At 39.4% G+C, this 135,182-nt stretch overlaps 1 protein-coding gene across 1 annotated transcript; it reads right to left on the bottom strand.

The window, feature by feature from the left end:
• Window positions 1–14,879: 14,879 nt before the first annotated feature.
• On the bottom strand, window positions 14,880–104,636 carry LOC118833237 (condensin complex subunit 3-like). Its single transcript, XM_036740602.1, is given in 29 exon segments — window positions 14,880–17,846; window positions 19,231–19,345; window positions 27,727–27,804; window positions 28,024–28,078; window positions 32,954–33,135; window positions 33,825–33,936; window positions 34,061–34,181; window positions 38,423–38,565; window positions 43,469–43,523; window positions 47,714–47,855; window positions 48,158–48,319; window positions 50,843–51,023; window positions 53,629–53,804; window positions 56,501–56,740; window positions 59,171–59,290; window positions 59,912–60,022; window positions 70,256–70,285; window positions 70,287–70,436; window positions 70,799–70,888; window positions 73,854–73,998; window positions 76,627–76,776; window positions 77,337–77,529; window positions 88,242–88,326; window positions 88,633–88,729; window positions 88,731–88,770; window positions 92,081–92,309; window positions 92,856–92,983; window positions 92,986–93,027; window positions 104,549–104,636. Coding segments are annotated over 29 exon segments (3,615 nt in total). The 3' UTR covers window positions 14,880–17,691.
• Between the last annotated feature and the right edge of the window lie 30,546 nt (window positions 104,637–135,182).

The following is a 135,182-nucleotide window of genomic DNA, read 5'->3' as shown; positions in this document are numbered from 1 at the left end:
GAACTGGTCCCAGGCCGTGGAAGAGCTCAAAAAGGTGTTGGAAAAGCAAGTTAGAGAAGTAGAGGAAAAATTGGGAAGAGAAATGAGAAGGATGCGAGAAAACCATGAAAAACAAGTCAATGACTTGCTAAAGGAGACCCAAAAAAATACTGAAAAATACAATGAAGAAAACAGCACCTTAAAAAACAGACCAACTCAAATGGCAAAAGAGCTCCAAAAAGTCAATGAGGAGAAGAATGCCTTGAAAGGCAGAATTAGCCAAATGGAAAAGGAGGTCCAAAAGACCACTGAAGAAAATACTACTTTAAAAATTAGATTGGAGCAAGTGGAAGCTAGTGATTTTATGAGAAATCAGGATATTATAAAACAGAACCAAAGGAATGAAAAAATGGAAGATAATGGGAAATATCTCCTTGGGAAAACCACTGACCTGGAAAATAGATCCAGGAGAGAGAATTTAAAAATTATTGGACTACCTGAAAGCCATGATCAAAAAAAGAGCCTAGATATCATCTTTCAAGAAATTATCAAGGAGAACTACCCTGATATTCTAGAGCCACAGGGCAAAATAGAAATTGAAAGAATCCATCGATCGCCTCCTCAAATAGATCCCAAAAAGAAATCTCCCAGGAATATTGTCGCCAAATTCCAGAGCTCTCAGATCAAGGAGAAAACACTGCAAGCAGCCAGAAAGAAACAATTTGAGTATTGTGGAAACCCAATCAGAATAACCCAAGATCTGGCAGCCTCTACATTAAGAGATCGAAGGGCTGGGAATACGATATTCCGGAGGTCAATGGAGCTAGGATTAAAACCTAGAATCACCTACCCAGCAAAACTGAGTGTCATGCTCCAAGGCAAAATATGGATTTTCAATAAAAGAGAGGACTTTCAAGCTTTCTCAGTGAAAAGACCAGAACTGAATAGAAAATTTGACTTTCAAACACAAGAATCAAGAGAAGCATGAAAAGGTAATCAAGAAAAAGAACAAGAAAAAGAAATTGCAAGGGACTTACTAAAGGTGAACTGTTTTGTTGACATTCCTACATGGAAAGATGATGTGTATGATTCATGAGACCTCAGTATTAGGGTAGCTGAAGGGAATATGCATACATATATGTTTATGTATATATGGGTGAATGTGTATGTATGTATATATCTATGTGTGTATGTATATATATATGTATATATATACATGTATATATATGTATATATATATACATATATATATGTGTGTGTGTATATATATATATATATAGAGAGAGAGAGAGAGAGAGAGAAAGAGAGAGAGAGAGAGAGAGGGAGCGAGCGGACACATTTAAGGGATGAGAGAGGAACATACTGAGAGAGGGAGATAAGGAGAGATAGAATGGGATGGATTATCTCCCATAAAGGTGGCAAGAAGAAGCAGTTCTGTGGGAGGAGGGGAGAGGGCGGATGAGGGGGGAATGAGTGAACATTGCTCTCATCAGATTTGGCCTAAGGAGGGAATGCCAGACATACCCAATTGGGAATCTTACCCCACAGGAAAGATTAGGGAAGAAGATAAAAAAAATGGGGGGGGGGATGATGGAGGGGAAGGCAGATGGGGGTGGAGGTAGTCAAAAACAAACACTTTCAAAAGCGGACAGGGTCACGGGAGAAAATTCAATAAAGGGGGATGGGTTGGGAAGGAGCAAAATATAGTTAGTCTTTCACAACATGAGTATTGTGGAAGGGTTATACATAATGATACACATGTGGCCTATGTTGAATTGCCTGACTTCTTAGGGAGGGTGGGTGGGAAGGGAAGAGGGGAGAGAATTTGGAACTCAAAGTTTTAAAAACAGATGTTCAAAAACAAACAAAAATGTTTTTGCATGCAACAAGAAAATAAAATACACAGGCAATGGGGCGTAAAAATTTATCTTGCCCTACAAGAAAGGAAGGGAAAAGGGGATGGGAGGGGAGTGGGGTGACAGAGGGGAGCGCTGACTGGGGAACAGGGCAACCAGAGTATACGCCATCTTGGAGTGGGGGGGAGGGTAGAAATGGGGAGAAAATTTGTAATCCACACTCTTGTGAAAATCAATGCTGAAAACTAAATATGTTAAATAAATGAATTAAAAACAAAATAAAATTAAAAAAGTTCGCCCTGACTGTTAGTTGACTTAAGTGACGTTTCAGGCCCAAAACCACACCTCTATGTAGGTGCCCGCCCCCCCCCCCCCATCTTGGGTTATTTCCCAGTGAACCCTGGGTAAAACGCCTTCGCAGTAGGTACTAAATGTGCATGTTTCTTTAAGAACTAATCACTTCCTAAACCCACCCCAAAACATCTAATTAGCATATTTGGCACATTTCACCACAAAATATCCTATATAATCTATACCTGTATACCCTGTAAGGTTGCAGGTTCCCTAAGAACTCTTGCCTGCTGAAAAACATAATACATTTTTGCCACCTTGACTTAAAGAATGCTTGAGATCATGAATTCATTCCAAATGATCCAGTCCTCTCCCGTACTCTGGTCATTGAGGGGCACCCCCTCTCCCCATTCAACTACCCTGTCTGGGAAATTGTTACAGTAATTAGGGTGGGAATTTTTTTTACCATTTTCTCTTTTAGAATGCCAATCAAGTGGCTTTAATTAAGCCTTACTAGGTGCAAAGCCACGGGTCCACACCCTTTTGCTGATTAGGTATGAACCCTTGGGGCCCTGAAAAGGGTATTTCAGCTCAGAGGTTAGCATTTTTTTTCTGGGGATCACTCATGGAAGGAGTGTTGATACTCTGGGCAGGCCGTTGTAACTGTTCCCCAGCTTTGCTAACCCAGATGTTGGTTTGTATTTGCTCTGTTTATATAACATATGTTTGTAATTTGTTTGTATTTGCTCTGAAGTTCAGGTTGTTGGCTTTTCCTCCTGAACTAAGTGAGTTATATATGTATGTTTTGTTTGGGGCCCCTCACGCACTGGAAGACTGGTGTGTGACTCTGTGTAAGCCATTGTAACTGCCCCCTCGGTTTTGCTAACCTGGACCCATTGGTTCTTCTCTGGTAACTGAACTGTGATTTGGTCTGTTTATATTTTCTCTGTTTGTAATTTGTTTATATTTGCTCTGAAGTTCACAGTGCTGGCTTTTTCTCCTGAACTAAATGAATGATATTTGTATGTTGGACTAAAGTGAGATTGTTAAGCCTTCAAAGTTAATTGCTTAGTAAAGCAGATCAAAGAACCTGTGCTAGCAGCTCTTATTGCTGGTCTTATTGGGTTTTACACCTCAACAGCTGCTGCTAGCCATATTGTTGTTACAGAACTCCAGTCCTGGGGTTCTTGTATTCCTGAATTTCATCCCAACTTCAACAGAGAGACCAGAGAACACAGAATATGAAAAGTCTGAGCCAGGAGGGGACTTAGAACATAGGACATGGAATGTCAGAGTTGTGAGGAACCAGGGATCATAGGACACAGAAAGTCAGAGCTGGGAGGGACCAGAGAACACAGAAAATGAAAAGTCAGACTCAGGAGGGGCCTTAGAACATAGGACATGAAATGTCAGGGCCAGAAGGGACACAAAAGGCACAGCAGGACAGATGCTTAGAACATGGGCTGTCAGGGTGGAAAGGCATCTCAGAACCTTCTGTGGTTCCGTGGCTGCTCCTGAGGGTCAACTGTCTCCTTGCAGTGGCAGCCCAGGCACCTGCTGAACTCGGCCACCTCAAGCCCACAACTCCATGTTTTTTTTTAATTAAATTTTATTTTACCAGAACACAAATACAAAATAAATAAAAGAAACAAAGATGTATCATAAACTTAAATATAAAGTAAGAAAGAAATAAAGCATGTTATGTGCACAGAAGAACATAGGAGAGGATTCAAAATACGTAACAATAAATTTTCATTTCCAGAAAACCTGTATGACAAATAATACACCTTGTGTTGAGGATTGTCCATCTTTTGTTTGATTCCTTGTGTTTTCTTTTGTTCTCTGCTGTGCACTTTTTAACTGTTCTTTTTCCCCTCCCCCACCCCCTGAAGGCTACAATATAATTTAGCTATTTCTTGATATACACATACAATTATACATATGTACATGCATATACAGACATATACTTTCCCAAACATAATCTACTTCTGATCTTTGTTTTTGCATATCTTTTATTTCCTGTCCTTCCTGCCTCCTCTACTTTACTTCTACCTTCTGGTTCCCTTCCTATTACTTGCCTACCCCGCTCCACCACCAACGACCCTGCCCTCTTATTATTTGCCTTCCCCCTTCCAAGGATCCCTCTGCTATCTTCCCATTCCCATTAATCTAAACACCCTTTACCTATTCCCTCATTGTCCCCTCTAAAGATCCCTCCCTTGTTCTAATCCCTCCCTTGTCCTCTCCCCCCTCACTAAACCCCTACCATTTTATGTCTTCTAAATTTAGAAGATTTTTATACTCTTCTAGATATATATGTATTGTTCTCTCTTAAACCCATTCCTGATGAAAGTAGGTTACCAGAACTACCAGCCTTCCTCCCCCATCTAAATCTTCTGTATCCTTTCTTCTTCTTGCACTGCCCTTGTATAAAATAGTGACTGTTTTTAGCTGTTTCTAAATGGTTTTAATTTTTAAATTCATATCATAGTCATATGTCATGTCATAGCTCAACAATTATTAATAAGAATGTTAGACATACATTTTACATTTTATGTTATATAAAAGGTAAGCAGTCTGTTCTTGTAAATCCCTCATAGTCAGTCTTTGGTGTGTATCTTATGTGTCTCTTAGTTCTTGTATGTCGAATCTTCTATTAAGTTGAGGATTTTTTTAACAAAGTCTTGAAAGTCTGGGGGTTTGTCAAATGTCTGTTTTTTCATTCAAGATAATACTTAAATTTGAAGGGTATGATATTTTCAGCCAGAGCCCCAAGTCTTTTGCTCTTCAATATATTGTGTTGCAAGACCTGTGGTCCTTTAATGTCTCTGCTGCCAAGTCTTGCGTAATTCTAATTGTGGCATACATCATATTTAAATTGTTTTAATCTTGATGCTTTTAACATTTTATCCTTGATCTGGGGATTTCGGAATTTGACTATGATATTCCTATGAGTTTTTCTCATGGGATCTCCTTTAAGTGGTGTTTCATGGATTTAGTATTAGTATTAAATTAGTATAAGTATTATCGGCACTAGTGTCAGTTAACTAAAGATAGCCCCAAATTATGTTGGCCACAATAGGGCTCTTTTGGACCGGTCAAAGTTACTTGATCTTAAAACTAAATTATGTTTAAGAGGCCACCAAAACATCTAGCTAGGAGAGGAATTTCTCACCTTGCGTTTGCTGAGATGGCTGAGCGAGAATAAAAGGCAGAAGCCTCTTCCCTTAAGGATCGCAAAGCTGCTTCAGTATCTCCTCCAGTACTGGTTAATTCCCTCCACCTCACTCCCCCACCTTTTCCAACAATTCTGGCCCTAGCTGTTCCTCTACTTCTTCCTCCCTATTCCTCACCTCCTTCCTGCCTCCATTCCCTTAAAGGCTCTGATTCGGGGGAGGATAAATGCACTTTGACCTTACTCCTCGTCTTTCCCTTACCTGCCCTAGTTCTCTTCCCTCTCCTGCTTCCCCGCTTCCCTGAAGGGCTCTGTTCTTGAGGCAGACAGCTACACTCTGGATGTAGGTTATGGAGTCAGAAAAATCAGGGACACCAAGGCTTAACCCAAAGACCATAGAGGTGCTCAGAGCAAAGGTTGCAGGATACATCCCAGTCAGATCTTAGATCCTTGCAAATTCCTCAAACCCCGCTTTCCTCGGAAATATATAGTCAATCCATGATGAGGCTAGAAAGCATCTAATTCCCTCTCTGTTGTTAAATTGGGAATTCAGTTTGTATTTGTCCTGTTAACTGTCAATTTGTCTGTCAGTGTGTGTGTGAGTTTGTGTGCTGTGAAATGAGTCTATTAATTCATAAAATTTGAAATACAGGCAGCCAGAGATTGCAAAGGCTACAGCCAGGAAAACAAAGACTCTTTTCCTTTTAATTTCTGATGTGGCTAACCAGGAATTACAGTGGAAATAGAGCTAAAAACATTTTTTTTTGTATTTTTAATTTACAACAGACGGTTCCACATAATTTGAGTTCCAGATTTTCTCCCCTCCCTCCCCCCTCCCTCTGCAAGATGGCATGGAATCTCATATAACTACCAAGTATAACTTCGTGTTGAATTAATTTATACACTAGTCAAGTTGTGGAGAAGAATTATGACCAATGGAATGAATCATGAGGAAGAAGAAACAGAACCAAAAAAAAAAAACCAAAAGAGAAGAGAAAAAGGCAAGCATGAAGTGTGCCTCAATCTGCATTCAAACTTCATAGTTCTTTCTCTGGATGTAGATAGCATTCTCCATCGTGAGTCCTTTGCAGTTGTCCTTGCACCTTGTGTTGATGAGAAGAGCAAAGTCTGTCAGGGTTGGTCCTTATGGAATCCATATATCTGTGGTGGTGCACAATGTTCTACTGGCTCTGCTCCGCTCACTCAGCATTATGTTGTGTAGGTTTTTCCAGGTTGTTATGAAGTCCGTATCATCCCCATTTCTTATGGCACAATAGTATTCCATTACCTTCATATACCACAGCTTGTTCAGCCATTCCCCAATTGATGGGCATCCCTTTGATTTCCAATTCTTGGCTACCACAAAAAGAGCTGCTATAAATATTTTTGTACATATGGGTCCTTTTCCCGCTTGTGTGATTTCTTTGGGATACAACCCTAGAAGTGGTATTGCTGGGCCAAAGGGTATTAACATTCCTGTGGCCCTTTGGGCACAGTTCCAAATTACTCTCCAAAATGGCTGGATCATCTCACAACTCCACCAGCAATGTAACACTGTTCCAATTTTCCCACATCCTCTCCAGCATTTATCATTTTCCTGTTTTGTTATTTTAGCCAATCTGACAGGACAGATGTGATATCTAAGAGTTGTTTTCATTTGCATTTCTCTAATCAGTAGTGATTTAGAGCATTTTTTCATATGCCTATAGATAGCTTTAATTTCTTCCTCTGAAAACTGCCTGTTCATATCCTTTGACCATCTCTCAATTGGGGAATGGCTTGTATTCCTATATATTTGGCTCAGTTCCCTGTATATTTTAGAAATGAGGCCTTTATCAGAGATACAAGTTGCAAAGATTTTCTCCCAATTTTCTGCTTCCCTCCTAATTCTTGTTGCATTGGATTTTTTTGAACAAAAACCTTTGAATTTAACATAATCAAAATTATCCATTTTGCATTTTGTAATGCTCTCTAACTCTTGTTGGGTCATGAATTCTTTTCTTTTCCATAAATCTGATAAGTAAACTATTCCTTGCTCTCCCAAATTACTTATAGTATCAGCCTTTACTCCTAAATCACGAACCCATTTTGACTTTATTTTGGTATATGGTGTAAGATATTGGTCTATGCCCAGTTTCTGCCCTGCCATTTTCCAATTTCCCCAACAGTTTTTGTGAAATAGTGAATTACTAGCCCAGAAGCTGGCCTCTTTGGGTTTATCAAAGAGGAGATTGCTATATTTGTTGACTTCTCCATCTTGTATTCCTATCCTATTCCACTGATCCACACCTCTGTTTCTTAGCCAGTACCAGGTAGTTTTGATGACTGCTGCTCTGTAGTACAGTTTAATGTCTGGTTTGGCTAGGCCACCTTCTTTAGCATTTCTTTTCATGAATACCCTAGATATTCTAGACCTCTTGTTTTTCCATATGAATTTTGTTATAATTTTGTCCAGTTCAGTAAAATAATTTTTTGGTAGTTCGATTGGTATGGCACTGAATAGATAGATTAATTTAGGTAAAATTGTCATTTTTATTATATTAGTTCAGCCTAACCATGAGCAACTGATATTTTTCCATTTATTTAGATGTGACTTTATTCGCGTGAAAAGTGTTTCATAATTATGTTCATATAGGCCCTGGGTTTGTCTTGGCAGATAGACTCCCAAAGATTTTATAGTGTCTACAGTAACTTTGAATGGAATTTCTCTTTCTATCTCTTGCTGTTGGGCTTTGTCAGTAATGTATAGGAATGCTGAGGATTTATGTGGGTTTATTTTATATCCTGCAACTTTGCTAAAGTTGTTTATTATTTCAAGTAGCTTTTTACTTGATTCTCTAGGATTCTCTAAATAAATCATCATATCATCTGCGAAAAGTGATAATTTAGTTTCTTCTTTTCCTAATCTAATTCCTTCAATTTCTTTTTCTTCTCTTATTGCTACAGCTAATGTTTCTAGTACCAAACTGAATAGTAGAGGTGATAATGGACATCCTTGTTTCACCCCTGATCTTATTGGGAATGCATCTAGCTTATCCCCATTACAAATAATGCTTGTTGGTGGTTGTAACCAGAATGGCCTTTGTTTTCTTTGAATGACTCAGCTTACCTCATTGAGCCTCTGGACACTGTGGCTTGCTCTTCCGGGGCAGGAGGCCCGGGGAGCATGCCGGGAAGCAGACAACTTCCTGTGTGATGAGTCATGGGGCTGGCTGAGGGGAGGTGTTAACCTCTACCCTAGGGGGAGGGGCCAACTCAGGAACCAATCGGCCCTGGTCATTCGGGCGGAGCTTGATGATGTCAGAGACCCTATAAGAGGGGAGAGGACAGCTTGAAGTTCTTCTTTTCCTTTTCCGGTTGGAGCCAGCGACAGTTACATCGTCAGTTACAGCGACCGTTACATCGTCAGTTACAGAGGCAGTTACGACAGTTACGTCAGTTACAGACACAGCTGAGGCAGGAGCTGCCAGTAGCAGAGCTGATCTACGGGAGGAAGCTGAACAAAGACTTCAGGCCAGTGGGTAATCTTATTACCATCGAGGGGGAAGCATGATTTTGCTTTACGCAATCATGCTTCTCTGTAGCCTCCTGGTTACTCTTGCAAGGCGTACTTATTGGGCCTGGAAGATTTTGATCAACATATCAAAATGGGGCTTCTGGTTCATGGGTTGGTTACTGTGGAGCCTAAATAAATGTTTTGATTCTTCTGCCTTCTACTTTGAGAGTTTCTTATATCCGGCGGTTCCGAACCTTTCAGACATGTTTATGATCCTCTTTGAGATTATAAACTCGGTCCTCCTGATACATTTGGCGTCACGAACAGGATCGCTAGGTATAAGATCTCTATTTAGAAGCAGAACAATTCCAGAGGAAGAGATGAATATCCCAGGATGGGAGGATCCATTTTATTCCTCCCTAGCAAAAGAATTGGCTAAAAAAGCTGGACCCTGTGAAAACTGGGAACCAAGGCTACGGAAAGGAGATCCTAGGGATTTGGAAAAGTGTTTACGAGAAGTTGGGATTCAGTCAGGGGCATCACTATCTAGGCAAAGCTGGATAGTGTTATCAGCCTACCGGCTAGTATACGAAAGATTGAGATTAAGTGAAAGACATGGGGGCACTCCTACCCCACAGGAAGAAGAGGAATCTCAGATAGCAGGAGACCAAACTGACTCAAATGAGAACTTTTCTATTAATGTGGCTAAGAGCAACAGGAGACCAAAAAAGCCCAGAGTGCATTTCAACCCAGCCCAGAAAGAGCCTGACTGCCTGCTTCGTCCTAGCCATGGTGGCAGAGGAAGTGAGTGGGGAGAGAATGAGACAATGTTAGGGGCTGAGGCACAAAACACTACTGGGGTTCAGGATGTGCCTCACACAGAGAATAGGAGATGGTTAAATGATCAGACAAGGGCTCGACCCATACAAAGGAGGAAGACAGAAACCCGAGGTGAAGATTCAGTTACAAGGGAAATTCAGGAAGATTTCTCACCGCAAGAGGTCACAGATATTTTGAGTAGATTCAGCCAAAGAATAGGAGAACCATTGATATCTTGGATGGTAAGACTCAGTGATCAAGGGGCCGGTGGAATATCAGTAGATGGGACAGACTGCATGAGATTCATAGGTATCAGCCATGATCCTCTAGTTCAACAAGCTTTTAGGGAACATCATCAGCAAGGAGATGGTGATAGCAGGACTACTCTGTTGGCATTAGTCGCTGTGGGATGCAATAAGAGATATGATACTGATTCTATGTGGCCCACTGAGCACAGACCCTGGTATTCACTTAGAGATTGTATCATGAGACTAAAGGAGGAGGTAATGAAGACTGCCATTATGACAGGAACTGCAGACAAATATTACAATGATTCAATGGAACTGCCTCATAGGAATTTAATAATTAGGACAGCTCCCCCTGCTTATAAACAACTAATTTTGAATTTATTACTTGGAGAAGTAGGGAGCCGTCTTACAACAGTGATAAATAAGATTTTACAGTTATATGACTTAGGTGACTGGGGAAGGGATAGATCTCCTCGAGAGAGAAGAGTGAATAACCAGCAAACTTGGCGCCAAAGGAGAGTAACAAGGAAAGAAATGTTTACTGCTTTATTGAGAGCAGGAGTAGGTTTTGAAATGATAGATGGAATTCCAACCAATGAATTATACAGAATGTATAGAGGACTTGATAACACGAGAAATAGGGAAATAAGAACTGCTCCTGCAAGCCTACAAGCCACTCAGACTGAAGGTGACCTTGTGTGATTAACGGATGAAAACTTGTACATCTGGGGAAAGGCTGGGAGGACAATCTTAGTCTATATCTAGGGTGGGATCCTCTTGGCTTCCTCATTATGTTCCTTTTGAAAAGAAACATTTCCCACCTGAGTTTGGCTCTGATGTTGGATCTTTGCATAACTGAAATCTCAACCAAACTTGAGATGATTTTATTTGAAGAATTATAGTCCATACTTGTCTATTCATTTTGTCCTTTGTTTTGGCTAACCTTGTTGCTAGTTTTGTTTCCTTCAGGCTTAAGCACCCTGCACTTTCCGGTGACTGCCTAAGCATGTAGCATTCTTGGAATTCCTGCCAGCTCGTTAAAGAAATGACCTCTGGAATGGGACTTTTTGGGGGCAGGGCCATCTCTACATCCAATTTCAGCATGAAGAAGCTATGGAAAATGAGACCTTCACCCCTCACCCCAAGATTTTGAGCCCCAATCGTTCAAGGGGGGGGGTGGAAATGATGATAGTGTTCTGTTTACTTATTTTGTGTTATCCTTGCTGTGTTGTTTTATTGTTATGATATTATTGATCCTATGTAATGGATACAAGGATTTAGGGGTGGACATTTGAATTATTAATAATTATTTTGGGGATGATTGATTGAAGAGATTATTTTGCTGGGATCTAGGGGTGGATCGCATTTGAATCGTTAACCAATGTTTGGGAATGTTACTGAATGATATGTTTTGCTTTATAATGAATGATATGTTTTAGTTTCCTTTGTAATTGGATCACAATGTATGTTCTAGGATACATGGCTGATTAGATTATGTATCCTATAACAAGGGGTGGAGTGTAACCAGAATGGCCTTTGTTTTCTTTGAATGACTCAGCTTACCTCATTGAGCCTCTGGACACTGTGGCTTGCTCTTCCGGGGCAGGAGGCCCGGGGAGCATGCCGGGAAGCAGACAACTTCCTGTGTGATGAGTCATGGGGCTGGCTGAGGGGAGGTGTTAACCTCTACCCTAGGGGGAGGGGCCAACTCAGGAACCAATCGGCCCTGGTCATTCGGGCGGAGCTTGATGATGTCAGAGACCCTATAAGAGGGGAGAGGACAGCTTGAAGTTCTTCTTTTCCTTTTCCGGTTGGAGCCAGCGACAGTTACATCGTCAGTTACAGCGACCGTTACATCGTCAGTTACAGAGGCAGTTACGACAGTTACGTCAGTTACAGACACAGCTGAGGCAGGAGCTGCCAGTAGCAGAGCTGATCTACGGGAGGAAGCTGAACAAAGACTTCAGGCCAGTGGGTAATCTTATTACCATCGAGGGGGAAGCATGATTTTGCTTTACGCAATCATGCTTCTCTGTAGCCTCCTGGTTACTCTTGCAAGGCGTACTTATTGGGCCTGGAAGATTTTGATCAACATATCAAAATGGGGCTTCTGGTTCATGGGTTGGTTACTGTGGAGCCTAAATAAATGTTTTGATTCTTCTGCCTTCTACTTTGAGAGTTTCTTATATCCGGCGGTTCCGAACCTTTCAGACATGTTTATGATCCTCTTTGAGATTATAAACTCGGTCCTCCTGATACAGTGGTTTTAGGTGGATGCTATTTATAATTTTGAGGAAGGTTCCATTTATTCCTATGCTTTCTAGTGTTTTTAATAGGAATGGGTGTTGTACTTTGTCAATGCCTTTTTCTGCATCTGTTGAGATGATCATATGGTTTCTGCTAGTTTTGTTGTTGATATGGTCAATTATGCTAATAGATTTCCTAATATTGAACCAGCCTTGCATTCCTGGAATAAATCCTACCTGGTCATAGTGTATTATTCTTGTGATGAGTTGCTGCAATCTTTTTGCTAATATTTTATTTAAAATTTTTGCATCAATATTCATTAGAGAAATTGGTCCATAATTTTCTTTCTCTGTTTTGACTCTACCTGGTTTGGGTATTAGTACCGTATTTGTGTCATAAAAAGAATTTGGTAGGACTCCTTCACCTATTTTCCCAAATAGTCTACAAAGTATTGGAATTAGTTGTTCTTTAAATGTTTGATAGAATTCACATGTAAAACCATCTGGCCCGGGAGATTTTTTCCTAGGGAGTTCATTGATGGCATGCTCCATTTCTTTTTCTGAGATGGGGTTATTTAGAAATTTTACTTCCTTTTTCTGTTAACCTGGGCAGTTTATGTTTTTGTAGATATTCATCCATACCTCTAAGGTTGTCAAATATATGGGCATACAATTGCGCAAAATACTTCCTAATTATTGTTTTGATTTCCTCTTCAGTAGAGGTGAATTCACCCTTTTCATTTTTGATACTGGTAATTTGATTTTATTCTTTTTTTTTAATCCAATTGACCAAAGGTTTATCAATTTTATTGGTTTTTTCATAAAACCAGCTCTTTGTTTTATTTATTAATGTAATAGTTTTCTTGGTTTCAATTTTATTAATCTCTCCTTTGATTTTCAGTGTTTCTAATTTGGTATTGGGAGTTTCCAATTTGCTCTTTTTCTAGCTTTTTCAACTGTATGCCCAGATCATTGATCTCCTTTTTCCCTATTTTATTCATGTAAGCATTTAGGGATATAAAACTTCCCCTAAGAACTGCTTTTGCTGCATCCCACAAGTTTTGGTATGTTGTTTCATTATTGTCATTCTCTTGAATGAAGTTATTAATTGTTTCTCTGATTTGTTCTTTGGCCAACTCGTTCTTTATAATTAGATTTTTTAATTTCCAATTAATTTTTAGCTTATTTTTCCACGGTTCTTTGTTACAAAGAATTCTTATTGCATCATGATCTGAAAAGTGTGCTTTGACTACTTCTGCCTTTCTGCACTGGATTGTGAGGTTTTTATGCCCTAGTACATGGTCAATTTTTGAGTATGTGCCATGTACCGCTGAGAAGAAAGTATATTCCTTTTTATCCCCATTCAGTTTTCTCCAGAGGTCTCTCATACCTGCCTTTTCTAAAATTCTGTTTACCTCCTTAACTTCTTTCTTATTTATTTTGAGGTTAGATTTGTCAAGTTCAGAAAGGGGGGACATTGAGGTCTCCCAATATTATAGTTTTGCTGTCTATTTCTTCCTGTAACTCCCTTAACCTCTCCTCTAAGAATCTGTATCCCTTACCACTTGGTGCACATATGTTAAACAATGATATTGCTTCATTGTTTATGGTGCCTTTTAGCAGGATATAATGTCCTTCCTTATCTCTTTTAATTAAATCTATCTTTACTTTTGTTTTGTCTGAGATTAGGATTGCTGTACCTGCTTTTTTTACTTTAGCTGAGACACAATATATTTTACTCCAGCCTTTTACCTTTACCCTGTGTGTATGAGCTAAAAACATCTTAACAGATTCTGGGATTAATCATTAAAGTTTGGAAACTGTTTTGTTGGAATTTTGGGAGAGAACTCCTGAGAGTGTAGATCACTCCAGTAGCTCACTCCTGCTAAAACACCTCCTCCCAATTCTGATCACTCATTCCCCACTGCCTCCGCAGAGTTAAGAGGGTGTCTCAGTGTGGGAATTTCTAATCAGCCACAAGGGTTCTTGTTAAGTTCTCATCCCCAGATCAGATTATGAGAAGAGAATGTTGGAAAATTGTATGGAAACCTTAAATCACCCTTTCCAACCTGGCCAAAGGAGGGGAGGGGCAGCAATTTGCAGACTGGCAGTACCCTGACAGTCTTGTGCCCCTGGACACTTTGTAGCCCATCCTTGTTGGCAAAGCTTGGAAATGTCACCTAGGTCCTATACATTTCTTGCCCACCCTGTCCCAGCAGCTGCAAACCACCCTAGGCTCAGTAAATTTTGCAGTTGTGGGGGAAGGGAGAGGTAGATGGATTGGGCCTGTGGCTAGCATTCCCTAAGCCCTGCCTTCAAGTAGTATCATCATTGAGAAACTAGCCTCTGCTCTGGGTAAACTCTGCACTTCTCTGTTCCAATTGCAAAAATGTATTTTATCTCTGTTTGACCCTATTTGAAGTTCTTTCCTTCTAAGATATATGATATTGTCCCTCTTTTTCTTTTACAGCAAATTTATATTATCAAGAACTTTTGTAAACAGAATGCTAAATCTATTAGGTCATAGATGGATATTGGAATATCTTTGAATTACTACGATGGGATGCAGGAATAAATAGCTTGCAATTTTGACCTATATTCCCCAAATAAAAATAACACAGAGATAACATTCTCCAAAAGGAGGAAATGATTAGACAAAGTAATAGGACAGAGATGTAAAGTGATAGATGTCTAAAAAAAAGATAGCAAATTTTGAGAAAAGCAATAGGATCAGATTGATTCTTCTAAGAATTATACACAGATACATATGATTGACTTCCAATATTTATTATATTTTGGTAAATAGATCTTACATTTGGATTTTTGCACAAAATTGTATAAGACAGTGATAAAAGTAAAATTATTTCTCCTTTATTAAGGCATCTGTCTGATAATTTTAAAAGGCAGATGAGCTCATTTTATGGTTGGACCTTCACATTTTAAAGGATTCTTATACCAGGTACAAGGTTCAGGTAAGGACAGAAACAGCAGATAATAAAATATACACTGAAATACTCCGAAGTTTCAAAAATGGAGAATCACATTTAAGAGACTGTACTAAGTTATATTAAGTAAGAATTATCTGGGAATTTCTAGATATGAAACAGAAGAAGCAGAACTGTCCTAAGAATAAGACCTTTTTGTCAAAGAAAGGACGACATCTAGGGACCAACCAGATAACGACATCAGGCATCTGGGATTCAAAAAGCGCTGCTTAAATAGACATTGGGAATAGGTAACTGGGATACAAGGAATTTAACGTTGGTTAACATTGTTGATAATGATTGCATTACTATGTATGATTCATGATTAAGTTTTCTTGGTTATCTAATGTGTAAATGTAAACATGTGACATATGAATGTCCCCTCTCAGTACCAGTCTACTGTGAACCATCTAAGTGGTTTGATCTGTACCTGACAATGTAATTGTGCAATTTTGTGAATTGTGAGAAAAACTTTATTGTATTTGTTTAAACTCAGCCCTGTGTGGCTGGGATACTGTAATAGAAATTAAGGTGGGACTTTTTGCTTTTCTTCTCTTAAGTGCCTTTAATGATTCTGGCCTGTGTTTGAATGGGGCAGATGAAGTGGGGTCTTTTTGTCTTGGTTATATCTCAGCACAGAGATAACTAGCCTGGGTGAGGTCAGAGCCCTCAGGGCTCTGAACAGGATATAATTGAGGACAGCTTGGCATTTGACTTTTGAGGGGCACACTCGTGTAAGAAGTGTTGAGACTCTGGGTAAGCTGCAACTGCCCCACCCCCAGCTTTACAACTCAGATGTTGGTTCTTCTCTGGCAACTATATGTTGTGATTTTAATCAGACAAGGTCTGTCTACTGACATTTGTAATTTGTTTGTATTTTCTCTGAAGTTCAGGGTGCTGGCTTTTAGCCCTGAACTAAGTGAATGATATTTGTGTGTTGGTTTGAAATAAGATTATTAACCCCTTAATGCTACTTTCCTTAGTAAAGCAGATCAAAAGAACCTGTGTTGGCAGCTTTCTGGGTGCGACTTGTTGGTAGATCTTACACCCCCACAGCAGCTGCTAGCAAGATTGTTACTACAGATACTGAACCATTTATTGCACTGTTTGAACTTAGCCCTGCGTGGCTGGGAAACTGAACCATTTCTATGTGCCTTTGGTCAAGGATCTATGTTGTGCTGTTTTTTTTCTCTCAATTATCAAATCATATGTGTTCTGGGAGCCCCTGTCAGGTCTAACTACTCCTATAGCTGCCAACTTGTGAATATGGACTCCTTGATCCCTCTGTCACATCTGATGATTGCCCCTGCTCCCGAGTGGACATCTGAACTCATAGGAGACCTGGCCCTCCAGTTTCAAAGGGGTCTGAAAAAGACGACGTCAGACATAGACAGCTTTACCAAGAGTCAGGACCAGACCTGCATGAACAGCTCCCTTTTCTGAGTCCTTTGCATTTCCAAGATTGGTTACCTATATCTTTGGTATCTTTAGCTTATTTTACTTAGCTGCTCTATTTTTCCCATTATGCTCCTTACCCTGACCCCCTTGCAACTTGCTCCTTCTGCTTGTTTACAATTACTTTGCAGTGACTGCCCATCTCTGGGGATGTCCAACCACAGAAAAAAAAAATAAACTTGAACCCCCCTGGGTAAGGATTTTTAGAACTTCACTCCCGAGGAAGAGAGAGGTTTTTCCATATCTTCCTTGGTCTAAAGGTGAAGCTTTCAGCTTGCCTTTGACCAAAAGGAGGAAATGATAATCATTTAAAATCAAGTTAGTAACTTCAATAAGGGTCAGAGCCTGAGGAAGAGCCTGAACTGATTTACCAGAAGAAGAGTCTGAACCTAAGCTTCTTTGTTCTCTGAGTAAACTCAGAGAATACCTCCTCCTATGTCAACAAGGCCAGATCTGGCTGACTTAAGAGCATTCTTTCCTCTGTCTATTAGCCATTAAGGATGAGACCTTTAACTCAAGAAACTATCTTGAATAATGTGACTTTTTCTTATCTTAATATATTATGGGCATATACTATGTTTTGGCATGTTAATCGTAAATTAAACACAGAGATCCTGGGTTGTAATTTAAAATTGACACTTTGTCAACTATCTTGACTTATTATATTTACAACCTACTCCATTAAGGGAAATCCTTTTCTTGTATCGTGGTTAAACATACATGGGACCACAAAACTGAATAATGCAGGCATGCTGAGTTGGGACTAAAAATGTATTTAAACCTTCTCATTCCTTTGTTCAGACAGTCAGAACTTAAGCTCTGGCTCCTTCTAGGTACAAGTAAGCTAGCTTCGCTACCTTTAAGGGAATAAACATCACGAATTTACATATCACCTAGCTTGTTTGCCTACTTTAACCAAACTTTCAGGTTGACAACTTCAATAAGGTTTAATTTTTCTCTGCTTCCCTCCCCTACCTCCTCCCCAACATGGCGTGCAATCCTATGTAGGCTCTCAGATACATTCTTATTAAATAGATTTTCACATTAGTCACATTGTACAGAAGAATTAGAACGAATGGGAGGAAACATGAGAAAGAAAAAACAAACTAAACCAAAACAAAACAGTCAACAGTCTGCTTCATTCATGAGTCTTTTGGAGTTGTTTTAGGTGTTTGATCCTCCAGTTTACTCTTGTTGAATACGTCCTGGGCCCTTCGACTGCGGAAACTCTCGAAGTATGGGTTCGGGGGAAGAGGCTGGCACAACTGCCTGATGAGCTCCGGGCTGAGCTGGGGCACTGGGCAGGAAAGAGTCAGGGGTTATGCCAGAGAAGGGGGCTCACAGGGAGATGCCACTCAAGTCCTGGTGACTCCCCCTTCAAGTCTATTCCAAACCTTCCCTTCTCTCAAGCCTCCCACACCACCCCCATAACTCCAGACTTCATAGCCGAGAACCTTTTTCCTCCTCCTCCCCAAGTTACCCTTCTCCCCTTATAAAGCCCCTGACCTCAGGCCCCAGGCTCTTCCGTCCTCCCATCTCCCATGAGGAGGTGGTCCTCCCGCTCAGTAAGACCAAGCCCTCTCCAGGGGCCCTGATCTCAGCCCCTTTTCTCTAGTCTTTTCCCCTCTCCAGTGGGGCTGCTTCCCTGGTCTCCTTTATCCCTGAAGGAGCCTCAGAAGAGCCCGCCTTGCTATGTCTCTCTTCCCCTCCCTCTGCCCAACTCCTTTAAAAAGCCAGACTCTCACTGCCCCCTTCCTCTCCTCAGCTCTTGAAATCTGGCTTCTAATTCATCATTCAACCACAGCTGCCCCCAGGAACGTCCTAACTACCAAACCAAGCAATCCTTCCCTGAGCCGCATCCCTCCTGACCTCTCTGCTGCTGAGAGCACTACTAGGCACCTTCTCCTGTCCTGCTTCTCCTTCTCAGCCTTCTCTGTTGAGTCTATGTCCAGATCATGCCCACTAACCATGGGTATCTCCAGGGCTCTGTCCTGGGCCCCCTTCTCCTTTCCTCCATACAGTCTCCTTGGGTGACCTCCTCAGCTTTCAGGAGTACAACTACCACTCTACATGGATCACTCCCAAAGCTGTGTGTCCAGCCCTTACCTCTCTCCTCAGTGCCAGCCCGAAATCTCCAACTGCACAATGGATATTTCAAACTGGATGTCCCATAGACACCTCAAACTCAGAATATCCAATGTCCAGAAATCTCTCTCTCCTCTCGTCTATACTTCCCTCTTACTGCTGAGGGCACTGCCACCTTGCTCATGGGCTCAGTGTTACCCGACTCCTCCCTCCCTCTCATCCCACATGGCCCACCAATAGCTACACCTTATACTTTCCATTTCCACCTTATCTGACATCGGACCTGCCATGGCTGCTTCTCACTTGCACTACTGCAGCGCCCTCCCAAATGGTCTCCTGCCTCGAGCCTTGCCCCACCGCCCCCCACCCTCCACGCAACTACAAAGGGATTTTTCTAAAGCCCAGCAGGGCTGACAACATCCCTCCCCTCCTTGGCCTATAGAACAAATATAAGCTTCTGTTGGCATGCAACGCCCAAGCTTCACAACTTGCCCCCAGCACACCTTTCTAGACTTGTCAGACATTGCTCTCCTTCAGTATACTCTGGTCCAATCTAATGGTAAGCCATTTGTAAAGAGGTGAGGGTACAAACTTACCTTCGAACAAAACAGGAACACGCTTTTCGGCCCGGGGCTTATCATTTGTGGAGTTCTCACTATTCAGATCCATCCCATGGTTGTCTGGATTGATCTTGGGGCCCCCCTTGGAGTCCTGTGGGGTCATTTCACAAGAATTTCAAACTAGACTCCAAAGAAGAAAGGAGACCTCTAGCACTTTCTGGCACACTGGAGGGCACCTTGGGCTGCCAGAGCTGAAAGGACCCTTTGAGATGATCCCATCCAAACCTCCCCCCACCCCACCAGACTGATGAGGGAGACTGAGGCCCAGAGTGGCCACAGGCCAGGACTAAGACTCAGGATATGTCTCCCCCTCTCTGAGGCTCAGTTTCTTAACCTGTAATATATGGATAATCCACACACTGCCTCTAGCACAAGGTTTCCGGGAGTCTCAGAAGAGAGGATGTTTACGGAGACAATTATGGCAGCAGAAGTTGCTGTTTGTGAGAAGTCTGTCTTGTGCCTGTCAGGGCCCAATGGCTCATTTTCTGGGGATGTGTGGACCTCTCCTCCATTAGGTGGCCCTGGGTGAGAGGGGAATCGTCATCTCCTCATGGACCAAGTACCCGATCACTGAGGACAATGGGGGAGGAAGAGGGAGACAGGCTCATCTCAATGTGAGTAGCTAAACCCCAGATAACATTTCTGAGGGGCAGGGAGCCCTTGGGCTTGACTGTCTGCTGACTGGAAAAAGCTGACCATCAGTACAGGGCATGGAAACTGGAGTCTGGTCCTGGCTGCCATGTGCAGTGGGAGCTGAGGCATGGCCCAGACTAAGGCAAGCCTGCAGAGCCTGTTGAATGTAGTGCCTTGTGAGGAGCCAATGGCTCCCCAGGCTGGTCCAGAATGGAGGCTTTCCCTCCTCCCTAAGCTCACCTTGGAGAGTCCTCCCAAGGCCTTCTTTCCCTGCTCCTCCTCCTGGGTCACAGAAGGTTGGGGAGGTTCAGAGTTTTAGAGCTGGAAAAGACTTTGGAGGTCATTGAGTCCATCCCCCCACCCCATTTTTCAGAGAAGCTAAGAGATCACATGGTACATAGTCCACGCTGATGGCTAAACACCAATCCAGTGTTCTCTCACTGTTTTGTCATTGGCCCCCATTGGTCTCACACATAGCCTTGGGCTGTAGCTGACCATGGTGCTGACCATGCCAACCCATCAAACAATCCAACTTTGAAGGGTGGGAGGTGTGGCTAAACAGTAGCTCACATGAAAAGGACCCGGGGCTTGTAGGGGAAAGAAGGCTCAGAGTGGGTCGGCTGAATGACACAGCACCCCAGAAAGCCAGGGAGAGAGCCAACAATGTGCCAAGAGAGGCCGGTGGGCAGGGCTTCCAAAAATAAGGAGGAGGCACTGGTGCCTCTGGCCTCTGCCCCCCTCCCAGGCTCAGGCTACACCCAGAAGCTTGACATTGATAAGCTGGACAGTCCCCAGAAAAGGGCAATCCAATGCCAAAGGACCTGGGACCAATGAGCCAGGAAGAGAGAAGACTGAGAGGCAACACAACGGGTCTGTCTCTTCATGTCCATGCAAGGTGAGCACTCAGAAGATGCCACTGAGGACAGAGTCAGGGGCATCTGGGCAGCTCCTGACACCCAGAGCTGTCCAAAAACACAATGGGTGGCTTAGCAACTAAAGGGTTTCCCTGATCCTGGGAGGTACTCAAGTAGATGACCATTTGTACCAACACTGGAAAAGGACTCAGGGTGGGCTTGGCCTAAGAGTGGCCTAAGAGCCTCCCAGCAGCCTGCCACCTTTCTATAGCTCTGAGCAGGTCACACCTCCCAGCACCTGTATGGACTTGCCAGATAAGGAGGGGGGGGCAAGGGAGCCACAGATGGGGCCTCACCTGTACACCCACTGTTACATTCAAGAATTTGTTATTCAGGACTTCCAGAAGCCAAGATGGCAGAGCAAGCAGGAAGTCGCTCTCACACGCCATTACTGACCTTGAAAAACCCATAAATTATCGCCTCAGGAAAAATCCTGGAACAGTGGATCCAATACAAAGATGGGATGAAACAGTCATTTAGCTTGGAAGGCTAGGGGGATTAACAGGAAAGGTCCCTCTTGCTGTAGCCAAAGGGGATGAGTACAGGATGGGAGGTGTCCCAGAAAGCCAGCAGGAAGCCCCACCTCAGGATGAATGGGAGATCCTGAGCCCCAGGGTGGAGGAGAAGGCAAGCGCCAACACCAGGCACACACCAGCCACCAACACCAGTTCAGCTTAGCACCAGGTAAGCTACCAGACCCCTACAGCCTCCAACTGCCAGCACCTGAGACCCCAGCACACAAAGCCAGTGACCAGCCCCCTAGTACACAGCCTGGGACAGTGCCTCCTGTGCCCCAGAAGCATAGATCAACTTTAAAAGCCAGAAAAAAGGCAAAGAACATGAGCAAAAAGCAAGAAAGAAAAAAATGACCACAGAGAAGTGCCTTGGTGACAGGGAAGATCAAAACACAAATTCAAGAGAGGACAACATGGTGAATATACCTATATCAGAAACCTCAAAGAGGAATATGAACTGATCTCAAGTCTAAAAAGTCTTCTTGGAAGAGCTCAAGAAGGATTTTAAAAGTCAAATAAGAGAGGTAGAAGAAAAATTGAATAATTCTTTTAAAAATACAATTGGCAAAATGAAAAAAGTACACTGAAGAAAACAACTCCTTAAAAAGGAGAAATGGCCAAATGGAAAGGGAGGTACAAAAGCTGACTGAAGAAAACAGTATGTTAAAAATTAGAATTGGGTAACTGGAAGCTAGTGACTCTATAATTATAGACATCATGAATCAATCAAATAAAATTAAAAGAATGAAAAAATAGAAGAAAACACAAAATATCTCGCTGGAAAAACAACTGACCTGGAAAATAGTTCCAGGAGAGACAATTAAGAATTATTGGTCTACTGGAAAGCCATGATGAAAAAAAGAACCTGGAGAGCATCTTTCAAGAAAGAAAAAGAAAAAAAAAACAATGTTATTCAATAAGGGTAAACTGTTTAGGGACCTACATGGGAAGATGATACCTATAACTCTTGAGAACTGTACCTTTATTATGATGTCTAGAAGAGAAATACATAGACAGAGGGGGTGGGTTTAAGTTGACTTTGATGTGATGATAAAAAAAAATTAAGTGATGAAAAGGGATTGTAATGGAAGAAGAGGAAAGGAGGAGGCAGGAAAGGGTAAATTACATCATATGATGAAGCACAAAGACCTATTACAGTAGAGGTAAAAAGGGAGGGTGACGAGCACTGTTTAACCTTACTCTTATTGGAATTAGCACAAGGAGGGAATAACATACTTAGATATAGAAATCTAACTTGTCCTATAGGCAGTTAGGAGGGGAAAGGAGGAAGAAAAGATAGAATAGAGGGAAGAAGTAGTAAAGGAAAAGGGAAAGAAAAGGGAGGGGGCTGATAGAGGGGGTGGCAGAAAGGGGAAAGAAAAGCATGAATGGGGGAGGGGGCAATAGGTTGGAGAAAGAAACACATAGTAATCATAACTGTGAATGTGAATGGGAGGAACTCTCCCATAAAACATAAGCAGACATCAGAGTGGATTAAAAATCATAATCTTACAATATGTTGTTTACAAGAAACACATTAGAAACAGAGTGGGATATACACAGGGTAAAGGTAAAAGGCTGGAGTAGAATATATTATGCTTCAGCTGAAGTAAAAAAAGCAGGGGTAGCATTCCTGATCTCAGACAAAGCAAAAGCAAAAACAGATCTAATTAAAAGAGATAAGGAAACAAACTACATCATACTAAAAGGCACCACAGAAAAAGAAGCAATATCATTACTGAACATATGTGCACCAAATAGTATAGCATCCTCATTCTTAGAAGAGAAGTGAAGGGAGTAATAGGAAGAAATGGACAACAAAGCCATACTAGTGGGGGACTTCAACCACCCACTTTCTTAACTAGATAAATCTAACCACAAAATTAGGAAGACAGAAGGTAAAAAGGTGAATAGAATTTAAACAAAGTTAGATATTTCCCCAACCGATAAATGGTTAAAGGATTTGAACAGGCAGTTTTATGAGGAAGAAATTAAAGATATCTACAGTAGTATGAAAAAATACTCTAAATCACTATTGATTAGAGAAATGCAAATCAAAACAACTCTTAGGAACCACATCATACCTATCAGACTGGCTAACATGACAAAACAGGAAAGTGATAAATGCTGGAAAAGATGTGAGGAAATTGGAACACCACTGCATGCCTGGTGGAGTGGTGAATTGATCCAACTATTTTGGAGAAAAATTTGGAACTATGCCCAAAGGGCTATAAAAGTGTGCATGCCCTTTGAACAAGCCACTTCTAGGTTTGCATCCCAAAAAGATCACACAAGTGGGAAAGGGACCCACACGTACAAGAATATTTCTAGCAGCTTTTATGTGGTGGCCAAGAATTGGAAATTGAGGGGATGCCCATCAGCTGGGGAATGGCTGAACAAGTTGTGGTATATGAATGTAATGGAATACTGTCGTGCTATAAGAAATGATGAGCAGGAAGCCTTCAGAAAAACCTAGAAAGACTTATATGAACTGATGCTGGGTGAGGGGATCACAACTAGGAGAATATTGTACACAGTTACAGATGCATTGTGTGAAGACTGATTTTGATAGACTTAGCTCTCTCAGCAATGCAAGGATCTAAGACGACCCCAAAAGACTCACAATGGAAAATGCTATCCACATCCAGAGAAAAAACTTTGGAATCTGAATGAGGATGGAAGCATACTATTTGCTCTCTTTTTTTTTCTTTCCCGTAGTTCATTCCATTGGTTATAATTCTTCTTTACAACATGACTAATGTGAAAATATGTTTAATATGAATGTATATGTAGAGCCTATATCAGATTGCATGCTGTCTTGGGGAAGGGGGAGGAGAGAGGGAGAAAACGTAAAACTCAAAAGCTTATGCAACTGAATCTTGTAAACTAAAATAGCTAGACAGACAGACAGATAGATAGATATTAATTTAGATATGGTAGACCTATGGAGAAAATTGAATGGGGATAGAAAGCAATATGCCATTTTCTCAGCAGCACAGGAAACCAAACAAAAATTGACCATGTACTATAACATGGAAACCTCACAAGCCAATGCAGAAAGGGAGAAATATTAAATGCATCCTTTTCAGTTCATGGTGCAATTAAAATTACATGTAATAAAGGGCCGTGGAAAGTCAGACTAAAAAGTAAGCGGAAACTAAATAATCTAATCTTAAAGAATGAGTGGGTTAAATAACAAATCATAGATACAATCAATAACTTCATCCAAGAGAAGGGCAATAATGAGACAACATGCCAAAACTAATGGGATGCAGATCAATGAATTGGGCATACAACTAAAAAAGCTAGGAAAAAAAACTAAAAATCACCAATTCAATACCAAATTAGAAATACTGAAAACCAAAGGAGAGATTAATAAAATTGAAATCGAGAAAACTATTGAACTAATAAATGAAACCAAGAACTGGTTTTATGAAAATCCAATAAAATTGATAAACATCTGGTTAATTTGATTAAAAAAAAAGAAAGAAGAAAACCAAATTACCAGGATCAAAAACGAAAAGGGTAAATTCACTACCAACAAAGAGGAAATTAAAACAATAATTAGGAACTATTTTGCCAATAGATTTGACAATCTTAGTGAAATGGATGAATATTCAGAAAAATATACATTGCCCAGATTAACAGAAGAGGCAGTAAAATACTTCAAGACCTCCATCTCAGAAAAAAGAAATTGAATAAGCCCTCAATGAACGCCCTAGACAAAAATTTGCAGGGCCAGATAAATTTAAAAGTGAATTCTATCAAACATTTAAAGAACAATTCATTCCAATACTGTATTGACTACTTGGGAAAACAGGGAAAGAAGGATTCCTACCAAATTATTTTTATGACACAAATATGGTATTGATAACTAAACCGGGATGAGACAAAACAGAGAAAGAAAATTATAGACCAATTTCCCCAATGATTATAGAAGCCAAAATTTTAAATAAAATATTACCAAAAAGATTGTAGCAACTTATCAGGAGAATAATACACTATGACCAGGTAGGATTTATACCAGGAATGCAGGGTGGTTCAGTATTAGGAAAACTATCAGTATAATTGATGCTATCAACAATAAAACTAAGAGAAACCATATGATTATCTCAATAGATGTAGAAAACGCTTTTGACAAAATACAACACCCATTCTTATTAAAAAACACTAGAGACCATAAGAATAAATGGAGCCTTCCTTAAAACGATAAGTAGCATCTACCTAAAACCATCAGCAAGTATTATATGTAATGGGGATAAGCTAGAAGCATTTCCAACAGGACAAGGGGTGAAACACGGATGTCCATTATCACCACTATTATTCAACATAGTACTAGAAACTTTAGCTTTAGCAATAAGAGAAGAAAAAGAAACTGAAGGAATTAGAATAGGCAAAGAAGAAACCAAGCGATCCCTCTTTGCAGATGATATGATGATATACTTAGACAATCCTAGAGAATCAAGTAAAAAACTACTTGAAATATAAAAGAGGCAAGAAAAAGCTCTTACAATGGAGGAGAAGAGGGGGGAGGTGAGAGAGAATGAGTGAACCTTACTCTCATCGGATTTCACTTAAGGAGGGAATAACATACACACTCAAATGGGCGTGGAAATCTACCTTACCCTACAGGAAAGTAGGGCGGAAGGGGATACGAGAGGTTGGCATGATAGAAAGGAGGACAAATGGGAGGAGGGGGTAATGAGAAGCAAACACTTTTGAGGAGGGACAGGGTCAAAGGAGAAAACAGAGTAAATGGGAGTGGGATAGGATGGAGGGAAATATAGTTAGCCTTTCACAACATGACTGTTACGGAAGTGTTTTGCATGACTACACATGCATAACCTATTTCAAATTGCTTGCTTTCTCAATGAGGGTGGGTGGGGAGGGAGGAAGGGTGGGAATGGGGAACTCAAGTTTTAAAAACGAATGTTAAAAATTGTTTTTACATGCAACTGGGAAATAAGATATACAGGCAATGGTATATCGAAACCTATTTTGCCTTACCCGAAAATAGAAGGGAAGGGGATAAGGGTAAGGGGCAGATTGGGAAAAACTGTAATCAGAACGCATGCCATCTTGGGGTGGGGGGAGGGGAGAGATGGGGAGAAAATTTGGAACTCTAAGTCTTGTGGAAGTGAATGTTGAAAACTAAAAATAAATTGATTAATTAACAGAAAGATGAAGAATAAACTATTTGAAATAATCAACAACTTTAGCAAAGTTTCAGGTTATAAAATAAACCCACATAAATCATCAGTATATCTATATAATACTAACAAAGCCCAACAGCAAGAGATACAAAGAGAAATGCCATTTAAAGTTACTGTAGACACCATAAAATATTGGGGAGTCTCCTGCTGAGTCAAACCCAGGGCCTATATGAACATAATTACAAAACACTTTTCACATTAATAAAGTCAGAGCTAAATAAGTAGAGAAACATCAGTTTCTCGTGGGTAGGCTGAGACAATATAATGAAAATGACTATACTACCTAAATCAATTTACTTATTCAGTACCATACAATCAAACTACCAATAAAATTATTTTATAGAGCTAGAAAAAATAAAAATATTCATCTGGAAGAACAAAAGATCCAGAATCTCAAGCCAATTAATGAAACGAAATGCAAGGGAAGATGACCTAGCCATACCAGATCTTTAAGAGTATTATAAAGCAGCAATCATCAAGATTACTTGGTACTGGCTAAGAAATAGAGGGGTAGATCAGTGGGATAGTTTAGGTACACAAGGCACAGAAGTCAATGATTATAGTAATCTACTGTTTGATAAACCCAATGACTCCAGATTCTGGGACAAGAACTCACTATTGGACAACAACTGCTGGGAAAACTAGAAAATAGTATGGCAGAAATTGGGCATAGACCAACATCTTATACCATACACCAAAATAAAGTCAAAATGGGTACATGATTTAGATGTAGAAGCTGGTATTATAAGTGAATTAGGAGAGCAAGGAATAGTTTACCTGTCAGATCTATGGAGAAAGGAGGATTTATGACCAAACAAGAGATAGAGAACGTTATGAAATCCTATCCACATCCAGAGAAAGAAACTGGGAGTCTGAATGCAGAGGGAAGTAAACTATTTGCTCAACTTTTTTGTTGTTTTGTTTTGTTTCTTCTTTCTCATAGCTTCTCCCATTGGTTCTATTTCATTATAATACGACTAATGTGAAAACAGGTTCAATATGAATGCCTATGTAGAGCCTATATCCAATTACATGCCATCTTGGGGTGGGGGGAGGGGAGAGATGTGGACAATACATGGAATTCAAAATCTTATGGAATTGAATGTTCAAAACTAAAAATAAATAAACTAATTTGTAAACAAACACACACACACACACACACACACACACACACACACACACTAATTTATTACTGACCCCGACAGCAGCTGCAACATCCTTGGCCTTCTCCTGCTCCTCTGTCAGCTCCTTCTGCTCCTGGTCCTGACAATCCTCCTGTGGCCGATACTGCACACGTGAGCCGTGGAAACCACCCCCCCACAAGGCACTGCCCTCCACCTCCTGCCCCATTCCCAGAAAAAGCCCGAGAAACCAGGGGCAGCAGCCTCAGAATGGGACATGGGGAGAAGGGGCATGGCTGCAGCCACAACCAAGGTGGTGTCAGTGCACAGATGAGGAGACCAAGGCCCAGCCCAGGTTCCCTCAGTGCCTCACCTTCCTCCTCTTCTCCTGTGGTTCACTCAGTAATCTCTCCTTCTCTTGCCGCACCCTGAAAACCAAGAGCCCAAGCTCGTCAGTCACCAGCAGGAAGGGGGTCCAGAGGGCTGATCCTGACCTGAAGCCCACCCCACAGCACCACCTGCCACTATCCCCAGGGCTCAACACATCACTCTCTACCTGCTGTTGGAAATAGGACTCAGGATTTTAAAGAAGAGAAACAGCATCAGGAAGGAAGCCAGTAGAACATAAGCTCCCAGATGGCAAGGCCTGGTTTATTCCTGTCTCTGCACCCTAGTACCAACCCACAAACACCAAAGACAACAAAGAAGGTTAGTGGGGAAAAAAAAAACTGTGGGGACGGAGTGAAAGGAGTACACGGTTCAGCTACCACCCTGGGGGCAGCGGAGGTGGTGCAGCTACAGAACTATAGCTGCAGTTGCTTCTGGCCCCAGGCCCATCTGATGGGAGGAATTAAGTGGCGGACCCAAGCAGGAGTGCAGAGCCTGCTCAGATCGAAGTCACAGTCCCAGCTGGCATTTCTTGGGGGAGGAGGAGTGATGGTGTGCCACAGCTTGCTGTGTAGAAAAACTTCTGAAAACAACAGCACAGCCCCTCAAGCTTGGGACAAAGTACTCTCTACTCTACAAGCAGTCATACCCTGATGAAAAATTCAAGGATCAAGTAGCTGGCTGGGAATAAGGCCAGACAGCGAAAACGGACTCAGATCCAGACTCAGACTTTGGAATCTTTCTTTGGAGACAAAAAAAACCAAAACATACAGCCAGAAGAAGTCAACAAAGTCAAAGAGCCTACATCAAAAGCCTCCAAGAAAAACATGAACTGGTCTCAGGCTGTGGAAGAGCTCAAAAAGGATTTGGAAAAGCAAGTTAGAGAAGTAGGGGAAAAACTGGGAACAGAAATGAGAGTGATGCAGGAAAACCATGAAAAACAAGCCAATATCTTGTTGAGGAAACCCCAAAAAATCCTGAAGAAAATAACACCTTAAAAAATAGACTAATTCAAATGGCAAAAGAGCTCCAAAAACCCAATGAGGAGAAGAATGCCTTGAAAGGCAGAATTAGCCAAATGGAAAAGAAGGTCCAAAAGACCACTAAAGAAAATACCACCTTAAAAATGAGATTGGAGCAAGTGGAAGCTAGTGACTTTATGAGAAATCAAGATATTATAAAACAAAACCAAAGGAATGAAAAAATAGAAGGCAATGTGAAATATCTCATTGGAAAAAACACTGACCTGGAAAACAGATCCAGGAGAGATAATTTAAAAATTATTGGACTACCTGAAAGCCATGATCAAAAAAGGAGCCTAGACATCATCTTTCAAAAACTTATCAAGAAGAACTGCTCTGATATTCCAGAGCCAGAGGGTAAAATAGAAATTGAAAGAATCCACCGACTGCCTCCTCAAAAAGATCCCAAAAAGAAAACTCCTAGGAACATTGTTGCCAAATTCTAGTGCTCCCAGATCATGGGGAAAATACTGTGAGCAGCCAGAAAGAAACAATTTGAGTATTGTGGAAACACAATCAGCATAACACAAGATCTAGAAGCTTCTACATTAAAGGATTGAAGGGCCTGGAATATGATATTCTGCAGGTCAAGGGAGTTAGGATTAAAACCAAGAATAACCTACCAGCAATACTGAGTATCATGCTCCAAGGCAAAATATGGACTTTCAATAAAATAGAGGACTTTCAAGCTTTCTCAGTGAAAAGACCAGAGCTGAATAGAAAATTTGACTTTCAAACAGAAGAATCAAGAGAAGCACTAAAAGGTAAAAAAGAAAGAGAAATCATAAGGGCCTTAGTAACATTGAGCTATTTTGTTTACATTCCTACATGTAAAGATGATGCGTGTAATTCATGAGACCTCAGTATTAGGGTAGGTGAAGGGAGTATACATATACATATATAGAGAGAGAGACAGAGGGTACAGGGTGAGTTGAATATGATGCAGTGATATCTAAAAAAAAATCAAATTAAGGGATGAGAGAGGAATATATTGAGAGAGGGAGAAAGGGAGAGATAGAATGGGGTAAATTATCTCACATTATTATCTCACATAAAAGTTGGAAGAGAAGAGGGGACAGGTGAGGGGGAATGAGGGAATCTTGCTCTCATCAGATTTGACCTGAAGAGGGAATAACATACACACTCAACTGGGTTTCTTACCCCACAGGAAAGAAGGAAGGAAGAGATAAAAAGGGGGGATGATAGAAGGGAGGGCAGATAGGGGGAGGAGGTAATCAAAGGAAACACTTTTGAAAAGGGACAGGGTCAAGGGAGAAAATTGAACAAAGGGGGATAGGATAGGAAGGAACAAAATATACTTAGTATTTCACAACATGAGTATTGTGGAAGGGTTTTACATAATGATACACATGTGGCCTATATTGAATTGCTTGCCTTTGGAGGGAGGGCGAGTGGGGAGATAATTTGGAACTCAAAGTTTTAAAAATAGATGTTCAAAAAAAAGGTTTGCATGCAACTAGGAAATAAGATGTACAGGCAATGGGGCATAGAAATCTATCTTGCTCTACAAGAAAGGGAGAAGGGGACGGGCAGGAGTGGGGTGACAGAAAGGAGGGCTGACTGGGGAATGAGGCAATCAGAATACATGCCATCTTGGAGTGGGTGGGAAGGTAGAAATGGGGAGAACATTTGTAATTCAAACTCTTGTGAAAATCAGTGCTGAAAACTAAAAATATTAAATAAAAATTTAAAAAAATCCAAAAAAATTAAAAAACAGTTGAAAGTCAAAAAAAATAATAATAATCCTACAGAGGGAAAAAATGGACCTGGAATAGAATGGAGGACTTTCAAATGTTCTTGATGAAAAGCCCAGAGCTGAGTACCAACTTTGAAGTGCAAACACAGGAGTCGAGAGAAACCTAGAAAGGCAAGAAAACAAGGGGTTATTGACTGACGTGTGTGACAGGCCTGGAGATGCCTCTGCCACCTGGGTACAGTCAGACCCACTTGTTGAAGAGATGGCACAAAATTGAAGCAATTCTCTCTTAAATAAGCTAGTAACTCGGGGAAAAGTGCAAAGTGGAAAAGACCGGAATTTTCCTACAGAAGTTTTGCTGTAAAAGGAACCTGAGAGTCCACACTTGATCTCCTCTCCAAGTGGAGAGATGCCAGCTAAAAATACAAAGTGATCTGTAAAGCCTCATGGAGGACCAGGGTGGAAGGTTAATTAGGAGCAGGGTTTCCTCAGAAAGCAGCAGGAAAATAAGCTAATACTGGATGTGGCTGGAGACCCCAAGTAAGCGGATCATCCTGAAAGCAACTAAGGCTGGAATTAGGACATCAAACAGATGGAAAAATGAAAAAGATTTACCTATTTCTCTAGCGACTTTTTTTAAGTCTTTAACTTCTTGGGCCTCTACCTGAGGAGACAAGAGGGCTCTCAGCCACAATGAGGCCACAGCTACAAGGGGAGAGGTTGGAGCCACACTGACGTGGTGGGAGCATCTACCAAAGAGAGAACAAGCTGACTGGGGAAGGGCTGATCCAATTGTGATCTATGAGTGTAACAGAATATGATCATGCAGCAGGAAATGACCAATGAGACATTCAGGAAGACATGGGAGGGCTCCTATGGCTTGGTACCGAGAGAAAGAGAGCCAGGAGAAGATGGGGCACGAATGAGAAAGTGGTGTCAGCTGGAAAGCATAAGGAAAGGACAATGGACTGAACCTCCTCACTGATGATCCTTCTTATTCCCAGGACTCACCCTTCGGTGCAGGGAGGTGGAGGGCACGATGCTGCCCACGTGGGGTTGGTGCAGTTTACCTTTCCTTCACACAAGGAAGAATGCAATGGGTGGAGGAAGGGGAGCATGTGTGTCAGACATTAATAAAACTTACTTTTAAAATACATAAATAAAAATAAACACTTCCTTCGGCTTCAATCCTTCTGCCAACAATTACTACCCGTGTTATAAGCAAGTCTTTTAACTCCTCCAAGCCTGTTTCCTTATCTGCAAGGTGGGGATAATACCTGCAAACATACACTCTCAAAATTGTTGCGAGACCTTAAAAAAGTGAAGGAGATGGGCCCAGCTGCCTACACTGGAAAACAAAGTAGATGAAGAATCCATGCTGCCCCGATGATCCCATACAGGTGGATAGTCACCCCAGTGGGTACATACACAAATCAAGGAAAAAAGCCTTGACTTTGCATCTGCTCTGTACTGAGTGCAAGGGATCAAGGCGCTTCCTGCAGTTCTAAGAACTAAGGAGAGAGTTCTAAGAACTACGGAGAGATGGCCTGTCAGGGGAAGATGACGAGCTGGGCCCAGAATGGTGAAGGAAGAATGAAGCAGAACAGGGTCTGTCTGGGGCATCGTGCAGATCTTCTATGACCCCAACTGCTCCCTGAGCTGAAAATCCATCGTCTCCATGGTCCCGCTCTGCCAGCAAAGTACGACCTCAGGGTCCCCCAAAGCGGTGGGCAACTACGGAACAGGGCCCAGCATGACACCACGAGCCTCATGACAGAGCCCAATTATCACCCCCACTTTTCAGGAAAAGAAACCGAGTCTTGGAGGAGGGAAGAGATGGGCTCCAGGCCATACTGAGAGTAAATGATGGAGCCAAGGCACAGGCCTAGAACTCACTGCAGTTCACAACATCCCTGACGCATCCCTGCCCAGGCAGAGTTTGGCAAAGCCCCTGGGGGTCTGCTGGGATCTCATCCACACTCAGCCTCTCTCAGTGATATACACACCCAGTCCCTTTCACACACGTTCACAATCTCATGGCCCGCCTCTCTCTCTCACACACACACTCGGTTTCTCTTACACACATACTCACAATCTCACACTCACAGCCCCTCTCTCTTACACACACACACACACACACACACACACACCCATAGGCAGGGAAGGCAGGCCCTCACCACTTGCCCTGCCGTCTCTCCTGCTCCCCCTCAAGGGCTGGCTGCTGCTCCTGCTGCTCTCCGGTCCCTTGGGCCTCGGCCCCCTTCTGCAGAAGCTCCTCTTCCTTCTCCTCCTTCTTTTCTTCTTCTTCTTCCTTCTCTTCCTTTTGTACCTGCTCCTGGTTCCTTCCCTCTCTCTCCTCCTGGAGGTAGGACAGAGAGGGCACCCAGTCAGGCAGGCCAGGGAGGGGGGCACAGGCCAGGCTGGGGGTGAAGTGGGCAGAACAGAGCCAACGCCGGCCCTTCCAGCTCTAAGTCAGTGACGGTACATGAGCCTTCCTCATGAAATCCAAATTTCCAAACTGTACCATGTCACAGTGTGGAATGAATATTCCGGGTAAAGAACAATTGGGCTTGGCCCCCAGACAGGAACAGGCCAGTGGGGGAGCACTCATCCCAGACAGAAGTTACCTCTTCCTGCTGCCCATGGGGGAAGGGCGGAGAGCTGCCAGGAGTCTTTCTCTCTCAATACCTTCCCCTATCACCCCGTGCCAAGGAAGAATAATGGTGACAACCACATTTCTATGGTGCTTGGCTTGGGTCACCTCAGCGGCTCCTTACCAACAATTCTGGGACCCAAGTGCAATTTTACAGAAGAGGAAACAGAGACAGGCAGCTATTAAGTGACTAGCCCCGGGTTGCACAGGCACTAAGTGTTGAGATGGATCTGAAGTTGGGTCCTCCAGACCTGAGGCCCAGCACAAGGGGCCTGTCTTAGCTCTTATCCTGTGGGGACTGAGGATGGACAGCTCTGCTCCTGCCTTCCTGGGCCTCCATCCCCTCCCCCAGCCTGGGGCTTCCTGGAATGTCCCAGCCCAAGACCCAGGGCCACCTTGACCTCCGGCTCCTCCTCCAGCTGAGCCTGCTGCTGCTGCTTCTCCACCTTCAGCTGTTCCACTCCCTCACAGGCCTGCAGAACCTTTTCAAGATGCTCTTCCTGCTCCCTGGGGGACAAGGAGGAATGGACAGGACACCTCCTGGGCTTGGAGAACCCCCTCCATCCACCCTCAGTCCCCCCTCCACAGGGCCGAGGAGTGGGAGGGGCCAGGCCAGGGGGCAGACACTCACATCTTCACCTCCTTGGGTGTCAGCACTTGTCCTCCTCCTGGTCCTCCTCCACCTTCTGCTTTCTCAGCAGAGGCGCCGCCACCACCGCCTCCTCCTCCTCCTTCAGGTGCTGCTCTTTCTCCTGAGGAGGGAAGGGCCGCCCAGCTGAGAGGGAGCAAGGGACAGGCAGGCACCAGCAGAGGCCTGGGTCCCCCAGCCTCCCTTCCTCCCTCCCACTTTCCATAGGAGGCCCACCTTCCCCCCACCCCAACTGCCTGGAGCCCAAGGGGGGCTGTGTCCCAGGCAGGACTTGAACCTGGGTGTGAGGCCAGCCTTCTCTCCACGTGCTGTAACAAATGTTATTGACATGAACGGGGCCAAAGGAAGAGGGGGTCACTGCCCATGGCCGGTGCTGCAGGCACAGTGGGCGCCCTACCTCTTGTCAGCGTGGCCTCCCAGGACTGGCACGGCCACTAAGTAACTGGCCAGGGGGGCTTGGACCCCTGCTCCCCCTCTCTGAGATCCAAGACCCGTCATTTGTAAAATGGGCTCATTGTCTTTCACCTACATCCCTCCCACGGTGGTTGTACAGAAGCCATCCTGGAACGCTCAGAGTCCAGGCTTGGGGTCTGCCTCCGCTTCTCTTGATAGACATGGTGGTGATGTCCCCAGGTGACATCAGGGCACAATCCAGAGGGGGAAGGGGCTTAGCCAGGAACACAAGTGCAGGAAGCAGCAAGCCAGTGTTCAGACCCCTGAAAAGCTATGGGCAGTCTTGTCTGGTGGTGTAGCCAAATGGTCAGTCACAGGGACCCGAGAATAACTGAGCCCGCCAGCCTGAAGGGGAGGCAGCCCTGCAACTTAGCTGTGCTCTGCTCGGCCTTAGGGAGCAAGACCAGAAGGGGTGGAAATTAGGAGGAGGCCAACAGGAGCACGAAATGGAGCTTTCTGATTTAACTCAATGCACATTTACTTGGGGTCTACTGTGGGTGAGCATCATGCCAACAATCAGAGCCACCCTCACTTTTACAAATAGTTAAAGCTATTAAAAACTGTAACAAACTATCTTGTGAAGTAGTGAGCTCCCCATGCTCTGAGGTGTTCCAGTAAAGGCTAGACAGACAACCACCTGTCAGGATGCTACAGAGGGAATGCCTCCCTCTGACAGAACATAGAGCTGGCACTCCTTCCAGCTCTCAGGAGTCTCTTGTAGTCTGCTCACTCCAGAGACACCAGCAAGGGATTGCTCCCCCCACAGTGGCAGGAGAACCCAAGGTTTTTCCACAAGAACATCACTGCCAAGTCCCCAAGTGCCCCAGAGTTCTAAGAATGGGGCAAGGAAAGAGCCTACAAGGGGGTGGCTGTTGCTGCCAGGGGGCATTTCCTCCCCATTTCTCCAGTGAGATAGCCCCCTAGACAAGTGACGTGACGTGCCCAGGGAGCTCGGCTCCTATCCCCCTTCTTTCCCTCCCAGTGGGCAGGAAAGGGTGCTGGAGGTCACTTACAGACCAGAGCACAGGCCAGGAGAGGGGTAAACACCTCTCCTGAGAGCATATCACTCTGGAAGAACTGAAAACTTACAGGTGCCTAGAAGGGTCTCTGAAAACAGCTGCACAAAACCCCTGAAGCCCAGGACAGGACACCCTCCACCCTGGAAGCACAGGTCTACTTTGAGTTAAAGTCAAGTAATAGGCTGAGAAAGAGTAAACAACAGAAAAAACTCAGACTATAGAAACTTACTTTGGTGACAAAGAATATCGAAACACACATTCAGAAGAAGGCAACAAAGTCAAAGTTCCTACATCCGAAGCCTCCAAGAAAAAGAAAAATTATTCTCAGGCCATGGAAGAGCTCAAAAAGGAGTTTGAAAATCAAATTAGAGAAGTGGAAGAAAAACTGGGAAGAAAAAGGAGTGATGCAAGAAAATCACGAAAAAAGTCAACAGCTTGCTAAAGGAGACACAAAAAAATTACTGAAGAAGATAATACCTCAAAAAACAAACTAGGCCAAATGGACAATGAGGCACAAAAATTAACTGAAGAAAAAAATACAGTCCTTAAAAAGTAGAACTGGACACACTGAAAGGAGGTATAAAAGCTCACTGAAGAAAATAGTTCCTCAAAAATTAGAATGATCAAATGAAAGCTAATGACTTTATGAGAAATCAAGAAACAATAAAACAAAGCCAGAAGAATGAAAAAAAGAATACAATATGAAATATATCATTGGAAAAACAAATGACCTGGAACATAGATCCAGGAGAGATAATCTAAAAATTAATGGACCGCCTGAAAGCCATGATCCAAAAATAAGCCTAGACATCATCTTTCAAGAAATTATCAAGGAAAACTGCCCTGATATTCTAGAACCAGAGAATAAAACAGAAACTGAAAGAATCTACAGATCGCCTCCTGAAAGAGATCCCAAAATGAAAACTCCAAGGAATATGGTAGCCAAATTCCAGAGTTCCCAGGTCAAGGAGAAAATATTGCAGGCATCCAGAAAGAAAGAATTCAAATTTTAAATTCAAATTCAAAGATTTAGCACCTTGTACATTAAAGGATCAGAGGGCTTGGAATACGATATTCTGCCGTTACAAACAAGAATCACCTATCAGGCAAAACTGAGTGTAATCTTCAGGGGGCAAAACAGACATTCAATGAGATAGAGGACTTTCAAGCATTTTTTTAATGAAAAAGCCAGAGCTGAAGAGAAAATTTGTCTTTCAAAGGGTCTAGAGAAGCATAAAAAGGTAAACAGGAAAGGAAAATGGTAAAGGAGTTAATAAGGTGAAACTGTTTACATTCCTACATGGGGAGATATTTGTAACTCATAAGACCTTTCTCATTATTAGGGTAGTTATAAGGCGTTTATATAGACAGAGAGTAGAGATGTGAGGGATATGAAGGGATGATGTCTAAAAAACTAAAATTACGGTGTAAAAGAGGAATATACTGGGAGAAAGAAAGGGAGAGGTTGAATGGGGTAAATTATCTCACATACAAGAGGCAAACAAAAGCTTTTATAGGGGAGGGGAAGGGGGGGCTGTGAGGGGGTGCGAATGAACTTTACTCTCATCAAAATTTGCTCAAAAAGGAAATAACATACACATTCAATTGGGTATAGAAATGTATCTTATCCTGCAGGAAAGTAGGAAGGGAAGGGGATGGGGGGGATGATAGAAGGGAGGGCATATTGAGGGAGGGGGTAGTCAGAAGCAAAACACTTTTAAAGAGGGACAGGGTGAAAGGAGAGAGAATACAATAAACGTGGGGGATGGGGGGAGGGAAATACAATTAGCAATAGTAACTGTGAAAAAAAAAATGAAGCAAGTTTTTCTGATAAAGACTTCATTTCTCAAACATACAGAGAACTGAGTCCAATTTATGAAAATAAGAGCCATTCTCCAACAGATAAGGGGTCAAAAGATATGATCAGTTTTCAGATGAAATAATGGAAGCTATCTATAGCCATATGAAAAAACACTCCAGCCCACTAATGATTGGAGAAATGCAAATCAAACTGGGCCCTTGGGGAAGAGGTCATTCATTCCTTCTTTAGTTCATTCATTCATTCCTTCCACTGGACTGACACGCACTGACCATGACCTCAACCTCGACACTGCCGAGGGATGGGGTGACTCTCTTTCTGGGGACTCCAGCATCAGCAGCTTCAGCTCCCCCCCTTCCCCTCCCCACCCTCAGCTTCTGGCCTGTAAAACGGGTGCAGCCACACTGGGGGAGGGGCTGGGCCAGGATTCTCCACTCGAGATCAACAAGAAGACTCCTTTGACAGGCTGGGAAACTGAAGGTGCAAGGGCCTGCCTCAGTTTCCCGGCTCCTCTCGGGCGTAGTGAAGCAGTGAGGAGGCTGCGCAGGCAGAAGATGAAGAGGAGGGGGAGGTGTCTGGGGGGGGGGATGGGACAAGACGGGGCCCAAGAGGATGGGCCCGCTTACCCCGCTCCACCTGTCTGTTCTCTGGCTCCCCTCACCAACCGCCGCGCCCCGCCCCGATCCCCCCCCCCCTCACCTGCTGCCTCTGAAGAAGCCTCCCCAACCTGCCTCTCCTCCGCCCACTCTCTCGCCCGCTGCCTCTGGAGAGGCCGCCCCCACCCGCCGCTCCTCTGGCCCCCCTCATCAGCTGCTCCTCTGGGTCTACCTCACTCGCCGCTCTTCCGGGCCGCCCCACCCCCGTTGCTCCTCCACCCCTGCTCTCCAGCCGCTCCTCCGCCCCCCACCTGCTGCCTCTGGAGAAGCCGCCCCCCACCCCCCCACACACACACCCGCCGCTCCTCCGGCGCCCCCCCCCACACACACCCGCCGCTCCTCCGGCGCACCCCCCCCACACACCCGCCGCTCTTCCGCCCCACACCCCCACCCCCACCTGCTGCCTCTGGAGAAGCCACCAAGAGAGGACCAGTTGCGTGGACGCTCCAGCTGCTGGGGGTGGGGGGTGGGGAACCAAAGGCGTGACCGATCATCTGGGACGCAGCCGCGTGCCCCGCCCCATCTCCAGCTGCCGAGCGCCTATTGGCCAGCCCACCACCAGGGCTGTCAGTCAACGCTCACTGGAGGAGCGACGGCAACTCCTCCCTGGATTCTATCTCAGGTGCCATTCTCTTGGTTCCGACCTCCAGTTTCCCCAGCCTACTGGTCACTGCCATCAAGATGCTCCCTATACCTCTCCTCCTGTCACCCCAGCCTACAGGCTAGCCCTCGATCCCTCCCACATCCTTTCTGTGTATAAGATCCCTCTCAGTGTCCATAGCGGTGCAGGGATTCAATCCGGCCCACTTGCATTAGCATTAGGAGTGTTCACATTCCTTAAGGGTCTGGCCAATATGGCGGACTTTTAATAGACCTTGTTTTTCTTTAGCTTAAAGTAGGCTTGAGTCGGTTTCATTGGGGCAGGACCTGTGTGTCCCTATTTTGGGGTCCCAGCACCCCTAAACATCAACAATGGCATCACCTCCCTGATGGCATGGTCCTCTTCAAAAAAAAAAAAAAAGACAACATTTTGCAGGACGCTGGTCTTCACCTAGTTTCAGCCAAACTGTTTTTCAGTTTTCCCAGCAAGTTTTGTCAAATAGTGAGTTGTCTATCAAAGTTAGTCATCACAGAATCAATGTTGTGTTGTGTACAATGTTCTCCTGGTTCTGCTTCAGTCACTGACCATTATATCATGGAGGTTTTTCTAGGTTGTTATGCAGTTTGTGTCTTCCCCATTTCTTATAACACAATAGTATTCCTTTACCTTCATATACCACAACTTGTTCAGCCATTCCCCAGTTGATGGGCATCCCCTTGATTTCCAATTCTTTGCTACCACAAAAAGAGCTGCTATATATGTTTTTGTCCATACGGGTCCCTTTCCCACTTGTGCAATCTTTGGGATACAGCCCTAGAAGTGGTATTGCTGGGTCAAAGGGTATGCACATTTTATAGCCCTTTGGGCATTGCTCCAAATTGCTCTCCAGAATGGGTGGATCAGTTCACAATTCCAACAACAATGTAACCATGTTCCAATTTCCCCACATCCTCTCCAGCATTTATCATTTTCCTGTTTTGTCATTTTAGCCAATCTGACAGGAGAGATATGGTACCTAAGAGTTGTTTTGATTTGCAATTCTCTGATCAATAGTGATTTAGAGCATTTTTTCACATGCCTATAGATATCTTTAATTTCTTCCTCTGAAAACTGCCTGTTCATATCCTTTAACCATTTCTCAATTGAGGAATGCCTTTTATTCCTATACATTTGGCTCAGTTCCCTGTATATTTTAGAGATGAGGCCTTTATCAGAGACCCTAGTTGTAAAGATTTTCTCTCAATTTTCTGCTTCCCTCCTATTCGTTGTTGCATTGGCTTTGTTTATATAAAATTTTTCAATTTAACATAATCAAAGTTATCCATTTTGCATTTTGTAATGCTCTCTGTCTCTTGTTGGGTCATGAATTATTTTCTTTTCCATAAATCTGACAGGTAAACTATACCTTGCTCTCCCAAATTGCTTATAGTATCAGCCCTTATTCCTAAATCATGAACCCATTTTGACTTTATTTTGGTATACTGTATAAGATATGGGTCTATGCCCAGTTTCTGCCCCACCATTTTCCAATTTTCCCAGCAGTTTTTGTGAAATAGTGAATTCTTAGCCCAGAAGCTGAATTCTTTGGGTTTATCAAAGAGTAGATTGCAATAGTTGTTAGCTACTGTGTCTTGTGTACCTAACCTATTCCACTGATCCACCACTCTGTTTCTTAGCCAGTACCAAGTAGTTTTGATGACTGCTGCTTTATAGTACAGTTTAATATCTGCTATGGCTAGGCCACCTTCCGTAGCATATCTTTTCATTAATTCCCTATATATTCTGGTATATTGGTAGTTTGATTGGTTTGGCACTGAATAAGTAAATTAATTTAGGTAAAATTGTCATTTTTATTATATTAGTAGGCCTATCCATGAGCAACTGATGTTTTTCCATTTATTTAGATCTGACTTTATTTGTGTGAAAAGTGTTTCATAATTAAGCTATTTATAGGCCAAAGACCCATGTTGCACCGCAACTACTCAGTGCTGATGGAACCATATTGATCAGTGATAGGGACATGATCCTGGAAAGATGGGCTATATGCTTCCATAGCATTCTCTACAGAATATTACCAACTAATACTGAAGCCACTGTCCATATACCTCAGGTTAAAGTCCATCCCTCTCTAGCCAAATTTCCAACTGAAGAATAAGTTTTTAATGCCATTAATCTTTTGTGGTGGTAAAGCAACTGGTGCTGATTCTTTTTTTGAAAAATTTTAATTAATTTTTTTTTTAGTTTTCAACATTCACTTTTATAAGATTTTGAGTTCCATTTTTTTCTCCCTTCCTCCCTTCACCTTCCCCAAGATGGCATCCAATTTGATATAGGCTACACATGTATAATCATGACAGGGGTATTGGAGGATGGATTCTTATTTAAGTTGGAATAGATGATTTATGAGGTTTCTTTCAACACTGAGATTTTGTAATTCTGCAAAATTCTATGGAGGGAAGGAACAACACTTATTGAGGAGAGGTTTTGCCTACATTAAGAGGAAACAGGCAAAAGAAAATGGGGAACTGAATTCAAAATTTGTCTTTTTTATTCAGGGAAGCCAGAACTTTTTAGAGAAAAGAGCAATGATCTTAGAGTCAGGAGATCTATGTTTGGGTCTCAGCTCTACTAATCACTAACCCTTTAACCATGGGAGAAGGATTAAACTGCTCTGGTCCTCATTTTTCCCATCTGTGAATTGGGGGAAAGGGGGAAGGGATAATACCAGCAATACCTACATCCCAGAGTTATTACCAGGGGCATGTTTTGTAAACTATGAAGTCCTAAAGTAATAGAAGGGGTGTGTGTGTGTGTGTGTGTGTGTGTGTGTGTGTGTGAAAAAGTTGTCGTCTAAAAGTCACTCAGAAGAAACACTTATGACTATTACCTCATTATGATGAATTTGCAGCCAAATTAAAGAAAGTATTGTAATTATTGATAATGCATTTTCTCAAATTCAAGTCGAAGCCTTGAGGCTTTAAACTTTGTCAGTTGCCATTTAACAAAGCTGCATGATGTACAGGTATGTGAACAAAGGAACATTCCTGCTGTTCCTTGGCAAATTGATAGTCATTTCCATGGAACCTTGAATGATCAGTGAAACACGGCCATCAGAAGGTAATATTTCTTTTTCTTTAAGTAAAGAGTGATGCCTTGTGTTACAGTGTAGGGTATTTATATGCCACTGGCGAGGATAAGAACCTTTAGGTGGCCAGGCACAAATCTTGCAAAGCTGCCCAAACTCCTTGGAGTTGAGTGCCTTGGGCAGAATACCAGTTCCCTCAACCGATCAGCCCAGTAGGGCATATCTCTTATTAGGACCAACATCATCACAACTTCCATTGGGGACATATAGTGAGATGCTAAGGCCATTACAGAGGGGAGGGTGAATCCGCTGTCAGCCCCCTTTATGATTTCTGTGGACTTTTGTTTGCTCCTGGGGTGACTTGAAATCTTCCCCATCTATGTTCACTAATGAATTTTACAGCTGATTGCACTTTAACACCTGCCTTATTATTTTTTTTTTGTCAGCTGGCCACAAAAGTTGAATAAAGTAGTTACAAATGGGAGGGGGAAAGAAATTGATTGCTTTCAGCTCATTACAGAGATCACTTACATTGTAGAGACATTCCCAGCTCATGGTGTCTTTTTCATATCTTCTCTTTCTCTCCTACACTCTCCCTTCTTTTTTCTTTTTGTGAGAGTGAACAAAGGAATTCTAAAAACTTAGCTTGAAATCACTCAACAACTAGAGATGATTACCTCTAGTATGGCAACAATTGATCAAGAAAGTGAAACATTACATTTCCTGTTTTCTGGAAATCCCGTACTTAATTCTCTATGATTTAATTTAATAACAAATCTTTGTCTTGAGTAATACCCTTTCCCTTTCCTGTTGTTTCTTATATTTTCTGACTATGAGGCTAAAAGTTGAAAGTAATAAATTACAGTCAATTTTCTAAGTATTTTAAAGTAGGATTATCACATATAACCATTTCTTATTTCATTATTCCTTCATATTAAAACAAAATTTGGTAGATTCTTTACCATATTTAAGTTAAGGAGAATCCTATAGGAAATTCATTTTTAAGGTTATTGAAAATGATTAAGTTCAAAATAAATCACATTCATACCCAATAAAAGGCAACACCATAGGTTGTAATACGAAGCAATAAAGACTGTCAAAGTCCTGGTAGCATCCAAAAAAATATCAAAGGGAAAAAAAATCTGAGTCTCATGCTTGCCCTGATCAGTATTCTCTTTCAAAAACAAACTAGGTTACAGAATGGTTTTAAATTATCTGAATTTTCAACTGGTTTCTTGTTTTTATTTGTAAGTGTAGGCTTCCTTTTCCTGTTTCTTTATCAATATAACTTAGTCTCATTATAGTGTAGGAAACTGAACTGCCTTGGAGGCAAGTCAATTTCCCTAATAAGATATTTAAAGAATAACACATTTCATAAATGCTTCCTATTGTCAGACTATCTTACACCATCAAAAATATGAGAAAATGCAGCAATCTTGTTAATTATGAAGAATACATTTGCAGTTGTTGAAACAAAATCCTTTTACATCTCCTGGGAAAATAACTCTGGAAGAAATGGCAACAAATTGCAACTAGAGAATAAATTCCCCATTTTCTGTGTGACTCTTTCAGAATAACAATGTGTATCCCGTGATTGCTACCTTGCTTCACACATAAATGCCACTTGAACAATGGCCCAAGCATTGAGTAGTGCTTTCCTAAGATTTTTTTCTGTGAGAAAAACAAAGTCAAAATGTATTGGGCTCTGTGGATGTTATCTTTCATGAGGTCTAGGTCAAGATTTGCCAACAACCAACCCAGTCATATAGGATAACCTTGATAAATTATAGAGAATTTCCATTGTCTCAATCACTACAAGCAAATGACAGAGAAACAACAAGAGTAACAAAATTTTCTATTTGTCCTTTAGGTTATTATCTTTCTGTTAAGTGATTTTTTGGCTACATTAATTACAACTCTTTAAATGGAGGGTGCTAATACTACCACTCTATTCTCTTCTCATCGGACCAGTATGGAATAATGTATTTACTTATGGGTAGGACATTTTAGAAAGGATCTGGAGGCCTGCAGAGGAGGGCAATCAGGATACTGAAGTTACTCAGAACCATCATATGACAGCCAGATGAAGAAACAGAAAGAGCTCAGCAAGGAGAAAAGAGGAATTTAGGGGGAGGGGCAGGTTTTGAAGGGATATCATGGGGAAGAAAGATGTTCTGTTTAGTTTCCGAAGTCAGAACTATGAACAAATGTGTGTGAGAAAACCACCTCCATCTTCATGGAATTATGCTGAATTGTAATGGGATGATTCTGGACAGCAGCAGATGTGCAGACACCTAACGCTGGAGATCTTCAGAAAGAGGTTGGGTGATTGCTTGTCAGGGATGTTGGAGAAACATTCCTACTCAGATATATGCCAGACTACATGGCATATGAGGCATTTTTTAAAAAATGAGAGTGAGTTGAAAATCTTATTTTGTTTTATTTTGGTTACAGCCATAGTTTCAGGCAAAATCATCACAGGTGCCCTGGACAATTAGACGTCTCAGGAAGTTCCTTTCCAAATATAAAACAAAAAACATCAGTTCATTTTGAATTTTTAAAGGTGAAGAATAAATTGGTTCTTTGATTTCCTAAATCATTTGATTAAATTTTCTTCACCAAAATTGTGACTTTTACATATTTTTTAAAATGTTCTTCTAAGATGAGATCATGAACGTGACTCATTTTTATGTAAACACCATTCAAGGAAAAATCAAATATTTTATTTTTATTTGTAGTTTTCAGTTAATAAATTTTACTTTTATTTTTTGACTTTTAAAATATCAGAATGATTTCCCAATATACCCCTATTTACCATGGAAGCTTCTCTTACATCAAGAATAAAATTAACAAAACCCAACTGACAAAATGACTATGTTTTGCAGTTTATTTGTGTCCATGATTCCATTCTTTTTATGGATTTATATTTTGGAGATGTCTAAATGTGTAAGTGAAGTGAAGCTTTGAGGCAATTTTCCAGATAATTCAGGGCAACCCTCCTATCATTCATATATTCATTGGTCCTTTTTATTATCCATACCACACTCAAACCACGATGGCCACCAAGCTTCCAATTCTTCCCCTCATACATTGAATGTATTCTTAGTCCTTCTCTTTCTCCCATTTACTTCTATTAACTTTTCCAAGACTAGTAAAATCATTTTAACCTTAAGCTGGTTCTCACTTCATTGTCCTTCCCTCAGTATGCCAAAGGAAAGATTTGCCTGCCAACACTTTTAACACCAGCAATAAGAATAAGTCCCCCAAACTACCTAAATAGGCCCAGAATTAGTCTCAGCATTCTGATGTCTTCTGTTCACAGATCTTGAAGTAGCTGTGACTTTTCTCCATGCTTTAAGATAAATCAAGAATAGTTTATTAACAGTAAACCATGCCTTACTAGTACTGTGTACCACTGAGACCCTAAATTTCATGCTCAATATGATGTCTCTCCCTCCTGCTAAACTGGGCTTTCTCACTTTGGGCATGTCCTTTGCTTTCCAGACTCTTGTTTTTTGCTCATACTGTTCCCTATGCATGGAGTATCCTTCCTCCCCTATTAAATTCCTAGCAATTTCTATAAAACAAAACTCAAATGAGGCCTCCTCCATAAAGCCTTCCTGGATCTCTTTGTCCCAGTAACAAGCCCCTCCTGCTCAGATCTCACATAGCATATTACTTGGCACCTTAAGGATGCACTCAATAATATCTGTATTATAGCTATATTTACATCTTATCCCCAGCCCCCAAATTTTATGTAGCAAGATCCTGTCCTCCATAAACTTTTCATTTCTGCAGGCACCTGGCACAGTGCCCTCTCACAGAAAGAACAATGTCTGAGGAAGAGAGAAGGAATGAAGGACTAGGTACCCTAAAGTACAAGGGCCCTCACAAATCTCAAGATTTTGTTAATGTTAGTAGAAAATAATTAGACATCTAGCAGAAGATGATATACCTAAACAGTCAATGAGCATGGATCAGTAAGGATCAGAAGGAACAAGACAGGTACTCAGAATTCTCCCTGGCAGTGAGGTACATGCAAATCCCTCTCCTTGTGAAAAGTGGAGTTTTTATAAAATTTTCAGTTCCAAATACTCTCCCTTTCTCCGGTCCGTCTGCCACACATTGTGGAGGCAAGCAATATGATACCACAGAAATCACAGTGAAAAATGTCAGTAGTATTTAAGCTGCCACTATGTGAAAACAGCTGAGTAGGCCTAAGTATCATGATAAGAGGTACTTCCAGGTTGGGGCAATTGTCATGGGCTACCTAAACATATCATTGCTTCAAAAAAATTAAATTCTGAATTCACAATTCTTTAAAAGCGCCTGAGATTCTTATGGCACAAGCTCACCAGCATGTAAGGAGCCAGATTATGCACGAGGGAAAGAAAATTATTTTGATACAATAAAGCAAAACCTTACTTCATGGCCACCTACAAATTAGAGTTGTTTTTAAAATCAAAATCGAGAATTCTGCTTGCTGACAAATCTCAAAAATTAAATAAAGTGCTGAAACATCCACGAACTTTTTGGCAATGTATAATTTTTCACTCATTTCTGATAAGGAGGAAAAGCATAACGTGAATGGTATTTTTACTCATATGACTTTAGGACTAAGAAAAACTGATATTGACTATGGGACTGAGGGGAAAAAATGGAGTTTTCTCAGAGATGTTTTATAATTCTTATTCCTAAATAGAAATGAAATGTTTTGCAACATTTTAAAATAAATAGTAAATTAAATGATATTATATTTGTTATATATAGTCTGTAACTGAAAACGGTTAATGTTTTATTTCAAAATACACAGTGAGAATAACCAATCTGTACAGTAGCTTTACTTTTGGTTATAAAAGGAAATATTTCTTTATTCAAATTCTTCTGAAGTACTTACTTTACTTGGCCTTAGTATTAGTATCATCTTTGTTAAACTAGAAATGACATACAAAATATAATTTATACTGAGAAGTTATCAAATTCTGAGTACTGGGGTTTTTGTATTCCCATGATTTAAGAATTCTAGACCCTGTCTGGTGCATCTAAAAATTGATGGAGTATTCACTAACATATAAAAATACACCCTTCAGTATAACAGCAAATCATCCTAAATGTTGTTCAACAATATCTCATACAAAATCAACTAATATTTCTTAAGTGTCCACTATGGGCCACATACCATGCTAAACCCTATAGAATACAACAAAAAAATGAACCATTCTCTACCCTCAAGGAACTTACATTCAATTGTGGGAGCCACGCGTGCATAAAATTATGTGAAAATGAATATAATGTAACTTTTGGGGGAAGAAGGGGAAGGCAATAATATCTGGAGGGAGAGAAGGGAAAAGACAGGAAAAGGGCATGTACAGAAGGTGACACTTGAAGAATGGAAGTAACTAGGGATCCAGAGAGGGAGAGATGAGGAAGAAGCACGTTCTAGGCATCGGGGGTAGCCAGGGAAACAGCATGGAGATGGAAAGCTAGCAAGAAGTGAAGTTAGGCTAGGTGGGGAACCTGCGGCCTCAAGGCCACATGTGACCCTCTAGGTCTTGAAGGGCGGCCCTTTTACTGAATCCACTGGCATTTATTTACTTTATATTTATTCTGTTATCAGTCAACAAGTATTTATTAAGCACATGCTGTGTGCTATGTGCTATGCTGAGCCCTGAGAATGTAAAGAAAGACAAAACATAGATAGTCCCTGTCCTCAAGGAGCTCAGTCTAACAGGGGAAAGGATGCAGGCCAGGGTGCACAATCCAGATAGATATAACCTGAGGCAAGTCATTACTCACCTTCTCTGGGTCTTAGTTCCTTCTTTTATAAAATGAGGCAGTTGGACTAGCTCATCTACAAGTTCTTCTCAGTTCTATGATTCTGACATTCTTAAAGACACTTTACTTACATGAGCTGATTAGAAAAATATTCCATTTACTTCCTAAGCAAAACCATATTTTAGAGGACAGAAATTCCTCTATTTTTTTTTTTATTTCATTATCACCTTCCTCATTCTGATTAGTGGCCATGGTAGCACTATCAGTGTCCTGTGCTCTTGGGAACTGGTCACCATGTTCATTACTTCCTTTGCTCAACTGTATCTTAATTTTCTCTAAGGCTCTCAAACATGTCCTATCTTTTACTTCCTGTAATTCAGAAGATTATCATTAATACAACTTAACTGAAATTTTTTAATCTTCCTCCAAAAAATAACATTGGATTGATATCAAATTATGTGATCATATTCCCAAATGATATTAAATTTAACCAAATGCCTTAGCAGAGAAATAATTGTTTCTCAAAAGAAAAATCTAATTCTATAGTACTCAGTTAAGAATTCTATTGGTTAAAAGGGAGCAACACATATAAATTCCTTAAGATAAACATTTTATTTTCCACATGTATGTTTACATTGCTACAACAAGGGACATTTAATTTACTTACACACCTCAAGAATCTCATCCAATAACATAATAAGTTCTTTTGCAGAACTGTCACTGAGTTCTAAAGAATTCAAGGCTTTTACATAAATGCAAATTTCTGGTGCACATGGACTTATTAAGATTTCATTGCAAATTTTTATGGATAAATTATCATGTACTGTTGAAACCTAGAAAAGCAAAAGAAAAGTATATGTGAAAATCAGATGCATCTATGATTGACTTGACTGAGAAGCTCTCCCAAGGTCTAATTCAAATCTTTAATTGCCTGCTGAATATTTACTTGTTTGTTCTGCTATTACTCTAAACCAGGGCTGTCCAACATTAGGTTATCTTCAGGCTGCATTAAAAGAAAATAATTATTCAAGGGCTGCACCCAGAATACAAAATACAGTACACTAATAGAAAGTGGGGGAACGCACATCATCAATGCGACAGGCGAAGGCACGAAGCGCAAAAGCAAAAACAAAACAACAAAGCAACAACACAACAGTAAAAAGGTAGGTGCACACTGACTAGTCTGCATCATACAGATGGAACGCATCCCACAGAATGATTGAAAATTCCAAGGGATATGTTCCGTCCATAATACTGCTGAAAAACACCAAAGAAAATTAACATCAATGAGATTATTTATTAGTGATGGAATTAAAAAATCTAATATGCATTCCAGGCAAATTATTATTTTATTTTTTTGCTCGTGAAAATTAAAACTCACAGGCAGGCTGCATGCGGCCCGCGGGCTGTATTTTGGACAGCCCTGCTCTAAAGTCAACATATCCTGATTTACCATGTCAACAGCCATCTTGTTCTACCAACCACAAACTGGAAACTTTTGAGTCATTTTTCATACTTCTCTGCTTCCCTGACCCCTTGTATACAGCTAGTGACCAAGTCTTTCTTTATGATACCTTTATCCATTCTTTCATTGGTTATTTCTGTTTACATTATCTAGTTCAGATTCTCATATCTCTTCTGGATTCTTCTAATGCCCTCCTAATTCCAATTTATTTTACACTGTGTAGGAAGATTAATTTCCCTCAAATATTTTTTTTTACCATCACACTCTCCTCATCAACTTTTTTTCTGCTCACAAGATCAAGTCCAAATTCCTTGAGTAGGCGTTTCAATACTGTCTACAATCTATCCCACTTAATTTTCCAATATCTCACACTACTCCCCCCAATTAATTGCAAGGGTTTCAAAAAAAAACTTGCACATTCTTGCCTCTATTCCTTTGCATATTTCCTTTTAGAACATCATTCTTCTTCTGTCCATTTATCTGAGGAATAACCATCCTTCAAATATCAAACTGAGTACTATGCCTTCCTCCCAAAAATTTGCATTACCCATCTCAGTTGCAATGATCTCTCTCTCACTGCCTGAATTCCCACAGGACTTAACAGCATCACTTGTGTCTCACAAATCCTATACTACACCTTTTATAGCAGTTTCAGGTATAGATGTCATAAGCTACATTAATATAGGCACAATATCCAAAACAAGACAAGTGACAAGCTACTACTCTGCATGAGTCACACCTGGAAGAATGGACTCTGTTTTGGCCATTCCATTCTAGGAAGAGCAGGGAAGGTGGGCCCAGAGGAGGGCAACCAGGATGATGAAGGAATCAGAAAGCATCCCATAAAAGGATGAGTTTTACAACTAGGGATGTTTAGGTAGCCAAAGAGAAAATGTAGGGAGGACTTGACTGCTACTTTCAGTTATCTGAAAAGCTGTTCTATGGAAGAGGGGGATACTTGTTTTGCTTGGTCTTAGGACTGAACTAGGAGCAATAAGTGGAATTTGAAGGGAGGCAGATTTCAGTTCAATTTAATGAAAAATTCCTAACAACTACAGCTATCTAAGACTGAACTAACTCCTTTAGGAAGTAGAACTTCCATTTGTAAAGGGGCATGGTAAAGGTTTTATAGAGTGACCTTTCAGGTCTTTTCAATTCTGAGCATCGATCATTATTATCTCCTCATAAATTTGGTACCCAATGACAACTGGCACAATGCCTTACACAAAGCAGGCACTCAATAGATGTTTGATTACTTAACTGAGCTGTGTGAATTCTTTATTTCACCTTAACCACTTGACATTTCCCATCTGAATTTCTATGTATCATGGTAACTATAAAAGTATCTAACAGATTTTGTCCAACTTTGGAACCCTTAAGCTGAATTTACAAATCAGTGTGGCAGAGTGAAAAGATCATTGGACTTAAAATCAGAATCTTGGCTCTGTGACCTTGGGGAAAAGTCATTTTACCACTAGATGCCTCAGGTTTCTCATCTATAAAGTGGCTAAAAAAATTGTCTTACTCATAGGGTTGCTGTGCAGGTGCTCAGTAATGTCACCTCTAATCCTCAAACAGAACAGCCATCAGCAAGAGTCTTCAAAGGGCCTATATTTTGTGATGCTAGTTCTATGTTCCTGAAGGGCAAGATCTGTGACCTTCTTTACTTATCCCCTCAAAGGACTCAATGTAACAAACCAAAGTGACTGCTAGCAAACATCTGAACGTAATTTCTTCAGGGAGTTCACATGGAGCCAGAGGCAAACTCGATTCCTGCAGACCTTTTTCAATTCTGTGTCTTGACCATAAGGGCCGAGCCTCTGAAGTGCATCATAGCCGGAACAGGTATGCCTTGATTAGTGTACCAACCTTCTCCCTCTAATATATTTACCTGGTAGTCCTGGGAATTTCTGGCTTGAGGGTTCAATCCACTTGGTCTTGTCAAGTCTACAAGTAGTTCAGCTACATTAGCAATATCTATTTCAGCTAAAGAAGAAGATGCAGGCGCATTAAGTAGCATTTTCAGAGTTGGGAAAAAAGTGTCTTCAAAGCACTCCTGATTAGTCTTGTTATAAAAAGTTAAGAGGCATTATTAAAATATTATGAAATTCAAGTTTTTTAATAACAGAAGAAAACCAAATGAAATAAACAAATATTACCTATAAAGTTCACTCAAGTAATGTATAGATTAGTCTGACATTATCTAAACATCTTGGGTAGGGTCATTTTATCTGAGCCCACCACCCCTCAATAAAAATGAACAGCTTAGTTGAAATTGGTAGGGTGTTATGGGCCACACAAAATGGAGCAGTGCAGGACAATGAGGAGAACAAAGCTTGGAACCTTTAGTTGGATCTCAGCTCTATAATTTACTGCCTGACCAACTTCAGGTAAGCTCTAAACCTCTCTGAGACTATTTTCTCATCTTTACAGTGAATATTTTGGATTAATCTCCAATGTCATTTTTTTCTTTTTTAGAAATTTATTTAGTATTTTATTTTCCCCAGTTACATATAAAAACACTTTTTAACATTCATTTTTAAAACTTTGAGTTCCAAATTTTCTCCCTTCCTCCCTCCCCATGCCCCTCACCGAGAAGGCAAACAATTCGATATAGTTATACATGCATAGTTATACCAAACAGTTCCATAATAGTCATATTGTGAAAGAAACATAAAAAAACTCAAGAAAAATAAAGTAAAAAAAAAGTATGCTTCAATCTGCATTCAGACACCATCCATTCTTTCTTTTGGGGTAGATAGCATTTTTCATCATAAGCCCTTCAGAGTTGTCTTGGATTGTTGTATTGCTGAGAATAGCTGAGTCATTCACAGCTGATAACCTACAATATTGCTGTTACTTTATACACAGTCCATTTCACTTTGCATCAACTCATGTAAGTCTTTCCAGGTTTCTTTGAGAGCATCCTGCTCTTCATTTCCTACAGTACAACAGTATCTGAAAGTAATTTCTTTCTTTTTCTTTTTATTAATTACAATGTCATTTTTCAAATCCAAATCTTATTACTCATAAATGTTATATAAGTGTGGTCTGAATTTAACTATCTTCAATGAAGGGAGAAAAATTAAATGAGCAATTGTTCCCAAATATTTCCAAAAATTTTTTTTTCTAACAGACTAGTAAAAGGAATTAAAAAAAAGGAAAAACAGTTATGATCATCTTTGTCATTAATGTAGATGGCAACTACTTATACAAAATAACAGTCACTGAAATATTTTTTGAATTCCTTTTCTCATAAACATGGTTTTTGTGGTGTGTTTTTTTGACCAGGTCTCCCTCTCCTAGACAAGCAGGAACTGCAGAAGGTGCTAATGGATCCACTGCTAATTACCCTAGGAGTTTCTGACCTAATCCATTTCCAAACTAGACCAATTTGCCCCTCTTTAGGAATAATACCACTTAACTCCTAAGTGGTTGTCAGAGCAAAACATGGTCATATATGTAAATTGCTCTGCCAATTTTAAAATTCTATATATATATTAACTATTATTATTTAAATAATGAATCTAATGATTTTGGTATATAGAGAGGAGGTGTTTTGTTTTTAAAAGAGCCTATAAGTCACCTTTTTGCTCTGCCAAAATAAGTGCTTATTAATAATCAACAAACAAATAAGCAAAATGGGGCAGCTAGGTGGCGCAGTGAGTAGAGCACTGGCCCTGGAGCCAGGACAACCTGAGTTCCAATCCGGCCTCAGACACTTGATACATGTACTAGCTGTGTGACCTTGGGCAAGTCGCTTAACCCCAATTGCCCTGCCTTACCCGCCACCCTCCAAAAAACAATAAGCAAAATGGGATCTTATATTTTCTACTTCCTTCAGGAGACTGAGCTGGCAAAGATGTCCTCTAGTGCTGTAAATAGCTTGGGAAAGCCTCCTTGGTCCCTGCTAACTCTCATCGAGAATACCCTTAATTCATGTACAGATGATTCAAACATTTTGATTGATGTTCTCCCTGAATTTTCCCCCCATATCTTTGCTACCATCCCCTCTTTCAGACACTTTTCAACCTGATCCTTTGATGCCCTCAAAATTGTTGCTCCAACAAAGATGTCTTCTCCTTGGTCTAATCTAGCTACTTTTCCCATCTTTGTTCTCTTTAATGCCATATCTACCTCCCTTATAAAAACACCTTTGACCATGATGTTGGGGTTCAAGTGAGCTGGTTCCATGATGGAGAATATGATTTGATATAATACTTTTTATAAATATTTTCCTTTTTTCTAGTGTGTTTTCTACCTTCCATCTTTTTTGTCCTTAAATGCCTTGGGATAACTTTGTTTGACTAGTCTCACCAAGCTTTCTTTACATGGGTTTTAGCAAAATGTTAAACAGGAAAAATTAATATCTAGGAAAAAATTCAAATTCTTATTGAGTTATTTTAAGAGTTCTGACTTAAAATTTCTAACTTATTTCATTTAGTGATAATTTTTATTGGGAGCATATATTTAATTTTATAAGGGAAATGAGGACTTATTTCACAGAAATTGACTAAAACAGCCTCTGCTGAAATATGCTTATTCTATAAAGTTAGTAATAATTAAGTGCTTGTAGTATCCTCTTACTTTTCCCTCATCTTGCTCACAATTCAAATGATGAATTAAATCACTTTTAAATTACATTTTAATATATTCATTTGATTCAAATACCCATTTGCATAAGCAAATATAGGGAAGAACACCTCTAGACAATGTCGCAGTGGAACATCCTCTTCAGTCACAGGATTGTATCACAACAAGACAAGAGGGGAAAGAAGCCTGCTACTAACTAATCCTCCAGAGAACATCGGTTTGGAGAGTCTTGCAGCAGCAGCTGTGTGGAGCTCAGAAATCTGAAACAAATTTGGATAATGACAGAAAGGATATTTTTGAAATTATTTCTTGCTTCTAAAATAGACAAGGAGTCATCTCTGACCTTGTTACTATCTAAAGATAATGCTCAATATCTACCTACCTATGCAGTTCTTTAAAAGAACATGCTATGGGAAATGAAGTGTAAGAAAGGGCAAAAATGCTAAATTTTACTCATTTCATAATTTAACCTTGGATCAGCTGTTTATAAACTGGGAGTTCCAGAGTCAGAGTTTACAAAGTGTTTTCTTCATACCACTACTATGAAGAACATCAGTATTCCTATTTTTAAAATGAAGAAATTGTTTCCAAACTTTGCAATAGCTTTTTGGCAGCTCAAAGAGGTCAAAGTCATTTGGAAAATGAATTCATACATTACTATCTATCCAAACTATACTGACAAAGACATTATAGGTGTATAAATTATGAAAAATTGTGGAATGACTATCTATCTATCTATCTATCTATCTATCTATCTATCTATCTATCTATCCCCTATAGCCACAGCCACATTAGAATACTACTAAATTCTAGATCCTAGATTCTTTTGAATTGAAACTGATGTCAGAAGCCACCTAGTAGAGCTCAAACCATTTTTAGTATAGGAAGTCTTTGGTGCTTTAGTCTTTAGATTTCGTACATCTCTGCACTCTAACTTGTGCACTAAAGAGTTTTTCTTTTCAATATCATGAAGCTGCTTTTTCACTGGAGAAGCTGGGTTTTTTTTAGTCTTAGCATAGAAGACATAAAACCACTAAACTAGCGGGCCTTCTAGCAAGGTTTGACAGACAAGGGGTCTAGGCAGCATGTCGTTTTAGGGCAGAGAGTGCTGGATTTGGATAAAGAGGACGGTGGTTATTGATTATGCTACCTACTATGTGACTTTGGGCAACTTCTTTGGGGCTTCCTTTCTTCATCTATAAAACAAAGGGGTTGGACTAGGTGACTTGTGTTACCTTCAACCTCTAAATCTGTGATCCTATTGAGTGACTCTTCACCTTGTCTTAACAGTCCTCCTTGTCAACCAACCAAATCAAAGAGCATTTAATAAGTGTTCACCACATGCCAGGCACTGTGCTACATGATTCAAAGAAAAAAAGTAAAACAGTCTCTACCTCAAAAATCTAACATTCTTGAGAGAGACATGGACTTACAGAAGAATAGCATAACATATACGAGATAAATACAAGTTAGTTTAAGGAAAAGGTTAGAAGTACAGGGGATTAGGAAAGGCTTCATGTAGAGGGTGGGGCTTGAGGTATAAGTCTTTTTTGAGGGGGGAAGGCAGGGAAATTGGGATAAGTGACTTGCCCAAGGTCACACAGCTAATAAGCGTGTCAAGTGTCTGAGGCTGGATTTGAATTCAGGTCCTCCTGACTCCAGGGCTGGTGCTCTACTCACTGTGCCACCTAGCTGCCCAAGGTACAAGTCTTTAAAGATGAGGTGAAGGAAAGAGCTAGAGGAAATGAATGATGGTCAAGTTCAGTCACTGCATTTTGCAGAATGAGGTCAATGATGTGTCCTGAGTCTCGGCTGGTCAGTGTCAGAGGTGACACTTGAATCCAGGCCTTTCTACTACACCATGTTGTTTTCTTATAATATCCTTTGGGCAAGATCAAACAGTCTTCACCAATCAGTTCTACAGCCTTTATTGCTTCCCTGAAAAGAGGGTTGGAAAATGTAGCTAAAGTTGACTGAGGCTCTAGCCTACCTGGACTTCACCAGGGCTATGCTGAGTACTCAGGAAGACTGTGTAAGTGACAAGGGTCCCTACCCTCAAAGAGTTTGCAGTAGAAAGTATTCAAAAGCCATTTTTCCTCCTTAGTTCCAAATAATTTAATTTCTTCAGTCTATAGTGTTCACTGTTATATTAGCTATGGAAATTATTTTGTGTTTATTCTATACATATTTACTCTCTATATACCTATGTTCCTGTTATTTTTGCCCAGTCAATAAACTCCTCGAGGGTAGGAACTGTTTCATTTTTATTTTTAATTCCCCAGTATCTAATACAATATCTTGCATATAGGAGGTTTTAAATAAATGCTTGCTAAATTAATGAATGACCATACAATATAATCCTTTGGAAGAGATACTACCAAATCAATCTGAATTTTGTTGAGATTCCTCTTGGAAGAAAAGAAGAACAAAATGTTTCACCTTCTGTACTTACTAGTTTGAAGTCATTAATCTGAATAAACCATTCAATCAATAAGTACTTCTTAAGTGCTTGCAATGTTTTCAACTCTTTACTAGGTTTGAGGGAGATCTAAGACCATCTGACATAACTGCTGTCCTTCAAAAGCTTATAATTCTTCTGGGGGAGATGAGACCAATGCACACATGCCCAAAACAATTTATGAACAATGAGGTGATCAGAAATGTTTCCAAAGTAATTTAAATACCTAAGACTATGGAAGAAAGACGGGCTGTGTCCCCAAAGTGTCAGGTTACATTAATGAAAAGCAAGAGAAAGTGAAATAAAGAAATCCTTTGGTATCATTCATTCCTCTGAAAATAAGAGCATAAAAATATTAAGGGGAAATATCAATATTTGGTTTAAAAGACACTGTACAATGCAGGAAATATACATGATACTCAGAGTCCATGTATAAATGTAAAAAAATAACAATACTTTCTAAGGAGGTTTCATAACAGGCTGACAATTGTTCCTCACCTCACTGTCTAAAAAACCAGCCAGAAGCTTCAGGATGTTCTTAGGGGAGGCAGTCTCTTCTTCCACAGCTTTTATTTTTAGCTCATGGTCAGAATCACTACCTTCAGTTGTCTTTGCTTCTCCACTCTCAAGGTCCTTGACTTTTTTGGATTGAAATGGCTCAGTCCCAAACAACAAGAGCTGGTCAAAAACTGCCTTGAGAGCACTTATTTTTATTGTGACATCATCCATTTTCAAAACCTAAGTCGAAGCAAAGGAAGAAGAATGTACTTCTGTCAAACAACTCTGATGATATTTTAATTTGCACTTCAACAGAAGAAGTCTATTGGGGTATCTCAAAATAGAGAATGGATGTACCCTGAAAATTCAATTCAAACAAATACTGACTAAGCAATTGTGGCATACAATATACCAGGTGATGAGATTTTTTTAAACCACATCTGCAGTTTCATCCATATAGGGAACTCAAGGTGAGGAGAAACCTGGCAGGAGGGTTGGCCAGGTTAGGGCTAGTAGTAATGGAACACACAAGCATACAAGTAATTATGATACAACAGAGGGTGCAATTGGGGCAAAGGCAAGATGAAAATAATGCGTTCTAGGAAAACTTGAGGAGAGGGAGATAACTAGAGGGAAAGGAGGCACAGAGAAAGGAGGAGAATTAGGGAAGTCTTCACAGAGCAGGTGGCATCCAAGAGGCTTTGAAGAAACAGAAGGCTTTGACAAGTAGAGATAAGCAGACATTCCAGGAAAAGGAAATGGACTGTACTAAAGAATGGAATTAATAAATAGGAGAACATCATCAGGGAATAACTACAACTTCAGTTTGGCTGGACTATAGAGTATCTAAAAGCAATGAATATAAAATCAAGCTGAAAAGTGTAAGGTGGAACCAAATTATAGAAAGTCTTAAAAATGCCAAGCTAAGGAGTTTGCATTAAATAATATGTACTGAAAGTTTCTAAGTAGGGAATTAATATGGTCAGCCCTGAGCATTAAAGTTAATCATAAAAGAACTGTGGCAGTTATGTAAAGGATGGATTGAAGAGAAGAGAGATTGTAGTTGGGAAACTATAACAGTGAAAAATTGATGATTATATGATCCAGGGTACAAACAGCTGGAGCAGAGAAATAAGAGGCAAAAGTTATTTTGGAGGTAGAATCAACAATACCTGGCAAATGACTCGGTAGGGTACTGAGGGATGAGGAAAAATGAAACCTCATGATATCATGAATCAGAGCATTAGATGATCAACAGGATAGCAATATGATTGATATATTTCAAGAAGATAGAAGAGAGGTAAATTACGGGAAAAGAAGCCCAATTCCCTTTTTAACATGCTGAGTTTGAAGAGTTGGTAGGACAGAGAGGCAGAGATACCCAATAATCAGGACAGAATCAGAGAAGAAAGGGACTTCTCAGCTACTATTTACGAGTACCTCACCATAATATTCTCTATGACATCCTGAACGAGTGGTTACCCAGCTTGCAAAACGCAAGTGAAGGAAGCCTTCTATCTCTTAAGGCAGTCCATTCAACTTCTTCATATTTATAATTACTGGGAAATTTTCATTACAACAAATCTAAATCAGTCTCTATATCTTCTACTCACTACTTGAGGGCTTGGCCCTCTGAAGCCAAGAAGAAAAAGTATAGTCCTTCTTCTATATGACACTCCTCCAAATATTTAAAGATGGCAAATGTTCCACGTCCACCTATGTCTCCTCTTCCAGGACAAACATTTGAAATTTCTTCTGGTGCTCTCTGTAATTGTTTGAGAAGAAAAAAGAGGTAAGTCTGTCATGTACTGAAAGCAAAAGATCAGAGGACAACAGCCAAGTAAAATACTGCTACCCAGAGAATATAAATAGATTTAGAGAAGCAGGACGTAAGTGCGTTGGGTAGAACCTCTGTGGAAGATTTATGGATTATGAAGTCAAGAAATGCACAAGATGAGAAACGTCAGGAATACCCATATCAATGACATCACAGATCCAATGGATTATTGAAGTACTATAGATGACTATCTATAAGGAACACAAGAATTATTAGCAGAAAAATTAAAGCTACCTGTTAAGAGCTACTGACAATAAAATCTAAAAAAAGCCTTCATAAAATGACCCAAAAACAAAATAGGACACCATAGCTCACTTTACATGCATCTGATTTGTGTAGATCTTTAAGAACATACTTCCTGTGTAACTTTCTGAAGGCAAGAATTGTAAAAGATGAACCATATCCTAGTGCATATAATTGTGATAATGTATCTAGCTCTAAATTCCAAAAACAGTGCAACTTCAATAACTGGACTTCTTTAATTCCCCTCATTCCTACTTGGCCAGCAACTGTTCTAGATAATGGAAATAGCATCAAAGTGAAACAATAATCATCTGACAAAAGTGGATATAGATTTGTGAAATCAATTCTGGTTACCACAATCTGAGAAAGACAGTGGGTTTGGTTTTAAAACCTAAAGAAAGCACAGATTTCCTCATTCTAATGAAAGCCTGAAACTATTGGGGGGGCGGGGTTGGGGGCACGTGGGGAAGGCAAGAGCTTCACATGAACAGAAACCAAACTAAAGAATATCTACTTAGTATGATTATGATAGATACACATTTGCATCCCAAAAGAGCATGAATGAAATCCTGTCAAAAATTAAAATTTACCTGCAATAACAGTGCAAAATGTTCACTGGCGAAATCTTGGTTCTGCAGACCACAACAACCTAAGCATAAAACAGCCATATTTCTCACTTCAGGATAAATACTTGTTATTCCAGGAAGAATCTAAAACAAAGCATTAGAAACTAAAACAACTGAGATGAATATAATGAAACTTCAGCATATAATAATCACTTGAAAACATGCATAAGATTATAATTCAATATAAATTCATTAACACATTCAAACAATAATCAAACTGACCTAATTTGGCTCCTTTATAAAATATTTTCCATTAGGCACTATTACACTGAGCAGTCTATAGGCTTCACCAGATTGCCAAAAGGGTCCACAATACAAGAACGGTTAAGACCCCTGTTTTATAGATGCGATCATTTCATAAATAGGTAACAAACCCCCTTTGAATGGGACTTAAGATTAAACCAATTAATATACTCTAATCTGTGATAAAGTTCTTTTGCACTGTCATCCCTGATCTGTTTTAACATCTTCAGCTCTTACTATGCAAGACTAAATATATTTCACATTCATTTCTAACTTAAAAGACATTCCCCTCCCCCAAATCACTGGTTTTCATAGCTAACATTTTGCAAAGGACACATTTTACAAACATAAAAATATTAACATCTCCCATACTTGTCAATACTAAATAATATACTGCTTGAAAAGGGGTGAAGAGGAAGGGAGAACACTAAAATAAAGCTTTAGGAGCCACTGCTGACTTACCAAAGAGTCAATAATAACATTCATGGTTGCACTTATGCCTGTGGAACTAGAGATCTGTTTCAGAAGTTCATAGAATAAAATTAGACATTTCTGTAATGTTTCAGGATCATTCTGAAATCAAAGAAAATAAAAATATTCAGAATAAGTGGGAGGGAATGTTTCATCATGTATACAAGGTTATAAAGCTCTAGCCATAGAGCTCAAACTGAAGTACTAAATTCTATGCTAATAAGCAATGAATTTCCAATGCACATTTTCAAAATGGCAACTACACTTTTGAAACTGAAAAACTCTAGATTTCAAAATCTATTTTTGCCCTACTAATAATCAATTTTCTAATATATTTTAAAAGTAGTTGAAAGAATTTTAATCTATCTCTCCACAGCCCTGGATTGAATGTAATATTTATTGTATTATGATCTGAAAAGGATCCATTTAATATTTCTGCTTTTATGTACTTGGTTGTGAGATTTTTATGCCCAAATACATGGTCAATTTTTGTGTAAGTGCCATGTACCAGTATAAAAAAGGTTCATTTCTTTCTATTCCCATTCAATTTTCTCCAGAGGTCTATCATATCTAACTTTTCTAAAATGCTATTCGACTCCTTAACTTCTTTCTTGTTTATTTTTTGGTTAAATTTACCTAGTGCTAAGAGCAAAAAATTGAGGTCCCCCACTAGTATAGTTTTACTGTCAATTTCCTTCTGTAACTCAATCAACTTCCAGTTCAAAAATTTAGATGTTATACTATTTGGGTGCATATATTTTTAGTACTGTTATTGCTTCATTGTCTATGGTATCTTTTAATGAGATATAGTTTCCTTCCTTATCTCTTTTAATTACCTCTATTTTTGCTTTTGCTTTGTCTTAGATCATGATTGCTACAAGCATAAGAGATTCTGCTCCAGCCCCTTACCTTTACTCTGTGTATATCTTTGTGCTTCAGATGTGTTTCTTGTAAACAGCATATTGTAGGATTCTAGTTTTTGATCCACTATGCTATCCACTTCCATTTTATGGGTAAGCACATCCCACTCACATTTATAGTTACAATAACTAATTGTTATCCTATTTTCCCTTGTTTTTCCTTCCTCTTTCCCTCCTTTTATCTTGTCCCTCCTCCCAAGTGTTATTTTTTCTAACAACCACCTCCTCCAATTTGTGCTCTCTTCTATCAGCCCCCACCCCACCCCCCCAACCCACACACTTCTTATTTCCCTACTGGAAGAGAGATTTCTGTATCCAACTGAGTGTTTATGTTACTCCCTCTTTGAGCTAATTGTGATGAGATAAGGTTCAAGCTATTTGAAAAAAAATTGCTGGGGAAATTAGAAAAGAGCATAGCAGAAACTAGGTATAGACCAGTATCTCACACCATATATCTGCACCCACATTCCACTCCTACCTCTGTGCACCAGACCTTTCCTGTAGACTTTCTACATTATCTTGAGCTGGAAATTGTTTCTCTTTGTTCTTTTGTGGGTTCTGCTACCCCAAAACTAATTTTGAGTCACTATTGTATTGTTTTTAGAGGAGTTTGGTAGATAACTCAGGAAAGTCTCTGCCTTTTCTCCACCATCTTGGCTCTGTACCCCCGGGGGTGGAGGTTGGGCGGGGATGGGGGCAGGGGATGTAACATTTGAATCTCACTCATATCCAAATTTATTTAAAGAGGGAAAACATATATAGACACTAAATTGGTAATAGAAATGTATCTTACTCAAGGAATTAGGAGGGGAAGGGGGTAAAAGAAAGGTAGGATATTAAAAGATAAACGGCAGCAGTTAAAAGCAAAAGAGACTTTAGAGGAGGAACAGGATAAAAAAAGAAAGAGAATAAAAATAAGAAAACAGTGGAGGTAAATGCACAGTTAGTGATCATAACTGAACGTGAACAGGATAAATTTACCCATAAAATAGAAGTGGATAGTAGAATGGATTAGAAACCAGAATCCAACAATATGCTGTCTACAAGAAACACACTTGAAATAGAGAGACATAAGCAGAGATAAAATAGGATTCTAGAGCAGAATCTATTATACTTCAGCTAAAGTTAAAAAAAGGCAGGGGTAGCAATCATGATCTCTGACAAAACAAAAGCAAAATTAGATCTAGTTAAAAGGAATAAAGCAGGGAAACTACGTCTTGCAAAAATGAACCATAGAAAAAGGAAATAATATCAATACTAAATATATATGCACCAAATAGTATAACATTAAAGTTCCCAAAAGAAAAGTTAAATGAATTACAGGAAGAAATAGAGAATCAAACTATACTAGTGGGGAAGCTCAACCTTCTCTATTAGACCTAGATAAAATAAATAAGAAAGAAGTCAAGGAGATGAATATAATTTTAGAAAAGTTAGATATGATAGACTTCTGCAGAAAACTGAATAGGAATACAAAGGAGTTTCTCAGCTGTACATGGTCCCTTCACAAAAACTAACCATATAGCAGGGCATAAAAACCTTACAACTATATGCAGAAAAGCAAAAATGTTAAATGCACACCTTTCAAACCAAAATGCAATAAAAATTACATTTAATAAAGGGCCACAGAAGTGTAGATTAAAAGTTAATTGGAAACTAAACAATCTAATCATAAAGAATGATTGGGTCAAAGAGCAAGCAATCAATAATTTAATTAACTGAGAATGACAACAATGAGACAACATTCCGAAAATTTGTGAGATACAGCCAAAACAGTACTTGGTACTGCATACTACAGTACTTAGTGCATACATCAGTAAAATAGAGAAAGAGAAGATCAATAAATTAATTGGGTATACAACTAAAAAATATAATAAGAACAAATTAAAAACCCACAATTAAACACCAAAATAGAAATCCTGAAAATCAAATGATTAATAAAATTCAAAATGAAAAAAAAAAACTCACTGAACTAATAAATAAACCTAAGAGATAATATATGGAAAAAACAATAAAGCATAAACCATTTGTTAATTTGATTAAAAAAAAAAGAAAACCAAATTACTAGTATCAAAAATGAAAATTATTGGATTTCCATTATTGGATTTGTGGCCATACGGCCTATGCCCATCTCCCTTTCAATTGGACAGGGGTGTGCTATGTGGGGTTGGTTAGACCAAAATTTTTCTTTTTAGCAGGACAAGAAGGGAACAAATTGGGAATATGGCTATATGACGATCTAATGCCCCAAAGTGAGAGGTTCAAGTGGGGGATAGATACTTTCCTAACAGTCACCAGGGATGCCAATGGGTGGGGAGATGGGTGGCCCCCACAAAGAATTGTTCAAAATCTGTGGTAGAGATTATCACCAACCAGACAGCCAAGGCATTGGACCTACTGGCTGATCAGGCCACCCAAACCAGAGAGGCTGTACTGCAACATAGATTGGTTCTTGATTATTTGCTAGCAGAAGAGGGAGGTGTTTGTGGGAAACTCAGCCTCTCTAGTTATTGCATAAAAATAGATGATAATCGACGGGCTTTAAAAGAAATTACTAATAGTATCAGGAAACTAGCACATGTCCCAGTTCAGACATGGACCAGTCCATTCGATCCTTCTTGGTTTGATTGGTTCAAGGGTTCCTAGTGGAAACAAATTATTGGAGTCTTCCTGCTAGCATTATGTGGCCTATTCTTGTTACCTCTATGTATACCCTGTATTATACAATTGGTTACCAAAACTGCCATTCAGGGTATGGGGGTGGTATATTTTAATGAAGGAGGGAGGGTAAAAATGTTGATTGTAAAAACAGATGATGGGAAAGATGATGAAGAATGTGAATTAATGTTAAAACAAATTGAGAATAGGAGTGAATAAGAAGTGTGGGAGCAAAAATCCGAAAAGGGGGGGGAAGAAGTTTTATGAGATAATATTATTGAATCATTATCCCATAGACTAAGGCTGGGATATAAAGTTATATTGTATCTTTGTGGGATAGGGTCCTTAGATGTTTTAAAGTGATAAAAGAGCAATTAGGTATTGATACAAATAGTGTAATTAATCCCTGGAACTAAATCAGAGACATTTTCAGTTTAGGGAAAGGAATTTCAAAGTAAGTCTCTTTAGGAGAGAAGTTGTAGAATAGTTATGTATTGATGGAAAAAGTTAAATGTAGATTTGAATTCATTCCATCATCTAAAACATAAGGAGAAAAATTATATGGTTCAATTCTTTCAGATCAGGTATAATTAGAGAAGAATAGAGAAATAGAGGAGAAACTGATGCAAATGTGTTAGAGGAGTAACTTATGATCTTAATGGGAAGATTTTATGAAAAAAGGGAGGAAATGCATGCAAGCTATTTAGAGCTAGCTTTAAGGATGTTCCTGAAGCAATGTGACTTTATAGTCACTGATCATTGGAACTTGCCTTTAATGGGACTGTTAACTGAATGTTTTTCTGAGTCTAACTCCAGGTGTGAGTATCAAGGAAGGCTGACCCAAGATGGCAGCAGCCCTGTGGGAGGGCAGGCATGAGTCGCAGGTATGATTTCTTGGCAAAGTTGAGGGGGCAACTGTTCAGCATGCGCTGAGGTGGGACCGTCTTGACCTGATGCCTCAACTGAAACCTGGCAGACTAGGCCTGGCTCAATGCAGCTTGCAGTTTGACACAGCCTCTGCCTGGAGTTGACAGGAAGCTGGGGAAAATATGGTCCCCTTACTCTAAGTCCCTACTCTCTTGGTGGCAAGTTTCTATAATCAGAAGGTTTTGTGAATCTATTAAAATAATTGATTATGGAACATCTTAGATTACTCTAGGACTGGGACTAGTGTTAAGTTAGGTTTTTTTTTCTTGGAAATGGTATGGAGACAATTAGGTCAAGGGCTTGTGAGAATATTTTGTTATTTGGTTAATATCATGCTTGTCTAAAGCTTTGTTACAATTAGTAATGTTAAAAGAAGAATGGCTTGTGGTTTATTTCATACATGCCATCAAAGAAACATGGCATGACTAAAAGTTTTATATCTGTACTGTGTTAAGAATTGGTTATCTAATGTATTTAGGTAGGTGCTGGAGTCTGCTGTTAATTCCTTAGTGAAATATTATCCTCCTGGTGAGGAAATGTTAATGTAAAGTATGTTAAGTAAAGTATGTAGGGAGTTAATGTAAAGTATGAGGAACTGGGTTCTGATGTAAAATTTCTTAAACATGGCAATTGGCCAAAGTTCCAATTTTGAATTTGTAAAAATGATCAGGGTATAAGGATTAGAAAATTGTGCCAAGGTAACTTTTGTAGGAGAATGGAAAGAAAGCTGGTTGCTACAAGAAGGCAAGAAGAAGATGCTGGAGATGGCTGGAACAAATACCAAGGACCAGAAGACTTCACTGATGTTCCCTGCCAGACAGCTTATGGGAAGAGACTTTTGAATCTTAAAGGGACAATTGCATTATCGTTTTCTTTTGGGTCTCTGTATCTGTATTTACAAAGGGGACTGCCCCCTTTGATTTTTCAATGCGTCGATCAATCCTTCCCATATTTAAGGGGGTGATGATTAAGGAGAAAAATTCAGATGAGAAAGAGAGTAAGGGAATATTAAAAACATGGAAACAAAAATTTGAATAAAAGAAGAGGGGGAAATTGTAAGAAATGGGAGGAGGAGTTTTGTTTCCACAGAACTAAGGTGTGCTTCCCTGCCCTCCCCCACCCCAGCTTTAGCAGAGACGAGGCCTCAAGGTCGGTCAGGTGAGAGGTCAGAGGCTTGTATGCATGTGCATGCTTTTTGAGAAGGCAGTCTAGGGAATTAGAGAGGCCAAACCCACTTGAACCTGTTCAAGCTTATCTAGGGTCTGGTCTTGGTCAAGAATCCAGGCCTACTGATTTGCATCATTTGCATATGTTAAAGAGGGAAAGTAGGGGAAGTAAAAGAATATAGTTTAATCCTAAACTAGGACAAGGAAAATCTAGTTAACTTCACTTTTGCTTCTGTATCCTTATTATCCTATTTATATAAACTGTATAACCTAGGAAAACTATGTAAAAAATAAAGATTGTAAACTAACCATGACTCTAGCAGGAGTGGAGGGAATGGTTACCCCTGCTCCTGCAGCTGTATCAGTGTGTGAGTGTTCCTGCGAGCACTACACCCGCTCTCCCGGGGAGCGTAATAAAATGCCTTCCTCTGCCCCCCAAAAAAAAAAAAATGAAAATGGTGAATGCCCCCCAATGAAGATGAAATTAAAGCAATTATTAGGAGTTATTTTGATCAATCACATATCAGTAAAAAAGACAATCTACGTGAAATGAGTGAAAATTTACAAAAATATAAACGTTCCAGATTAACACAAAACAGATACTTAAATAACCTTATCTTAGAAAAAGAAAAAATCCCTAGGACCAAATGGATTTGCAAGTGAATTTTACCAAACATTTAAGCAATGATTAATCCCAGTACTATATAAACTATTTGAAAAAAACAAGTAAAGGAGTTCTATCAAATTCCTTTTACGACACAAATATGATACCTAAACCAAGGAAAGCAAAAACAGAGGAAGAAAACTGTAGACCAATTTCTTTATTGAATATCAATGCAAAAATTTTAAATAAAACACTAGCAAGGAGATTGTAGCAATACATCACAAAGATCATACATTATGAATAGATGGGACTTATAACAGGAATGCAGGACTGGTTCAATATTAGGAAAACTATCAGTATAAATGACTATTAATGACAACAAAAATCACATTTATATCAATAGATGCATAAAAGTCCTCTAACAAAATACAACTCCCAATCCTATTAAAAACACTAGAAAGCATAGGAATCAGTGGAGCCTTTCCTACAATGAAAAATAATATCAATCTAAAACAAAAAGCAAGCATTATCTGTAATGGGGATAAGCTTGAAACATTCCCAGTAAGATCCGGGGTGAAGCAATGATGGCCATTATCACCACTATTATCCGATATTATGCTAGAAATGCTAGCTATAGCAATAAGACAAGAAAAAGAAATTGAAGGAATAAAAATAGCCAATGGGGAAACAAAACTATCACTCTTTGCAGGTGATATAATGGTATACTTGGAGAATCTTAGAGAATCTGCAAAAAACCCCAGCTGAAACAATTAGCAACTTCAGCAAAGCTTCAGGATATAAAATAGACCAACATAAATCATTAGCATTTCAATATGCTACCAAGAAAATCCAGCAGGAAAAAAAGAAACAAATTCCATTTAAAATAACAACAGAAAATATAAAATACTTGGGAGTCTATCTGCCAAGACAAACCCAGAGACTATATTTACACAATTACAAAATACTTTTCCACAAATAAAGACAGATCTAAACCACTGGAGAAATATTAATTGATCATGGGGAGGCAGTGCCAACATAATAAAAATGACAATTCTACCTAAGTTAACTTACTCATTCAGTGCCATATCAAACTACCAAAGAATTATTTTATAGAGCTAAAAAAATAGTAATAAAATTCATCTGGAAGAAAAAAAATCAAGAATATCAAGAGAATCGATGAAAAAAATCATGAAGGAAGACAGTCCAGCAGTTCCAGATTTCAAACTATATTACAAAGCAGTAATCATCAAAACAATCTGGTACTGCCTAAGAAATAGAGTTGTGGATCAGTGGAATAGAGGAGGTACATAATACATAGTAGTAAATGACTACAGTAATTTAGTACTTGATAAACCTAAAGATGGGGGAAGAGCTCAGTATCTGACAAAAAATTGCCAGGAAAAACAAGAAAGCTGTTAGGCAGAAACTAGGCACAGATCAATATCTCATACTGTAAACCAAGATAGCATCAAAATGGATAAATGATTTATACATGAAAGATGATATAAGTAAATTAGAAAAGCATGGAAAAACATACCAGTTAGATTTACAGATAAAAGAAAAGCTTATGACCAAACAAGAGACAGAGAGAATTATGGAAAGTAAAATAGATAATTTTGATTATATTAAATTAAAGGGGTTTCCACAAACAAAACTAATACAACAAAATTAGAAGGAAAACAAGAAACTGGGGAAAATGTTTACAGTAAGTTTCTCTGACAAAGGCCTCATTTTCATTTCTTAAATATTAAGGAGCTCAGTCAAATTTATAGAGTCATTTCCCAGCTGATAAATGATTAAAGGATCTGAACATGAAGTTGTCAGAAAAAAATCAAAGCTATCAATAGTCACATGACAAAATGTTCTAAATCACTACAAATTAGGAAATGCAAATTAAAATAACCCTGGGATACCATCTCACACCCATCAGATTGGCTAACATGACAGAAAAGGAAAATTACAAATGCGAGAAGAGATGTAGAAAAATTAGGACACTAAAGTACTGTTGGTAAGATCTGTGAATTAGTCCACTCATTCCAGAGAATAATGTGTAACTATACCCAAATGGCTATAAAATTGTGCATACCCTTTGACCTATCAATACCACTACTGGGTCTGTATCCCAAAAAGATCATAGAAAAGGGAAAAGAACCTATTTATACAAAGATATTTATAACAATTCTTCTTATGGTGGCAAAGAATTGGAAATCAAGAAAGTGTCCATCAATTAGGAAATGGCCAGACAAGTTGTGATATATGATTGAGATAGAATACTACTATGCTATAAAGACAAGCAGGATGGTTTCAGAAAAACCTGGGAAGACATACGAAGTGATACAAAGTGAAGTGAACAGTAATGGCAATATTTTAAGGATGATCTATTGTGAAAGACTTAGCTACTGTGATCAAGACAATGTTCCAAAGGATCCATGGTGAAAAATGCTATCCACCTCCAAAGAGAGAATTAAAGGAACTCGGACTATAGATTGAAGCACACTTTTTAAAATTCCTTCATTTTATTGTTTTATTTTGTGCTTTTTTGCAACATGGCTAATGTGGACATATGTTTTATGTTATTTCACATACTTTACATACTTCAATATTGAATTGCGTGCCTTCTCAAGGAAGGGGGAGGGATAGCAGAGAGGAAGAGAATTTGGAACTCAAATTTTTTTAAACGATTGTTAACATTTTTAAATGTAATTGGGAAACACTTAAAATAAATAAAAATTAAATAAAAATAAAAGTAGTTGAACCCCAAAATCAAAGCTGAAATTAGAAAAAATAATTGCCCCTCTTTTAATATGATAAATAAGTGGAGTATGCACTGAATAGCTAAAGCACTTCATAAACAAACAAAAAACCCCAAAAGATACTTAGAGCACTGTCATCCTATGAACACCATTTATATTGAATTGGCAAAATTGACATAAACTGTCATGAATATGACTGTCATAGCTAAACTACAGTTAAACAGAAAAGGAGATTCTGCTCGTGAGAGGGCAGATGCCAGTTTTTTCCCAATTATAACCGGCACTTGATGGCATTTTAAAATTACACCCTTGTCAGCAAGAACTCGGAAAATCATGTTTTAAGTGTGTCATACACCAACATCTTGAGACTTTTTGAATCTGAAGAAAATTGAGATCAATGAAATTCTATGAAAATCAAATTCCAGACCATTCATTAAATGATGAAGCACTCATTTAAAATTTAATCTTAAAACAAACATCATTTAAACAATTCAAGGATAGTAACTTCGTCTAGAATTTACAAAAATATTCTTAAGCATTTCCAAGTGTTTGGTACAATAACAGACTTTCAAAACAATGGTACTAAGATACTAAGAGATCGTGGGGCACCTCTGGAATCAGAGAGAATAAATTTTATTAATTAGTTTTTAGTGTTAAATGGCATGAAGAAACCAGTATAGAATCTTCTGTAAAGTCCTTTGTTCAAAGATGCTTAACACTTTCAGAAGGCAAGAAGAAAGATCCTTTAAGAAATTGCTTTTAAAAATATTAACAGACAGCTAAAATTGTTAAAGGATAACCTAGCTATTTTATGTAAGATTACTTTTGCACTAAAGCCAAGCTGATGTGAAGAATTCATTAGCTAGAGGGAATGATATTAGAAGCTTCACTGCCATGATGATGTACACCTGAGCTGGAAACGAATGACCAGATCTTTTTTGCAAAGGGAGGAGGGGGCAGGAAATTAGAGTGCCGCCCCCCCCAATCAGGGCGTCCACTCTATTATGGAAAAAAGGGAAGATGTTAATGTGAAGGCAAAGGAAGTACAAAGACTGCAGGTCATTATGATTAGCAGGATACATAAATGCATAACATACTAGCTAATGAGGATAAGCAGCTGAATAAAGGCTTCCCAATTCTGGACCAGGGAAGCAAGCCAGAATGGCAGGTCTTATGGTCAAGCCACAGTGCTGCTAAAACCAAAGCACAATCTGCAAGGTTTCTGGCTTTGATAAAGGAAAATGAAGGTTTAGTCCGGTGATTAACAGTAGCTGAAGTTTAATATGAGAAATACTTCCAATCTGTACATTTTCCGTGTGAACCTCCTTGATCTCAAGGATGTTCTGTTTCTTTTATTGGGTCCATTTTGGTATCTTCCAGTTCTTTTATTTTCTCTTTGAACAGGGAGGCATGATTAAAATCCTGGAGAGTAATGCATTCCTCCAAAGCTTCCTTGGCTTCAGTAAGCATTACTTTTACTCCAGGCAGCTAAATAAAGATTTGAAAAAATAACTTTATTAAATTTGTTATTAAAACTTGTAGTAAAGTGACATTTGTAGGCTTAACATATCAAACAATTCAATGACAAAAATCTAGAACAATGACATCAAGCAGAAAGACATCAATTTTAGGAAAAAAATGTATGGATCCATTTTTAAAGACACAATTTGACCAAGATTTTGATGCTCTTATAGTTATTTAATCAATAAATGTGAATTTTTAAAGTATGCTATAATTTTCTCGATCTTCCCTCGAGGCACAGTTCTCTGACCATGGTTAGAACAAAAGTCAAAAGTTAAAGCACACACTAGCCGTGACCATTTATTATATTCAGTTAGGAAGGGACTTACTCTGAGTTCTTTTTTTCTTGCTTCAGCAGAATCTTCAGTAGCATCAGCAGTGACTATGGGCTCCCAGATCTCTGAAATAATTTCTGCAACCTGATAAGAACAAAGAAATTGTGGTGGTTATTTTCTCCCAAGTATCTCCTATTTTCTCCAAATTTTCTATTGTTTTCCCCAATATTCTCTCCTTGAGTCTCTTCCCTCCTCCCTCTCCCTTGATGTTGTCACTGACTCTCAATAGCTTCAATGATCACCTCTATGCAAATTAGTTCAAAATTTATAATACTACTCCCGACTTTTCTCCAGAGCTCTAGCCCTGAACTTTGAACTACCTACTGAGTATCACACTTGGAGGTATCATGAGCGCCTACAAGTCAGTACTGTATATTCAAAACGTATCCCTCCCCTTGATTTATTTTTGTTGATGGTACCACCATTCTCCAAGTCACCTGGGCTAGTAAGCCGAGAGTCGTTTTTGATTCTTCCCCATTCTGTATATCCACTTACTAGTCAAGTTCTACTGACTGTACAGTAGCAGTGAATCTCCCATCTATTCCTTCCTTTCCGCTTCTATCACAAACAGGCTAGTTTAGTCCATACTCTATTTCATCTAGATTGTTGTATTATATTCAAACTAGCCTTCCAGGTTCTCATCTAAATCCCCCTTTAGAACATCCTACATGTTGCCAGAGTAGTTTCCCTAAAACATTACTGCGTCCATATTACTTCCCTACATTAAAAAAAAATAATTACTATTTAGGAAACACTCATCATTGCTAAGCCTTCTATTCACTAGATCCTCCTTGCCTAAAAAAAGTACAAACTCCTGCCTGACATCCAGAACTTTCCACCAGCTCGATCCAACTTCCCTTTACCACTTTACCTCAGACTACTTGCTTTGCCTGGGCTATGTTCCAGGTAAACTCTACTACTCACTTTGCCCCATTTTTACCCTGCTCGCTCCTGCTTCCAGGCCTTTGTCATGCTTTCTCTAATGCCTATAGTGGCTATGGAAAGAAGCTTAAAGACACAAGGGAAAAGAGAAGGTATTTGTTAAAATTCAAAACATGAGAAAACAGTATTACCCTGTTATATTTTACAAAATAATCTGAACATTTTTCAGAAAGTAAGAAAAGTCTTTAGAACTGAGAAAGCATATTTGTTTTCATATTGTGAAGAAAAATCAAAGAGATTATTTTCTACGTGAAAATATTTTCTATTATTCTCTATAATGCTTCATTATTAATTCTAAATACGTTTTCATGAAGCAAAAACAATGTAGTTGGATTTAGAGCTATCATCTTATGAAAGGTCATTTGGAAAGAATTGTTGAAAATGCTCAAATCTGTTTAATAAAAATTAATGAGGCCATGCTTATTAAACTAAAAGATAAAATTCAAAATGTAAAAATCTATGCAATCCTGTCTCTTGCTAAGACTTCAGGATGCCAAGGAAGATTGTCCTGTAGTAAATGGTATGCACAGTATTATAATTCATTTCCAATTTCAGTGGGCTTAATTCTTAGTAGCTGGTTTTTTAGAGATAACACACATTATATATACCTTTCAAATAAAAATTTTCTATAATTCGTGTAAAGGAGAGAGGGAGAGAAATGTTTGCTTCCCAAGTAACAATACTATGAAGTGATTTGAGAGTTCTTTGGGGACACTAAAATTTTTTTAAATTATTTTTAAAATGGATATTTGAAGCATCCATATACCTGTTTTTAAATGGACGGCTTATTGGTATATTTGGATTTCTTTCATCTGAGATAGCAAGATTTTACCTACTTGGTTATAGCACTTCTAACACCTTCAGGATGATTTTTCCCACCAGAGATCCTAGGTTTGAATCCCTGTTCTACCATTTATTACCAGTTTATCTAATGGGATAGGACCAGGTAACCTAAGTCTATGATACACTGATACATGCAATTTCTTTCTGCTTAAGTCCCCCACCTGATGAAAGCATTCTCTCCATCCTCAAATTTCTTATGGTGCTTTGCCTAAACCTCACTTTTACTTTTATCAAAGTATCACTTGTGACATCTTCTCACTTTGGATTGTATTTATTTTTGCTGTCCTAGTGCCTATCGCATTACAATGTATACACAAGTTGCTTAAAAAAGATTTGTTTCATTCAAGAATAGAAACTTACTGCACAAAAAAGTCCTACCCAGACTCCACAGAAAAATAATAAAAACATCTGAAATAAACATTGCTATTGAAAACTATACTAAATATTTTTAGATCACTGGCCTAGGGGGAGAAAAATAGAGAAAAAGTTAATCTAATAGAATGTCTCAATATATATATATACACATATATATGAAGCAAGAGATGTACATGATAAACAGGAAATAATAAAAGAGGCAAGGTGTTGGAATTAAGAGGGGCTGGGGAAGGCTTCCTGTAGAAAGTGGGATTTTAGTCGGGACTTAAAGGAAGCCAGAGAGGTCAGTAGCTGAAGCAGAGAAGAGAGAGCATGGGGGATAGCCAGAGAAATTGCCAGTAGCTAAAAAAAGAAACAGCCAAGCAACCTCACCTTGAAGAGCCCATAGATCAGAGAGACCACTTGCCACTTGCTACCAAAACTGCACCAATTCAAAATGTTTTGAGATATAGACTAAAAGTGATTGTGGAGCTGGGACTTCACTAGGAACTACGGAGCAATACCAAAAAAAAAAAAAAAAAAAAAAAGAAATTAAGATAGGCACTGTCATCAAGATACTCACAATCTGGCACCTAGGTGGCGCAGTGAGTAGAGCACCAGCCTTGGAGTCAGGAGGACCTGAGTTCAAATCCAGCCTCAGACACTTGACACACTCATTAGCTGTGTGACCTTGGGCAAGTCACTTAACCCCAATTGTCCTGCCTTCTCCCCTCTTCTACCCTCTGAGGTGGTTTCGTTTGTATTTTGTTTACAGAGTCCGGTTGTTTCTTAGAAAAGCCTTTGTCAAAGCAAACTAATTAAAATAAAGTTAATTCATTAAGAAAACAGGAAAATATATTTCCCTTTTGGAGAGGGAATCAAAACAAATATGAATGATATATATTTAGACTTCCCTTCTTCCCTCTTCATTGGTATCCAAAGACTTGATAATTAGAATCAACTGTTGACCTATAAACTCTTTTGTCATCTAATTTTCTATAAAGGCAAAATCTCCTCTTTTTTCTTCTGTAACAACTGGAACGTTCTGAGTATGACTAAATCAAAAAGAATCAAATAAAAGCAGAATATCTTTTAAAATACATCAATAGACAGTATGTTTTTAAATCACTAATAAGTCATGAAAAAGGCCAGCCTCCTTTTAAAATTTAGTATTAGAGAACTTATAGAGATAAGTTTATACTGAAGCCATTTATTGGAAAAAAACTATCATCATGAGCTTTTACAAAATAATAAATAATTCAGGAATGTATAAAATTAATTTGAAATTCAGTTTTCACTTTTATAATGGGGAAACATCAGCACAAAATACATTCTGGTGACATGGATAGAATGTTGGACCTGTAGTCAGGACAACCTGAGTTTAAATCTCACTTCAGATACTTACCAGTTGGGTGACCTTGATCAAGTCACTTAACCTCCCTCAGCCTCAGTTTCCTCATTTGACAAATGAGGGTAACAGCACCTACTTCATAGGGTTGTTGTGAAAATCAAATGAGATTACACTGAGAAGTGCTTGCAAAACCTTAAAGCACAGTATAAATGCTAGGTATTATCATCATCAACATCATTATCACAAAATCTCTCTATGACTTCATCAGTGGTCTCATTTTTTCAGGTAACCAATTTGAAATAACTAAATTATCTTCAATTCATTCACTCCTTTGTCCCCTACATTCCACTACTTGTCAAGCCCCATCAATTCTTCCTTCATAAAATCTCTTACTTCCAGCTGCTTCTTTCCATTCCCTCTGCCACCACTGTCATCCAAGCCCTTATTCCTGAGCTGAATTCTTGCTATCGCCTACCTGGGCCCCCTGCTTCCAACCTTTTCAGCCCATTCTGTACACATCCAGGCACACATCTATTTTCGTAATGCAACACCAGCTTTACTCAAGCCAAATCAGGACATGTTTATTAAGCCCCTGCTACACGTGTGGCACTACAGGAGGGACTAAAGTTTTTTTTTAAAAAACCCCAAAATCAAGAGTTACCATCAGCTGGGGAGATAAAACATACATGTAATTTGGAAATGTAAGGAACATGAATATAATTTCTTAAAGGAGTACTAGTGAGAGTTAAGGACTTGCTGATACCCCAACTGTTTATTTTTGGAGATGAAAGAAATCAGTGGCTTTAAAATTAATTTTTGAAACTTGGCAAGCACTATTGAATAAGTTAATAGAAACTTAAATTTACAAGCTGTCAATTAGTAATTAGTTGGGAGCCAGACTTTCCAACCAATTACTGTTTTCCTAAGACAACCTACTTCAAATACCATCTACTATATACATGTACATGAGAAATTGTTACAACACTACTAATCATTGCCTATTTCTGGAGGCTTTTTCAGGTGACACTGTTCCCATCAAGAAATATTTCTATGGAGTGGTAAAGGTCATTCCTCCCCTTAGAGAGACACTTACAACTTCACACCACCTGACCCCTCTAAAGTTCAAGATGAAGAGAAGAAAATAGATGATTCATAAATGTGGCCTGATGGTGCTACAGTTTTTTGACATACTAAGAAAATGTGCATCTACTTTCATTAAAGAACAGAACAAAGTCAACATGGTTTTGTTGAATGTGGCATCAAGGCCCAAAATTACATGAACATATTGATTGACAGACATGGTAAAATTCAGTGACAATTAAATCAATCATTTTCAATCATCTTTTAAGACCCCTAGGATCTTGGAATGTCTTTAAAAAGGGATTCTCTAATTCAATAAACTTTCCTTTTCATAATTCTGTCATTCCAGTAAAAATAAATATTTCCCACAAGGGACACAGGATGGCATAAATGGAAGGAGCAAGACACTCAGGAGTTACAAAACCTGGGTTTGGGCCCAGTGCGCATATTTATTATTAGCTGTATGACCTTAAGCAATTCATTTAGCCTCTCTGAATCTCAGTTTACACATCTGTCAAATGAATAGAACAATCCTGCCCAACTCACAAGGTCGTGGAGAATACTAAATGAAGCTAAGTACGTAAAGTGCTTTATAACCACAAAGCATTAAATCAACTGTATCATCATAATTACCCATTTACAACATTTGCAAGTGTGCTTGATGCTTATGATGTAACTTGACTCAATTGCAGTAAGGCAAGGCTGGAGGTGCAGCAGACACAGAATCATAGCCACCGAGGCCATCTAGTCTAACTGAGGGTGCTGAACCCAGAACCAGTAAGCCCCATGTTTAAAAACTGTCTCCTGTACTGCCACTGGTGTGATAATGGATGGGCAAAGCCACCTTCTTGAGCCTCAGCTTCCTCAGCACTAACATGGAGATGATGATAATACTGGCAGTGTACCAGGGCTGATTCCAAAGAAGACACTAGTACTTTTCCCACCTTGACATTTTATGTAAACCTCAGTCATTTTCATTTTAAAGTTTGCGGAAGGTTTTATTCATATCAGTTACTAGACTGGGGCATTCTTTACTCCAAGTACAGAACTCCATCACTGCATCCCCGAGCAGCCACGACGCTTTCTCACTACAAGTTTCTCCAGATATAAATGCTCAAATACAATATATCTCCAGTAGTGTTACTATGAATATTCTCCTCTTTCTTCGAAGCCTACCAGTGACTAAGAGCTTTAATTTTATTCCTAGAATCAATATTTTGATGATAAAAGAAAGAAGAAAGGAACTTTTTACCTCAGCAGATATTCTGCATAGATGAGAGTTTCTGGCAAAATCTGCTCTAAGAAAGCTTCCCCTTCATCTCCTTTAGACTTCAGATATTCACAAAGAACTGTCCAGTACAAAGCAATTTCAGGGGTTAGTGTTTCCACAGGGATCAATTTCCTTGTTTAAAAAAAGGCCATTAATTTATCATTGAAAAGTAAAAACCTAACAAAGTACATTCTCTAAACAGGAAGTAACAAAATTTTAAGGCTGCTATAATTTTTTTAGCTAAAGTTCATTTTATTTAGCCTCTCCCATCTCCGCCCCTAAAGAAAGCAAAATGATCAACATGGTACCGGAACAAGCTGTTGGCTAGTATAAAACCAAAGTAACAAAAAAGAAAGTGAATGGATTATGACACACATCTAACAGAAGTTTTAAGTAGGAAAGAACAAGGAAGATAAAAAGGGTAGCCACACAACCACAGAGAGACAGAGACAAAGCAAGCCCAGAAGTGTCACACTCATCTCAAAAACAGATGGAAAATAAAACTAAATGTAGTAATCTGCCTATCATGGACATGTAGCCACATCAGAAACTGAGCCCTCCCCCCATGTGTGTCTATCAAGGAAAGCTGTATCTAATTCATTGCATCTTTCCCTATCTACAAGCTTACAACTCCTACCCTGAGGGGGAAGGAAGGAAAGAGAGAGAATAAAAAAGAATGATACTCTATTTACCTGCCATCACTGTTTTTATAGACTTCCATCAGTTCACTAAGAGGAATTGTGGCAAACAAGGCCTTCAAGATTGAGTCTGCCACTTCAGGGCAGTTTTCTATATCCAGTCCATGAAGAACTTGTAAGATATCTCCTTCATTAAAATGTAACCAAGCCTGCAGAAGTTTCTTCTGCATAACTTCTTTCACAGCCTCTGTTTATGTAAACATTTAAAAATACCATATAAGTAATCTCTACCTGGCTTTTACTGCCTATATTTTCAATAAAGGTTAGTTTAGTTAATTCATTATCCTCAAAATCATAGACAAGACCTCAAAGACTACCTAGAATGACCCCCTCATTTTGCAAATGAGGTAAATGGGGTCCAGAAGTAAAGTAACTTGCCCAAGAATTGGAAATTGAGGGGATGCTCATCAATTAGGGAATCACTCAAGTTGTGGTATATGAATGTAATGGCATAATATTGCTCCATAAGAAATGATGAACAGGCAGATTTCAAAAAAACCTGGAAAGATTTACATGAACTGATGCGGAGTGAAATGAGCAGAACCAGGAGAACATGGTACACAGTAACAGCAACAATGTGCAGTGACCAACTTTGCGAGCAATGGAATGATTTAAGACAATTCCAAAAGACTCATGATGGAAAATGCTATCAGAGAAAGAAATGTGGAGTTTAACTGCAGATCGAAACGTGCTCTTTTTTCTTTTTTTTTCTTTCTCATGGTTTTATTCTGATTCTCCTTTCATAACATGACTAATGTGAAGATATTTTTAATATGATTGTACACGTATAGTTTATATCAGATTGCATGCTGTCTTAGGGAGTGGGAAGGGGAAAAATTTGGAAAACAAAATCTTATGAAAGTGTTGTACCAGAAGCGAGCGAGACACACAACAGAGTATAAGTTTTAAGTGGAGAATTTATTAGCCGGCGGCCATCGGGGTACGGCACCACAAATCAATGGTAAATGTGTTGGGGTGATGGCTTGGCTTATATAGGATATGGGGGTACAGAGTGGGGGAAGAAACAGGAACAAAGGTCCTGGCTGATCAAAAGATTCAGTCAGGTTATCATACTAGTGGGATAATCTCATTTACATTCCTTGGTGGAGTCACGGAGCCCCAGGGTTATCTGCTAGACAGGGTCTGCCAGGTTATTCTTCAGTGGGATGGTCCTATCTATAGAGATTCCTTGGTGGAGTCATGGAGTCCCAGGTGGTTTGCTAAATGCCAAAGATATCTGAGTCCATTCTTTCTGGGGGTGCTTGTCAGTAGCTAAGGGTTTCTCAGGGGTTCCGAATTTTCCTTGTATTACAAAAGTAAATGTTGAAAACTAAAACTAAATATTTTTTTTAAAAAAGAAACAAACAGAAAGTAAAGTGACTTGCCCAAGATCACAGAATTAAATGTTAGACCTGGAAAATAAGTATCCTGATATTTCTAATAAAAGTGAGTAGAGATCAAGAAAGTAAATCAACAAAAAAGACAACCAAAAAGGGGGCGGAGCCAAGATGGCGGCTGGAAAGCAGGGACCAGCCTGAGCTCCCTGCCGAGCCCCTCCAAAAACCTATAAAAAATGGCTCTGAACCAATTCTAGAACGGCAGAACCCACAGAACAGCAAAGGGAAGCAGGGCTCCAGCCCAGGACAGCCTGGATGGTCTCTGGATGAGGTCTATCCCGCACGGAGCTGGGAGCTGGGAACGGAGTGGAGCAGGGCCCAGCCTGAGCGACTTGGACCATCCAGACCAGAAGCCGGGCGGAGGGGGCCCTAGAGCCCTGATTCAGTGAGCTGCGGCAGTTATGAGACTTCTCAACCCACAAACACCAAAGACTGCTGAGAAGGTTAGTGGGAAAAGCTGCGGGAGTGGAAGGAGTTCGCGGTTCGGCTTCCAGCCCCGGGGGCAGCGGAGGTGGGGCAGCTACGGCTGCTGCTGCTTCCGGCTCCAGGCCCACCTGGTGGGAGGAATTAAGTGGCGGATCAGAGCAGGGGTGCACAGCCTGCCGAAGATCTGAGCCCAGTTCGGGTTGGGGGTCCTTGGGGAAGGAGCAGTGCTGGTGCGGCAGAGCTGGCACCTCCCCCCCAAACGTGGAACATAGAACTCTGTAGTCTACAAGCAGTCATACCCCACAGAAATGAGTTTTTCAGTCAATTTAGTTGGCTGGGTTTATGGCCAGGCAGCGAAAACGCACCGAGATTCAGTCTCAGACTCTGCATTCTTTCTTTGCTGACAAAGAAGACCAAAACATACAGACAGAAGAAATTAATAAAGTCAAAGAGCCTACAACAGAAACCTCCAAGAAAAACATGAACTGGTCCCAGGCCATGGAAGAGCTCAAAAAGGAGTTGGAAAAGCAAGTTAGAGAAGTAGAGGAAAAATTGGGAAGAGAAATGAGAAGGATGTGAGAAAACCATGAAAAACAAGTCAATGACTTGCTAAAGGAGACCCAAAAAAATACTGAAAAATACACTGAAGAAAACAACACCTTAAAAAAACAGATTAACTCAAATGGCAAAAGAGCTCCAAAAAGCCAATGAGGAGAAGAATGCCTTGAAAGGCAGAATTAGCCAAATGGAAAAGGAGGTCCAAAAGACCACTGAAGAAAATACTACTTTAAAAATTAGATTGGAGCAAGTGGAAGCTAGTGACTTTATGAGAAACCAGGATATTATAAAACAGAACCAAAGGAATGAAAAAATGGAAGACAATGTGAAATATCTCCTTGGTAAAACCACTGACCTGGAAAATAGATCCAGGAGAGATAATTTAAAAATAATTGGACTACCTGAAAGCCATGATCAAAAAAAGAGCCTAGATATCATCTTTCAAGAAATTATGAAGGAGAACTGCCCTGATATTCTAGAGCCACGGGGCAAAATAGAGATTGAAAGAATCCATCGATCGCCTCCTCAAATAGATCCAAAAAAGAAATCTCCTAGGAATATTGTCGCCAAATTCCAGAGCTCCCAGATCAAGGAGAAAATACTGCAAGCAGCCAGAAAGAAACAATTTGAGTATTGTGGAAACCCAATCAGAATAACCCAAGATCTGGCAGCTTCTACATTAAGAGATCGAAGGGCTTGGAATGCGATATTCTGGAGGTCAATGGACCTAGGATTAAAACCTCGAATCACCTACCCAGCAAAACTGAGTATCATGCTCCAAGGCAAAATATGGAATTTCAATAAAATAGAGGACTTTCAAGCTTTCTCAGTGAAAAGACCAGAACTGAATAGAAAATTTGACTTTCAAACATAAGAATCAAGAGAAGCATGAAAAGGTAATCAAGAAACAGAAATTGCAAGGGACTTACTAAAGTTGAACTGTTTTGTTTACATTCCTACATGGAAAGAGGACATGGATGATTCATGAGACCTCAGTATTAGGGTAGCTGAAGGGAATATGCATATATATATATATATATATATATATATATATATATATATATATATATGTTTATGTATATATATATATATGTTTATGTGTATATATATATATAAGTGAATGTGTATGTATGTATATATCTATGTGTATATATATGTGTGACACAGGGTGAGTTGAAGATGAAGGGAAGATATCTAAAAGAAATAAAATGAAATTAAGGGATGAGAGAGCATCATACTGAGAGAGGGAGATAAGGAGAGATAGAATGGGGTGGATTATCTCACATACAGGTGGCAAGAGGAAGCAGTTCTGTGGGAGGAGGGGAGAGGGCAGGTGAGGGGGGAATGAGTGAACCTTGCGCTCATCAGATTTGGCCTGAGGAGGGAATACCATACATACTCAGTTGTGTATCTTACCCCACAGGAAAGAAGAGGGAGGAAGAAAAAAAAATAAAAAGGGGGGGATGATGGAGGGGAGGGCAGATGGGGGTGAAGGTGATCAAAAACAAACACTTTGGAAAGGGGACAGGGTCAAGGGAGAAAATTCAATAAAGGGGGATGGGTTGGGAAGGAGCAAAATGTAGTTAGTCTTTCACAACATGAGTATTATGGAAGGGTTATACATAATGATACACATGTGGCCTAGGTTGAATTGCTCGACTTCTTAGGGAGGGCGGGTGGGAAGGGAAGAGGGGAGAGAATTTGGAACTCAAAGTTTTAAAATCAGATGTTCAAAAACAAACAAAAAAAAGTTTTTGCATGCAATTAAAAAATAAGATACACAGGCAATGGGGCGTAGAAATTTATCTTGCCCTACAAGAAAGGAAGGGAAAAGGAGATGAGAGGGGAGGGGGGTGATAGAGGGGAGGGCTGACTGGGGAACAGTGCAACCAGAATATATGCCATCTTGGAGTGGGGGGGAGGGTAGAAATGGGGAGAAAATTTGTAATTCAAACTATTGTGAAAATCAATGCTGAAAACTAAATATGTCAAATAAATAAATTTTAAAAAAAAGACAACCAAAAAGCATCTAAAAAGGTGACATATACAGTACTCAGCATTCCCCAAGATTTTATTTTTGAATCATTTTTATATACTCTAATCCTTAGCAATTTTATTTACTCCCAAGGGCTCACTCTTCATTTCTACATTAATGACCCCTAATTCAATATTCATTGCCCTGATCACTTTCATGAACTCTAAACTTATATTTCCAATTGTTTGTTGAGTACTTGTACCTCAATGCCATGTTAAATGTTAAACCTTGGTGGCTAGTGCTCTTTCTCTCCATTTATATCTACTCATCTCCATATGTTATCACCCCCAACCCAAACTGAAACACAAGATTGTTGAGGATAGAAATTATTTTACTTTTGTCTTTGTATCCCCGGTCTCTGGCACACAATAGATGTTCAATAAATGTTTGTTGAACTGAATCCTAACAATGACCCTGTAAGGCAGGCAGAAATAAATTTTGTGTTCATTTAACAGATGAAGAAATTGAGGCTCAAGGAGCACGTGATTTGCCCAGTGTCACAAAAATAAGCTAGCTCAAACCTAGCTCTTTTAACTAAATCTACTGCTCTCTTTTTAAAATTAAACTTTATTTTTATCATGATCTTATCATCAAAACATTAGGAAAACTATTAAAATAAAAACATAATTTTTTACAATTCTATCAATAGAAGCCAAAAAAGGTTTTGACAAAATATAATGCTTATTTATGTTTTTTTTAAAAAAAACAATACTAGAAAGCAAGTTATAAAACAATTTTTTTCTTAAAGAGTAGCTATCAAAAACCAACAGCTAGAATTTTTTTGTAAAGGAGAAAAACTAGAGACCATTCAGAAAAGATCAAGGGTAAAGCAAGATGACCTTTGTTACAACTATTACTTTATGTAGTTCTAGAAATGCTAGGTACAGCAATGATAAGAAAAATAAATTGAGGAACAAGCATAAGCAAAGAGATAAGAAAAGCATCACTATTTGCATATGATATGATTTAGACTTAGAGAACTCTGGTGATTCTACAAAAAACATCAATTTAAACTAACTTCAGTGAAGTAACAGAATATAAAATAATCCTGATTAGCATTTCCATATACCGCTAAGAAAACCCAGCAGGAAATAAAAGGATGGCCTTCCAAGCAATTACATACCTACTCAAAGTCTTATTCGGATATTCAGGGCACTGAATAAATTGTTGAATTGTATTGATGAAAAACTCTCAAAAGTTAAAAGCAGCAACAGGGTAACTGCTATTTTGGATTTAGTTCTGAAACAGGGGAGATGACTGGCAAAGTATAATAGATGTAATAGGACCACTAAGTAAAAATGATTATTGCTGTTCAGTCATGTCCAAGTCTTTGTGACCCCATTTGGGGTTTTCTTGGCAAACATACTGGAGTGGTTTGCCATTTTCTTCTCCATGTCAGTTTACTGATGAGGAAATTGAGGCCAACAGGGCTAAATGACTTTCTGAGGGTCATCCAGCTAGTAAGTGTCTGAGGCCACATTTGAATTCAGGTCTTCCTGATTCCAGACCTGGTGCGCTATCCACTAAGCCACCTAGATATCTTTAATAGCTAAGAAAGAAAAATGTTTAGAAAACATACTTTTAAAAATTCAGAGGGAGATAATACGTATAAATGACTTTCAAGTATCTTGGTCATGAAAAAGAGGAAAGGTAATAGATTAATCCTGCTTTTGGCAGGAAAGAATAGACCTAAGTATGTTTATAGGCTGGAGGGAGAAACCAGCATAAAGGGAGATTATGTAAATTTATTTTATTTAGTACAGCTTTATTGATATTTTGTTTTTACATCATCTAGATTTTCCCTTGTATCCTTCCCCCTTCTCCTCTCAAAGAGCGATCCCTTCTAACAATTTTTTTTCATTTTAAAAGAGAAAAAAGAACTTTTTTTTTTTAGCAAATTGCTCTTTGGAGTCATGATTTTCTTTCTAATTTTACGTTCATTTTCTACTGCTCTGTCATTACTGTTCTATTTACATGGTTGTACTCACTGTTTATATTGTTTTCCTGGCTCTGTTTGCTTCATTTTGCAGTAGAGTTCATGTAGGTCTTTCTGTTTTCTACATTCATCATAATTGTCATTTCTTACAGCACATTAATATTCCAAAATATTCCCCCACTACATTTTGTTTAGTCATTCCTTCATCAAGACATTTGCTTCCAGATATTTGCTACCAAAAATGCAGCTATAATATTTATTTGTCAATAACCTCTTTAGGGTAGATGACTAGCAGTGAAATCTTTTGGTCAAATGGTGTAGATATTTTAGCCACTTTTATTTTCATAATTCCAAGTTGCTTTCCAGAACAGTTATGCTGATTCATACATCCCTCAACAATGTGTTTGTAGCTTCTTAATTTATCCATTTCAAAATTCAAGAAGGTTATTTCCTCAAAGCCCAACTTCTTTATTAATTTAAGGATTAATTGATAAGTTAAATTTTTAAAAAAGGTAAAAATCTGCATGGCCACTGACCAGATTAGGAAATCCCTATATGTCTAAAGGGGAGGACACACTGCTGTGGAAAACAAAAACTGCTGATATGAACCTATTTTAATAACAGGAAATATATTATCATTTAATATGTCTTTTAGCCTTTAACATATTTTGCTCCATCTTTAAAACACTTTAAAACTGAAAAGAAAATAAATTACTTCTCCTTTTCCTTTTGCTCCTTGAATTTCCCTAAAGGTTTCTGATAAAACAAAGTCAAGTAAAAATATAGTATTCTCCTGAGCCCACATAAGAGAAAAATTTGAATTGCCTTGAGAAACAAAGGACTAGGTTTCCATGCCGGAAATACAGTAAAGAAGAATATAAATTTAAATTTTACCCTTGATTTTTGCAACTTTTAAGAAGACTAAGAAAATGAATTCAAATAACGTATAAGAAGCCAAACTATTCATTAAGAAACATATTTATAAAATGAATTAACAGGAAAATGTTAATGTTCTTCAATATACTGCTCTGATTTTCAAGTTATCCTATTTGTATTTGAACCACTTGAGATCTGGTTTCCACATCTGAAAAAGATAAGTAATTTGAAATAGAAATTGGATCATAGAGGTATGCAAAAATAAGGAATGCAACCTTCAGGGAAACAGCTTCCTTCCTGTTTTTGGTATATTCAGTAAGACTGGGGAAAATTTTTCATTAGAGGAACTAAAAAGCTCAGTGAAATGAACATAGGAGAAATCAAGGATGGGGGCTGGGCGGAAGAATGAAGAAAACTTCGTAAGGGTATAAATGTATAATACAAATTGATATTGTAATAAAAACAGGTTATCCTTCACAAATGAAGAAAATATAATACTGTAAAACTCTACCTATGCCTTGTATTCTGAATTTTTTTTTCCCAGGAAAACAGCAAGTCATTATTAAACTATCCCCCTTGCAACCCTCAGCACACAGTTTGTAAGAAATCTGGTTGTTAAAAGAAATATGAAAAAAAGATTTTAATATTATCATAATAGTGTGTTTTTTCCATCAAGCGTAGAACCACCACACTCACACATCACAGTCCCAAATATGTTCATAGGAGAGGCAGAAACGGCATTTAAAGAGAACAAAAACAGGAAAAACAGCCAAAGTAGACCAAGTATATAATGAAATTAGTGCTGGAAGCAACATAACTGTGAAAGCATTGAGGAACAAAGTATTTAAAAGTGAGGAGATGTAGAAAGTTTTTTTTATTTTAAATAAATATTAACTTTAATATATTAAAGTCAACAGGTAATCATTAATAACAAAAGAAAATCAACTGATGGAATATAAATAACTACTGACCTATGTACCTACTCTCCAAAGTATACAAAATCTATATGATACACACACACACACACACACACACACACACACACACACACACATATATATATATATATATGTATAGGGCATTCTTGATGACTGTACTAGCAGAGAACAAACAAGGTCTCAAGAGCAATATTACAAAATAGACATCTTTACTGTTTCAAAACTAAATGAAAGATATAGAAAACATGAGAACCTATTGTATTCACTGTTTCTTGATTTTGAAAGATGGTGATTGGAGAGAGCCAAAAGTCACCTACAGGCTATTTTATAAGGTGTCTCCCACTCATATATCAAAATCATTTAAGACTTTGGAAGATATAACAACAAAAATAGCTCTATTCAAGGAATCTTTAATCATAAATAAGAGAGACTTAAAACAGCCTTGCCAAAGGTATTTATCACTATGATGGAGGCAATCCAGTGGAGAATCCTGTGGATGGTGAAGTCCTCCAGATGCTGCTTTTGTATAGTGTGCTAATTGCTCTAAGCCACAAAATGCTGTAGTCTCCTGTTAGAGATCTATAATCATTCAAAGTAGTTGCCTTGCATATCCACAAAGGAAAGATCAAGTAGATGAAGAATTCTTACTGGCCAGAACACAACAAACATTTAGATTAACATCCCATGGAGACTTGTCAATAGTATGCTGATGGGGTGCTTGTGCTTGGACCCTAATTCCAACATCACATTTCTCCTTAGCCTCTGCTTGAGTGCCTGTGCCTGGACCCCAGTTCTAAAACAACATCTCTCCCTAGCTTCAAAGCATTGGCCCTAGCAGTTTCTCTCTTGTTCAAGGGTAGCATTGTTGGGATTTGGGTGGGGGTGGGACGCCGCTTAGGGCTGGGTGGAGGGTGGGGCAGGGACTACAGCTTTCCGGGTATAACGCTTTTCCGGGTATATCGCTGGGCGGTGCCGGCTTAGGATGAAGCCCGTCCATATAAGGCAATGTTATAGCTCTCGCCACTGGATTGGCTGCAATAGGTTATATAATGTACGGGGATAGGGGAAGAGAGCAGAGTCGAGTCGAGCAGTCGCCGTGGAAGATGTACCAATAAAGACCGTGAGCGAGATCCTCTGGCGTTCTGTCTGGTGAATTCCGGTCTGGGTGGAGGCCAGGCCGGCCGGTGACGACCGAAGGCTCGGTGTAGGAGCAGAAGAGGTCCCCCGGGGAGGACTGCCCGCGACCCCCGGCCCAGGAAGAGGCCTAGGGGGAACGCGGCATAGCATGCCTTAGCCAAACACTTATCTCTCCTCCTGATACTGTGGCCAGCTGAACCTATAGCATTTATTAGTTTGGAATCTTTGTGTATTGCTAATTGGCTGTGCACTGGGACATAACAATATTTACTACGTACTGACCTTCCTGATATGTATCCTAGACATAGTCAAATGTATACTACGTTATATTCATCTTGTCTAACAAGACATTTGATGGAGGCCACCTGGATATTGCCAGGCAGCCGTGACCAATGGATGACTTAGTGATGTTTCACAGTCAAAACCACATCCCCAGGTAGCCCCCCTGCCTTGGGCTATTTCCCAGTGAACTCTGGGTAAGATATCTGTGCAGCAGATACAAAAAGTACATGTTCCTTTAAGAACTGACCATCCCTTAACCACTCCCTAATCCCTTCCTGAAACACCTAATTGACAGATGTCACACCCAAATCTGGTGCTTAAATGTTCCCCGTAGCCATGTAAGGTTGCAGGTTCCTTAAGAACTCTTGCCCTCTATAAAGCTTAATAAATCTTTGCCAAATTGACTTGAAGAATGTTTGAGATTGTGAAATCATTCCAGACTGCCCCGACCCTCTCCAGTATTTGGGTCTTTGAGCGGCATTCCCACTCAATGACCTCATCTGGGAACTCCAGTCTTGGGGTTCCTGGACCTGAGGTCTCTCAACCCTCAACATGTTTATCTGAGACAGACAGTATAGAGTGATGAGTTGGGCAAAGGATCAAACAGGAGAAGAAGGATAAACTAGGTTTCTTTCAGGAAACTGCAAAGCTCTTCTACCCACTCCAAGCTGCCATGAAAACAAAGGCTCCAACTTTCAATACTTACATTCTAAAAAGACTGATAATTGGCAGGGAGATATAGCATACAGTTGTCTCCAGAGAACTAAAAATAAGTCTCATACAGAGGGCAATGGAGACTCTCATGGTGGATTTGTGTAGGCCACAACATCTAATCAAAGGAGAACTTGAAAGAACAAGACTTATACTTCATCAAGGAAATGTAAAAGAAGATGGGCTCTTCATATGTTGGAGGTGAGAGGTAACAAGTGGAGATAACCAGGGCATTCCACTGGTACCCTCACAATGACAGGAGAAATCAAGGAAGTCATCCAGAATGTTGGGTAGACCGCTTTACTTAATTTTTGTGAGAAAAGGGACAAGAATTGCACAGGATGGACAGGTATAGATGCATTCCATTAAATCACAGGCGTATTTTAGTTCCCACTTCATGGATTTATTATGAGGTAAATAAAAGATAATATAAAACACATTTTGAAATTTAAAACAATACATAACTATCAATTATTAGTATATGCAAAGCAATACACTAGATGCTAAGGGAGATGTTAAGATCGACAAAACATGACCCTGACCCTCAAGGTAGGCTAATCCTAAAATACTATCAACTCTTCTAAACTCATATACATTGCTTACCTGATCTGTCATTAAGTCCTTGTTGAAGAAGCATTACTCTCTGAGCTATAGACAAAGCTCTCATAGGAACCTTTTCAGCTAAAACCTTAAAAAATAATTGACAGATAAGAGTTAAGTTCCATTAACCTGGAAATATGAAAAAACCCTTTATTTTTGCTTTACATAAACATGGATTTTACACAACTCCTTTGTCCCAAAAGAAAAAATAAGCACACCTCTATAAACTGTTTCTTACCAATTTAAAATGACAAAATAATAGATTTCCATGAAACTTAATTCCTTCAGTGAGCAACATTATATTACTACATAGTTTTTCAAATTAAATTTCCACTTTAAAGCAAGACTCATATTTTTAAAGTATCAAAGTATAAGATATTTAAATCTCACGTACCTCATATGCCAACTTCCTGACAGCCTCTTTCACATGTCTGGTACTCCCAACAATTTTTGACAAAGTCTTTGCTGATGGAGCAAAACGAGATAACACTCACTTCTGAATTGGGATCATTTTCAAGTACTATACTATATGCTTTAAAATAAAAAGCAAAAGAGAGATGCAAATCAAAACAACTCTGAGGTACCACATCACACCTATCACATTGGCTAACATGACAAAACAGGAAAATGATAAATATTGGAGAAGATGTGGGAAAGTTGGAACACTAATTCATCGCTGTTGGAGCTGTGAGCTGATTCAACCATTCTGGAGAGCAATTTGGAACTATGCCCAAAGGGCTACAAAAATGTGCATACCCAGCAATACCACTTCTAGGGCTGTATCCCAAAGAGATCATAAAAGTGGGAAAAGGATCCACATATACAAAAATATTTATAGCAGCTTTTTTTGTGGTGGCCAAGAACTGGAAATCGAGGGGGTGCCCATCAATAGGGGAATGGCTGAACAAGCTGTGGTATATAAATGTAATGGAATACTATTGTGCTAAAAGAAATGATGAGTAGGCAAACTTGAGGAAAATCTGGAAAGACTTATATGAAGTGATGCTGAGTGAAGTGAGCAGAACAAGGAGAACGTTGTACACAGCAACAGTCACAGTGTTTGAGCACTGATTTTGATAGACTTAGCCCTTCTCAGCAATTTAAGGATCTAAAACTTCCAAAGGACTCATGATGGAAAATGCCATCCACATCCAGAGAAAGAACTATGGAGTCAGAATGCAGAATGAAGCAGGCTCTTTTCTCTTTTGTTTAGGTTTTCTTTTTCATGGTTTCTCCCATTCGTTATAATTCTTCTGTGCAACATAACTAAAGTGAAAATGTGTTAATAGGAATGTATGTGTAGAGCCCATATGGGATTGCATGTTGTCTTGGGGAGAGAAGGGGGGAGGGAGGAGAAAATTTAAAACTTGTGGAAATGAATGTTGAAAGCTGAAGATAGATTAAATATCGAAAATAAAATAAAAAGCAAAAGAAAAATTTTAGCTTCTTTAAGGTTTTTCGTCGTTTGAATTACTAGAGCCATCACTTTATCCATTCATATGAAAGCAATGTAAAAAAGTAACAAAATCACAAGCAAATATTACAAAAATACTTTAGAATCGTGCACAAAGAAGATAGTTTCAATCAGGAAAGTATATTTGTACAACTGATGACCATCAAGGATTACCAGATAGTAAAGTAAGTGCACCTGTAGACATTCTTTTGAGCCTCGTAGTGATGATCCTAATCCTATGGAGGAGGAGGAACAATGGACTTGGAGGAAGTCCTGAATTTGAATCCAGCTTTACCACTTACAATTGTGTTACCTTAAGTCACTTCTCTTAACTGAACCTGTTTTCTCATCTGTAAATCAGAATAATCATATTTGCATTAGCTCTTTCAGTGATATCACAGGCCTGGCTCAAGTATCAAGTGAGATAATGTTATAAACTACAAAGAACTTTTTATCGGCGATTATTATTTATTACAAGGGACAGGCAATAAAACTGTTCCTTAATGTATTCAATGCATAATTAATGGAAATTATGTCTAGAAATATTAATTGAACATTACTGAAAAGGTAATTTCAGACCTGTATACACTTTCAGTATGTCAATAAATCTTTATATTAAGCACATACTATGTACCAGACAGTGATGGGGATAAAAAAGGGGAAAACCCCATCAAGGTGTTCATATTATAATGGGGGAGATAACATGCAAATGACTGTACATATAAGCTATATACATTGTAAATGGAAGGTCATCTCAGAGGGAAGGCACTAGGAGCAAGGGGCCAGAAAAGGCTTCCTGAAGAAGGTGAGATAACTAGGATGACAACAGTGGAAATGGGTATGTTGAAAAAAATTTGCTTAAATTTATTGCTTAAACATAAGAGACAAACTAGATACCTACATGAAACACTGCCATGTCCAATAAATTTTAAACATTCAATTTCAACTTCTATATACAATTAGAGGCCCACACACATATCTTATAGGCACTCATTGAGTCTGCTACATCATAATAATTGAAATAGCTATAAATCAGTTCAAATTACAGTTAAATTTTTTTAAAGGAATGAAGACTAAAATTCTTTGTAACAAGACACTCTGGAAGGGGGAATGGGGGTGTGTGAGAAACTTGCTCACTGTACAAAGAACATCACTCACTGATGAAGTTGGGAAAGCTTTAATACGAGCTTGCAAGTCGAGTGTCCTATGAACAGACACATTGTATAAACGCAAGAACCAGCCCTACATACGTATTCCTGACCCCAAAGTCTCTCCTGTTTCCCCATTTGCTGGGTACTGCAGAGTGCACAACCTCCCAGTATGCCTACTACACATTGCCCCTTGATATGTTCCCCCTCCCACCACATGTATCACATGACCATTAAAATGAGCCTTTACTCCTCCCAGAGGAGGATAAGTTAATATTCATGAGCTTCCTGTGCAGGAGTACTCCAAGGAAGACTTAACCTTTACTACTTAACTAACTTCTAGCACCCAAACAGGATAAAACCAGTTGTACACTGTTTTACCCAGTTCTTCTGCTGACTGTTACTCCAAATTTATGGAGACAAAACTCCTCCATTATATCTTTCAGTTTTACAGCTTGTTCCTTGTCCCGTTCCAATAACTTTGCTGACGTAACTTTTTGTGGAAACACAACTCTGCGTGCTGTTTCTTGCAGAAGGGAAGAGACTAAGCGATGTAAAAACAAAAGACATCAATAAAAATGTTTTTAAGAAAGAGTAAAGACTACAAAAATATTTAATAAATAAAACTTAGAGGCATCATAAGTCAAACAATGAAATGTGAGATGTCCCAATTACGGCTTAAGTTATTTTCTCAACGAACAGGTTTACTAAATCAACATAAAGGACTGAGGTTAAAAATTTGTCACAGTTAAGACTATAGAAAAGGTTATTATAGGTGCAAGGTCATCTAGAGTTGCAAAGGTCATTGAGTCTAGACCAATGCTCATTGTGTAGACAAGGAAATTGAGGCCCAGGTAGGTTAACTGACTTGACAAAGGCTATATAGACAGTAAATGGCATAGTTAGGATTCAAACTCAGGTCCTTGAACTCCAAACGGTTAAAAAGAAATTATACTAAGGATGCTAGAAGCCTTATGGCTTGGATTTTGAACAAATCCAAGTACATTAACAATCCATTTTAAAGGTTTTTATTTTTTTAAACATTTGTCTGTTCTAAAGAGTTCTCAAAAATGTCTCTTGACATTGCTACCTGGGAAACAAACACTTATTCCTACATTTCAAATAGTTTACATATAACAGAATAAATCGTGGTTTGAAAGGCTTCTGTAACAGCAATTAATTTTAAAAATGCAATTATTGGTAAGTAGTAAGTTGGAAACAAATCATGACATTGCACATACCATTAACTACAGGACAACCATCATCTTTGGGATCCTGAAATCTAGCAAGAGCCAGAACTGGCTGAATTCTCACATTGGGAAATTTATCTTTCTCTCTAGTAAGCATGGCTTCACTAATTTTATCAAACAAATCATCATCAATCTGGGCATTTTCCGGCATACTTCCCAAAAGTTTATTTATAAGATGGCACACTCTAAACCTAACTGCTTCGCTATTTCCTTCATGAGACTAAAACAAAAACAAATCAAAAATTAATCATAGGATACATTATAGAAATGACATTTAATTCAGTTTTTCTCCACAATATGTACACTAATTCATTCAAATTTAAGAAGTTTACATTTCTTAAGTTTCTGAAAATGTGTAGGACACTATATTGTAAAATATAAAAGCTATACCTATCTCATCTACGTGCCCTAATATACACTTTAAACCTTGTCCAAAAAAAAAAACTAGTCTTAAGAACTGATTCTTCAACGTGCCTTTCCTTGAAAAATTCAACAATATTAACATTAAACTATAACATTAGTTTTCTCATTAAAAATATACTGTAGGAGAACTTAAGAAATTTATATCTTAAATGGTCATTTTATTAATATTCTGCATAGATAATGTTAAGTTTTGGGAAACTAATTTAATATTCTTCTAAATGTTTACATATATTTTCTAAATGTTTCATTTTCTAAATAGTACATGTCTAAAGGCCTTCTTAATTCAGCAAATTTCCTCAATAAATACATTCCTAAGACATCTTAATAATGAATCATATAATGCCTCCAGGAGAAAAGTAAACAATTAATTTAAAAGGGAACTTTCTTCATCTTCTTCATCATCTTCTTTCTCTGATTGGTGAAATGAAGTAACAAACTCAGCAGCAAAATCTATTACTTGCTCCGCAGCTCATAGATTATCATAGCATATTTAAGGTAGTGAACGAATTCTTTTTTAAAATTTTTTTTTGTTTTCTACCTGAAAGACAAAATAAATCCCTCTTAAACATATTTATAAATCTGCTTATTCTCAGAATTGCCTTAAGGCCATAACAAATATTAAATCACTATTCAGACAAATTAAAATCTTTGTTTTTTTCCTAAATGAAACATTGGCAATCATCAATCGACATCTTACTCCAAGGGAATAACCTTCCATCAGTATATCACTAAGAACTCAGATTTTTATAGGGCTCTAAGGTTTACAAAGCTCTTTTCATAAATTATTCTGTATTCATCCTAAAGACAACCCAATAAGGTTGCCTATGTACACCTGCATAAGTGGCAAAATGAAAAAAATTAAACCCAGATTTCACAATCAAAATCTCAAGAGTTGGCAGGGACCTAAACATCCATCTATTCCAGCCCACAAAATTTCAACATTTATATTCTTATCATACAAGATACTGAATACAAACCCTCCAGTGGACAGCAAGTCCACTCCAAGAAACTCCAATGTATCAAAAAATATGGGCAACTGGATTTTCACTGTATATGTATACTGTGGTGCTTAATCAATGATTACTGATTGACTGATTATGATTCCTCTAAATATGTTTGAATCTGTCCAGAGAATACTGTAGTTTTGGTGAAAAGTACCCTACAGAAAAACTATACTCTTTTATGAGGAACACAAACACAATACTATCTGCTCTTGTTGGCTATGCCACCATAAAAACTCATTTTTGATATGCCACTTGCCATGCATATTCATTTATCCACATGAGGCAGTATAGTACAATAGAAAGAATATTAGTCTTGGTGCAAGAAGATAAGTGTTTGGGTCCCAGCCATACTACTTATGGTGTTGGCAAAGTCACAATCTCTCTATCACACTGTCTCCTCATCTGTAAAAATGGGATATATCAGACTAAGTCCACCTCACTGAATTGTGAGGAAAGCATTTGGTAAAACACTTTGTATACAATGTCTTGACCTGAAATGACATAAATTGGAAACTCTTCTTCTTTTTACTTATTTATTTATTTAATATATTTAGTTTTCAGCATTGATTTTCACAAGAGTTTGAATTACAAATTTTCTCCCCATTTATACTCTCCCCACCACTCTAAGATGGCATATATTCTGGGTGCCCTTTTCCCCAGTCAGCCCTCCCTTCTGTCACCCCACTCCCCTCCAATCCCCTTTTCCCTTCCTTTCTTGTAGGGCGAGATAAATTTCTACACCCCATTGCCTGTGTATCTTATTTTCTAGTTGCATGCAGAAACTTTTTTTTTGTTTTTGAACATCTGTTTTTAAAACTTTGAGTTCCAAATTCTCTCCCCTCTTCCCTTCCCACCCACCCTCCCTAAGAAGTCAAGCAATTCAACATAGGCCACGTGTATCATTATGTATAACACTTCCACAATATTCGTGTTGTGAAAGACTAACTATATGTTGCTCCTTCCCAACCCATCCCCTTTATTGAATTTTCTCCCTTGACACTGTCCCCTTTCGAAAGTGTTTGTTTTGGATTACCTCCACCCCCATCTGTCCTCCCCTGCATCATCCCCCCTTTTTTTATCTTCTTCCATCTTCTTTCGTGTGGGGTAAGATTTAAATATCTTCCCTTCATCTTCAACTCACCCTGTGTGTCCTCTCTCTCTCTCTCTCTCTCTCTCTCTCTCTCTCTCTCTCTCTCTCTCTCTCTTTCTCTCTGTATATACATATATATATATATATATATATATATATATATATATATATATATATGTGTGTCTACACACACACACACACACACACACACACACACACACACATACATACATACAGACATACTATAGGGAGTTAGTGCCGACCCCAGGGCTGCTTGGACCCTAGCGCTTGGCCTGTTTCCTGGGTAAAACCAGACAGGCTTAGTAGGAGTTGGAACGGTAGGCGCCCAGAGGAAAGACTTCCATCCCTAGCAGCCCCCCTTAACAGCCCTCCTGCTCTGATAGCCATCCTTTCATGCAGGCAGGGTCCATCCACCAAGGACTCACAAGCCCAGTAGGAGGAACCCAGCTGGCCACTACCGAATGCTCTTGAACCAGTGCCTAACACAAACATGCTTTAATTAATGGGAACTTCTTGGATACTTTACAAGGGCATCCTGCCCCGTGCCTCACATAGCTCATACAGTCTGATACCAGTTTGTATCCTGCCCAAGCTTTCCCATGCCTCTTTAGATACTGTAGAACAGCACACCCCTCCTGTTCCCAGCCTTCCCTGTCACTGTAGAATAGCACTCCCCTCCTGTTCCCATACTCCTATGGAAACCACCTTACCACAGCCCTAGTTTTCCGGTATGCTTGCAGGCAACATAGTTTACAATAATCCAGATTCTTCCCACCAGATATCGATCTTCCCATGTTCTCATGCCCTTACCCCTTGAACACCTGCTTCTGCTTATGTAGTGCAAAACCCCATAAAACTGGATAATGGCTTCCAATAAATTGGAGTTATAACCATCTTTGCTCCTGCCTCATCATTGCGTACTGAGATAGGGCAACTTGCTGGACAAGACCCTAGCAAGCAACATACACATTCGTATCTATATCTATATCTATATCTATATCTATATCTATATCTATATATATACACACACACATAAACATATATATATGTGCATATTCCCTTCAGCTACCCTAATACTGAGGTCTCATGAATCATACACATCATCTTTCCATGTAGGAACGTAAACAAAACAGTTCAACTTTAGTAAGTCCCTTGCAATTTCTTTTTCTTGTTCTTTTTCTTGATTACCTTTTCATGCTTCTCTTGATTCTGGTGTTTGAAAGTCAAATTTTCTATTCAGCTCTGGTCTTTTCACTGACAAACCTTGAAAGTCGTCTCTTTTATTGAAAATCCATATTTTGTCTTGGAGCATGATACTCAGTTTTGCTGGGTAGGTGATTCTTGGTTTTAATCCTAGCTCCATTGACCTCCGGAATATCGTATTCCAAGCCCTTCAATCTCTTAATGTAGAAGCTGCTAGATCTTGGTTTATTCTGATTGTGCTTCCACAATACTCAAATTGTTTCTTTCTGGCTGATTGCAGTATTTTCTCCTTGATCTGGGAGCTTTGGAATTTGGCGACAATATTCCTAGGAGATTTCTTTTTGGGATCTTTTTGAGGAGGCGATCGATGGATTCTTTCAATTTCTATTTTGTCCTGTGGCAGTTCTCCTTGATAATTTCTTGAAAGAACATATCTAGGCTCTTTTTTGATGGCTTTCAGGTAGTCCAATAATTTTAAAATTATCTCTCCTGGATCTGTTTTCTAGGTCAGTGGTTTTTCCAATGTCTTCCATTTTTTCATTCCTTTGGTTCTGTTTGATAATATCTTGATTTCTCATCAAGTCACTAGCTTCCACTTGCTCCAATCTCATTTTTAAGGTAGTATTTTCCTCAGTGGTCTTTTGGACCTCCTTTTCCATTTGGCTAATTCTGCCTTTCAAGGCATTCTTCTTCTCATTAGCTTTTTGGAGCTCTTTTACCATTTGAGTTAGTCTATTTTTTAAGGTGTTTTCTTCAGTATATTTTTCAGTATTTTTTGGGTCTCCTTTAGCAATTCATTGACTTGTTTTTCATGGTTTTCTCGCATCCTTCCCATTTCTCTTCCCAATTTTTCCTCTACTTCTCTAACTTGCTTCTCCAAATCCTTTTTGAGCTCTTCCATGGCCTGGGACCAGTTCATGTTTTTCTTCGAGGCTTTTGTTGTAGGCTCTTTGACTTTGTTGACTTCTTTACGCTGTATGTTTTGGTCTTCTTTGTCACCAAAGAAAGAATCCGTCTGAGACTGAATCTGGGTACGTTTTCACTGCCTGGCCATATTCCCAGCCAACTAACTTGACCCTTGAGTTTTTCAGTGGAGTATGATTGCTGGTGGAGTTAAGAGAACTATGTTCCATGCTTGAGGGGATGCGCCAGCTCTGCCACACCAGCACTCCTCCTTCCCCAAGAACCCCCAACTCGGACTGGACTTAGATCTTCAGCAGGCTCTTCACTCTTGCTCTGATCTGCCACTTAATTCCTTCCACCAGGTGGGCCTGGGGCCAGAAGCAACTGAAGCTGTACTTCTGTAGCTGCCCCACCTCTGCTGCCCCCGGGGTGGTAGCCCAACCCCAAACTCCTTCCACTCCCCCAGCTTTTCCCACTAACCGTCTCTGTTGTCTTTGGTGTTTGTGAGTTGAGAAGTCTGGTAAATGCTGCAGCTCACTGATTCAGGGCGCTAGGGCACGCTCCACCTGGCTCCTGGTCTGGTTGGTCCGCACCGCTCACAATGGGCTCTGCTCCACTCCACTCTGCTCCCAGCTCCATGCAGGATAGACCTCACCCAGAGGCCATCCAGGCTGTCCTGGGCTGAAGCCCTGCTTCCCTCTGCTGTGTTGTGGGTTCTGCAGTTCTAGAATTGGTTCAGACCCATTTTTTATAGGTTTTTGGAAGGACTCGGTGGGGAGCTCACGCTAGTCCCTGCTTTCCAGCCGCCATCTTGGCTCCGCTCCTCGGCACCTCTTCTTCAACTTAATAATGCTACTGCCTTGGAGAGTGGGGTGGATACCGACTGAGCAAAGGGACTTGCAGAGGGTCACAAAAGCTGTATGTCTAAGAGGTCAGACTTAAACTCAAGTCTTGATAACACTCCAGAGGCTCTCCATCACACTATAGAATAGTTAAATACCAGTTACTATCATCATGCAAACCTTTTCAATTAAGATCATCTTCCATTACAATATTAATTATTGGATTATCATCCTTCCCTGGCCTTCCCACATCCCGCCATAACATCACCATAAACATATGACCCTGGGCCAGAGAAGGAACAACAAAGGAGCACAGATTTAGATCCGGAAGAGACCTCAGACATAGATTTAGATCTGCAAGAGAGCTTAGACATCCAAACCCCTTGATTTTAACAGTTCTGTCTGCCAGCCTCATGAAGCATCAGTTTCTTCTCAGTGAAATGAGCTCTTATTAGTACGTCCATATTTCTTTGTTGAAATGCCCAAAGTAAAGATTAAAAGAAAACGCACAAACAACTTTTAGGCAATGTAATATACTACAATATACTAGACTGAGAATCAAAGGAGCTGGGTTTTAGTCTCAGCCCTGAGACCCTGAGTAAGCCACTGCAGGTTTTAGATCTATATTCCTCATTACACTGAGGACCTGAGGCAAATCTTTTATACCTAAATTTTGTTTTTAATATCTTCAACTTGTGAAATTAAAGTCCATTATGCATAGCAAGTGGCATATCAAAAATAAGGTTTTCTGACAGCATAGCCAATGAGAGCAGATTGTGTTGTCTTTCTGTTCCTCATAAAAGAGTACAGTTTTTCTGTCGGGTACTTTTCACCAAAAGCATAGTATCCCCTGAAACTCCTAATGAATAATGTATAATCAACAAAAAATACTTTTGCTTAAATATAGACAGTCCTCAAGGGCCAATTTTATTCATTTTTTAGACTTTGTCTTTCTAGTTGAAATCAACTCAGAGCCTCTAAAGTAAAAAAATAAGAAAATAAAAATAACAACAGAAATATGTGAAAGAGAAATCTTGTACGAATCAATGAAAACACTAAAGGAAAAGAGGTAGAAAGCTATTGTGACAGGGAAAATTCATTCTAGGCAAGGTCTTGGAGTTCACAAAAAAGCACTCTTCTTCCTCTAGCAGGGTCATTTGTCTTAAAAGAATATGAGTTGCAGTTACTTTTAATATTCCATAACATTCTACAGTTGTTTGCTTTTTTAAGTAGTATCCTACAGTCTTGGTCCCAGGGCTGTCTTAGCCACTGCACTAAGTGGCTTCAGTCTTCAGCCCCTAGGTGTCAAGGGGAAAGAAGGAATCTGCACCAATCTGGATCCCAGACACCCAGATCCCAAACACACATTTCCCGGCCAATCTTCTTCACAGAGATTTCCCAGCATCTAGAACAAAATGGGCCTCAATCTTTGACCCAGGGCATTTGTAGAATCATGAATGTACCTGTCAACCTCCCAGTCACCAGGGACAGCCTTGGCCTCAGTCTTTCCTCCGTGTCCTTCCCCAGAGTCTGGCACTAGCCCTGGGCCTGGACTTAGAGAGAAGGCACAGACAAATCTCATCCCCTGCTTCCCTCAATGGTCCCCTTCCCAATCACTTGTATTCTGCCTGAGTTCATTCCTCAAGTCAGTCTACTCTTGCCCCCAAATCCCCCCCACCCCCAGCCAGGGATTCTGAACGCCAAGTGACCAATACACAAACCCTGTTCCTCTTTTTCAACTGCTCACTCGTTCCCATTCTCCCAAACCCACTGCCCCAACGTCCCACCCCAGGTGTGCCCACCCCCTCACCTACCTCAAACCCCTGGAGAATCAGTTTAACTGTACACTCCATTCCCTTGACCTGTCGACAATCATGATTTGCAAAACACCAACCTTAGCTCCCAACATCTGCTTCCTTTGCAAAAAAACTCAAAGAATCATGTTGACTCAGTCTACTGAAACTTTTTCATCTCTTCCCAAGCCTCCCACAGCATCATCATTGTTGTTCAGTTATTTCAGTCACGCCTGTCTCTTCGTGGCAAATATTCCAGAGTAGTTTGCCATTTCCTTCTCCAGCTCATTTTACAGATGAGGAACTGAGGCAAACAAGGTTAAGTGCTTTGCTCAGGGTCACACAGCTAGTAAGTGTCTGAGGCTGGATTTGACCTCACAAAGAGGAGTCTTCCTGACTCGCCCATGGCACCAATCACCTACAATCTACCTACAACCCCACCTTAGGACCTCCCTTCATAAAATAACTCCCCCATTATCTCCTCCTTCACCCTTATCTTAAATGAAGAGGTGACCTTTCTCTTTGCCAAGGTATACCCTTCTACAAGCACTGTTGATCCCATCCCCTCACATCTTCTCCAGAAGATTTCCCCTACTAACAAGCCTTCTCTTTTTCTAATCCTCCATCTTTCCCTGTCTCCTGGGACTACTTTAATATGACTCCTCATCCTTAGAAACAACAACAAACAGCTCACTTGAGCCTACACTCCTGGATAGCTATCATCCTATAGCTCTCTTCCTCCTTTTTAGCTAAGCTCCTTGAGAGAGCTATCCACATTAGGATCTCTCCTCATTCTCTTCTAAACCCTCTGTATCTGGCCTCTTAACTGATCATTCAAATGAAATGGCAACAAAATCAACAACGATCTCTTAATTTGCCACACCAAATGGCCTTTTCCTCAATGCCTGTCCTTTCTGACCTCTCTGCAACCACTGACATTGGTGATCACTCTCTCCTCCTAGATAGTCTCTCCCTCTGGATTCTCATGACAATGGTCTCATCTGGTTCTTCTCCCACCTGACTACTGTTACTCACCTTCCTTTGCTGGATCTTTATCCAAATCATGCCCATTAACCATGGGAGTCCCTCAAGTTTCTAACCTGGGCCCTTTCCTCTTTTCACTCTGCACTATCTTCATTGGTGACCTCATTAGTTTCCATGGGTTCAACTCTCATCTCTATGACATCATTTATTTATTCCTCCATCCATATACCCAGTCATAAGCTCACTCCTCAATTCCAGTCCCTTTCCACTAATTGTTTTCTGGACAACCTGAATTAGATATCCCACAGACATCTCAAACTCAACATGTCCAGAATTCATTATTTTACCCGTCACTCCTCCAAAAAACCCTTCCCTCTACCCAGCTTCCCTATTACTACCCAAAGTGCCAAGCCCCTTCTAGTCACTCAGGCTCACAAGCCTCAGTGTCACTCTACTCCTCACTCTCATACCACATATCCAATCTGTTGTCAAATCCTGCTGTTTCTACCTTCCCAACATCTCTCCTGTGGAAGAAGAGGAAACGTCCTCTTCTCTTCATGCAAACAGCCAGCACCTTGGTCCAGACCCTCATTCTCTCTCACCTAGACTATTTTAACAGCTTTCTAACTGGTCTGTCTCCCTGACTCAAGTCTCCCCCCACTCCAATTCACCATCCACTCAGCTGCTAAAATGATTTAGCCCATGTCATTCTCCTACTCAATAGACTTTAGCAACCCCCTATTACCTCCAGAATGCAATGTAACATCCTCTTTTTGGCATCTACACCTCTTCCCACCCTGGTTCCTTCCTACCCTTTTAGTATTCTTACAATTTACTCCCCTCCAAGTACTTTTGCTTCCAGCTACACTTTCCCCCACACAGAACAGTCCATCTCCTGACCTTGAGCATTTGCACCGACTGTCCTCTGTGCCTCAAATGCTCTCCCCTCTCACTTCTGCCTCCTGGCTTACTTCAAGTCTTACTGAAGACCCCCCTTCTAAAAGAAGCCTGTCCTGCTCCTTCTCCAAGTCAGAGCTTTCCATCCAAGATTAGCCCCAACTGATCCTGTCTTTATCTTGCTATGCTTCCCACACTAGACTGTGAGTTCTTTGACAGCAGGGTTGTTTTTGCCTTTCTTTGAATCACCAGGGCTTAGCATAGTACCTGGTACTTACTAGGTGCTTTTTGATTGATTTAAGTGAATAAATCAATAATATCTGTCTTATGTCATTTTCTTTAAATATCAGAGTATAATATCAATTAAGTTGGGATTTGTTTTTACTGTTTTAGAATGATAAAATAAGTGTCTTTGATTGAGCCTTACTAGGTGCAAAGCCCTAGGCCCAAACCCCTATCTACTAGGTGCTAACCCTATGTGGGCCTGAAGCCTTCAGGGTCCTAAGGGGAGTTGCTAAGACCAGAGCCAATAGTAGGAGCCTGAGTTCTGGTTGCTCAGAGGACATTTGATGACGGCTAAAGACTGGATAAAATGAGAGAACAGAGCTATTTGCCAGGGGCTCTGAACCACAGGAGGAGTGGCACGTGACTCTGGGTCAGCCGTTGTTATGAGCTCTCGGCTCCTGAACTCAGATGTTGGTTTCTTGGTAACTATGACTTGTATTTGGTCTGTTTATAATGTGTGTTTGTAATTGGTTTGTATTTGCTCTGACATTCAGGGTGCTGGCTTTTTCCCCTGAACTAAGTAAACCATATTTGTATGTTCGTTTGAAATAAGATTGTTAACCCCTTACGTTGCTTTCCTTAGTAAAGCAGATCAACAGAACCTATGCTGGCAGCATTCTTAATGTTGGTCTTGTGTTGGTCTTTCACCCCCACTGCACCTGCTAGCCCAATTTTTGAAACACAGAGTGAGGTTGAATCAAAAAACAAATAATGCTGTGAAACAGAAAAATAAGATTTGAACAAGAGTCCTAATTGGTAGTAATTACAATGAAGAAGAACTTCAAGTATAGTAAATGTGATTAAAATTTGAAAACCTGGGAAAAGACTTGATTTAACTGAGACTCTGCAATTCATCCAGAAGGCTGGAGAAAGCTGCAGAGGGTTTCTATTATGCTTTAAATCCCACATCCCAGCTGAAGATTCCTAGAACAGGAGGACCCAGGTGTGAATCCTAATTTTACTACCTCTGTAAGCCTTGCCCAAATCAACTCATTTCAGCAAACATGAGAGTTTACTATTGATGTGGGAATTTGTTTTGCATACATAGTTATTACAGGGGTTTTTTGTTTTTGTTTTTTTTTTCAATCAGAGGAAGAAGGGAGAAAGTGAATTTTTGTTAACTGAAAAAAGGAAATTACAGAAGGCAAAACCACTCCCCACTCTGAAGTTTACATTCTAATAGAGGAAATAACATATAAAGAAATAGGTACATACAGGAAAAGTAGAAAATAATTTTAGAAGGGAAGATTGGGGAAGGAGACCAGGACAGGATTCCTCAGAATACGGCATCTGAATTGTCTGGAAGGAAGCCAGGGTTTCTAAGAGACCAGAGTTGAAGAGGGAGAGCATTCCAGGCCCAGGGAGCAGCCTGTGCCAATGCCCAGAGTCAGAAGAAAGAATGAAATGCTTGAGGAACGTCAAGTAGGCCGGAGAAGCAGGATGTCACAGTCCTGCGAGGGGAGTAAAGTATAAGACAACAAACGTATGAGGGGGCCAGGTTGTAAAGGGCTTTAAATGTCCAAAGGTCATGGGCTGCCAGGTGATTCGGTAGATAAGAATGCTGGGCCTGGAGTCAGGAAGATCACAGTTCAAATTTGGCCTTCAATACTGAGCTAAATGACCCTGAGCAAGTCACTTCACCTCCCTTTGAAACCTCCTGTTTCCTTGATTGCAAAATTGGGATGATAACAGCACTGACCTCCCAGGCTTGTTGTGAGGACAAAATGAGATCACTTAGCATAATGCATGTTTCACAGCAGGCATTATATAAATGCGAGCTATTTTCATATTAGTACTATTATATTAGTATTTTTATATTATTATATTAGTATCATTTTTTGTTTAAAAAAAAAAGACTTTCCTTTTGATCCTGGAAGTAATCTGTGCCAGACGACACTAAGCTAAGCATTCTGCAGAAATTATCTCAAATGATCCTCACAACAACCCTGGGAGATAAGTGATACTCCTAAAATGAGACCCAGGTTACAGATGAGGAAACTGAGGCAAACAAGAGGTCACACAACCAGTAAGGAACAGACTGGATTTGAACTCAGGTCTTCACCAACAGTTACCCCAACAATATTAATTAATGGCTAACATGTACACATTACTCTAAGGTTTTCAAAGCACTATGTGTGGATACATATACACATACACATACATATATGCATATACATTACACACACACACACATACACTATACATACACACATGTTAATATATACATACATATATACATACATATTACATGTATATACACACATATACATACACAGACATGTATACACATTACACATACATACACATGCCTACATATATACATATACATTACACATATACACATACATGCATATACAGGCACATACGTATATACACATTGCACATATGTACGTAGACACATATGTACATACACACATACATACACGTATATACATACACATCACACATATGTAGATACACATAGACATACACACCTGCATACACATGCATGTATGCATACACATCAAACATATATGCATACACGTACATATATACATGCACATACACACATATACACATTATACATATATACATACGCATGCATATATACACACATATACATACACATCCATATATTTGTACACATTACACATATATACATACACCTACACATACACACACACAGCCCTTACATATACACCCTCTCATTACACACACGTGCTTACACACCCACCCACGCATTACAGGTACATCCTTACATACTCAGTCCTTACAAACCCACATCCTTTACACCCACCTCAGACACACACACTCCTTCCACAATACATCCTTTACACACACACACACACACTCCTTACAGAAACATGCCCGTCCTCTCTCCATTAGACCTCGCCCTGCCCAGGAGGGGTCACAGAAAGGGCAGGGACCAGTGCTCTCTCCCTCGGCCCTAGCGCCCGATAAAGCTCAGGGTGGGATTTGAACCCAGGCCTGCAGACTGTCAGGCCGGCGCTCTCCCGCCCCCTCTCCGCGCTCACCGTGCTGTAGGTTCGGCAGAGTTCTGGTGCGGCTGCTGGGCCGCTGAAAGGCCTCTTTGATCCGCAGTAACTTCTTCTCCGCCTCCATGCCGGCAGTCCTCCAACCCCCGTCACGGCTCAGGCCGGTCTTCGCACCCCGTCAGGATAAGAAGGCCCAGGCCCCTCCCTGCGGTCCAAGAGCTTCCCGACGCGGCTCCCGCCTCTCCCAAAGCTCTCAGTTTAAGTTCTTCCCTCACTCGGACAAACTCTCGCGAGAAGGGTTCGGGCCGCGAGAGTAGGTGCCTAAGCAAACCACGGAGCATGCCCAGATGCCTTCGCCCATGCTCAGTCATCCCTCTGCCCCTAGGGTTTCCAAGGGAACCAACCGAGACCGCTTCTAGCAGAGTGAGCCAGAGGTGAAGGGAGGAAGCGGGCGTCCCTACGACCCCGCAGGCCACTTTTTAGAGCGAAAACTCCAGCACCCCCCCACCCATCCCGGGTAACGGAGAGTAGTAGTGATGGGTCCGGAGAGGCAGGTGGCTCGCAGAGGCCTGCTCCTTCCGCGGGGGCCTGCTCCCTCCGCGGGGGCCTGCTCCTACTGTAGGCCCTGAGGCTCCCGAAAGGCATTTAATTTTGGCAGGTTGGCGTTTTCCACTCCTGTTTGAATCTGGACCATCCGCACAGGAGTCAGAGGGGGCCTGGCATCTAGTAAGCGCCCAATAAATGCTTGCTAATTAACTGACCAGAAACAGATTGTGGGCTAAAGCTTCCTATCACACCCTTACCTGTGGGTGCCTTGACCAAAGGGGATATAAATTTTACTTTAACCTCTGAAGCCTTTTTTTTAACCCCAAATCACCCAGGCCCTCATAGATTGGCCAACAGTAGGTCCCAGGCCCAGCCCGACTTGGTCATTGTTTGGTCCTTGATTGCTTCAGAATGAATGTAAATAGCTGTTGTTTTTGTTTTGGCCAGAGACCCTGAGGGTCTTCCCTTCTGAGTGGAATGCTGAAATAGTGAAGCACCCCTGTCCTCAGCATGGGAAAAGACCTTGCTTCTCCTACCATCCAACCCCCACCCCCACCCTGCCTTTATTTTTAGAAACTGCTCTGCTGAGAAAGTAGAGATAAGAAGTTACATCAGTAGCCAGACACCTGCAAGGTCCTGTTTTATTTAACTACTACTCCCTTCTTGCTGAATACTAGCCCTTGGTCTCAAGCCTGTTTCTTTTTGTTCTTTGTTCTCTGTTGCTGGGAAAAGATTCCACATTTAGAATGTGAGCTCCAAATCCAGTCAATGGGAAAAAGAGCCAATGGGGGTGGCGGAACGCTGCATTAGGGTCTATGTATCTTGCTTTGAGCTGTAGGCGACACACACACACACACATGCTGGCATCATCTTGGGCCATGCTGGGGTGTGTCCTTTCTCACGAGAAAGCAATAAATTCCTTTTTGCCTTTTCTAAGAATGGCCTCTGTCTATTTTTAATGTGAGTAGTTGTCTCTGACCCACACAGTTTTGGTGCATTAGCCGGGAAGCCTCTTTTTTTGGGGGGGGTGGGGTGGTCTTTGCATACAAAATCCCAGGACAGGCACCCACTGGTGATTGCCTGTGGCTCAGGGCTTTGGTTTGTGAAAACCTCTCCTGATTAGGTAAGGACCCCAAGAGAGACTATCTTGGGAGAGAAAAATGAAACTGGAACAGAGCTCCTGATAGTGTGAATGAAGTCCACCCAGAGGAACCGCCAAATCTATCTGGTCACTTAAGTCATTAACATGATCCCAGGTAAGCGAGATCCATAGGTCCTTTAGAGGACAAGACCGGTGACCAATTCCTGGGTGACTTGGGATTGGGATAAGATCAGTGAGCTTTTCTTTTTTTAAAAAAGGAAAATCAATAACTCTGTGAACCTCAGCCCAGGTTGGGGTAAGATCAGTGAGCTTTTAGAAAGCAAAAATTCGTGAGCCTCAGCCTGCTCCCCTTGGCAAGATCGGTGAGCCCCCACTTTTAGAAAAGGGGGAGGCGAGAACTTGCGAGCCAGGGGGGAACAACTCAGTCTAAGATGGGTGGGGCAAGATCAGTGAGCTTTCCTTTTTTAAGAAAGGGAGAGCAAGAACTCGTGAGCTTCAGACTGATGGGTGGTGATAACCCACTAGGGGGTAGATTAGCTATTTGGTAGTTACCAAAGTAGAAAGGGAAAGACAAGAAAAAAGAAAAATGCCGGCGATGTCTAATTTGTGCAGTAGATTTCTAAGAATCCTCTATGAGCTCTGTGTCATTTTCTGTCTGTATCTGTTCTGTGTCCCCATGTGGAGCGAGTGTGTAATCTGACACCCTGTAAGGTCCACTATCTCTGTCTTTCTCTCCCTGACTCCAATCTCTTCAGAGGAGCGGGTGGGTGGGAGAGAGGAGAGAGAAAATCATTTTATTGTTTATATTATATGATGGAAAAAGGCAAATTGAAGGGAGAAATAAGGTATGTTCCTCCCCACAGTATGAGACTCAGTGTCACATGGGACTGGCCAGAATGTGTGCAGGCAGTGGCAGCTAGTGTCATTCTGGTAGAAGAAAGTAGGAAGTGGAGGAAGAAGCTAAAGATAGAAAAGCCTGCCAGTAAGTGTCTATACTTAGGGTAAGACAGCCCATTCTTTTATAAATTATTATTAAGATTATTTTTAATGATCTAGAAATGTATTTGATGTCATTGAAATTTATTATTTTTATTACAGTTAAAAGCAGTGTGGCTGTTTTGTTGATTATTGTTTTAATGCTAAAACCAAAAATGCTTAACTGATTACTGTATGTGGAAAGAAGGGGATTGTGTAAAGCCTTATCGAGTTGGTTCTGCCCATTCAGAACAGTCTTCATGTATGCATGGGAGTCATCAGACAAAGGACACCAGTATTAACCCCTTCCTGGGGTCCATGTTAATTCTCCTTATTTTGTAAAATTGCCAAGGCCCCGGGAAACTGCATGGGCAAGCTCATCAGCCCCACAAAAGAACTTCTTTGATTTATGTAGGTCTTAAACAATTAACTTAGCTTGCTGAGAAGTCGCAAGTTTATGTACAGTAGATAGAAAGGATTCTAACAATTGGTTTTTACACCAGGACAAGTTTAAATTTCAGAAGGGAAGGATGTTTAATGGAATCTCTTATATATGTGAGTCCTAGTAAATCTTTATTGCTTATTGCAACTCCATGAAAGTAAAAATAACTGTATCTGGCTCTAAGCCGTGACTACTGAGACTTGCTGTTTAAGGTAAAAGGCACTTGGGACCATAAGTAATTGGTTTTGAGTTTGAATTTGGGTATAGTTATCTGCATTAAATCAGTATCTGAGAGAAATGCCACAAGATAAGCTACTCAGAGGGAACATGATCCTGTACTATTAACAGGCAGAGGTTTGCATTTGGAAAAAGAGCTGAGGGGACAATCTTAGCCCCAATCTACGATGGGATCCTCCTGGCTCAGTTTCCCCATTGTGTTCCTTTGGGAAGGAATGTTTCCCACCTGACTATTCCTGAGTCTGGCTATGAGGAGAAACAGATACTGCATGATTGGTGACTTTATCTGAATTTAAACAAAGCTAAGGATATTTTATCCTGTCATATTTGGTATGTCACATGTCCTTGCTCTTTTTCCTTCTATAGTAAGTTTCTATGATCAAAGCAAGTAGTCAGTATAAGAGGTGAGCTCTTTTGTGTTATCTTACTGGGAAATCTAGTAACATTTTTATCTAGAACTAGAACGTGTGCAGAAATTTATGCAAACTAGTTAAGACTCACCTTAATGTATTGCCTTTGTTTAAAATGATTCTATGAGATATTTAGGGATTCTGTGATAAGTAGGAATTTAATTTCTTGATAATACTCTGGAATTTGTGTTACTTAAGCACTTTTGCACCAACTTAGTAAGGTCTTATGAACAAGGGTGGAAATGCATGGGAGCTAGTTAGGGCTCTCTTTGGAGATGTGAGCAATGTGAGACTACAGTCATATCTTAAACTGATTATTGGAATTTTCTATTCAAAGACCTAATGGGACTGATAACTGGTAAGTCTCTAATCTCTTAGTGGCAAATTTCTATAATTGGAAGGTTTTGTAAGTACAGTAACACATTTACTCAAATAATTGGTTATGTAATGTTTTAAGTTACTATAGGACTGGGACTAGTGTTCCTGTGTGTCTTTCTGTATGAGTTAGGGTCCTTTAATTCTTGGTAATGGTATGGATATAATTAGTTCAAGGCCTTGTGAGAATGTTATTTTCTTATTTAATTAATATCATGCTTGTCTAAAGTTTTGTTACAATTAATAATGCTAAAAAGAAGAATGGCTTGTGATTTATTTTGTAAATGCCATCAAAAGAAACATGGCATGACTAAAAGTTTAAGATTGTATATGTAGTGTGTTTAAAATTGGTTATTTAACATATTTATATATGTATTGGAGTCTGTTATTAATTCCTTAAGAGTAATCTCATTCTCCTGGTGAGGATATTAATAACGGATTAATGTAAAGTGTAAGACACTGGGTTCTGACGTGAATTTCTTAAATATGACAATTGGCCAAGGTTCCAATTTTGAGTTTGTAAAAACAATCAGGGTTATAAGGATTAGAAATGGTAGTTTAAAATTGTGCTAAGGTCAGTTTTGTAGGGGAATGGACAGAAGGCTGGTTCCTACAAGAAGACAAGAAGAAGATGTCGAGATGCTGTGCTGGAGATGGCTGGAACAAACACCAGGGACCAGAGGACTTCATTGACAATGTTCCCTGCCAGACAGCTGGATAGGAAAAGACTTTTTGAATCTTAAATTGACAATTGCATTATTGTTTTCTTTTGGGTCTCTATATGAGTATTTATAAAGGGGCCTGCCCCTTTGATTTGTCGATGTGTCAATTGATCCTTCCCATATTTACTTAAGGAGGTGATAGTTAAGGGGAAGAATTCAGATGTATCAATAATGGTGAGGAATCTTCAGAAGGTTGAAGAGAAGAGAAGGGATTGAGTGGAATGCTGAAATAGTGAAGCCCCCTCAGTATGGTATTGAATAGAATGCTGAAATAGTGAAGCCCCTCCTCAGCATGGGAAAAGACCTTGTCTCTCCTACCATCCACCCCCCCCTCCCCGCACTCCTCCTATACTTTTAGAAACTGCTCTGCTGAGAAAGTAGAGATAAGAAATTACATCAGTAGATAGACACCTGCAAGGCCCTGTTTTATCTAACGACCATTCCCTTTTCGCTGAATACTACTAGCCCTTGGTCTCATGCCTGCCTTTTTGTTTTTTTTTTTTCTGTTGCTGGGGAGAGAATTCCGAGTTTAGAATGTGAGCTCCCAATCCAGTCAATGGGAAGAGGGAACAGTGGGGAGGGTGGGGGAACTCTGCTTTAGGGTCTATATAAGTTGCTTTGAGGTGTATCCCATGTACACACACACACATACACACACACACACACACACACACTGGCATTATCTTGGGCCACACTGGGGTGTTTCCTTTCTCGTGAGAAAGTAATAAACTCCTTTTTGCCTTTTCTCAAGAACGGTCCCTGTATATTTTTAATGTGAGTAGTAGTCTCAGACCCACACATCAGGATTTTTTAACTGAAGTTGTTTGATTCCAGAGTTGTGATTTTTCCCTTATGCTATGGTTGATTGCTTTCAAGGTTTTTTGTTTTTAACGTAGTTCTTAATGTCTGAGGGGCTCTTATGTTTTACTTTCCAATTTAATTTTTAAAAGCTATCTTATTTTTATTACTGCTTTTTGTTTTTATAGTATTCATTTCTGAATATATATGTATATAAACTTAGTCTTCCCAGTTAAAAAAGGGGGGGGGAAGTAGTTCAACAGAACGCTAACCATCATATGACTGTGGCTGAAAACATATTTAATAGCTTATCTCCATAATACTCTACTTTTGTGATGAAGGAAGAGAGGTGCATTTTTTTCCATTTTTGGGAGGGGTCCAAAGTTGGTCATTATAGTTATGCAGAATTAATTTTTAAAAAATCTGTTTATTTTCCTGTAGTACAGTGTGTAACACCAATGGACCTCCCACCTCTGTGAAGGGGTGGCTTGGGGATCCTGATGTTTCTTCATTCAGGTCATGCTTGATCTTTGTATTTTTACTACATTCTCTTTTAATTTTTGTGTGTGTAGTTCTTTCCTTTTACACTGTCTTTTTATTTGTTTTTAAACTTTTTTTTTAAACATAGACAAGTACTGTATTTTGTCAAAAGCATTTCCTACATATATTGAATGGTTTTGTGATTTTTATTTTTGTTACAATTTCTTATGGTGTCTGTAACTTTCCTAATATTCAACCACTCTTGAATTCCTCATAATAAAGCTAAACCTCATAATGATTGATACCTTTTTGAACATATTGCTGTAATCTCTTTGTTAATTGATTTAAAGTTTTTTTCATTATGGCATAGTGGATAGAGATCCATTCTCATAGCTGGAAAGATCTGGGTTCAAGTGTTGACACCTCTTGGCTGTAGTGATCCCAGGCAAGTCACTTGAATTCTCAGTGCCCCAGGTAATTCTCCAAGACTGAGCTTCTGAGAAGATACTATTCCATGTTGGTAGAGGGAGTTCCTTACCAGGAATTCTTTGCCCTGCTAGCTCTGCCCTATACTTATGAAATGACAAATCTAGTCACAACAGCAAAAACAAAACATCATATTCATTACTGGTGTGTTTATATGTGTAAGTGTACGCATGCATATGTGCGTGCATGCATGCGTGCATGTGTGTGCGTGTGCGTGTGCGTGTGCGTGTGCGTGTGTGTGTGTGTGTGTGTGTGTGTGTTTTAAATCTCCCTGGTTTAGGCAGCAAAACAAACAATATCAAGATATGCTAGGTTCTTTAAATGTTGGATATCACTCACTTTATAACTCATCTGACCTCAAGGCTTTTTCCTTTGGAAGTTCACTTATGGCTTGCTCTATTTCTCTTCTGTGACCTGATTGTTAGGATGCTGTTTTGCTTATATCTTGGTAAATACTCTTTTAAATTTTACATTTTGTAAGCATATAATTAGTCATAGTTTAAAATAACTATATTTCTATTAACATTCTTTGTGATTTCTACCTTTTCATTCTTATTTTAGCAATTTGATTTTCTCTTAAAAATCATTCATCAGATTGTCTATTGGTCTTTAAAGAAAAAACTAGCTCTTAACTTTATTATTTCAATTTTGTTTTTTAATTTTATGACTGGGTTTTACGATTTCTATTTTTGATTTGAGAGGTGATTTTGATTACATGCACAAGTCATTGATTGTTTCTTTTTTGATAAAGATTTTTAGATACATAGATTGCCTGTTTTAGTAGGATTACTTTAACTCATCCTAGAAATTGTGTTATGTTGTCTTTTTCCTTTAATTTTATTGTTTCTATCACTTGTTCTTTGACCTACTTATTTAAGATAAAATAATATCATTTCCACTTAAATCTGAATTTTGTATTCATTTTCCTCTTAAGTTTTTTATTGTGTTGTTTATTAAAAGTGTGTTTAAACATTTTTACCTTTTTCTTTTGAGTTCTGAATGGCTTAACATATTGTTAGTTTTTGAAAATGTGCCCTGAAATGCTGAATGTTACAGATATTTCTTAAGATTCTTATTAATGAACTGATAAAATTTCTTATCTAAATTTTCTAATATTGTATTTATAGATGTCCTTAACTTTTTCCTCTTCATTTTTTCTGTTAGATTTTTCTGTCTTAAAACATCACAGTGAAGTCTTCAATATTTTATTACTTAGCTCTTTTTGTAATTTTGAAATTTTCCTTTAAGTATTTAGAAGCTATGATTTTTTTGCAGCACATATTCACTATTAATATCATATATTCTCTATAGTGCCTTTTTAAAGCATAATGTACTTTTAAGAATTAGTTTTTATTGATATCTTCCATTTTTACATCATTATAATTTTCCCCAGTACTCTCTCCTTTATCCCTCTCAGAGCTATCTCATGTAACAAACAGTATTTTTTAAAGCCAAAAAGAAAAAGGAAAGGGGGAAAAATTGGCATTGTTGTAGTTATTAGATTATCTTCTTGGTTCTCCTTACTTCATTCCGTATCAGGTCATGTAGCTCTTTCTATGCTTTTCTCTGTATTCATTACATACATCATTTCTTAGAGCACAGCAATGTTTCATTTTATTCACATGGTGCAATTTTTTGGGGGGGAGCAGCTAGGTGGTGCAGTGTATAGAGCACTAGACCTGGCGGCAAGAAGACTCATCTTCCTGAGTTCAAATGTGGCCTCAAACGCTGGCTGTTTGACCCTGGGTAAGTCACTTAACCTTGTTTGCCTTAGTTTCCTTGTACATGAAGTGACGTGGAGGAGCAAATGGCAACCTCTCCAGTATGTTTGCTACAACAACCCCAAATGGAGTCACAAAGAGTTGGACATGACTGAAACTACTGAGCAACAACAATTACGACTTGTTTAGCTCTTCCTCAGTCGATAGACATCTGCTTTGTTTTCTAAATTTTTGCTAACACAAAAAGTGCTGCTATAAATATTTTGGTGTTTATGAAAACTTTCTTCTTATTGATCATTTCTTTGAGGTCTAAGCCCAGTAATGGAATCTCTGGGTCTATGGGTATAAATATTTTAATTACTTTATTTGCATAATTTCACATTTCTTTGCAAAGTGGTTGTACCATTTTCCAGCTCCACCAACATTTTATTTGTGTTCCCATCGTTCCAAACCCCTTCAACCTTGGCTGTTGCCATTTTTTGTCACCTTTGCCAATTTTCAGGATTTGAGATGAAACCTCAGGGTTCTTTTGATTTTCATTTCTCTTAATATTAATAATTTGGTGCATTATTTCATGTGTTTGTGAATAATTTGGTTTTTTGAGAACTGTTTGTTCATGTCCTTTAAAATTTTTAAGTTCTTTATTTCCTTAAGCAGCACTTTGTGATTGAATCTGTATATGTCTTTTACATACTTGGTAGATCAATCCCCATTTATTCTTTGCATTTTGTAGTTAATTAGAATGGAATTTCCCTCACTGTTGCTTCTTGGGTTTTATTATTATTATGTAGAAAGGCTCTTGATTTTCAATGGTTTATTTTGTAGCCTACAACTTTACTGAACCTGTTAATTGACTCAATATCTTTGATAATTCCCTAGGATTTTCCAAATGTACCAACATGCCATCAAACAACGGAGATAGTTTTATTGCTTCTTTAGCTACTTTTATTTTTATTCCTTTAATTTCTTTCTTTTGTCTTATTGCTGTTGCTACTATTTCTAAAACTATATCAAATAATAGTGGGGAGAGAGGACTTCCTCACTTCACTCCTATTGTAATCATTGTGAAAGGTTCTAGATCCCCATGGCAAAAGATGCTCGCTTTTGGTTTTAGTAGATATTTTTTATGATCGTTAAAAAGGTCTCTCTATGCCTATACTTCATAGGGTTTTTAGCATAAATGAATGCTCTAATTTGTCAAAGGCTTTTTTATTTCTATTGAGATAAACATGTGGTTTTGAGTTTTTACATAATGTACTTTCCCTACTTGTCTCTTAAAATATTTCTGTTTTTACTGTTGTCTTTTCCTTTAACCTTTATGGGCCCCAATTCTCTCATGTTTAAAATGAGGAGTTTGGACTTGATGGTTTCTGAGATCCCTTCCTCTGCTAGATCTATGATCCTATGATATAGATTGCTTTTCTTTCTTCATTGTATTCTGGTGAGTTATAATAAGTCTTATTCCAACCCCAAATTTTAATTTTGTGAAATTTTTATTTAAAAAACCCTCACATTTTCATTGACACCTTTTTAAGACATTACCATCATTTTCCTGTCCTTTCCCCTTTCTTTCTGAGAGAGCCATTTCATATAATAATATTTTTTAAAGATTAAATAAAGAAAAAAGTTTTAAAAATCAATGTAACTGATCAATACATGGAAAAAGTTTGGAAATATATGCAGTATACCATATATATGGACCTCCCACCTTTGCAAAGGGGTGGTGGGCAAGGAGTATATGGGCATGTGTCTTATATCTTTTCTTTCCAGCCATGCTAGTTCTTTGTGATTTTACAAATTCACTTTTGATTATCTTGTGGTTATTTCCATTTACTTTGTTGTAGTCATTGTAGATTGTTTTCATGGCACTATTTACTTCATTCCGTGTCTATGCTGCTCTGAATTCATCATATTCATCATTTGCCATTTCTTACAATGCAGTAATATTCCATTACATGAATGTACTGAAATTTGTTTCTCCATTCCCCAGATGATGGACATCTACTTTGCTCCTAATCTTTGCTGTTACAAAGAGTGCTGCTATAAATACTTTGATGTATGTGGGGCTTTCTCCTTATCTGTGACCTCCTTGGGATATAAATCTAGTAGCAGAATCTGTGGGTTGGAGGTTATGACATTTTAGTCACTTTATTTGTGCAGTTCCAAGTTGTCAGTTTCCAGTCTTTGTGGTGTGGGAAGGTGTGTTGGCAACCAAAAATGGGCTCCTTAGCACTTAGTCAACAAGTGCCCTTGACTAGTTTGGCTTTTTCCCCTGAACTGAATACTGTTTGTATGTTGGACTGGAGTAAGCTTGTCGGCCCCTTCACCTTGCTTAAGCTGATGGAAAGAACCTGTGCTTTCCCGGTCAACCCCTTCACCTTGCTTAAGCTGATGGAAAGAACCTGTGCTTTCCTGGTCAATCCCTTCACCTTGCTTAAGCAGATTGAAAGAACCTGTGGTTTCCCCGGCGTACCTTACACCCCCGCAGAAGCTGGATGGTTAAAAGCAGCTCCCGTTGGAGCCAGAGGCTGCTATAGCTATAGCCACAGCCACAGCCACAGCCACAGCCACAGCCACAGCCACAGCCACAGCCACAGCCACAGCCACAGCCACAGCTGAAGCAGGAGCTGCCAGTGGCAGAGCTGACCTATGGGAGGAAGCTGAACAAAGACTTCAGGCCAGTGGGTAATCTTTTTACCATAGAGGGGGAAGCATGATTTTGCTTTACGCAATCATGCTTCTCTGTAGCCTCCTGGTTACTCTTTCAAGGCGTACTTATTGGGCCTGGAAGCTTTTGATCAATATATCAAAATGGGGTTGCTGGTTCATGGGTTGGTTACTGTGGAGCCTAAATATATGTTTTGATTCTTCTGCCTTCTACTTTGAGAGTTTCTCATATCCGGCGGTTCCAAACCTTTCAGACATGTTTATGATCCTCTTTGAGATTATAAACTCTGCCCTCCTAATACAGAAGGGGATGCCCTTTGCATTCTGCCTCATCTCCAGCCTCTTGCTGGAAGAAGAGAAAAACACCATTCCATTTCAGCACGAGATTCTTCCCTTCCAAGGAAGAATAGAAAGGCTATCACATCTAGTCTCTAGCCTGTTTTCTTGCATGTACATGTACTTGCATGCTCCATGTACTTCCTCCCTCCCTTGAATTGCCTAAGGCCTTCAGAGGACTCCACCCAGAGGCCTGATCCCTATGGACTGTGGAAATCTTTCTAAACTCTTAATGTTTTACACACTCCCCTTTGGTCATACTTTCCCCATCCCTATGACTAGTAACTTGGGTGGTCATCTTTCAAATTCTATTCCCTGTCTTCTACTATCAATCCTTGATTTCCATTCCCCTGAACTCAAGCTACTCACCTCTTTCCTTATACTCTCTGCAATGCCTGCTCCATAGGCAACAGACTTAATTTCCTCTTTGATCTTTTCCTTTCCCACCTCCATCTTCTGGCTCTCACTGAACCTGGCTTTCTTGCCATAAGCTCTCTTGCAGCCCATTCCAGCACTGGCTGCACTTTCCCTCATCCTACCAACTCATTGGTGTGGAGACAGAAGAGTTGGAATACTCCTTGCTCTTTCTTCTACTACCACCACCACTTAGCAACCTCTCCTCCTTTGAGGTTCCCTCAGTCTATACCACCCAATCAAAATTCTGCTAGCTAGAACACTAGAACACTTCCTTTCCTTCCTCAGTGATGTCAGGTGCCTGGCTTAAAATCTTTCTCTTCTTCCCTACTCCTATTTATGCTACCTATACTTAAATATTCATACTCTCTGAAAACACTTTAATCTCATCTTTCCTCAAGTTACTTAATCCTCTGCCTTACACATACACAGACACACACACATACACACACAGACACACAGACACACACACACACACCATGGTTCTCTTTTGATCATGTCATCATCACCCACAAATGTTCACTTCCATGTTTATGAACTCTGAAATTCTTTATCTGATCACAGTCTATTTTTATTCCACCTCTCTGCCTTGAAACCCCAAATCCTGTTCTTTGTCTATGGACTTCCAATCCCTTGACACCCCAAGTTCACCCCCAGGCCATCAACCCTGCTCTAGCTGTTCCTTTACCTGTCTTGATTTCTTGATGAACCAATTCAGCTTTATTTCCACTGGCCTCTGTCATTAGTCTCTCTTATTTACCTTCAGTCTCTCCCTGTCTGCTGGTTGCTTCCTTATTATCTGCATGTCTTTCCTGTCCTCAAAAAACTTTCACTTGATCTATCCATCCATCCCTCCTATCATTTTGTATCTTTCCTTCCTTTTCTGGACAATGTTTACCACATTTAAATACCAGACGTTTTTTTAAACTATCCTGGATGGAAATCTTTTTACAATGTGCTACTAGAATGTGAACTTTTCTTGATGAATCAGTTATCACAATGAATCATCTGTTGTTTTGGTCTGCTGTATTACAGTGATGGCCTCAGGAACACATTAAAGTGTAAAGGACTCTTTGCCTCTAAGATAAATTACCTCTGTCTACTGAACTTTGTCTGCTTTTAGTAATTTTTCCTGTCTGATCCCTTGCTCTTAGTTTTTACATTTTAATACCAATAGCGTGCCCAGTGCAAATTCTAATACTATTTCTTACATAAAAGAATAGGTTGCCAGTGATAGTTCTTAGAAGTGAACTGCTATGGACATTGATTTAAGTTAATATTGATTTAAATCACTAGTTAGAATTGTAATGAACAAACTGTGCTGGAGAAATGGGATGTGGAACACCTTATATATTGCCAGATATCCTCACTGTCTTCCTTTACTTAAATGTTTCTAACAACAACAAAAACTAGCATTTATATAGCCCCTACTATGTGCTAGGCACTGCTAAAGGCATTACGAATATTACTTCATTCGGTCTTTACAAAAATCATGTGAGGTAGGTTATATTATTATCTTCATTTTGTAGTTGTGGAAACTGAGGCAGAGAGAAGTTAAGTGACTTGCCCAGGGTGACATTGCTAGTAGGTGTCTGAGGCCAAATTTGAACTCCAGTCTTCCTTTTTTTTTCTTCCTGGAGTGGGGGTAGGCAGGGCAATTGGCATTAAGTGACTTGCCCAAGGTTGCACAGCCAGTAAGTGTGTCAAGTGTCTCAGGCAGGATTTAAATTAAGGTCCTCCTGACTCCAGGGCCAGTGCTCTACTCACTGGGCCACCTACCTGCACCAAACTCAAGTCTTCCTGAGTCCAGGTCCAGCACTCTATCCACTGTGTCACCTAGTTGCCTGTTTTACTTTGTTACAAGTATAATACATGGTACAAGGGGTTGCCACCCACATTGTTGTGCCTCTTACCTCTTGTCCCCAGGAATGTGGACACCTACTTGCTCTTTGGGCTATCTTGCTTCGGCTTGCTCTCATTTGACTCTGGGTTCCCAGAGAAGAGAGTCACCATGTGATTACACTGAAACTGTCAGAGTCCTAGGAGTAATCCTACTCTCCACTTCAGCTTTTGAGTCCACACCAATGTGCTTCCATTTTACAAATTAGGAACTCACTGTGACACTGACAGATCATAAATATAACCATTTACTTAATGATAATGCCATCATTAGGTACTCATAAAAGCAAGTGCATTCATAATAAAATACATCACAATGTATACAAAAACCTGGCTCACACTTTCCCACTATTGTACATTGGGCAGAACGGCCACACACAAGAAGAAAGTGGGGAAACACATGAAATAGGAAAAACTCATGTGCTTAGTGTCACTCACAACTTTGGACTCTAGGCTGCACACCTGAAGCAGCTTCTCTACCAACTACTTGTCTCCTGTTCCTCACCACTCTTTAACTGAGCCAATCCTCTTCTCTTGTAGAACCCACGGAGCACTTACAAGGGCTATTCCAATTATAGTCAGTCTAACAGGATGTCGTGAAAGTGTTACCACTTAATTTAAATAATTCCCTCATGTCAGAACTGCAAAGCTGCCAGGCTGTGTGCTACTGAATAGCCCTGCCAGCCATGCAGTTACCGGGATGTTGTGCTCAATCAAATTGAGGGTAGCAGAGATAATTTAAGAATAGCTCATCTTGACCCTGGCCAAGGCAGACCAGCCTAGCCACCTCTTTACGGAATTCTACATCCAGTTAAATTCCTGTGTCTATTCCTATCTATAAGAAAGCAACCGCATAATTTTTCTTTCCCATTTCTGCTTTTCCTTCCCAAACCAAAAGAGGGCAGCAAAGGGCAGTAGGTATTTCTTTCAGGTTTGCTCACTTTTAAACTCTAGGGGCTGCTGAAAAAACATAGGTGGAACTTGCAGCTCTTGTCCAAAGAGGTTGAACCTTTCTCCAGACACTTAGGAATCACTAAACTGAAGCTGCTGCTGCTACTTCACAAACAGGTTCAGTAAACCTGCTTTTGACCTTTTGTTGTTTCTTCAATCTTTTCTTACTAGGTTCTTCAGTCTTCAGTGTCAGTGTCCTGTCTTATGCCTTTCAGTGGCTTAAGGCAGAATCTCCTGGCACTCAGTGATTAACAAACTATCCCGGACAAACCAGACCGGGAGCCAGGCAGAACAGGCCCAAGCACCCTGAATCAGTGAGCTGTGGCAGTTACCAGACTTGTCCACCCACAAAAACCAAAGACAACAGAGAAGGTTAGTGGGAAAAGCTGTGGGGACAGAGTGAAAGGAGTTTGCGGTTTGGCCATGGCCTCACGGCAGCAGGGGTGGTGCAGTTATGGAAGTACAGCTGCAGTTGCTTCTGGCCCCAGGCCCACCTGGTGGGAGGAATTATGTGGCAGATCAGAGCAGGAGTGCAGAGCCTGCTTAAGATCTCAGTCAGGTCCAGGTTTGTGGTTTTTGGGGGAGGAGGAGTGCTGGTGTGACAGAGCTGGCTGTATAGAAATAGCTCTGAAAACAACGGTGCATCCCCTCAAGCTTGGAATAAAGTACTCTCTACTCTACAAGCAGTCGTACCCCAACAAAAAACTCAAGGGTCAACTAAGTTGGCTGGGAACATGGCCAGGCAGTGAAAAAGCTCTCAGATTCAGACTCAGACTTTGGAATCTTTCTTTGGTGACAAAGAAGACCAAAACATACAGACAGAAGAAGTCAACAAACTTAAAGAACCTACATCAAAAGCCTCCAAGAAAAACATGAACTGGTCTCAGGCCATGGAAGAGCTCAAAAAGGATTTGGAAAAGCAATTTAGAGAAGTAGAGGAAAAATTGGGAAGAGAAATGAGAAGGATGAGAGGAAACCATGAAAAACAAGTCAATGACTTGCTAAAGGAGACCCAAAAAAATACTGAAAAATATACTGAAGAAAACAACACCTTAAAAAATAGATTAACTCAAGTGGCAAAAGAACTACAAAAAGCCAATGAGGAGAAGAATGCCTTGAAAGGCAGAATTAACCAAAAGGAAAAGGAGGTCCAAAAGACCACTGAAGTAAATACTAGCTTAAAAATTAGGTTGCAGCAAGTGGAAGCTAGTGACTTTATGAGAAATCAAGATATTATAAAACAGAACCAAAGGAATGAAAAAGTGGAAGACAATGTGAAATATCTCATTGGAAAAACCACTGACCTGGAAAATAGATCCAGGAGGGATAATTTAAAAATTATTGGACTACCTGAAAGCCATGATCAAAAAAAGAACCTAGATATCATCTTTCAAGAAATTATCAAGGAGAACTGCCCTGATATTCTAGAGCCACAGGGTAAAATAGAAATTGAAAGAATCCACTGATCGCCTCCTCAAAAAGATCCCAAAATGAAAACTCCTAGGAATATTGTTGCCAAATTCCAGAGCTCCCAGGTAAAGGAGAAAATACTTCAAGCAGCCAGAAAGAAACAATTTGAGTATTGTGGAAACACAATCAGAACAACTCAAGCTCTAGCAGCTTCTACATTAATGGACTGAAGGACTTGGAATATGATATTCTGGAGGTCAATGGAGCTAGGATTAAAACCAAGAATCACCTACCCAACAAAACTGAGTATCATGCTCCAAGGCAAAATATGGATTTTCAATAAAATAGAGGACTTTCAAGCTTTCTCAGTGAAAAGACCAGAGCTTAAACTTTCAAACACAAGAATCAAGAGAAGCATGGAAAGGTAAACAAGAACGAGAAATCACAAGGGACTTACTAACGTTGAACTGTTTTGTTTACATTCCTACATGGAAAGATGATGTGTATGATGCATGAGACCTCAGTATTAGAGTAGCTGAACGGAATACACACACACACACACACACACACACACACACACACACACACGAACACACATATATATGTATACGTACGTATATGTGTGTGTATGTGTGTATATACATATACATATATATATATGTATTTGTATATATATAGAGAGAGGGCACAGGGTGAGTTCAATATGAAGGGATGATATCTAAAAAAATAAAATCAAATTAATGGATGAGAGAGGAATATATTGAGAGAGGGAGAAAGGGAGAGATAGAATGGGATAAATTATGTCACATAAAAGTGGCAAGAGAAAGCAGTTCTGTAGGAAGAGAAGAGAAGGCAGGTGAGGGGGAATGAGTGAATCTTGCTCTCATCGCATTTGACCTGAGGAGGGAATACCATACACACTTAATTGGGTATGTTACCCCACAGGAAAGAAGGAGTAAGAAGATAAAAAAGGGGGCACAATAGAAGGGAGGGCAGGTAGGTGTAGGAGGTAATCAAAACAAACACTTTCAAAAAGGGACAGGGTCAAGGGAGAAAACTGAATAAAGGGGGATAGGTTAGGAAGGAGCAAAATATAGTTAGTCTTTCACAACATGGGTATTGTGGAAGGGTTTTATATAATGATATGCATGTGGCCTATGTTGAATTGCTTGCCTTTTTAGGGAGGGTGGGTGGGGAGGGAAGAGGGGTGAGAATTTGGAACTCAAAGTTTTAAAAAGAGATGTTTAAAAACAAAAACCAATTTTTGCATGCAGGAAATAAGATACACAGGCAATGGGGCATAGAAATTTATCTTGCCCTACAAGAAAATAAGGGACAAGGGGATGGAGGGGAGTGGGGTGACAGAAGGGAGGGCTGAATGGGGAACGGGGCAACCCGAATATATGCCCTCTTGGAGTGGGCGGGAGGGTACAAATGGGGAGAAAATTTGTAATTCAAACTCTTGTGAAAATCAATGCTAAAAACTAAATATATTTAATAAATTAAATAAATAAATTTTAAAAAAATTAAAAGATACACTATTATTTATTTAACCAAAACAGTCATGTATAGTGAATCTTTTTTCACAGAACACACATATAACAAAATTGATACATCTTTAACGTTATTGAAAACAATTTTATTAAATATGAAATGCTTTTAAAATTAAAATATTGATTAACAAATTCAACTAATACTTTTCACTTTCCTTTTTTCTTTTTTTTATTTCTTTTTTTTATTTTTAGTTTAGAACACTCAGTTCCACAAGTTTTTGAGTTTCAAATTTTCTCCCCTTTCCTCTCCTCCCCCCTCCTCCCCAAGTAAGCATGTGTGTGGGATGATGACCACCAGAATCGAAAGTTCAGCGTCTAAGTCTGAGATCAGAAAAAGTTTTTATTTTTTCTCATGAGAAAAGGTACAGCCCTCATCCCTCAAGCAGCTTCAGCCAGGGAGTGCTCCGACTGGCTGCAAGTAACAAAGTTTTGCAGCCCTAACCATGTCCCTTTATTCTTACCCATTTCTCCGTTGGCCAGGTACTTGGGGCACACAATCTAAGTGCTGCAGCTAATACCCAATAGAAGCAAACATACCCATCTTTGAAAGCTAGGTTCTTACATGTACCAGGAAGCAGGAGCCAGGAGGAACAGCCTATGCTGACATGGCCTGAGGAAACTGAACTGTTGGCCATTTCTCACACATGTAGTCTGATATAGATTCTATATAATACCTTCGCATTAAACTTATTTACACAGTAGTCAAGGTTTAAAGAAGAAATATGACTAATGGAATGGATCATAAGAAAGAAGAAATGAAATCAAAAAATAAGGAAAAAAGAGAACAAATAGAAAACACTTTTGAAAAGGGACAGGGGCAAGGGAGAAAACTGAATAAAGGGGGACAGGATAGGATGGAAGGAAATATAGTTAGTCTTTCACAACATAACTGTTATGGAAATGTTTTGCATAATGATACATGTGTGGCCTGTGTTGAACTGCTTGCCTTCTTAGGGAGGGTGGGAGGGGAGGGAATAGGGGAGAGAATTAGGAACTCAAAGTTTTAAAAACAGATGCTCAAAAAAAAGTTATTTTGCATGCAACTGGGAAATAAGATATACAGGCAATGGGGCATAAAAATCTATCTTGCCTGACAAGAAAGTAAGGGGAAAGGGTATGGGGGGGAGTGGGGTGACAGAAGGGAGGGCTGACTGGGGAACTGGGCAATCACAATACATGCCATCTTGGAGTGGGGCAGAGGGTAGAAATGGGGAGAAAATTTGTAACTAAAAATCTTGTGGAAACCATGCTGAAAACTAAAAAATATTAAATAATAAGAAAGATAGTTCTGAAAGTGTTGGTCTGTGAGTTGAAGCCTATTCTCACTGTGTAACGACTGTTACCAATTTGATTTATGCTTAATTAGAACAAGAGAATGTTTTCATCCCCTACCACATTTTCTCTCGATTCACAAATGTAAGAGGACATCACTTATGACAGAAAACTGAAATGCCCACAGTGATAGTAACATCTTTGGAAACATTTATGACAGAAAAAAGGAACATGTTTCACTTTAGGGAAAAGATCTGGCCTATAATGCAAGTTGTAGTATTCTCGAGGAATTAGCATCTGTATTGTATCTAACTGTGACCAAGTACAAGTATGGAGGGTGTAAATATTTTGTTCCTTAACTGGACTCATTTGAAAACTTGGAAATCATTTCATGCTGGAATCAGGTACCAATATCAGAAGTGAAGGAAAATTAAAGTAGCAGCAATAGCAGTCCCATTAGCTGGTAGCTCTTTTTTTTCATTTTTGAACAGGAGTGTGGTATATTTTAGTGTCCAAGTGTCATTCGGAGAAATACCAGCATTTATGGAAACATTGTCCCACATGCCCCCAGACATTAGAAAGCAAATGAGAAATGAAATTGTACCAAGTACAAACCATGGCCCAACTTGAATCTAGTTTACAATATTGTACAAAATGCTGAACACACCCCAAGAGGCACATGCTTCTTATATAAGGGGTTTCCAGAGCATTTCATTTTAATAAATTAAAGGGCTGAAGTTGTTGCTTTGGCCATTAGTAGTTTGCTACTGACCAAGAACAACAACAACATTGTCATGAACTTAAAAACAAGTGGCACCCAGTTGAACTGGGAAGTTGAGTAGAAAATTGTGATTTCATTCTAGGTAAAAGCAGTGTTGGAATAGAGAAAAAAAAAGTACAACAAAGAGGGAAAAGGGAGAGAGGGAGTAAAATTTCAACTTCTTCAGGCAATATCAAAATGAGCATTTATTTAATTTCCAATTTGAGATCTTGAACAATCATTAATCAGTCTATACATAGTCATAGACATATGCACATATATATCTGTCATTAGTTTTATAGAGATATCGATAATCTTTTAGCACTGATCATAAACCAGCACTAAGCATTTTATTATTAATAAATTCAGCTAGGTGTTTCCTAGTATGCTTTATGGCTTGAGAATATATGTCATGAACATGATAAGCTTTAACTCTAAGTATATTTCACCCTGTATTTAATTTATAATCAATGAGAGATAGGTTATATGCAAACAAATAGTTCTTCAAGGCATAGCTGATGTCTCATACCAACTTTCTATTTCTTCAGAGCCTATCACAGAAGGTAGCTGGTAGATAGATTTCAGGCCTTGGATCCAGGAAGTTGTTGTTTAGTCACTTTCAGTCATATTCAAACCTTTGTGACCTCATTTTGGATTTTCTTGACAGTGATACTGGAGTGGTTTGCTATTTCCTTCTCCAGTTCGTGTTACAGATGAGGAAACTGAGGCCAACAGGATTAAATAACTTGCCCAGGGTCACATAGCTGGTAAACATCCGAGATGAGGTATGAACTCATGAAGAGGGGTTTTCCTGACTCTAAGCCTGACACTCTATCCACTGAGCCACCTAGCTGCTCCTGGATCCGAAAAGCCTTCAGTTCAAATCCTTCAACAGAAGTTTGTTAGCTGACCCTGAGTAAGTTATTTAACCTCTCAGCTTTAGTTTCCTCATCTACAATGGGGATAATCATAGCCCTTTGTATGGTTGTGGAGAGGGTCAAACAAGGTAATATTTGGAAAGCACCTAGGGTAGCTGAGTGGCATAGTGAATAAATGGCTGGACTCAAGACAGGAAAACCTTAGTTCCAATCTGGCCTCAGATACTCATTAGCTCTGCAACTCTGGGTGAGTCCCCCTGTCTGCCTCAGTTTCTTCATCTCTAAAACAAAGATAATAATAAACACCTACCTCCTAGGGTTGTTGTGAGGGTCAAATGAGATAATATTTGTAAGCACTTTGCAAACTTTAAAATGCTTTCTATCTCTTTGTGGCCCTTTTGGGATTTTCTTGGCAAAGATACTGGAGTGGTTTGCCATTTCCTTCTCCAGCTCAATTTACAGATGAAGAAATTGAGGCAAACAAGGTTAAATGACTTGGCCAGGTCACACAACTAGTAAATGTCTGAGGCTAGATTTGAATTCAGGAAGATGAATCTTTCTGACTCCAGGCACACACTGTCACCTAACTGTAGATACATAAATAGATAGATAGATGATAGATGCATGTCTAAGTATATATGTACATATATAGGTATTGTGTATACACAGATACATCTAGATCGATAGACAGATAGAGAGAGAGAGAGAGAGAGAGAGAGAGAGAGAGAGAGAGAGAGATACACACACATACTATCACAATGCCTCTAAGTAGGACGTAGTCATTGCCCATTAGAATGCAGAAGAGAGGTTGAACTGAAGCAGGTATACATGGTTCTATCTCTACTGTCTACATCACAATTTTGAGAGAATTGAACAATTAAATTCTCAAGCAGTCTTAGTCAAGGTACCTACAAATTAGAGGGGGAAGCACACATGGTCTCACTTCTGACAACAGAAAAAGATAATAAAGATGACATCAATAACTGCCAACCTGTATTCCTACTTTCCTGTCTCTACGTAATATTTATGAGAATCATCTACTCATGATGTAAGGACATCCTTTAAGAAAATATAAGACAGGAACAGTCAGACTTTTTTGCTGCTGGCACATCTTTGCAGGTATGTATTTCACTGGAAGTTGTGGGGGATGCAAGGTCTTGCTGTGGTTATTGTTTGTTGACTATAACAAAGCATTTTGTCTCAACAGGGAAAAATGTTACTTTAAACCTCTTCTTCAACCAAGTGTCTCTCATGGACAAGTGAAGATTAAACAGATGCAATGAGAGAGAACTTTATTTTGCCATCTTCTGATTATTAATATAAAGTGAGGTCTAACCTCCATCCCTATTTTGCAGATGTGCGACACAATTAATGTGGATTTTTTATATTCAAGCAAGTACAGTTGATGTGATGGTTAATCTGGCTGAAATTAGTTTATTTTCTTTTTAAATTTATTGTTATTATTACTTGGTGATAAGGGATGGTTTACTGGGTAGGAGAGAGAGACTGACACAAAACACAAAGATAATAAGTATTAAAATGTTTAAAAAATGAAATGATGTACAAAACAGGGAAATATTTACTTGCCAAAAGTATTACAACTCTCATTGTATAGTATAGAATTCAAATGGAAAAGGGATTCCCTAGACATGGCATGGTCCTTCAGAAGTGATTAATTGTGGGTGACATTGAACTAATTGCATCAAGCTGCAAATTCATAACCTCTCAAACAACATTCATAACTAGTTGAAAGAGTTGTGTCTGATAATCCACATAGGAAATATCAAATACATGACAAATGCACATCGTCCAGACTATGATATGTAGTTGAATGCACAGCCCATCAGTATGCATATCTTGGACTGACTGAAGAGGGAAAATTGAATAGGAGGAAGAAACTGCATCAGAATCTGAGAACTATAGTTTCAACAATCTCAAACTTTACCCTCACAAAACAATAAAATAAAATAAAATGTACAAAAAACAGTAACAACTACAGTGGGCAATGACTGATTTGATAGATTTACCCCCTTCTCAGCAATGCAAGGACCTAAAACAATTCCAAAAAACTCATGATGGAAAATGCCATCCACATCCAGAGAAAGAACTATGGAGTCTGAATGCAGAGAGAAGCAGACTATTTTCTTATTGTTTTGTTTTGTTTTTCTTTCTCATGGTTCCTCCCATTTGTTCTAATTCTTCTATACATCATGACTAATATGAAAATATGTTTAATAGGAATGTATATGTAAAGCCTTTATCAACTTGCATGCCGTTTTGGGGAGGGGAAGGGGGGAGAAGGAGAAAATTTAAAACTTATGAAAGTGAATGTTGAAAATTAAAAATTAATTTATTAAAAATATAGAAATACAATTATATCTTAAAATACACACACACACAAATACATATACACACACACTACCATTTTTCCTATAAAGCTTTATACTTGGTAGAAGGGAAATATCACAATTCCTAAATATTTAAAATTGAAGATCAATCCAAAGAGTGATAAAGAGATAAATGATTAGTATTACAACAAATGCATACAAGAAGAAGCATAAAAATATAACCATAGACATTAACATCAACAAGGAGACAGTTAAGTATTAGCAGCACAGGGTAACAGATCAACAGCTTGTATGTTACACTAGTATCCACCTAATATTTAAAACCTGGAAGGAAGACTCCTAATACGATGAGTAGATTCCCTGTAGAAGATTTTTGGAAGGACATAGACAGAGTCCCATAGGTTGACAAAATATAAATTGAGAGTTTCCATATAAATGAGAGGATAGATTCAGTGAAATATCAAAGTATTAGATTGACTTTGACCCTACCCATGACTTACGCTATGTCTTTAATATATGGTGAGTGAGAGAAACGAGTATTAGTAACCAACGATTTGGGGATATCTAGAATTCTACCCTTTTTCTAAAGTCCTGAGTTTTAAAAAGTTCAGGCTCTTGAAGGACATTGCTGATAATAAGATTGGACTTTCTTCTTCAGACTCCACCCAAGTGTTCTGTTCAGGCTTAGGTGGGGCATGCATTCTTTAAATAGATTGCCCAAGGCTGAGGGTGCTCTGGGTATAGAGATAAGTCTCTTGGTCCAAGGATGTCATGATGTCACTCTCAGTCCTTCAGTGAACACCTTCTCATCCAAGGGTATATAAACCGTGAGTCCATTGCCGGGCTTGTCTTTGATCTAAGAGACCATTCTTTTATTAAAAAAATTATTAAATTACCCAGAAACTGTGTCTCTTGAGCCTTTTTAATTGTTACATGGGCTTACTGGGAAGAGCATAATAACACTGCTTGAATAGGCTCTTTCTCTCCTCTCACACTTCCATCCCCCTAAGGCAGACCCTTATCACCTCATGCCTAGACTACTCTTGCTGGTTGATTTCCTTCCTCAAGTCTCTCCCCACTACAATCCATCCTCCATACAACTGACAAATTAATATTCCTAAACCACAAGTCTGACCATGTCACTTCCCTCTTCGATAAACTTCAATGGTACCCTATCATCTCTGGAATTGGGAAGAATCATCTGCTTGAGTTCAAATCTGGCTTCAGACACTTACTGGTTGTGTGACACTTGGCAAGTCACTTAACCTTGTTTGCCTCAGTTTCTTTATCTGTAAAATGAGCTGAAGAAGGAAAGGGCAAACCACTCCAGTATATTTGCCAAGACAACCCCAAAATGGGGTCACAAAGAGTTGACACAACTGAAAAAACAACTGCACAATAAATTTTACTCTAGTAATACTTCATGCTTGGGAGTAAGGGAATAATGTAAACCCTGGACAACCAAAATTGAAAGTAACCTAAAAAGCAATTAAGAGATGAGTGCTGAGTATTACAGCAAATTGAATGAAAGAAGAAGCATAAAAATATCATCAAAGGTATCTATTATAACACAAAAGTGAACAAGGACTTTGAAGACACAAATTCCATTAGTAATTGTCTATGTGTCCATGAACAAGTCACTTTAACTTACTGGGCCTCAATTTCCTCATTTATAAACTGGGAAGAGGGTCATATTAAGATAGACCTTATGATCCCTTGAAGATTGAAAATTCATGAGTCTGACTCATGCTGGAACATAATACTGAACAATGATAGAATTGTAAAGGATCATCTCAACTTCTCAGGAGTAATGCATAAAAATGGATAAAAATAATTGTGAAACAAAATTCCTGCTGGAGACCATACAAAGGTTGCTTTTCATGCAGAAGAAACCCAGTTCCTTGTTTACCCTCCATATGCTACCAGGATATGACCCCTTTTGGTGCCTTGAACTTGGCATTGACATGATAATTGATATTCTCATGCTGGGCTATATCTTGGTACATGTGGGACAGCCATCTCTCCCATGTCCAGGAGAAGAAATGAATGAAAAAAATGAATAAATGAATGTCATATATGTTTTTACTAAAAATTACTTCTCATGATCCAAGGTGGAGAACCAATATAGAGTTTTTCACTCTAAACATGTATGGGGAAGGAATCAACCATTCCACCAATAAATCAACATGCATTCACTAAGTGTCTATGTGTCAGGTATAGTGCTAGGTACAAGCAATACAAAGGCAAAACTACTTCTGGTTATCTTCTTTTGCATACTAGCTAACATTCATTAAATGCTTACTATGTGCCAGTCATGGGGCTAAGTTCTGAGGATATAAGAAAACCATAAGATAGTCTCTGCCCTCAAGGAGTTTACAATCTAAAGGAGCTTACAGTTAGTAGGTATGTGAATGATTGGTAACTCTGATTTTCCTTACCCAGTAAAGGGCACTGCACTTTCTAAAGCATATATAAGGATGAAATATGAAAGGCAGAATTTCATAGGTGATAGGGTCAAGAAGACCTGGCTATGTGTTATAACTTTTATTTGCTATGTGATCATGGTTAATTCACTTAACCTTTCAGTGCCCTTTACCAACTCTCTAAAAGTATTAAAAAAAAGTTTTTGGCCAGCAATGGTAGAGGGAGTTTCCATACTGGAATTTCCCAACATACTTGAAATCACAGGTCTGGTCTTGGCCAATGAGATACCGTTATCCTGTGATGGGATAGGTGAGAATACAGTGGTAATAATTTTCCCTTCGGGCAGCTATACTGTTTTGCATACCAGATGAGATGAATACATTTCTTTTCCCTTTTCAGAAAATGCACAGAGAAGGGTTACCAGATTTAACATTGAAAGGGACTTTGGAGATCATCCAATCTGGAAATCTCATTTTATTGAAACTGAGGCCAGAAAGGCAAAGTACTTGCCAGTGGTCAAAAAGCAAGTTAATGGCAGAGACTGGGATTCTCTTGAGTCTACACTGAAAGCTCACTGTTTTCTGTCCTGATTGGTGAAGACACTTCCTATAAGAGGAGCCACTTTCTCAATACATTTAGATACAATTATATACAACTATCCTCAAAAGACTCATGAAAATAAACCTCCTTCCCTTCATTACAAAGGCAGAGGATAATGAGTTTAGAATATTACATACACTCAGACTCAGTCAACAGGTTGGTTGGTTTTACTGAGCTGATTTTTTTCCTTTAAAAATATACTCGTTAAAAATTAAAAATAAAATTAAAAAATACTTGTTTCAGTAGATTGATTCAATAGATGAGGGATATATTTGGAAATAAATATGATGCAAAAACAAAGGGCATTAACTTTTTTTAATAGCAAAGGATGAGAATTTAATTTGCAAGTTCTCTTTGGAGAGAATAATGTGCCTATTATAGAGGTTAAAGAAGGCATCAAATTGAAAAATAACATCAATTTCCTTTATTAGTTTTAAGAAAGATATCAACAATAATACCCACCATTTAAATAGTATTATACATAATCACATTTGAACCTCACAAAAACCCCAAGAAGAAAGTGCTGCAAATAGCATTATCCCCACTTTACAGATGGGGAGACTGAAGCTCAGTGGGGGTTTAAGTGACTTGCCCTGGGTCTTATAGTCTTTGAGATGGCATCTCAAACCCATGTATTTCTTGACTCCCAAATCCAATACTCTGTTCAGCACAGCCTTCTGCCTATCAAAACTATATTACTTTGATACCATTGAACCTGACCTCTGTGGCAGCAAGCAGGTGAGAGGGGATAAGAATTGAAATCTGCCCTCTTTCCATTCACCTGCAGCCCCAAAGTCAGGGTCAGTGAGAAACAGAACAGTACTATAGCACCGAGGGGCAGCACTCAACCTGGGGCATCTCCTGTCCTCAGTTTCCTCATTTGAAAAAAAGATGGGGTTGATGGTAATTTCATAGTAATGAATGAATAAATTAATGAATGAAAGCAGGAATAACAAATAATTTATTAAGTGTTTGCTATGTGCTAGTCCCTGCTCTAAACCCTGGGAATACAAATACCAAAAAGTAAAGCACTCTTTGCCTTCAGGGAACTTCCATCCTAATAGAAGACAAAACCTAAAGGTGTGAGTGGTGTCCAATAAGGGCATTCTGCTGCCTCCTTAGAGATTTTTTTTCTCTTTTTTTAATATATTTAGTTTTCAGCATTTATTTTCACAAGAGTTTGAATTACAAATTTTCTCCCCATTTCTACCCTCCCCCCCACTCCAAGATGGCATATATTCTGGTTGCAGTGTTCCCCAGTCAGCCCTCCCTTTTGTCACCCCACTCCCCTCCCATCCCCAATTCCCTTCCTTTCTTGTAGGGCAAGATAAATTGCTACGCCCCATTGCCTGTGTATCTTATTTTCTAGTTGCGTGCAAAAACAATTTTTTTTGTTGTTTTTGAACACATGTTTTTAAAACTTTGAGTTCCAAATTCTCTCCCCTCTTCCCTTCCCACCCACCCTCCCTAAGAAATCAAGCAATTCAACATAGGCCACATGCGTATCATTATATATAACACTTCCACAACACTCATGTTGTGACAGACTAACTATATTTTGCTCCTTCCTAACCTATCCCCCTTTATTGAATTTTCTCTCTTGACTCTGTCCCCTTTCAAAAGTGTTTGTTTTTCATTACATCCACCCCCATCTGCCCTCCCTTCTATCATCCCCCCTTTTTTATCTTCTTCTTCCTCCTATTTTCCCTGTGGGGTAAGTTACCCAATTGAGTGTGTATGGTATTCCCTCCTCAGGTCAAATCTGATGACAGCAAGATTCACTCATTCCCCCTCACCTGACTCCTCTTCTCTTCCTACAGAACTGCTTTTTCTTGCCACTTTTACGCGAGATAATTTATCCCATTCTATCTCTCCTTATCTCCCTCTCTCAATATATTCCTCTCTCATCCCTTAATTTGATTTTATTTCTTTTAGATATCTTCCCTTCATCTTCAACTCACCCTGTGCCCACTCTCTCTCTCTCTCTCTCTCTCTATGTATATATATATATATATATATATATATATATATATATATATACACATACATATACACTCATATATAAATATATATACATACATATATATGCATATTCCCTTCAGCTACCCTAATACTGAGGTCTCATGAATCATACACATCATCTTTCCATGTAGGAATGTAAACAAAACAGTTCAACTTTAGTAAGTCCCTTGCAATTTCTTTTTCTTGTTCTTTTTCTTGAGGTATTTCATGCTTCTCTTGATTCTTGTGTTTGAAAGTCAAATTTTCTATTCAGCTCCAGTCTTTTCACTGAGAAAGCTTTTAAGTCTTCTATTTTATTGAAAATCCTTATTTTGCCTTGGAGCATGATACTCGGTTTTGCTGGGTATGTGATTCTTGGTTTTAATCCTAGCTCCATGGACCGCTGGAATATCGTATTCTAAGCCCTTCGATCCCTTAATGTGGAAGCTGCTAGATTGTGTGTTACCCTGATTGTTTTTCCACAATACTCAAATTGTTTCTTTCTGGCTGCCTGCAGTATTTTCTTCTTGATCTGGGAGCTCTGGAATTTGGTGACAATATTCCTAGGAGATTTCTTTTTGGGATCTTTTTGAGGAGGCAATCGGTGGATTCTTTCAATTTCTGTTCTGCCCTGTGGCTCTAGAATATCAGGGCAGTTCTCCTTGATAATTTCTTGAAAGATGATATCTAGGCTCTTTTTTGATCATGGCTTTCAGGTAGTCCAATAATTTTTAAATTATCCCTCCTGGATCTATTTTCCAGGTCAGTGGTTTTTCCAATGAGATATTTCACATTGTCTTCCATTTTTTCATTCCTTTGGTTCTGTTTGATAATATCTTGATTTCTCATCAAGTCACTAGCTTCCACTTGCTCCAATCTCATTTTTAAGGTAGTATTTTCTTCAGTGGTCTTTTGGACCTCCTTTTCCGTTTGGGAAATTCTGCCTTTCAAGGCATTCTTCTCCTCACTGGCTTTTTGGAGCTCTTTTGCCATTTGAATTAGTCTATTTTTTAAGGTGTTGTTTTCTTCAGTATATTTTTCAGTATTTTTTTTGGGTCTCCTTCAGCAAGTCATTGACTTGTTTTTCATGGTTTTCTCTCATCCTTCTCATTTCTCTTCCCAATTTTTCCTCTACTTCTCTAAATTGCTTTTCCAACTCCTTTTTGAGCTCTTCCATGGCCTGAGACCAGTTCATGTTTTTCTTGGAGGCTTTTGTTGTAGGCTCTTTGACTTTGTTGACTTCTTCTGTCTGTATGTTTTGGTCTTCTTTGTCACCAAAGAAAGATCCCAAAGTCTGATACTGAATCTGGGTGCGTTTTCGCTGCCTGGCCATATTCGCAGCCAACTAACTTGACCCTTGAGTTTTTCAGTGGGCTATGACTGCTTATAGAGTTAAAAGAACTATGTTCCAAGCTTGGGGGGATGCGAGAGCTCTGCCACACCAGCACTCCTCCTTTCCCCAGAACCCCTAACCCGTACTGGACTTAGATCCTCAGCAGGCTCTTCAATCCGCCACTTAATTCCTCCCACCAGGTAGGCCTGGGGCCAGAAGCAACTGCAGCTGTAGTTCTGTAGCTTCCCCACCTCCACTGCCTGGGGGGGGGGTGTGGGTCAACCTTGAACTCCTTCCACTCCCGCAGCTTTTCCCACTAACCTTCTCTGTTGTCTCTGGTGTTTGTGGGTTGAGAAATCTGGTAACTGCTGCAGCTCACTGATTCATGGCGCTAGAGCATGCTCTACCCGGCTCCTGGTCTGATTGGTCCGTGCCGCCCACGCTGGTCTCTGCTCCGCTCCCAGCTCCGTGTGGGATAGACATCACCCAGAGACCATTCAGGCTGTCCTGGGCTGGAGCCCTGCTTCCCTCTGCTATTTTGTTGGTTTTGCAGTTCTAGAATTGGTTCAGAGCCATTTTTCATAGGTTTATGGAGGGACTCGGTGGGGAGCTCACGCAAGTCCCGGCTTTCCAGCCACCATCTTGGCTCCGCTCCCTCCCCCCCTTAGAGATTTTTTAGATCTGTGATGGCAGAACAAAGTTACCAGCTCCCTGCCTGTTGGCTTTATTTTTGCTCTGCAGAAGGTTTCTTTCTATGTAACATAGAACTTTGAGCTGCAATTGGCACTCCCCTCCACTCATTCTCTCTGGGGCTAATACAGAACACCTAGCCTGCATGCTCATTAGAATAACCAGCTTTAGATTTACACAGTTTGCAAGTCACCCAGCAGCCTCCTGTCTCCTCCAGGCTAAATAATTATACTTTTGAACTTCTACTCTCAGGTCTGATTTCCCTGCCATTTTATCATTCTTGTTTCTTGCCTGGCCTCAATCCAATTTTGTCAAATCCCCCTTAAAGTTTGAAGACCCATGTTAGATGCAGTACTTGAATAAGAATTAGCCAGTGCCAAGCACAAGGATAATAGGACTTCCCAGAGACTGCATGTCACATAATTGTTAATACATCTTGTCACCATGTTAGCTTTCCCCCATAAATAACTGTACTCCAGTGCTGACTCCTATGCATTTTCTTTTTTTGTTTTCACCCCAGCCTATGCTTCTGCCTAGTCAGATATTTCCTATCTTGAATCTGGTCTTTTGTATATCTTTTGTGAATGGAACATTTTGTCTTTGCTCTATTTTATTCTATCCTGGTTTTGCATGATAATTTCCCTAATTTATCAAACTCAATTGGAACAACTTCTGGCTTCTATGATGTAAGCAAAACCAGGTGATTTAAAGGTACGTTCCTGTGTTCTCTGTTCCATCATCCCAGTCATTGATGGGGGTGGGAGTGGTGGTCAGGTGGGTTCAATTTGAATTTGAGTTTTGTTCCAGCAACATTAATTAGATGACAGGGAAAGAGAGAGAGAG

The sequence above is a fragment of the Trichosurus vulpecula genome, assembly GCF_011100635.1.
Source record: "Trichosurus vulpecula isolate mTriVul1 chromosome X unlocalized genomic scaffold, mTriVul1.pri SUPER_X_unloc_5, whole genome shotgun sequence".
NCBI lineage: Eukaryota > Metazoa > Chordata > Mammalia > Diprotodontia > Phalangeridae > Trichosurus > Trichosurus vulpecula.
The sequence above is the reverse complement of the archived record's forward strand: the minus strand, read 5'-3'. Positions and strand labels throughout refer to the sequence as shown.